The sequence below is a fragment of the Pristiophorus japonicus genome, chromosome 22 (assembly GCF_044704955.1).
Source record: "Pristiophorus japonicus isolate sPriJap1 chromosome 22, sPriJap1.hap1, whole genome shotgun sequence".
Taxonomy (NCBI): domain Eukaryota; kingdom Metazoa; phylum Chordata; class Chondrichthyes; family Pristiophoridae; genus Pristiophorus; species Pristiophorus japonicus.
The window spans coordinates 53,106,125-53,250,303 of record NC_091998.1 but is presented as its reverse complement, the minus strand read 5'-3'; the positions used below and the strand labels follow the sequence as shown (position 1 = coordinate 53,250,303).

General features: G+C 49.6%; 1 protein-coding gene across 2 annotated transcripts; it reads right to left on the bottom strand.

The window, feature by feature from the left end:
• Window positions 1-46,999: 46,999 nt before the first annotated feature.
• LOC139235036 (zinc metalloproteinase-disintegrin-like NaMP) lies at window positions 47,000-127,358 on the bottom strand. Of its 2 annotated transcripts, XM_070866141.1 has the most exons (23): window positions 127,244-127,355; window positions 117,520-117,608; window positions 115,788-115,864; window positions 114,121-114,199; window positions 106,590-106,666; window positions 105,167-105,350; window positions 98,005-98,067; window positions 95,080-95,148; window positions 89,936-90,105; window positions 88,712-88,793; window positions 87,772-87,902; window positions 85,882-86,059; window positions 83,487-83,576; window positions 80,892-81,087; window positions 74,749-74,848; window positions 69,925-70,087; window positions 64,269-64,337; window positions 62,574-62,649; window positions 56,113-56,209; window positions 54,786-54,879; window positions 52,261-52,332; window positions 50,305-50,370; window positions 47,000-47,421 (listed from the first exon to the last, which is right to left on the bottom strand). In XM_070866141.1, exons 1-23 carry the CDS (start codon window positions 127,302-127,304, stop codon window positions 47,389-47,391), a joined length of 2,316 nt encoding a protein of 771 aa, XP_070722242.1. In that variant the 5' UTR covers window positions 127,305-127,355; the 3' UTR covers window positions 47,000-47,388. The 2 variants fall into 2 exon arrangements, with proteins under 2 accessions (XP_070722242.1, XP_070722243.1); XM_070866142.1 differs by lacking the exon at window positions 52,261-52,332 and having other exon boundaries at window positions 127,244-127,358.
• Between the last annotated feature and the right edge of the window lie 16,821 nt (window positions 127,359-144,179).

Here is a 144,179-nt window from a genome sequence, read left to right as displayed (position 1 = left end):
TTTAAGGTCTCAGCCATTTCCACATTTCCCATTATTAAATCCCCCCCTTCTCATCTTCTAAGGGACCAACATTTACTTTAGTCACTCTTTTCCGTTTTATATATCGGTAAAAGCTTTTACTATCTGTTTTTATGTTTTGCGCAAGTTTACTTTCGTAATTTATCTTTCCTTTCTTTATTGCTTCCTTAGTCATTCTTTGCTGTTGTTTAAAATTTTCCCAATCTGCTAGTTATCCACTAACCTTGGCCACCTTATACGCATTGGTTTTTAATTTGATACTCTCCTTTATTTCCTTGGTTATTCACAGCTGGTTATCACTTCTCTTACCGCCCTTCTTTTTCACTGGAATGTATTTTTGTTGAGCACTATGAAAGAACTCCTTAAATGTCCTCCACTGTTCCTCAATTGTGCCACCATTTAGTCTGTGTTCCCAGTCTACTTTAGCCAACTCTGCCCTCATCCCACTGTAGTCCCCTTTGTTTAAGCTTAGTACGCTCGTTTGAGACACTACTTCCTCACCCTCAATCTGTATTACAAATTCAACCATACTGTGATCACTCATTCGAGAGGATCTTTTACTAGGAGATTGTTTATTATTCCTGACTCATTACACAGGACCAGATCTAAGATAGCTTGCTCCCTTGTAGGTTCTGTAACATACTGTTCCAAGAAACAATCCCGTATGCATTCTATGAATTCCTCCTCCAGGCTACCCCGTGCGATTTGATTTGGCCAATCGATATGTAGGTTAAAATCCCCCATGATTACTGCCGTTCCTTTTTCACATGCCTCCATTCTTCCCTTGATTATTTCCCGCCCCACCGTGAAGTTATTATTTGGGGGCCTATAAACTACGCCCACCAGTGACTTTTTCCCCTTACTATCTCTAATCTCCACCCACAATGATTCAACATTTTGTTCATTAGAGCCAATATTGTCTCTCATAACTGCCCTGATATCATCCTTTATTAACAGAGCTACCCCACCTCCTTTTCCTTCTTGTCTATCTTTCCGCATTGTCAGATACCCCTGTATGTTTAATTCCCAGTCTTGGCCACCCTGCAACCACGTTTCTGTAATGGCCACCAAATCATACCCATTTGTAATGATTTGTGCAGTCAACTCATTTACTTTATTTCGAATGCTGCGTGCGTTTAGGTAGAGTGTTTTAATGCTAGTTTTTAAACCATGATTTTTAGTTTTGACCCCTCCTGCAGCCCCTTTATATTCATACATATTGTCCCTTCCTATCACCTTGTGGTTTACACTTACCCCAGTGCTGCTCTGCTCTGTTGCCTCCTGCCTTTTGCATTGTTTCTTGGGGTCCTGTTGATCTGAGCTCTCACCCACTCTAACTAGCTCAGAGCCCTCTCCTGGGTTCCGAATACTCCTTGCATTGAGGCACCGAGCTTTCATGCTTGCCTTTTTATTACACTTTGACCCTTTAGAATTTTGCTGGACCGTGGTCCTTTTTGTTTTTTGCCTTGGGTTTCTCGGTCCTCCACTTTTACTCATCTCCTTTCTGTCTTTTGCTTTTGTCTCCATTTTGTTTCCCTCTGTCTCCCTGCATTGGTTCCCATCCCCCTGCCATATTAGTTTAACTCCTCCCCAACAGCACTAGCAAACACTCCCCCTAGGACATTGGTTCCGGTCCTGCCCACGTGCAGACCGTCCGGTTTGTACTGGTCTCACCTCCTCCAGAACCGGTTCCAATGCCCCAGGAATTTGAATCCCTCCCTGCTGCACCACTGCTCAAGCCACGTATTCATCCGAGCTATCCTGCGATTCCTACTCTGACTAGCACGTGGCACTGGTAGCAATCCCGAGATTACTACTTTTGAGGTCCTACGCATTAATTTAGCTCCTAGCTCCTTAAATTTGCTCATAGGACCTCATCCCTTTTTTTACCTGTATCGTTGGTACCAATGTACACTACGACAGTTGGTGAGAGGGGAGCGACCTATCAAAAGCCCAGCGGGAGATCGAGAGCCAGCGGCAGTTGGTGAGAGGGGAGCGGCCTATAAAAGCCCAGCGGGAGATCGAGAGCCAGCGGCAGTTGGTGAGAGGGGAGCGACCTATAAAAGGCCCAGCGGGAGATCGAGAGCCAGCGGCAGTTGGTGAGAGGGGAGCGACCTATAAAAGGCCCAGCGGGAGATCGAGAGCCAGCGGCAGTTGGTGAGAGGGGAGCAGCCTATAAAGGCCCAGCGGGAGATCGAGAGCCAGCGGCAGTTGGTGAGAGGGGAGCGACCTATAAAAGCCCAGCGGGAGATCGAGAGCCAGCGGCAGTTGGTGAGACGCGGGAGCAGCCTATAAAAGGCCCAGCGGGAGATCGAGAGCCAGCGGCAGTTGGTGAGACGCGGGAGCAGCCTATAAAAGGCCCAGTGGGAGATCGAGAGCCAGTGGCAGTTGGTGAGACGCGGGAGCAGCCTATAAAAGGCCCAGCGGGAGATCGAGAGCCAGCGGCAGTTGGTGAGACGCGGGAGCAGCCTATAAAAGGCCCAGCGGGAGATCGAGAGCCAGCGGCAGTTGGTGAGAGGGGAGCGACCTATAAAAGGCCCAGCGGGAGATCGAGAGCCAGCGGCAGTTGGTGAGAGGGGAGCGACCTATAAAAGGCCCAGCGGGAGATCGAGAGCCAGCGGCAGTTGGTGAGACGCGGGAGCAGCCTATCAAAAGGCAGCTACAGCGGGAGAGAAAGCAAAATAGAAGTAGAAAGTAATCAAAAAGTGACGTCACAGCCAATGGGGTAAGTGATTGGCTGGTGATTGGTGAGTAGCTTTTCTTTTCTTTTTTATATCAGTAAGTGAACTGTAACATTGTTATTACCAATTTAAGGGTATCTAAGGTTAAGACATGGCAGGAGAGCTCGGCCATGTGATATGCTCCTCCTGTACCATGTGGGAACTCGGGGACACTTCCGGTGTCCCTGGGCGCTACGTGTGTGGGAAGTGTATCCGCCTCGAGCTCTTGACGGTCCGCGTTGCGGAATTGGAGCTGAGGGTGGATTCACTCTGGAGCATCCACGATGCTGAGAATGACGTGAGTATCACGTGTAGTGAGTTGGTCTTACCGCAGGAGAAGGGTCCACAGCCAGATAGGGAATGGAAGACCAGCAGGAAGAGCAGTGCAAGAAAGATAGTGCAGGGGTCCCCTGTGGTCATCCCCCTGCAAAACAGATACACTGCTTTGAGTACTGTTGGGGAGGATGACTCATCAGGGGAGGGCAGCAGCAGCCAAGTTCATGGCACCATAGGTGGCTCTGCTGCAAAGGAGGGCAGGAAAAAGATTGGGAGCGCGATAGTGATAGGGGATTCGATGGTGAGGGGAATAGATAGGCGTTTCTGCGGACGCAACCGAGACTCCAGGATGGTATGCTGCCTCCCTGGTGCAAGGGTCAAGGATGTCTCGGAGCGGGTGCAGGACATTCTGAAATGGGAGGGAGAACAGCCAGTTGTCGTGGTGCACATTGGTACCAACGACATCGGTAAAAAAAGGGATGAGGTCCTATGAAAAGAATTTAAGGAGCTAGGAGCGAAATTAAAAAGTAGGACCTCAAAAGTAGTAATCTCGGGATTGCTACCAGTGCCACGTGCTAGTCAGAGTAAGAATCACAGGATAGCGCAGATGAATACATGGCTTGAGCAGTGGTGCAGCAGGGAGGGATTCAAATTCTTGGGGCATTGGAACCGGTTCTGGGGGAGGTGGGACCAGTACAAACCGGACGGTCTGCACCTGGGCAGGACCGGAACCAATGCCCTAGGGGGAGTGTTTGCTAGTGCTGTTGGGGAGGAGTTAAACTAATATTGCAGGGGGATGGAAACCTATGCAGGGAGATAGAGGGAGGCAAAAATGAGGCAAAAGCAAAAGACAGAAAGGAGATGAGGAAAAGTGGAGGGCAGAGAAACCCAAGGCAAAGAACAAAAAGGGCCACTATACAGAAAAATTCTAAAAGGACAAAGGGTGTTAAAAAAGCAAGCCTGAAGGCTTTGTGTCTTAATGCAAGGAGTATCCGCAATAAGGTGGATGAATTAACTGTGCAAATAGATGTTAACAAATATGATGTGATTGGGATTACGGAGACGTGGCTCCAGGATGATCAGGGCTGGGAACTCAACATCCAGGGGTATTCAACATTCAGGAAGGATAGAATAAAAGGAAAAGGAGGTGGGGTAGCATTGCTGGTTAAAGAGGAGATTAATGCAATAGTTAGGAAAGACATTAGCTTGGATGATGTGGAATCGATATGGGTAGAGCTGCAGAACACTAAAGGGCAAAAATCGTTAGTGGGAGTTGTGTACAGACCTCCAAACAGTAGTAGTGATGTTGGGGAGGGCATCAAACAGGAAATTAGGAGTGCATGCAATAAAGGTGCAGCAGTTATAATGGGTGACTTTAATATGCACATAGATTGGGCCAGCCAAACTGGAAGCAATACGGTGGAGGAGGATTTCCTGGAGTGCATAAGGGATGGTTTTCTAGACCAATATGTCGAGGAACCAACTAGGGGGGAGGCCATCTTAGACTGGGTGTTGTGTAATGAGAGAGGATTAATTAGCAATCTCATTGTGCGAGGCCCCTTGGGGAAGAGTGACCATAATATGGTGGAATTCTGCATTAGGATGGAGAATGAAACAGTTAATTCAGAGACCATGGTCCAGAACTTAAAGAAGGGTAACTTTGAAGGTATGAGGCATGAATTGGCTAAGATAGATTGGCTAATGATACTTAAGGGGTTGACTGTGGATGGGCAATGGCAGACATTTAGAGACCGCATGGATGAATTACAACAATTGTACATTCCTGTCTGGCGTAAAAATAAAAAAGGGAAGGTGGCTCAACCGTGGCTATCTAGGGAAATCAGGGATAGTATTAAAGCCAAGGAAATGGCATACAAATTGGCCAGAAATAGCAGCGAACCTGGGGACTGGGAGAAATTTAGAACTCAGCAGAGGAGGACAAAGGGTTTGATTAGGGCAGGGAAAATGGAGTACAAGAAGAAGCTTGCAGGGAACATTAAGGCGGATTGCAAAAGTTTCTATAGGTATGTAAAGAGAAAAAGGTTAGTAAAGACAAACGTAGGTCCCCTGCAGTCAGAATCAGGGGAAGTCATAACGGGGAACAAAGAAATGGCAGACCAATTGAACAAGTACTTTGGTTCAGTATTCACTAAGGCGGACACAAACAACATTCCGGATATAAAAGTGGTCAGAGGGTCTAGTAAGGAGGAGGAACTGAGGGAAATCTTTATTAGTCGGGAAATTGTGTTGGGGAAATTGATGGGATTGAAGGCCGATAAATCCCCAGGGCCTGATGGACTGCATCCCAGAGTACTTAAGGAGGTGGCCTTGGAAATAGCGGATGCATTGACAGTCATTTTCCAACATTCCATTGACTCTGGATCAGTTCCTATCGAGTGGAGGGTAGCCAATGTAACCCCACTTTTTAAAAAAGGAGGGAGAGAGAAAGCAGGGAATTATAGACCGGTCAGCCTGACCTCAGTAGTGGATAAAATGATGGAATCAATTATTAAGGATGTCATAGCAGCGCATTTGGAAAATGGTGACATGATAGGTCCAAGTCAGCATGGATTTGTAAAAGGGAGATCATGCTTGACAAATCTTCTGGAATTTTTTGAGGATGTTTCCAATAAAGTGGACAAAGGAGTACCAGTTGATGTGGTATATTTGGACTTTCAGAAGGCTTTCGACAAGGTACCACACAGGAGATTAATGTGCAAAGTTAAAGCACATGGGATTGGGGGTAGTGTGCTGACGTGGATTGAGAACTGGTTGTCAGACAGGAAGCAAAGAGTAGGAGTAAATGGGTACTTTTCGGAATGGCAGGCAGTGACTAGTGGGGTACTGCAGGGTTCTGTGCTGGGGCCCCAGTTGTTTACATTGTACATTAATGATTTAGACGAGGGGATTAAATGTAGTATCTCCAAATTTGCGGATGACACTAAGTTGGGTGGCAGTGTGAGCTGCGAGGAGGATGCTATGAGGCTGCAGAGTGACTTGGATTGGTTAGGTGAGTGGGCAAATGCGTGGCAGATGAAGTATAATGTGGATAAATGTGAGGTTATCCACTTTGGTGGTAAAAACAGAGAGACAGACTATTATCTGAATGGTGACAGATTAGGAAAAGGGAAGGTGCGCCGAGACCTGGGTGTCATGGTACATCAGTCATTGAAGGTTGGCATGCAGGTACAGCAGGCGGTTAAGAAAGCAAATGGCATGTTGGCCTTCATAGCGAGGGGATTTCAGTACAGGGGCAGGGAGGTGTTGCTACAGTTGTACAGGGCCTTGGTGAGGCCACACCTGGAGTATTGTGTACAGTTTTGGTCTCCTAACTTGAGGAAGGACATTCTTGCTATTGAGGGAGTGCAGCGAAGATTCACCAGACTGATTCCCGGGATGGTGGGACTGACCTTTCAAGAAAGACTGGATCAACTGGGCTTGTATTCACTGGAGTTCAGAAGAGTGAGAGGGGACCTCATAGAAACGTTTAAAATTCTGACGGGTTTGGACAGGTTGGATGCAGGAAGAATGTTCCCAATGTTGGGGAAGTCCAGAACCAGGGGTCACAGTCTAAGGATAAGGGGTAAGCCATTTAGGACCGAGATAAGGAGAAACTTCTTCACCCAGAGAGTGGTGAACCTGTGGAATTCTATACCACAGAAAGTAGTTGAGGCCAATTCACTAAATATATTCAAAAGGGAGTTAGATGAAGTCCTTACTACTCGGGGGATCAAGGGGTATGGCGTGAAAGCAGGAAGGGGGTACTGAAGTTTCATGTTCAGCCATGAACTCATTGAATGGCGGTGCAGGCTAGAAGGGCTGAATGGCCTGCTCCTGCACCTATTTTCTATGTTTCTACGACAACTGGCTGTTCACCCTCCCTTTTCAGAATGTCCTGCACCCGCTCTGAGACATCCTTGACCCTTGCACCAGGGAGGCAACATACCATCCTGGAGTCTCGTTTGCGGCCGCAGAAATGCCTATCTATTCCCCTTACAATTGAATCCCCTATCACTATCGCTCTCCCACTGTTTTTCCTGCCCTCCTGTGCAGCAGAGCCAGCCACGGTGCCATGAACTTGGCTGCTGCTGCCCTTCCCTGATGAGTCATCCCCCTCAACAGTACTCAAAGCGGTGTATCTGTTTTGCAGAGGGGTGACCGCAGGGGACCCCTGCACTACCTTCCTTGCACTGCTCTTCCTGCTGGTCTTCCATTGCCTAACTGGCTGTGGACCCTTCACTTGCGGTAAGACCAACTCGCTACATGTGCTACTCAGCATCGTGGATGCTCCAGAATAAATCCATCCTCAGCTCCAATTCCGCAACGCGGACCGTCAGGAGCTGGAGGCGGATACACTTCCCGCACACGTAGTCGTCAGGGGCACCAGAGGCGTCCCTGATTTCCCACATAGTACAGGAGGAGCATAACACTTGTCCGAGCTCACCTGCCATGACTTAACCCTTAGATTAACTTAAATTGGCAACAACAGTGCTAAAAGTTGCTCACTGATATAGAAGAGAAAAAAGAAAAACTACTTACCAATCACCAGCTAATCACTTACCCCCTTGGCTGTGATGTCACCTTTCTATTTCTTTCTACTTCTTTTTTGCCTTCTCCCTGTAGCTGCACAAGGTGGGCCTTTTGTCGGCCTCTCTGACTCACGGACTCCCGACTCAGCGACGCACCTCCCGACCTCGCGGCCTTTTGTAGGCCTCTCTGACTGACGGACTCCCGACTCAGCCATAAACGCCTGTGCTATCGCAATGGCCTTACTGAGGGTCAGTGTCTCTCCTGTCAAAAATTTTCGTAGGATGGTCTTGTGGCCAATGCCCAGTACAAAAAAGTCTCTGAGCATTTGCTCCAGGTAGCCATCAAACGCACATTGTCCTGCAAGTCGCCTTAGCTCGGCGACGTAGCTCGCCACTTCCTGACCTTCAGATCGCTGGCACATGTAGAACCGATACCTCGCCATCAGCACGCTCTCCCTCGGGTTAAGATGCCCCCGAACCAGTGTACACAGCTCCTCATACGACTTATCTGTGGGTTTCACCGGAGCCAGAAGATTCCTCATGATGTTGTAGGTCGGTGCCACGCAGACCGTGAGGAGGACCGCTCTCCTTTTTGCAGCGCTTCCTTCTCCGTCCAGCTCGTTGGCTACAAAGTACTGGTCTAGCCGTTCGACATAGGCTTCCCAGTCCTCACCCTCCGAGAACTTCTCCAGGATGCCCACAGTTTGCTGCATCTTTGCGTTGGATTCGTATACTCATCGCCAGTTGTTGAGTTCCTAACACAGATGAGACTGCACACAGGGAGGTTAAAGTAACAGTGACCTCAGTCTTTATTAAGGCACTCCAGAGTAAGGCCGGGCCGGCTTCTATACAGTGCCCCCAAGGGATGCTGGGATCCCTTGGGACTTCAGGGGATGTGCTCACTGGTGGCGGAACATGGGAGTGCATGCTTTACAGATACACAACAAAGTGCACATCCAAGTACTTTTTAAATGCAATGAGGTTTCTGCCTCTACCACCCTTTCAGGCAGTGAGTTCCAGACCCCCACCACCCTCTGGGCGAAAACATTTCTGCTCAAATCCCCTCCAAGCCTCCTACGAGCATATACTAGCTTTGGAGAGGGTACAGAGACGATTCACGAGGCTGATTCCGGAGATGAGGGGGTTACCTTATGATGATAGATTGAGTAGACTGGGTCTTTACACGTTGGAGTTCAGAAGGATGAGGGGTGATCTTATAGAAACATTTAAAATAATGAAAGGGATTGACAAGATAGAGGCAGAGAGGTTGTTTCCACTGGTCAGGGAGACTAGAACTAGGGGGCACAACCTCAAAATACAGGGGAGCCAATTTAAAACCGAGTTGAGAAGGAATTTCTTCTCCCAGAGGGTTGTGAATCTGTGGAATTCTCTGCCCAAGGAATCAGTTGAGGCTAGCTCATTGAATGTATTCAAGTCACAAAAAGATAGATTTTTAACCAATAAGGAAATTAAGGGTTACGGGGAGCGGGCGGATAAGTGGAGCTGAGTCCACGGCCAGATCAGCCATGATCTTGTTGAATGGCGGAGCAGGCTCGAGGGGCTAGATGGCCTACTCCTGTTCCTAATTCTTATGTTCTTATGTTCTTATGTACCAGTTACTTTAAATCTATGCCCCTGGTTATTGACCCCTCTGCTAAGGGAAACAGGTCCTTCCTATCCACTCTATCTCGGCCCCTCATAATTTTATACACCTCAATAAGGTCTCTCCCTCAGCCTCCCCTGTTCCAAAGAAAACAACCCAGCCTATCTTAAAGGAGGAGAGAGAGGTGGAGAGATAGAGAGGTTTAGGGAGGGAATTCCAGAGCTTGGGACCCGGGCAACAGAAGGCACGGCCGCCAATGGTGGAGCGATTATAATCAGGGATGCTCCAGAATTGGAGGAACGCAGGCATCTCGGAGGGTTGTGGGGCTGGGGCAGATTACAGAGATCAGAAGGGGCAAGGCCATGGATTGATGTCAGGGTGAATCAAGGTGATGGGGCATGTCCTTGGAACTCACTGCTGTTATTTCATGGCTCAGGAGCTAATATATTACTTTGGGAGCTCTGAGCAGTTTGTGGCTGCCGACACTTTCAGATCAATGAGTCCGTGATTATTCTCAATGCCTGAAATCTCACTCCAGTGGGAATAGCACAAGGAAGGTTTAACCTCTGCACAGCCGGAGAGCAGAGCTGTGGTGTTACACAGCGTGGCAAAAGGTTCTCGTTATCATCATCATAGGCAGTCCCTCGAACGAGGATGACTTGCTTCCACACCAAAAGGAATGAGTTCACAGATGTTTCAATGAAGGACCCGATGTTCCAGTCCTGAACTCCAATTGAAGGGATGGGAGATGTCTGTGCGTAGATTTTTTTAACGTGTGGTGGCCGTTGCACACCAGTCACCACACGGGCTTGACAGAGCTAGGCCTTTATCCAGTGGCAAGGGTTAACCTTATAGAACTTATAGTTCCCATTACAGTACACTCTTTGTACCAGTGCCCTCTCCATCTCTCACCCATTCCTCATCAGGGCTTGCAAACAGTGCAACCTCTCAAACATCCTTTGACCTTCCCAAATCCGAGGACCTCCCCTCTTGCTCAATGAATCATAATATCACAGAATGGTTACAACACAGGAGGAGACCCTTCGGCCCATCGAGCCCGTGCCGGCTCTCTGCAAGTCCCACTCCCCCGCCCTTTCCCCATAGCCCTTTAGATTTTTATAGAGGATTTATAAATAAGGATGAGGATTTTTAAATCGAGGAGTTGCTTAACCGGGAGTCAATGTAGGTCAGCGAGCACAGGGGTGTTGGGTAAGCGTTGGCCAAAGACCGCCTTCAGTGGAGGAAGTGCATCCGGGAGGGCGCTGAGCACCTCGAGTCTCAACGGCGAGAGCATGCAGAAATCAAGCACAGACAGCGGTAAGAGCGTGCGGCAAACCAGTCCCACCCACCCCTTCGCTCAACGACTATCTGTCCCACCTGTGACAGAGTCTGTGGCTCTCGTACTGGACTGTTCAGCCATCAAAGAACTCACTTCAGGAGTGGAAGCAAGTCTTCCTCGATTCCGAGGGACTGCCTATGATGAGGATGATGATGGTTGGGTGAGTGGGACTTGGTGCGAGTTAGAACACAGGGCAGATGAGTTTTGGATGACCTCAAGTTTACGTAGGGTAGAATGTGGGAGGACGGCCAGGAGTGCGTTGGAATAGTCGAGTCTAGAGGCAACAAGGGCATGGATGAGGGCTTCAGCAGCGGATGAGCTGAGGTAAGGGCGGAGACGGGCGATGTTACAGAGGTGGAAATAGCCGGTCTTAGTTATGCCGTGGATAGTTCGGCCAGAAACTCATTTCGGGGTCAAATATGACACCAAGGTTGTGACCAATCTGGTTCAGCCTCAGACAGATGCGAGGGAGAGGGATGGAGTCGGTGGCCAGGGAATGCAGTTTGTGGCAGCAGGAACGTGGATGGACTGTGTGTCCAAGGGTTTACTTGGCGAAAAGGTGCTGTGAGGTGCAAGCATTGCAGGTCAGGCAGAGATTTCCAATTCCTGCATTAAAAGGATCTCGAGAAAGTTCTGAGGAACACATTTGTCGTTCATCTGAAAAAGTTCACCAAATAGGACAAAGGGAGTCAGTCGGGGCCTGAACACCCCTTCACAACAGCCCACCCAAAGGTAACAGAAAACCCAACGAGGTCCCTATGAGTGGGTTCATTGGGAAACGTCCCATGGTTTTTGCACAATCTTTGAGTCCCTGCTGTAATATTCCCCATTAGAAACATCTCCAGTATTGAAGTACTGACCACACTCGATCAGTTCCGCTGGGCAGGCCGCATTGTCCGCCTGCCAGACACAAGACTCCCAAAGCAAGCGCTCTACTCGGAACTCCTTCACGGCAAAGGGGCCAAAGGTGGGCAGAGGAAACGTTACAAGGACACCCTCAAAGTCTCCCTGATAAAGTGCAACATCCCCACCGACACCTGGGAGTCCCTGGCCAAAGACCGGCCAAAGTGGAGGAAGTGCATCCGGGAGGGCACTGAACACCTCGAGTCTCGTCGACGAGATCATGCAGAACTCAAGCGCAGGCAGCGGAAAGTGCGTGTGGCAAACCTGTCCCACCCTCCCTTACCCTCAACGTCGATCTGCCCCACCTGTGACAGCGACTGCAGTTCTCTTATTGGACTGTTCAACCACCTAAGGACTCATGTTAAGAGTGGAAGCAAGTCTTCCTCGATTCTGAGGGACTGCCTATGATGATGATGATGATGATGATGATTCCCCATTAGAAATTACTGCCCCAAGAATGCGACAATTTCTCAAGCGAAGGAGGTAGTTAAATGGACTACTTGGGGACAGAGGGTATTGGAGGCAGAGGAACCTGCCGTCACGATAAAATGCCCGCTCCCCATCCAGCTGGTAAAGCAGCATGTTGAAGGCGTGAATGGGAGTGACAGAATATGGTAATTGGGAGACAGATGGCAAGTGCACTTAAAAGAATTTGGCTGATTGCGGGGCAGTTCAGCAGTCACAGTTGAGGCATCGATTAGGAGGCATCACAGAGTTAGCCGGGAGGAGAAACAATCAGCAGGTTTCAGGCACGGATTCACATCAAGCTCCCGAGAGAGAGAGGGAGCCAGGTCAGTAACCACGGCTGGAAAACTCCACTCACCAGCTGCCCAGGACAACCACCTCTCCAGTGTTAGTGAGGCCGATGACTAAAACTAGGCCCCAACTTGCAAGGCTTGCATTGCAGCTGCCCGGGCTCTCAGTATTCATTCTATCTCATCCTCCTCGGCCCTTTAAGTTTTCTCGGCACCAATGACGCCCTCCCAGTTGTCACGGGGAGGGGCAAATTGTCCTTTCCTGACTCCATTACCCCTGATTGACGTCGCGACCAAGGCAGTTCTCTGAACAAAGAAGAGGCGCCTTGCGGAGAGTCCAGATCTCCAATGACACGATTTAAACAATGAAGGTACCAATGAGAGCCCCCGCCCAGTTGGGACGAGGGAGCACGAAAGTTTCTTTTATTTCAGCTTCGAAAGTTGGGACGGCAATTAAAAAAAATATATATTCATGTCCCTACAGTGCCAGAGGTTTATTTATATATCACGGTCAGAGTTTATGAAGCAACGGAAAGTGGGCTGTTTAACTTTCCCTTCACATCCAAGCAGAACAGGGCTAAAGTTAGGCTTCGGGCCTACTGTACAGAAGGAGCATCAGGCATTTGCTTCAAGGGTTCTTTGCTTAAGAATTCATAGCAACACATTGCTCTTAAGAACGAGTTGGTTTATTAGCAAAGGTTTAACAATCACACGACACATTACCAGTTCATCCACCAGGCTCACAACCACCTGCCTCATCGTGGATCCCCCGAACCCAAGTGGCTGGGGTTTTATTGAGACTTGTGAACATCACGTGACCACCTAAGCCACTCCCAGCTCAACATACATTACAGGCCCCAATTGAAAAATGACCGACCAAACACTGGCAGTTGCAGAGTAAGAGGGGTGACCTAACAGAGGTCTTTAAAATTATGAAAGGTTTTGATCGAGTGGATACAGAGAGAATGTTTCCACTTGTGGGGAAGAGCATAACTAGAGGCCATCAATATAAGATAGTCACCAATTAATCTAATGGGGAATTCAGAAGAAACTTCTTTACCCAGAGAGTGGTGAGAATGTGGAACTCGCTACCACAGGGATGGTTGAGGTGAATAGTATCGATGCATTTAAGGGGAGTCTAGACAAGCATATGAGGGAGAAGGGAATCGAGGGTTATGCTGATAGATTTAGACGAGGAAAGATGGGAGGAGGCTCGAGTGGAGCATAAACGCCAGCATGGACTGGTTGGGCCGAATGGCCTGTTACTGTGCCGCATATTCCATGAAATTCCATGTAGATTATCACTGAAAAGAACCCAGATTGTTATTTGCAGGAGAAACATCTTTGAATATTGATTTGAGGAGGGTGATAGTTTAAGAGTGTGGCTGCTGTGCTGTGTTGCAACAGGAGGAGGATGCAGTCTACTCTCCTCCTGGACAGGTCAGGGGGGAGTGGGGGGATGAGGGGATGGATGGTCCAGGGGGGTGGGTGGGAGCGGTCGGGGGGGTGGGGCAGGGATGGTCAGGGGGTGGGGGGGATGGTCGGGGCGCGGTGGGAGGAGTTGGGGGGGGGGTCGGGTGGCGGTGAGGGGAGGGGATGGTGGAGGGGAGGGGGTGGGGGGTCTGGTCGGGGGGCGGTGGGGGTTGTGGAGGTTGGGGGGCGGGGGCGCGGTGGTGGGATGGTCTGGGAGCAGTGGGGGGATGGTTGGGGGTGGTGGGGGCAGTGGGGGAGGGGGGATGGTTGGAGGGAATTGGGGGGGGGGGTCAGGGGAGAGTGTGGTGCGGGGGTCGGGGGTGATGGTCGGGTGGGTGTTGGGGGGGATGGTCGGGGTTGGGGGGGTGTGGGGGGCGAGGGCAGTGGGGGAGGGGGAGGATGGTCGGGGGGAGTGTGGTGGGGGGGTCAGGGGGTGTTGGGGGGATGGTCGGGGGGGTGGGAGGCGGTGGGGTGGAGGGGGGGATGATGGTCGGGAGGGGGTTAGGGGGGTCGGGCACTTACCCCAGGGAGCGAGTGGGGACAGACAGGAGTCCTGAGGCCAAGTCACACTGCAGCACTCCCTACCCGGGTACCAGACTAGCAGAGGGCTGCGCACTGTACTGCGCCCAAGTGCCAGTGCTCAGGCATGGGGCGGGCGGGGGGGGGGGGGTGGGGCTCCAACCTCCGACCTTCGGTCTCGGAAGGCGCGAGTGCCACCAACCGAGCCAAACTGACGGAGAGGTTGGGGTGCGCGAGAGGCGGGGATGGTGGAAAGGGAAGAGAAATGAACAGCCGACGTCCCCTGCTCCCAACTGAGGTCCCGTGTCCCTCCGTCGTTCCCCCCCTCCGCTGCGAGAGTCACGCGCCGAGCAAGAACAGAATTGGGGCTGTGATGCCTGCGGCAGTGGAATAGCTGGCCGGGTCCTGTTGCCCAAACTCTCGCTTGGTTGGGAGGCACCAGCTGGAGGCCCGTGGCTCATCAAGGAGCTGGGATGGGAGGGTGGGAATCGGGGAGGGAAGATCAATGTGAAAGAGAGGTGTCTGGGGGCTGGGGGGGGGGAGGGGGGGGCGAGCGGAAGGCAAGGCTGCTGCGAATGTTCCAACTCTCAGCCGTCACGTTGCTCAAAGCAATCAGCCCGGGACTGCTGTCTGGGTGCCGGGCTATTTTTAGCCTGCTTGGCAAGGGGAAGGTGCAAGGCTTTGAATCTTTCTGACTGAACACGGAATAAATCTCTGTACAACAGATCACAGCAGCGGGGCCACTGGGGGCAGACGGCATCTCATTCACAGACGCTACGCTGCAGAGAGCACTCGCAGTCAAGGGGAGGAGAAGGACAGTCGCCTCCCCTGGGAGACAGGCGCAGCTCTCTGATACCTTTCACAATTGCCAGGTCAAGAAGCTGACACTAGACTTCGTTTCCATCGAGCAGGTCTGCTCAACAGCAGTAGTTCATTTTAAAATAAAAAATCGGGGGATATTTTTTCAAATTTCGGGGTCTGAATGCTGGGGTAAAATACACTGAACTGTTTGAGCACAAGTTTAGCAGCCCAGGCTACCACAAGGCTCAGTACTTGGCTCTCAGCTATTTACAATCTATATCAATGACTTAGATCAGAACATAAGAATTCGGAGCAGGAGTCGGCCATTCGGCCCCTCGAGCCTGCTCCGCCATTCAATGAGATCATGGCTGATCTTCTGCCTCAACTCCACTTTCCTGCACTATCCCCATATCCCTCGATTCCCTTCATATCTCTAATATAGGCTCACAGGTTTGTAGAGCTGTTGCAGTGTTCCACAAAAATGTTAATGTGTGAGGTTGCAGCCCCTGTTCCAATATTTGAAGGGGCTGCTCTTCAAATTCTGGCTGCACTTCAGTCCCACACTCCTGTCCCACAGTCCTGATCTTTGGGCACCTTGTGGAGGGGAACGGGCAGGTCGGAGGGCCTCCTCGTAGGACTGCTCCTGGGCCTGGCCAAGGGGGCCATCAGCCGGTCCTGGCAGCGGGCGGTCGAGGGGGTCGTTCAGCCCGACTGCCTGCCTCTCTTCCGCGGTTACATCCGAGCCAGGGTGTCCCTGGAGATGGAGCAAGCAATGTCCACCGGTACGCTCCAGTTGGGCGCCGGAGGGACTGGATTTCATCATCACCCCTGGCAACCAAATTTCAATTTGATTTGGGAAAGTTCCGAGTTCATTTGGAAACAGTTGGTTCGCGTGCCCTCACTAGAGGGCACTTGATTTAAAGTTATGCTCAAAATAGTCGTAGAGCTGTTGAGTTGGGAGTGGCTTAGCCAGTCACATGATGTTCACGAGACTCAATAAAACCCCGGCCAGTTGGATCTAGGTCATCCACAATGAGATAGGTGGTTGTGAGCCTGGTGGATGAACTAGTAATGTGCGGTGTGATTGTTAAACCTTTGTTAATAAACCAACTCGTTCTTCTTAATAGCAATGTGTTGCTTTGAATTCTTAAGCAAAGAACCCATGAAGCGAATACATTACAATATCCAAAAATCCAACCATCTCTGTTTTGAATATGATCAACGGCTCAAGTCTCCACAGCCCTCTGGGGTAGAGAATTCCAAAGATTCACCACCCTCTGAGTGAAGAAATTTCTCCTCATCTCAGTCCTAAATGGCCGACCCCTTATCCTGAGACTGTGGCCCCTGGTTCTAGACTCCCCAGCCCGGGGGGAAACATCCTCCCTGCATCTACCCTGTCGAGCCCTGTAAAAATGAGGGTCCTGTGTGTAACACATGACACAAAGCTGGCTGGGAAAGTAAGCTGTGAAGAGGACGCAAAGGAGACTACAAAGGGATTTAGACAGGTGGGCAGAAAGGTGGCAGATGGAGTGTATGTGGCAATGTGAAATTATCCACTTTAGAAGCAGAACAGAAAAGCAGAATTTTTTTAACAGGTGAAGACTAGTAAATATCAGTATGCAAAGAGATTTGGATGTTCTTGTACCCGAATCACAGAAAGTTAATATAGAAACATAGAAAATAGGAGCAGTAGTAGGCCATTCGGCCCTTCGAGCCTGCACCACCATTCAATATCATGGCTGATCCTCTCTCTCAACATCATATTCCCACTTTTTCCCCATACCCCTTGACATCTTTTGTTTCTAAAAATCTATCTATCTCCCTCTTAAATATATTCAGTGACTTGGCCTCCACAGCCTTCTGTGGTAGAGAATTCCACAGGTTCACCACCCTCTGAGTGAAAACATTTCTCTTCATCTCGGTCCTAAATCTCCTATCCCATATCCTGAGACTGTGACTCCTTGTTCTAGACTTCCCAGCCAGGGGGAAACATCCTCCCCGCATCCAGTCTATCCAACCCCGTCAGAATTTTATACATTTCAATGAGATCCCCTCTCATTTTTCTAAACTCTAGTGAATACAGGCCTAGTTGACCCAATCTCTCCTCATACGATAGTCCTGCCATCCCAGGAATCAGTCTGGTGAACTCCCTCTATGGCAAGTATATCCTTTCTTTGCTAAGGAGACCAAAACTGCACACAATACTCCAGGTGCGGTCTCACCAAGGCCCGGGATAACTGTAGTAAGACAGCCTTGCTCCTTTTGCAATGAAAGCCAACATACCATTTTCCTCCCTCACTGCTTGCTGTACCTGCATGTTTGCTTTCAATAACATGCAGTTACAGCAAGCAATTGGGAAGGCAAATGGCATGTTGTCCTTTATTGCTCGCGGGTTGGAGTATAAGGGTCAGGAAGTGTTGCTACAATTGTACAGGGCTTTGGTGAGAGCACACCTGGAGTACTGTGCATGTTTTTGCTCTCCTTGCCTAACGAAGGATATACTTGCCATCGAGGGAGTGCCAGGGATTTGAACACGAGGGTGAAAATGTTAAAATCGAGGTGTTGCTGGACCGGGAGCCAATGCAGGTCAGCGAGCACAGGGGGTGATAGGTGAGCGGGACTCGGTGCGAGTTAGGACATGGGTCAGCGAGCATAGGGGTGATGGGTGAGCAGGACTCAGTGCGAGTTAGGACACGGGTCAGCGAGCACAGGGGTGATGGGTGAGCGGGACTTGGTGCGAGTTAAGATATGGGGCAGCAATGGCTTCCCTTGCCTGTGAAACTCACTTCTTAAATCCCAGTCTCGGGGTGGCCATATTGCTAGCACATGATTTATCTCCACTCCCCTCCGATTCTTTTCAACACCACTGGTGTCCCGTGCGATGGGGCTGGTCTCTTGCGGTTTCTCAGCGTAAACCCAACTGCCTGCCTCGCCAGTAGAAATCAGACTGAAGGCCAAGAGGACGGTGAGTGACTCGAGTTACCAACCCTTAAGGAGTGTCAGGTGTCAGCCGTGGCTCAGTGGGTAGCACTCTCGCCTCTGAGTCAGAAGGTTGTGGGTTCAAGTCCCACTCCAGGAACTTTGAGAACAAAAATTTGACACTCCAGTGCAGTGCTGAAGGAGCGCTGCACTGTCAGAGGTGCTGTCTTTGGGATGAGACGTTAAACTGAGGCCCTGTCTGCTCTCAGGTGGATGTAAAAGATCCCATGGCACTATTTCGAAGAAGAGCAGGGGAGTTCTCCCCAGTGTCCTGGGACCAATATTTATCCCCCAATCAACATCACAAAAACAGATTATCTGGTCATTATCACATTGCTGTTTGTGGGAGCTTGCTGTGTGAAAGTTGGCTGCTGCGTTTCCCACATTACAACAGCAACTACACTTCAATAGTACTTCATTGGCTGTAAAGTGTTTTGAGAGATCCGGTGGTCGTGAAAGGCGCTATATAAATGCAAGTCTTTTGCTTTTTCTCCTGGGGTGTCACATAATTAACGATTGAATTTCCGGTCACAGTATGTAACCTTCCTTTGTTTTTTTTTAAAAACAGTTCAGTCCGTTTGTTAAACTTGTCCCTTCTAACTTTTGTTTGATTACACTGCAGCAAACCGGTGTCTTCTCATTGGCTCAATTCGAAAAGTCACACAGGAAAAACAAAGGTGCCAGACACAGTTTGAGTTTGATGGCAATTGCCCCAATTTGAATCACACTCTATCTCCTCCATCACTCTGCACTCTGCTTATCGCCCAATCTCCCCACAACAGCGGCACAGGAGGGCTGTGAAGTCTGCTGTTCAAGGTCATAGAGACTCCTTCGGCCAGCATCGCTAATCTGATCATCCTGCATCATCCACTTATACACCGTATCCAGCCTGATCTCATTTAAAGCATGATTGGATTAACCCCGCTCAGATAAACAGGCTGTAGCCTCCAAAGAATAGTGGCACAGTGCTCCTGCATCGAGGGGTGGGGGATGGGTGGGGGGGGGGGGAGGGGTTATCAATCAAGCAAGCACACGAATATCATCATCATCAGCAGTCCCTCGGAATCGAGGAAGACTTGCTTCCACTCGTAACATGCATTCTTAGGTGGCTGAACAGTCCAATACAAGAACCACAGTCCCAGTCACAGGTGGGACAGATAGTCGTTGAGGGTAAGGCCACACTGCGCTTGATTTCTGCATGCTCTCGGCAACGAGACTCGAGGTGCTCAGCGCCTTCCCTGATGCACTTCCTCCTCTTAGGGCGGACTGGTCTTTGGCCAGGGACTCCCAGGTGTCGGTGGGGATGCTGCACTTTATCAGGGAGGCTTTGAGGGTGTCCTTGTAACGTTTCCCCTGCCCACCTTTGGCTCGCTTGCCGCGAAGGAGTTCCGAGTAGAGCGTTTGCTTTGGGAGTCTCGTGTCAGGCATGCGAACAATGTGGCCTGCCCAGCGGAGCTGGTCGAGTGTGGTCAGTGCTTCGATGCTAGGGATGTTGGCCTGGTCGACATCCCTAGCTAACGTTGGTGCGTCTGTCCTCCCAGGGGATTTGTAGGATCTTCTGGAGACATCACCCCACATCCTCCCCCCACACACTGCCTCATGTCACAGTACCTGCGGTAAATGAAACAACCTCTCATTGAGGCTCCACCAGCAGTCCCACCACTTCACGTTGCAAGTCCGTTGACCCTCGTCCCTCCAGCCCTCACCTCCAGATGGTGAGCTCCTGGGTGGAACTGGTTACAACAACAACTTGTATTTATATAGCTCCTTTAACGTGGGCCCTCTGTTCTGGAAGTCCCTCTCTGAACCTCTCCGCTTCTCTCCCTCTCTCAGCCTTGAAAACGCTCTTTAGGTCACTGGTTCCATTTCCTTCTTTGGTCAATTTTTTTTGTGCTATTGTAAACCTGTGAAGCATGGTTTACCACCTGAAAGGCGCTATATAAATGCAAGTTGTTCTTCTTGTAAAGCGAATCTGTTTATCAAGTTCATGTTCCAGAACCAGGGATCACAGTCTAAGGATAAGGGGTAAGCCATTTAGGACCAAAATGAGGAGAAACTTCTTCACTCAGTGAGTTGTAAACCTGTGGAATTCTCTACCACAGAAAGTTGTTGAGGCCAGTTCGTTAGATATATTCAAAAGGAAGTTAGATATGGCCCTTACGTCTAAAGGGATCAAGGGGTGGAGAGAAGGCAGGAGTGGGGTATTGAAGTTGCATGATCAGCCATGATCATATTGAATGGCGGTGTAGGCTCGAAGGGCCGAATGGCCTACTCCTGCACCTATTTTCTATGTTTCTATGTTTCCCCCCCCGCCTGCCCAGTTTGTGAGATTTACGCAGCGAGTGGTTAGGACCTGGAATGCGCTGCCTGAGAGGGTGGTGGAGGCAGACTCAATCATGGCTTTCAAAAAGGAGTTGGATGAGTAGCTGAAGGAAATAAATTGCAAGGCTACGGGGAAAGGGCAGGGGGAGTGGGACTGGTTGAGGTGCTCTTACAGAGAGCCGGCACGGGCTCGACGGGCCGAATGGCCTCCTTCCGTGCTGTAACTGTTCTATGATTCTATGAAATGTCCCAAGGCGCTTCACATGTGTATTATGAGAAAAAAATCTTGACACAGAGCCGCATAATTAGAAATTAGGTCAGGTGACCAAAAGCTTGGTCAAAGAGGTAGGTTTTAAAGAGCGTCTTGACAAAGGAAAGCGAGGTGGAGAGGGGGAGAGGTTTAGGGAGGGAGTTCCAGAGCTTGGGGCCCAGGTAACAGAAGGCATGGCCACCGATGGTTGAGCGATTATAATCAGGGATGCTCAAGAGGGCAGAATTAGAGGAGTGCCGACAACTCGGGGAAGTTGTGGGGCTGGAGGAGATTACAGAGATAGGGAGGGGGTGAGGGCATGGAGGGATTTGTAAACAAGGATGAGAATTTTGAAATCGAGGCGTTGCTTAACCGGGAGGCAATGTAGGTCAGCGAGCACAGGGGTGATGGGCGAGTGGGACTTGGCGCGAGTTAGGACACGGGCTGCTGAGGTTTGGATCACCTCTCATTTACGTTGGGTAGAGTATGGGAGGCCGGTCAGGAGTGCGTTGGAGTGGTCAAGTCGAGGTACATCGGGTCCTCAATGGAATCTCCCCTCCCCACCCCCCCGTCCAAAACCCTTGATGCTCATGGCCTACGCTCACTGTCATTAACATTGAGGTTCCACCCCCTCCCCTTCACCTGCACGCGCGGACTATCGATTTGTCGCAGGCGGGTAAGCCACTTCAAATGCCCAGTTGCCCAATCCTCTCTGCTGGCACTGGCCAGCTTGGGCATCTCTTGGCTCCTGCCCCACAGTGCACCTCAGCCCCAGGCTGTGCGGCCTGCACCCAGCAGCGAGCAGAGATGTCCTCACTCAGGAGGAATGGAGTCTCTCCCGGTGGGCGAACTCCAGTCGGACATGACTTCCTCTTTCTAGAGTCTGTTGACCAGGACCACTCGGTATCTCCCAGAAAAAGCTAATCCAAGGAGTTAAGAAGAACAATTGTGAAATAGTAACTCCACCCCCCAACCCTTCCACTCCCCGATTGGGCGGGGTTACACCCAAGGTCCTGTTTCGATCCTCAGCCAAAGGAACTCACAATCAGCCAATGGGATAAGCTCATGGCTGCTCTCCCATTGGAGAAGAACAATACATTATACACTGTAGTGGAGTATTTAAAATAAACACTCACACCAGGTCTGTGTTCGAAGATTCAAGTAGTCTTTATTCACACCGGTGGGGAGGTGACCCACTATGGGTCTATCACTGTCTAATGATACGTAGCTTCAAACAACCTTTTATACACTTAAGCGTACATGCTCAACTTGTGCACAATGATTTGACACAATCTGATTAGTTTAAAGCCCGTGTGCACAGTGGCCGGTTGGTCAATTTCCTTCCGCCGTCACATAACGTCACTTGCCTCTGTTTTCTGCCGAGCTCGCGTAATGTTAAGGTACCGCCTTCATAACCTGAAGAAGATACGACTGATGTGGCCACAATCTGTTGTTGCTACCATGAGCCCTTGCTCAGGCCAGGTGGTCTCCTGTTAACAATTCACTTCTGCCCAATTGTTCCGCTTTCCTAACTCCCTCATCACCATAGGCGCTCCCTCGAATCGTTACAGGTGTTACAAAGAAGCACCTGATATTCCAGGTCCAGAACTGCATATTGAAGGGTGGAAGATGCCTGTGTGTGGATTTGTTAACGTGGGGTGGCCGTTGCACACCAGCCACCACACGGGCTTGACAGAGCTCGGCTTTTATCCAGTGGCAAGGATTACCCAAGACGACTGGAGACCTGCTCTGCTGCACGGACCTAGTGCGTGCACATATCGAGGTGTGGGCTGGCCCGTGCTGCCTCTGAGCCCTCGACTCTTCTGGGGCCTGAATGCAGGCCTCTCCTGGGCCCCGATCATGTCGCTCTGCGATCACTCACCGCTCCTGCTGTACCTGCCCACGCTCCAATCAGTGACCTGGGTTAGGGTGACGTCCAATCCAGTCGTACTGAGCACAGTTCTGGTCTCCATATACCTGGGTTAGACCACACAAGGAGCTCCGTGCATAATTCCGGTCTCCATATACCTGGGTTAGACCACACATGGAGCTCCGTGCATAGTTCCGGTCTCCATATACCTGGGTTAGACCACACATGGAGCTCCGTGCATAGTTCCGGTCTCCATATACCTGGGTTAGACCACACATGGAGCTCCGTGCATAGTTCTGGTCTCCATATACCTGGGTTAGACCACACATGAAGCTCCGTGCATAGTTCTGGTCTCCATCCTAGGCCCCCTGTGGTTCCATTTCTCAGTCATGCAGCTTACCTTGGGTAGTTATTGCAAAGTCAACATGTTATTCTCAGCATTATCTCAACTGCCTATTAAGTGATCTAAGAGCTGACCACTGTAAACAGCCCGTTGGTTCATTTGAGCCCTGAGACCCCTTCGTAACCCTATAATTATAGCAGCGCTCGAAATCTCCACCACACACACAAGGCAGCAAAATTTCAGGGCATTTGTGCCTTTCACTCAGGCCCCTAGGGGGCGCTAACGGAGAGCAAACGAATTTTCGGCCGAGCGCAGCGCCACTATCGACTGCCGCGAAATCCCGCGCGGGTCGAGCGGCGGCGGGAACCGGTAGCGGCCCCGCTCCGCCGCACCGGCGATGACGGTGGCGTCACCGTGCCCGGCAACCCGTTTCCGTCCCGGGGCGAAGATTTGGTCGCACCCCCCTGAAGCTGCTGCGGGTGATGCCAGTGAGAGTTTCCCCGGGGCGCGCACCGCGCTGTGGGCCGCTGGTGGGGCGGAGACAAAAGGGGAGGTCCCACGGCAAACAAAATGGCTGACTTACCGGCCGCGGCCTCCTCGTTGTTCGACTGTGGGGGCCGTGATGCCATCTTGCTGCCCCGGCGCCCCGCTTCCTGCCTGCACAGGCTGCCCGACCTCCTGAGTCGCTCCGGACTTTTCCGTGTTTACAAATTTTCAAGTGTTCACTCCAATGTATTCGATCTGCAAATGGAGTTCAACGTCAAACATTGGGCACATCAAAATAAAAGAAAGACTCGCATTTGTATAGCGTCCTTCCCCCACCTCAGGACATCCCAAAGCGCATGCATAGAAAGATCCCACAAACAGCAATCTGATAATGACGAGGTCATCTCTTTTTAGAGGTTGATTGAGGGATAAATGGCCAGAACACTCGGGACAACTATCAAGCTCTTCTTCGAAGTAGTGCCATGGGATCTTTTACATCCAACGGAGATGACAGATGGAACGTCGGTTCAATATCGCATCCGAAAGACGGCACCTCCAACAGTGCAGCGCTACCTCAGTACTGTCCCTCCGACAGTGCGGCGCTATCTCAGTACTGCCCCTCCGACAGTGCGGCGCTACCTCAGTACTGCCCCTCCGACAGTGCGGCGCTACCTCAGTACTGCCCCTCCGACAGTGTGGCGCTCTCTCAGTACTGTCCCTCCGACAGTGCGGCGCTCCCTCAGTACTGTCCCTCCGACAGTGCGGCGCTCCCTCAGTACTGCCCCTCCGACAGTGCAGCACTCCCTCAGTACTGCCCCTCCGACAGTGCAGCATTCCCTCAATACTGCCCCTCCGACAGTGCAGCTTTCCCTCAATACTGCCCCTCCGACAGTGCGGCGCTCCCCAGTACTGCCCCTCCGACAGTGCAGCATTCTCTCAGTACTGCCCCTCCGACAGTGCGGCGCCCCCTCAGTACTGCCCCTCCGACAGTGCGGCGCCCCCTCAGTACTGCCCCCTCCGACAGTACGGCGCTCCCTCAGTACTGACCCTCCGACAGTGCGGCGCTCCCTCAGTACTGACCCTCTGACAGTGCGGCGCTCCCCAGTACTGCCCCTCCGACAGTGCAGCATTCTCTCAGTACTGCCCCTCCGACAGTGCGGCGCCCCCTCAGTACTGCCCCTCCAATAGTGCAGCACTCCCTCAGTACTGCCCCTCCAACAGTGCAGCGCTCCCTCAGTACTGCCCCTCCAACAGTGCAGTGCTCCCTCAGTACTGCACCGGAATGTCAGCCTACAGCTTTGGCTTAAGAGTCAACAAAGAGAAATCTCTCATCACGGGACTGAAATTCAGATTTCGGGGAACACTCAGTTTATCACTGAAGGGAATTTCCTGCCTCCTTTGTGAAACTGCCTGAGGAAGTTATTGATAATAATAAGAATAATTTTTACAGATTTTCTTGTCGGCTGCTGCTGGTATCGTGGGTCTGTTATTTCTTTCTTTTGCCATTGAGGCTGCAATTCTCCACACTGGCTGTGTTCTGGCAAGTATTCAGGTCACGTCCATAGTGCCCCATGCAGTGACACAACAACTTGTATTTATATAGCGCCTTTAATGTAGTGCAACGTCCCAAGGCACTACACAGGAGTATTATGCGATAAAAATTTGACACCGAGCCGCCTAAGTGGAAATTAACACAGGTGACTTGGTCAAAGAGGTCGGTTTTAAGGCACGTCTTGAAGGCGGGAAGAGAGGTAGAGGGGGCGAGGTTTAGGCAGGGAGTTCCAGTGCTTGGAGCCCAGGCAACAGAAGCCACGGCCACCGATGCGAGTTAGGACACGGGCAGCCGAGTTTTGGATCGCCTTTAGTTTACGTCGGGTAGAATGTGGGAGGCCAGCCAGGAGTGCATTGGAATAGTCAAGTCTAGAGGTAACAAAGGCATGGATTAGGGCTCCAGCAGCGGATGAGCTAAGGCAAGGGCGGAGACGGGCGATGTTACAGAGGTGGAAACAGGCGGTCTTTGTTATGCTGCAGATTTGTGGTCGAAAGCTCATTTCAGGGTCAAATATGACACCAAGGTTGAGAACAGTCTGGTTCAGCCTCGGACAGGAGTTGGGGAGAGGGATGGAGTCAGTGGCTGGAGAATGGAGTTTGTGGCGGGGGCCGAGAACAATGGCGTCGGTCTTCCCAATATTCAATTGGAGAAGGTTACCATGGCCCCATTCAGCCCCTGCCTCTCACTGGGCCCTCTCGGCTTCAGCCCAGCAACACCAGGCCAGGGGTCAGGGAGCCCAACGGGACTGGGCGGCTGACAGCACTGCACCACAGCTTCACCAGAACAGAAATAATTCAATCACCATCACCCCGAGAATCGACTTCATTGAATCCGCTCTGAAGTCAAATGAGGACACCTTCCATATTCAGGCCAATGCATTTGAGATAGGCTTCCTCCTTTTCAGTTCAAGTCCCACTCTGAAGACTTGAACCCCATATTCCAGGCCGACTCTCCCAGTGCAGTGCTGAGGGAGCGCCGTGGGATCCGTTACATCCACCCGAGATGGGGCAGCACAAACACTGGCCTTGACCTGTCAGGCTGCACGGCCTGTTTCTGTGCTATTCGCCCGTCGAGGTCTGGGGGCAAGAGACTGTTCTCCGATTCCAAGCCTGGCCGAGAGGTGTCGGTGCGTGGCCAAGGAAAGACAGTCGGGCTGAGCCTTGGCAACAAGCGCGTGCACACACACGCTAACACTCATTGTGACACTGACCCTGTCACATCGACCCTGTCACACTGGCTTCCTATAACACTTACCCTGTCATAATGACGTCCTGTAACAATGACTTCCTCTCACATGACTTCCTGCAACACTGACCCTGTCACATTGACTTCTTGTCACATGACATCTTGCAACACTGAACCTGTCACATTGACTTCCTGTTACACTGACTTTCTGTAACACTGACTTCCTGTCACACTGACTTCCTGAAACACTGACCCTGCCACTTTGACTTCCTGTTACGCTAACTTCCTGCAACTCTGACCCTGTCATGCTGACTTCCTGTAACATTGACTTCCTGTCACATGACCTCTTGCAACACTGAACCTGTCACATTGACTTCCTGTCACGCTGACTTCCTGTAACATTGACTTCCTGTCACACGGGTTTCCTGTCACACTGACTTCCTGTCTCATCGACCCTGTCACAGTGACTTCCTGTCACACTGACTTCCTGTCTCATCAACCCTGTCACACTGAACCTGTCACATTGACTTCCTGTTACACTGACTTCCTGTAACACTGACCCTGTCACGCTGACTTCCTGTAACACTGACCCTGTCACATTGACTTCCTGTCACACTGACCTGATTTGATTTATTCAGGCACCGCTCACACATGGCTCTGACATTGAACCATTTCCTCAATTGTTCTCACCGTGTGGCCTCCAACTCCCCCTGGGGGAGGCCACGAGAGCTTCACTGGCCGAGAAATAATATTCCCCCGGCATTCCCAGGTGGGGCATTGGCCTGTCACCCCGCTCTCACCCCCGAGGCGGGGCTACAGTCTGTGTTTGCTCAGTTGCCGTGCCTGGAAGCTGGCTGCGTATCCACACGCTCGCTCTCGTCAACTTGTGCAAAGATCAAGCGACTAAAACAATTCAGATCATCGAATGCGAAAGGCACTCGGCTCTCTGATACCAATCTTTCGTCGAGTGAGACTGGAGGATAAATGATTCTCAGCTGGGCTCCAGGTCATGTGCAATCAACGTCTGGTGCCGTTTCATAGTGTCAGACAACAATGTGCTTTTCCATTTATCTGCTCATCGGCTCCAGGGATTTGTGAGGAATCAGTTGCCAACTCTCCAGGAATTGGCGATTAATCTCCAGGACAAACCCAGGAGATCAGCGGGCAGTAAATACATGGGGTTCTCCTCATTATCTTTAAACACTCCTGTTTGTTCGGTATAAAAATATTGGGGGGGAGAGACAGAGAGAAGGACAGGGGTGAGGGAAGGAGAGGGGGAAGATGGAAGGAGAGGGGAGAGAGGAGGAGAGAGGGGGAGTGAGAGAAGGAGAGGGGCGATGTCGAGCTTAGCTTCACAGGAGGAGAAGCAGCGCTGACATGGACTGCGGCCTTGCACCATCAGTGGATGTGGAGATGACGTGTTATTTTTCCCGGTGTCAGAAACGCCACTGGTAATGGAAAAGATCCATCAAATCTGCTCGGTAACAGTGAGCCAATCAGATTGCAGCTCATTAACCCTTCGGTGTGAGCAGTGAGATACTATCTGCACAGACCTGTGGGGAGTGGCCCTGGGGAGCGGGTGATCGTGGTGGGTCACTGAGTATCGCCATGGTGTGGCTGTACGCAGTGTGTGTGGGTCAGGGAGGTGGACACACGAATGCAGTAAAGTGTGTCCACAAGGTGTAATGGGGGAAGATATATTTCAGCGAGCAGAAATGTTCTCCAATTGAATATTGGGAAGAGCGAAGCCATTGTTTTCGGTCCCTGCCACAAAGTCCGTTCCCTAGCCCCCGACTCCATCCCTCTCCCCAACTCTTGTCTGAAGCTGAACCAGACTGTTTGCAACCTTGGTGTCATATTTGACCCTGAAATGAGCTTCTGACCACACATCCGCAGCATAACTAAGATCGCCTATTTCCACCTCCGTAACATCGCCCGTCTCTGCCCCCGCCTCAGCTCATCCGCGGCTGAAACCCTCATCCGTGCCTTTGTTACCTCTAGACTTGACTATTCCAACGCACTCCTGGCTGGCCTCCCACATTCTACCCTACGTAAACTAGAGGTGATCCAAAACTCGGCTGCCCTGTGTCCTAACTCGCACCAAGTCCCACTCACCCATCGCCCCCTGTGCTTGCTTACCTGCATTGGTTCCCGGTTAAGCAACGCCTCGATTGCAAAATTCTCATCCTTGTTATCAAATCCCTCCATGGCCTCGCCCCTCCCTATCTCTGTAATCTCCTCCAGCCACACAACCCCCCCCCCCCCACTGCCCCCGCACGAGATATATCTGCGCTCCTCTAATTCTGCCCTCCTGAGCATCCCTGATTATAATCGCCCAACCGTCGGTGGCCGTGCCTTCTGTTGCCTGGGCCCCAAGCTCTGGAAATCCCTCCCTAAACCTCTCCCCCTCTCTCCCTCTCTTTCCTCCTTCAAGACACTTTTTAAAACCTACCTCTGTGACCCTTTGGTCACCTGCCCTAATTTCTACTTATGCGGCTCGGTGTCAAAATGTTTTAAATCTCATAATACTGCTGTTGAAGGCGCTATATAAATCAATAGAAATTAGGGCAGGTGAGGGAGGTAGGTTTTAAGGAGCATCTTGAAGGAGGAAAGAGAGGTGGAGAGGGGGAGAGGTTTAGGGAGGGAGTTCCAGAGCTTGGGGCACAGGCAACAGAAGGCAAGGCACAGCCACCAATGGTTAACGTTATTGTAATGTATGGACCTGTGAGGATGCTCACGGATTGGTTGAGCTGTCAAGTTGGGAGTGACGTAGCCAGTCACGTGATGTTCACAAGACTCAATAAAACCACAGCCAGTTGGGTTCGGGGGATCCACGATGAGGCAGGTGGTTGTGAGCCTGGTGGATGAACTGGTAATGTGTAGTGTGATTGTTAATCCTTTTGCTAATAAACCAACTAGTTCTTAATAGCAATGTGTTGCTGTGAATTCTTAAACAAAGAACCCATGAAGCAAATACATTAAGTTATACCCCCTTGTTTTGGATTCCCACACCAGAGGAAATAATTTCTCGGTTTCTATCCTATCAATTCCTTTCATCATCTTAAACACCTCAATTAGATCTCCCCTGAATCTTCGATACTTTCCCCACACAGGGGCAGTGTAGACCTGTTTGTACAGAGAACGGTCAGTGTAAGAAATGCACTGCCGGTGGCTTTGCGATTGCTGGGTCTGCAGAGTCGGCCTCCTGCTCCTGCAGGTTGTTCCAGGTTTTTTATAATTTATAAAACAACAGAACGGCTCATTTTCGGTCGTTCTGCCGATCAGCCAGGAACTGTCCCGTGTCAGTGGAAAGTCAGAGTGTCGATCGAAGGAGCAACACCGCCACCCTGTGGGCACACGGGTCACCTGCAAGTCGATGCTGCCCCCTCCTCTCCACCACGCATTTACCAGTGGAGGACACTGAAGATCAAAACTGCTTTCGCTCTGCGATCGTGAGAAACAGAGGCTTTGTTCTGCAAGGGTGATACCTTACAGTCAGCTGTGGCTCAGTGGGTAGCACTCTCTCGGCTCTGAGTCAGCAAGTCGTGGGTCACAGGGGCTTGAGCACAAAAATCTAGGCTGACACTCTGGTGCAGTGCTGAGGGAGCGCCGCACTATCAGAGGTGCCGTCTTTTGGATGAGACGTTAAACTGAGGCCCCGTCTGCCCATTCTCGAGAACGTAAAAAAAATCCCACGGCATTATTGGAAGAAGAGCAGGGGAGTTCTCCCCAGTGTCCTGGGGCCAATATTTATATTTCAACCAACATCACCAAAACTGATTATCCGGTCATTATCACATTGCTGTTTGTGGGAGCTTGCTGTGCGCAAATTGGATGCCGCGTTGCCCACATTACAACATAGATCGCACTTCAAAAGTACTTCATTGGCTGTAAAGCGTGATATAAGTGCAAGTCTTTCTTGTGCGGGCATTGCATTGATCATCAGAGGCCCTGGTAGTTTCACATTGACGTCCTCACTTAGCCAATGTTGGGGCCGAGGGTTGGGTTTGGGAGGATGTGATTGGTTGAGTTGGGGGAGGATACGATTGGTTGAGTTGGGGGTCTCTTGTTGATGAGTCTCTGAAGGTTTTGCTTGAATTGTGCTGGGCCGACGATCCCAGGGCTCTGGACACCAGTCTTGTTGGGTCCTTCGATGGTTTGAGCCAGACCCGAAGACCAAATCTCCCAATTCACCCACTGGACCGACTTTCTCTGCACCGCCGCCCTCACTCATCAGCCTCCGGCAGGCCGTCACTGAGCTGGGGGGAACGAGGAGGGGATGGTGTTCCCATGCCCTTGTCCTTCTAGGTGGCTTCACTCCAACCCCGCGACCTCCCCCACCTCGACGGGCAAGGGCAGCAGGCGCATGGGAACACCACCACCTCCACATTGCCCTCCATGTCACACACCATCCCGCCTTGGAAATATATTGTCCATTCAGTTCAATAATCTTGACCCCATCCAGGACAAAGCAGCCCGCTTGATCGGCACGTGACCCACCACCTTCAACATTCACTCCCTCCACCACCGGCGCCCCCTGGCTGCAGTGTGTACCATCTACAAGATGCACTGCAGCAACTCGCCAAGGCTTCTTCAGCAGCACCTCCCAAACCTGCCACTTCTACCGCCTCGAAGGACAAGGGCAGCAGGCGCATGGGAACACCATCACCTCCACGTTCCCCTCCCAGTCACACACCATCCTGACTTGGAAATATATCGGCCGTTCCTTCATCGTCGCTGGGTCAAAATCCTGGAACTCCCTCCCTAACAGCACTGTGGGAGCACCACACGGGACTGCAGCGATTCAAGAAGGCGGCTCACCACCACCTTCTCGAGGGGCAATTAGGGATGGGCAATAAATGCCGGCCTTGCCCACATCCCCAACATTAATTTGAACAAACTGTACCTAAGGACACAGGTCTCGGAACAATGTCCTGGTGGGTGGGATGGTTCTCCCACTGTACAGCCTGAATCTCTCTCATCACCTGAGACTTCTCCAAAACCCCAAACAACTAATTGGGATCCACGCAGCCCGAGGGAAGCGGCCTGTAATGGAGAGGAAATGGCTTTAATAGCAGGGCGAAGCATTTCCAATAACAGCAGGAAGCTGGTGCTCCTGAGGGGAGTCCCATCACTGCTGCCGGGGTCTTGGTTTGCATCAGTTATCCCTCAGGGGGGTTCACTCACCATCTGCGCTCCTGAGAACATCCGCCTGCTATTGATAATCCCACTCACAGTGCTCAATACATCCACTCTGAAAACACCGCAATTAAAACACATCTTAACACCCTGAGACTGAAATGTTTTCAATCGTTCAAGGGGAGAGGAACAAAATGTTCTTGTTAATCGACACACACACACTCTCTCTCTCTCTCTCTCTTTCACTCACACACAAGCACACTCTCTCTCTCACAAACACATGCACACACACACATCATCATCATCATCATAGGCAGTCCCTTGGAATCGAGGAAGACTTGCTTCCACTCCTGAAGTGAGTTCATTAGCAGCTGAACAGTCCAATACGAGAGCCACAGACTCTGTCACAGGTGGGACAGACAGTCGTTGAGGGTAAGGGAGGGTGGGACAGGTTTGCCGCACGCTCCTTCCGCTGCCTGCGCTTGGTTTCTGCGTGCTCTCGGCGACGAGACTCGAGGTGCTCAGCGCCCTCCCGGATGCACTTCCCCCACTTAGGGCGGTCTTGGGCCAGGGACTCCCAGGTGTCAGTGGGGATGTTGCACTTTGTCAGGGAGGCTTTGAGGGTGTCCTTGTAGTGTTTTCGCTGCCCACCTTTGGCTCGTTTGCTGTGAAGGAGCTCCGAGTAGAGAACTTTCTTTGGGAGTCTCGTGTCTGGCATGCGGACTATGTGGCCTGCCCAGCAGAGCTGATCGAATGTAGTCAGTGCTTCAATGCTGGGGATGTTGGTCTGAGTGAGGACGCTGATGTTGGTGCGTCTGTCCTCCCAGGGGATTTGTAGGATCTGGCGGAGACATCGTTGGTGGTATTTATCCAGCGACTTGAGGTGTCTACTGTACATGGTCCATGTCTCTGAGCCATACAGGAGGGCAGGTATTACTACAGCCTTGTAGACCATGAGCTTGGTGACAGTTTTGAGGGTCTGGTCTTCAAACATTCTTTTCCTCAGGCGGCTGAAGGCTGCACTGGCGCACTGTAGGCAGTGTTGAATTTCGTCGTCGATTCCTGCTCTTGTTGATAGGAGGCTCCTAAGATATGGGAAGTGGTCCACGGTGTCCATGGCCGCGTTGTGGATCTTGATGACTGGGGGGCAGTGCTGTGTGGTGAGGACAGGCTGGTGGAGGACCTTCGTCTTACGGATATTTAGCGTAAGGCCCATATTTTCGTACGCCTCAGTAAATATGTCGACTATGTCCTGGAGTTCAGCCTCTGTGTGTGCGCAGACGCAGGCGTCGTCCGCGTACTGTAGCTCGACGACAGAGGTTGGGGTGGTCTTGGATCTGGCCTGGAGATGACAAAGTTTGAACAGGTTCCCACTGGTTCTGTAGTTTGGTTCCACTCCAGCGGGGAGCTTGCTGACTGTGAGGTGGAGCATGGCGGCGAGATAGATTGAGAAGAGGGTTGGGGCGATGACGCAGCCCTGTCTGACCCCGGTCCGGACGTGGATTGGGTCTGTGGTGGATCCGTTGGTAAGGATCACGGATTGCATGTCATCGTGGAGCAGGCGGAGGATGGTGACGAACTTTTGGGGGCATCCGAAACGGAGGAGGATGCTCCATAGACCCTCGCGGTTGACGGTGACAAAGGCCTTTGTAAGGTCGAAGAAGGCCATGTATAAGCGCTGGTGCTGTTCCTTGCATTTTTCCTGTAGCTGTCGCGCTGCAAAAATCATGTCCGTTGTACCCCGAAGAGGACGAAATCCGCACTGTGACTCCGGGAGGAGCTCCTCGGCCACGGGAAGAAGACGGTTGAGGAGGACTCTAGCGACGACTTTCCCAGTGGCTGATAGCAGGGAGATTCCTCTGTAGTTGCCGCAGTCAGACTTGTCCCCTTTTTTAAAGATGGTCACAATTACTGCATCTCTGAGATTCCCCAACATCCTCTCCTCCCTCCAGATGAGAGAGATGAGGCTGTGTATTCACGCCAGCAGTGCCTCTCCGCCATACCTCAACGCCTCTGCAGTATTCTGTCCGCACCCGTAGCCTTGTTGTTTTTAAGCTGTCTTATGGCTTTTTCTACCTCGTGCAGTGTTGGGGTCTCACGGGTAGCATGCTGTGGGATGGAGTCGAGTTTTTTTTTTCACACACACACATTCTCACACACACACATTCTCACACACACACACACTGTCACACACACGCACACGCACATTCTCATGCACACTCTTACGCAGACACACACACACACACACACTCTCTCTCTCTCACACACACTCTCACACACACATACACACACTCATACACACACACACACTCTCTCTCACACACACTCGCACACACACACACACATTCTCTCTCTCACACACACATACACACATACTCACACACACACTCTCTCACACACACACACTCACACACACACTCACACTCTCTCTCTCACACACACACGCGCTCTCACACACACACAAACTCTCACACTCACTCACACACACGACACACAGACTCACACACACACATACTCTCTCACACACAACAACACTCTCTCTCTCACACACACACACACACTCACACACACACTCACTCTCTCACACACTCACACGCACTCACACACTCAAATTCAGTCACACACACTCACTCTCTCACACACACACACACTCACTCTCTCACACACACACACACTCACATTCACTCACACACTCTCTCACACACACACTCACATTCACTCACACACTCTCTCACACAGACACATACACACTCACACACACACACACTCTCTCACACACACACATACACACCCTCACACACTCACACACATGCAAAAACACACAATCACAGACACACACGCACACACACCAGAGAGCTGTGGAGGCTCATTCGTTGACTATATTCAAGACAGAGATCGATAGATGTTTGGATATTAAGGGAATCAGGGATATGGGGACAGTGCAGGGAAGTGGAGTTGAGGTAGAAGATCAGCCATGATCTCATTGAATGGCGGAGCAGGCTCGAGGGGCCGAATGGCTGACTCCTGCTCCTAATGTGCTTTACATGTACCTGTTCTCAATGTCGATATTTCAATGGAGCCATTTTATTCCAGCATTCAGCCTCTGTCTCCACCTGGTGGTGGACTCTCATTATTGCAGCATGAAGGCAGGTTTCGCTTGTTCAGGAACACTCCCTCAGTGCAGATAGATTTGAAATAAATTGGTTCATTAACACTTGGCAAAGAGTGAGCCTGAGGTGAAATACAAGTAATGATGCAGTTCCCAGGCAAGGAACGACTGATCAGAAATCCTGAGGTTCCGAGTCATAGAAACATAGAAACATAGAAAATAGGTGCAGGAGTAGGCCATTCGGCTCTTTGAGCCTGCACCACCATTCAATACGATCATGGTTGATCATTCACCTCAGTACCCCTTTCCTGCTTTCTCTCCATACCCCTTGATCCCTTTAGCCATAAGGGCCATATCTAACTCCCTCTTGAATATATACAATGAACTGGCCTCAACAACTCTCTGCAGTAGGGAATTCCACAGGTTAACAACTCCCTGGGTGAAGAAATTTCTCCTCATCTCAGTCCTAAATGGTCTACCCCTTATCCTAAGACTGTGTCCATGGTTCTGGACTTCCCCAACATCGGGAACATTCTTCCCGCATCTAACCTGTCCAGTCCTGTCAGAATCTTATATGTTTCTATGAGATCCCCTCTCATCCTTCTAAACTCCAATGTATAAAGGCCCAGTTGATCCAATCTCTCCTTATAGGTCAGTCTGCCATCCCGGAAATCAGTCTGGTGAACCTTTGCTGCACTTCCTCAATAGCAAGAATGTCCTTCCTCAGATTAGGAGACCAAAACTGAACACAATATTCCAGGTGAGGCCTCACTTAGGCCCTGTACAACTGCAGCAAGACCTCCCTGATCCTATACTCAAATCCCCTAGCTATGAAGGCCAACATGCCATTTGCCTTCTTCATTGCCTGCTGTACCTGCATGCACAGCACAAGATCGTCTGTTGATCATAACGCTGATCCTTAAACTTCAATCAATTGTCCCTCACAGACTCACATTTACAGACGGTCTCTCTCACACTCCATTGATCACCTCAGTCTCTCTCTGACTGAGATGTTGGTTGTATATCATGGAGCAGGCCAACTCCCCTCCTCCCCCCCTCTCCCCCATATCCCAAACCCCAAACCCCTCCCCAATACCCCAACACCCATACCCCACATACCCCAACCCCCATACCCCCAAACCCCAAGCTCCTTCCCCCAACCTCCCAAACCCCAACCCCCTCCCTATACCCCAACCCCACCATACCTCCAACCTCCCCATATGCCCATACTCCCACCTCCCCATACCCCACCCCCCATACTCCAATCCCCCCATACCCCAACCCCCCCATACCCCAAGCCCCCATACTCCCATACTCCCATACTCCCACCCCCCTACCCCAACCCCTCCATACCCCAACCCCCCCATACCCGATACCCCAACCCCCATACCCCAAACCCCCCAAACACCAAACCCCCATACCACAATCCCTCCCATACCCCATACCCCAACTCCCCCATACCCAACCCCCCATGCCCCAAACCCCCCCATACCTCACATCGCCCCATACCCAAACCCTCATGTTTTCAGTGCATGCCCGAGTGATTAAATCTTTCAGTAGCCCCTCTTGCGACTGCGATTTGTGACATTGAACAAATTTAACCTTTGCTCAGTGAGTAGCATGCTCGCCTCTGAGTCGGAAGGTTGTGAGTTCAAGTCCCACTCCTGGGACTTAAGCACAAAAATCTAGGCTGACACTCCCAGTGCAGTGCTGAGGGAGCGCTGCACTCCCGAGAAGTTCGGATGAGACGTTAAACCGAGGACCCGTCTGCTCTCAGGTGGACGTAAAAGATCCCATGGTACTATTTCAAAGAAGAGCAGGGGAGTTATCCCTGGTGTCCTGGGCTAATGTTTATCCCTGAACCGACATCACAAAAACAGATTATCCGGATCTTTCATCCGTCTCTGTTTATGGGATCATGCTATGCACAATTCGGTTGACATGCATACCTCCAAATAACAGCCGCGATGACACGTCAAACAGCACTGAGCGGAGCGGCTGATGCTCAGTGATGGAGGATGGAGGACGTCATCACAGCTGTCTAGAGCTCCTGCATACCGGCTTTTCAATGCATTTATATAGCGCCTTTCACGACCACCGGATGGCTCAAAGCACTTTACAGCCAATGAAGTATTTGAGTGCAGTCACTATTGTAATGTGGGAAATACGACAGCTCATTTGCACACAGCAAGCTCCCACAAACAGCATCATCATCATAGGCAGTCCCTCAAAGCGAGTATGACATGTTTCCACACCAAAAAGGGATGAGTTCACAGGTGTTTCAATGAAGGACCCGAACTACATGTTGAAGGGTGGAAGATGCCTGTGCGTGGATTTTTTTAACGTGGGGTGACCGTTGCACACCAGCCACCACACGGGGCTTGACAGAGCTAGGTCTTGGTCCAGTGGCAAGGGTTAACCAGGATGACTGGAGACCTGCTCTACTGCACGGGCCCAGTGTGCACACATATCGCACAGTGTTGGCTGGGCCCGTGCTGCCCCTGGGCCCGTGCTGCCCCTGGGCCCCGAACTCTCGCCTCTCCTGGGCCCCGATCACATCGCTCTGCAATCTCTCGCCACTCCTTCGCCCCGACCTCGCCGCTCCTGCCCACGCTCCAATCACCGACCTGGACCGTGATGACGTCCCTCTTCGCTGCCGTCGCCCTCCTGCACCAGCTCGCGCCACTCCCTGGATTCATCTCCCGGGGCCTCCATGCCGCTCCCAGGCTGCTGCTCGCCGCTCCTTTTATGGCCCCGACCTGCCGCTGGTGTTCTCATGCAGATCGGGGCCTCCTCGATGTGATAGTGACCAGATAATCTACTTTTTGTTATGGTGATTGAGAGAGAAATATTGCCCCAGGACACCGGGGAGAACTCCCCTGCTCTTCTTCGAAATAATGTCATGGGATCTTTTACATCCACCAGAGAGGACAGACAGGGCCTCAGTCTAATGTTTCATCTGAAAGACAGCACTTCCGACAGTGCAGCACTCCCTCAGCACTGCCCCTCCGACAGTGCGGGGCTCCTTCAGTACTGTCCCTCCGACAGTGCAGCACTCCCTCAGTACTGCCCCTCCGACAGTGCGGGGCTCCTTCAGTACTGCCCCTCCGACAGTGCGGCACTCCCTCAGTGCTCTGCTCCCTCAGTACTGCCCCTCCGACAGTGTGGTGCTCCCTCAGTACCGCCCCTCCGACAGTGCGGCACTCCCTCAGTACCGCCCCTCCGACAGTGCGGCACTCCCTCAGTACTGCCCCTCCGACAGTGCGGCGCTCCCTCAGTACTGCCCCTCCGACAGTGCGGCACTCCCTCAGTACTGCCCCTCCGACAGTGTGAGGCTCCCTCAGTACTGCCCCCCCGACAGTGCACCGCTCCCTCAGTACTGGTGTGTCAGCCTAGATTTATGTGCTCAAGCCCCTGGAGTGGGACTTGAACCCACAACCTTCTGACTCAGAAGCGAGGGTGCTGCCCATTGAGCCATGGCTGATAGGTGCGAAATGTTGAATGGGTTGCGTGGCCTGTTAAAGGGACCGTGCACCAAACTAACTTCGAGGAAACATTAATGTCGGGTCAACAGGACATTGAAAGGGGGAGCATGTGAGGCGACCTTGCAGACGTGCTGGGAATTGCTGCTACGCGGAGTATTTGAAGCAGATATTATCGGCACAGTTAAAGGAACGGCTTGATGCGTGCATGAGGGAGCAGGGAATGGTGGGATAGGGAGCAGGGTGGGAGGGAATTTGAGTGGGAGGAGTCGGGAGCCGACTATAAACAGCGGCAATCACGTCGGAGGGGCAGTACTGAGGGAGCGCGCACTGTCGGAGGGGCAGTACTGAGGGAGCGCCGCACTGTTGGAGGGGCAGTACTGAGGGAGTGCCGCACTGTCGGAGGGGCAGTGCTGAGGGAGCGCCGCACTGTCGGAGGGGCAGTGCTGAGCGAACGCCGCACTGTCGGAGGGGCAGTGCTGAGGGAGCGCCGCACTGTCGGAGGGGCAGTGCTGAGCGAACGCCATGCTGTCGGAGGGGCAGTACTGAGGGAGCGCCACACTGTCGGAGGGGCAGTACTGAGGGAGCGCCACACTGTCGGAGGGGCAGTACTGAGGGAGCGCCGCACTGTCGGAGTGGCTGTTTCTTTGCTGTAGATTCACTTCAAGGAAAAACGCATTATTCGAAAGTGACAAGAATCACAGGGATCGCTCTCCTGGCCTCCCGTCCTCCATAAACTTCAGCTCATCCAAAACTCTTACTAAATCGCACCGAGTCCTGCTCACCTATCGCCCCCTATGCTCGCTGACCTACATTGGCTCCCGGTCTGGCAATGCCTCAATTCTAAAATTCTCATCTCTTTTTTTCCAAAGCCCTCCATGGCCTCGCCCCTCCCTATTTCAGTAACCTCTGCCTGAAAGGGTGGTAGAGGCAGAAAACCTCACCTCATTTTAACAGTACTTGGATATGCACTTGAAGTGCCATAACCTGCAGGGCTACGGACCCAGAGCTGGAAAGTGGGATTAGGTCGGATATCTCTTTGTCAGTCGGTGTGTGCTGTAAATTTCTATGATTCTATCTCCTCCAGCCACACAACCCTCCGTGATCTCCGCGGTCCTCCAATTCTGGCCTCTTGCACATCCCTGATCTTAATCGCTCCAACATTGGTGGCCGTGACTTCAGCTGCCTGGGCCCTAAGCTCTGGAACTCCCTGCCTAAACCTCTCTGCCTCTCTTTCCTCCTTTAGGACGCCCCTTAAAACCTCTTTGACCAAGCTATTAGTCACCTTTGACGTAATCTGTCCTTATGTGGCTGGATGTCAAATTTCATTTGATAACGCTCCTGTGAAGCACCTTGGGATGTTTTACTAAGTTAAAGGTGCTATATAAATGCAAGTAGATGTTTTTGGAATAAAGTGGCTCTTGGCACGCAGTTCACATTGTGTCCACCAGGTGTCAGCCTGAACCACAATGTGGAGCACCTCCAACTCCTGGGCAGTTCCCCAGGCCAAACACCTCCTGCCCCTGGGCCATTCCCCAGGCCGGAAACCTCCTGCTCCTGGGCGAGTTCCCCAGCCCGAACACCTCCTGGTCCAGGGCAGATCCCCAGGCCGAACACCTCCTGCCCCTGGGCCATTCCCCAGGCCGGAAACCTCCTGCCCCTGGGCGAGTTCCTCAGGCCAAACACCTCCTGCCCCTGGGCAGTTCCCCAGCCCGAATACCTCCTGCCCCTGGGCGAGTTCCCCAGCCCGAACACCTCCTGCCCCTGGGCCATTCCCCAGGCCAGAAACCTCCTGCCCCTGGGCGAGTTCCCCAGGCCAAACACCTCCTGCCCCTGGGCAGTTCCCCAGCCCGAACACCTCCTGCCCCTGGGCAGTTCCTCAGGCCGGACACTTCCAGCCCCTGGGCAGTTCCCCAGGCCAAACACCTCCAGCTCCTGGGCAGTTCCCCAGCCCGAACACCTCCTGCCCCTGGGCAGTTCCCCAGGCCGGACACCTCCTGGTCCTGGGCAGTTCCATAGGCTGAGTCCGCCTCAAGGAAACTGATGAACAATTAGCAGAGATGGAACAAAACTGGAAATTGCAAACCAATGCTGAACAAAAATCACATTTCTGAGTGACTGTTGAAGCAAGTAGGGCTTGTATTTCTATCGTTCCTTTCACGACCACCGGACGCCCCAAAGTGCTTTACAACCAATGAAGCACTTTTTGGAGTGTAGTCACTGCGTGGGGAACGCAGCAGCCAATTTGCGCACAACAAGCTCCCACAAAACCAAAGTGATGATAACCAGATCATCTGTTTTAGTGATGTTGAATGAAGGATAAATATTGGCACCAGGGAGAACTCCCCTGCTCTTCTCCGAATAGTACAATGGGACTGAAGAGAGCAGACGGGACCTCGGTTTAATGTCTCATCCGAAAGGCAGCACCTCCGGCAGTGCGGCACTCTCTCAGTACTGCAATGGAGTGTCAGCCTAGATTTTTGTGCTCAATTCCCTTGAGTGGGACTTGAACCCCACAAACCTATAAATGCAAGTTCGTTCTCCCGATGATTAATGGGACGATTCACACAGAGAAGCCCGAATCATCGAGTTACAGAAAATGAGGCCTCTTCTGATCTGTGCAGATGGACTGAAATGGTTGCCTTAAAGAGAGATATTGGTGGCAGTGTGAAGGTATGAGTCATCGTCAAACAGCCCACATGGTCACGCTGCAATGTCGAAACCAAAGCAGTTTCATCGCACAATGTTACTCATCAAAATGAGCAAGAGTTCAATTTTAATCACCACAGTGCTTGAGTTGCAGCTTTCTCAGCTCTGACATCCTCGAAACTCCACCATCGCGAAGGACAAGGGCAGCAGGCGCATGGGAACACCACCACCTCCAAGTTCCCCTCCGAGTCACACACCATCCCATTGAAATGTATCGGCCGTTCCTTCATCGTCTCTGGGTCAAAATCCTGGAACTCCCTCCCGAGCAGCACTGTGGGAGCACATTCACCACATGGACTGCAGCGGTTCAAGAAGGCGGCTCACCACCACCTTCTCAAGGGGCGATTAGGGGATGGGCAATAAATACCGGCCTTGCCAGCGACGCCCACATCCCGTGAATAAATTTTAAGCCAAGTTCTTTCTTTATTCCTTCAAAGCACATTAAGGGGCGAGGCAGATTACTGCAGGTTGTCGACAGGTTGGCAAAGAGGTGGCAGACACAGTTTAATACATGAAGGGATCATAGGCCGTCCCTCGAACGAGGATGACTTGCTTCCACGAGAGTTCACAGATGTTTCAATGAAGGACCCAATGTTCCAGTCCTGAACTCCAGTTGAGGGGGTGGAAGATGCCCGTGCGTGGATTTTTTTAACGTGTGGTGACCGTTGCACACCAGCCACCACACGGGCTTGACAGAGCTAGGCCTTTATCCAGCGGCAAGGGTAAACCAGGACGACTGGAGACCCGCTCTGCTGTAGGGACCTAGTGCGCACACATATCGCACAGTGTGGGCTGGGTCCGTGCTGCCCCTGGGCCCTCGGCTCTTCCGGGCCCCGTAGCCTCATTCGCCGCACCTCCGCCCACGGTGTCCCAGGGCCCGGCGCTCCAGCTCTATTCACAGCCCCGACCTGAGGTGGTGTTCTCACACAGGTCGGGGCGGCCCACAATGTGAAGATAAACATCTTGGGGAAGAACAGTGAAGAGAAGTGTACTCTACATGTTACGATGCTACAGTGAAGGGTCAATGGCTGCGGATAGAAAGGTTGGGTTGAGAGTAGAAGGAGCTGTCGGAAGAGGAGGTTCACCAGGATGTTGCCGGGACTGGAACATTTTAGCCATGAGGAAAGATTGGAAAGGCTGGGGTTGTTTTCTTTGGGACAGAGGAGGCTGAGGGGATATTGAGGTGTATAAAATTATGAGGGGCCGGGATAGAGTGGACAGGAAGGACCTATTTCCTTTAGCAGAGGGGTCAACATCCAGGGGGCATAGATTTAAAGCAATTGATCGGAGGTTTAGAGGGGATTTGAGAACATCTTTCACCCAGAGGACGGTGGGGGTCTGGAACTCACTGCCTGAAAGGGTGGTAGAGGCAGAAACCCTCACCACATTTAAAAAGTACTTGGATGTGCACCTGAAGTGCCGTAACCTACAGGGCTATGAACCGAGAGCTGGAAAGTGGGATTAGGCCGGATAACTCTTTGTCGGCCGGCGCGGACACGATGGGCCAAAATGGCCTCCTTCAGTGCTGTAAATTTCTATGAATTCTATGATTCTATGAACGGTATAGAGGTTTTATACACAGGGAATGGAACACCAAGAAAATCATGTTGAATTTAGACAAGGCATTGGTTGGGCCTCACTTGGAGAAGCTTGTGGCTCCGGAGTACGGCCGTGTGGGAAGGATATTGGAGAAATGAAGAGCTACCACACGATACCAGGAATGAAGAGCTCGGGCTATGAAGAAAATCAGAAAAATTGGGTCTTGATTCAGCGGAGGAGGTGAACTGTAATCCGAGAGAGGCTTTCAAAACAGTGAAAGCCTGTTACCATTGGTTAGTGAGCTGGTAAAACATGGAATTAACACCAGTAGAATGAAGGGAAAATTCGAAGAATACAATGGGGGTGGGGGGGGACGGTGGATTTACCAGAATACCGAGTGTCTCGCCACACGTGACCAATGAGGCAGAGAGTCATATTGAAAAGGAAAGTGGATAAATGGTTCGAATACAAAAGGATACAGGCAGATAAGATTGGTGGAGACGTCTTCAGTTTAACCGATAGTGTCAGCACAAGGCATGATGGGCCGAATGGCCTGGTTCTGGGCTCTGATTTGTCGGTCTGAGGACTCGCCGTGACGTACAGACCGAGTCTCAGCGACCCACCGATTGGCTCTCCCGGAAACTCCCCTCCTTTACGGTGCACCTCATCCCGAGATGTGAGCGATCTCTCCACTGCAGTGCAACAGGCCCCGAGCCCAACCGAAATAAAAGTAGCAAGTTCGATTGCGTCTGTTTCCTGTGCCTTGTTGCAATTACCCAATGTCAGCCTCGTCAAGGAAACAGTCGTGTGTCCTGTCTGTTGCGACATAATGGGGTTGAAATTCGGTCTCGGTTCAGTTGGGGTAGAGCGGCAAACTTTGTGACGCGCAAATGGTTTGCGTCTGCCTCCGAGTTTGGAGTGGAGCGCCAAGAGAGGCCTCTTTTATGGTGCTAGGCCAGCTGAGCAAGGGAAAATCGCAAGCTAAAAATTCTCATCTTTATTTTCATATCCCTCCATGACCTCATCTCTCCCTATCTCTGTAATCTCCTCCAGCCCCACAACCCCTCGAGATGTCTGCTCCTCAAATTCTGCCCTCCTGAGCATTCCTGATTATAATGGCTCAGCAATCGGTGGCCGTGCCTTCTGTTGCCTGGGCCCCAAGCTCTGGAACTCCCTACCTAAACCTCTCCGTCTCTCTACCTCTCTTTCCTCCTTCAAGACGCTCCTTAAACCGACCTCTTTGACCAAGCTTTTGGTCACCTGCGCTAATTTCTACTTAAGCGGATCGGTGTCAAATATTTTGTCTCTTAGTACTGCTGTGAAGCCCCTTGGGACGTTTCACTATGTTAAAGGCGCTATATAAATACAAGCTGTTGTTGTGTCGGAAGCCAAAAGTAAGGACCATAAATATAAGCTAGTCACTAATGAAGCTGGAAATTATGCCTCTGTGAGTATGCTCATAGGTTTGTGGAGCTGTTGAGTTGGGAGTGGCTTAACCAGTCACGTGATGGTCACACGCGGTCCCGGCCTGCAAGACCAGCAGCAGGTCGGGGCCATTGGAGGGAATAGCGTGCGGCGGCATACCACCGCAGGGAGCAGCGCGTGCTGCTGCAGGAGGGCGATGGTTGTGAAGCCAGGTCAGTGATTGCAGTGCTGGCAGGCACAGCAGGAGGGGCGAAGGAGCGACAAGAATTTATAGAAGGAAGTGACAGGAGCCCACGGGAGAGGCGTAAGTTTGGGGCCCAGAAGAGGCAAGGGCCCAGGGGCAGCACGGGCCCAGCCCACACTGCGATATGTGTACTCCTTACTATACAGTACAAATGCACACGAGGCCCATACTTGAGAGAAGGTCACTCTGTGACCAGTTACCTTTATTCCAGCTCTGAAGTGGAGAAGATGGGTGGAGCTTCCCCTTTTATACCTGAAAGTCCAGGTTAGGAATGTCTCCCACAAGTTCACCACCTAGTGGTCAGTGTTCTCATGGTGTACAACTTAGGTCAGTTTATACATGGATTACAATGACAGTAGAATACATGACATCTAGGTCTGTGCAGCAGAGCTGGTCTCCAGTTGTCTTGGTTAGCCCTTGTCACTGGACCAAGACCTAGTTCTGTCAAGCCCGTGTGGTGGCTGGTGTGCAACGGCCACCACACGTTAAAAAAATCCACACACAGGCATCTTCCACCATTCAGGATGTAGTTCGGGACCTGGAATATTAGGTCCTTCATTGAAACACCTGCGAACCCATCTCTTTTTGGCGTGGAAGCAAGTTATCCTCGCTTCGAGGGACCGCCTATGACTGACTGACGAGACTCAATAAAACCCCGGCCAGTTGGGTCCGGGGGATCCACGATGGGGCAGGTGGTTGTGAGCCTGGTGGATAAAATGGTAATGTGTCGTGAGATTGTTAAACCTTTGCTAATAAACCAACTAGTTCTTAATAGCAATGTGTTGCTATGGATTCTTAAGCAACAAACACATGAGGCAAATACATTACAGTGACCAACCTCAATGACAGAGGCAAGATACACGGCAGGACATCTCATAGCAGGTTGCGGATTCAAAACCACTTCAGATTTTCCCGTATTGAGCAACAATTTCCCTGCACTAAGCACAACAGTGATAACATCATTGGCCGGGACGCACAGACACAGGGTGAGCTCATCCACCGAGATGTCGTTTCTGCAGAAACATTTTGGAGCAGCATTTTTTTTTTAACCGAGTAAATGAAGAGAAACTGTTTGCACTGGTGGGTGGGGCAGTAACCAGAGGACATTAAGAAATATATTTATTCTTGACATGTTCGCTGTCAAGGTTGATATTTATTGAGTAGTTGCCCTGAGAAAGTGGGAAAGGCCTTCTTCCTGAATCAACAACAACTTGTATTTATATAGCGCCTTTAACGTAGTGAAACGTCCCAAGGTGCTTCACAGGAGTGTTATGAGATTTAAAAATTTGACACCGAGCCGCATAAGGAGAAATTAGCGCAGGTGACCGAAAGCTTGGTCAAAGAGGTAGGTTTTAAGGAGCATCTTGAAGGAAGAAAGAGAGGTAGAGAAGCGGAGAGGTTTAGGGAGGGAGTTCCAGAGCTTGGGGCAGAGGCAACAGAAGGCATGTCCACCGATGGTTGAGTGATTATAATCAGGGATGCTCAAGAGGCCAGAATTAGATGAGCGCAGAGATCTCGGGGGGTTGTGGGGTAGATTACAAAGATAGGGAGTGGCGAGGGCCATGGAGGGATTTGTAAGCCAGGATGAGAATCTTGAAATCGAGGCGTTGCTTAACCGGGAGCCAATGTAGGTCAGCGAGCACAGGCGGTGATGGGTGAGCGGGACTTGGTGCGAGTTAGGACACAGGGCAGCGAGCACAGGGGGAGATGGGTGAGTGGGACTTGGTGCGAGTTAGGACACGGGGCAGCGAGCACAGGGGGTGATGGGTGAGCGGGACTCGGTGCGAGTTAGGACTCGGGGCAGCGAGCACAGGGGGTGATGGGTGAGCGGGACTCGGTGCGAGTTAGGACTCGGGGCAGCGAGCACAGGGGGTGATGGGTGAGCGGGACTCGGTGCGAGTTAGGACACAGGGCAGCCGAGTTTTGGATCACCTCTAGTTTACGTAGGGTAGAATGTAGGAGGCCAGCCAGGAGTGCGTTGGGATCGTCAAGCCTGGAGGTAACAACGGCACGGATGAGGGTTTCAGCAGAAAATCGTTCGGCCACTACAGCAGGCGGTCTGGGATTGGAGTCACACAGAGGCCGAGTCCGGGTAAGGACGCAGACAACGTTCCAGAGCTGAGGGCCCAGGCAGCTGTACCAGAGTTTCATTTCCAGATTTTTAAAAACTGAATTCAAATTCTCAAAACTGCCACGGTGGGATTGAACTCCTGTTGCCTGGGCCTCAAGGTCTGGAACTCCCTCCCTAAACCTCTCCGCCTCTCCACCTCGCTTTCCTCCTTTAAGACGCTCCTTAAAACTGAGCTCTTTGACCAAGCCCCTGCTGTGGCTCGGTGTCAAATTTTGTTTGATAATCGCTCCCGTTCTCTGGATTACTACACAACCAGATCCCGCGTATGTACCTCTCAATATGAGGAAAATGCACATGCTTTTTAAAACATTAGCTGCAGGTATCTACGCTGTGGTAAACCTCACCGGGATCGAACTTTGACCCTCGCTGGTCAGGTCCGAGGGGAGCAGGCACGGGGGCTTAGAATTGGGTAAGAAAGAAAGACTTGCATTTATATAGAACCTTTCATGACCACTGGACGGCTCAAAGCGCTTTACAGCCGATGAAGTACTTTTTGAAGTGTAGTCACTGTTGTAATGTGGGAAACGCAACAGCCAATTTGCACACAGCAAGCTCCCACAAACACCAATGTGATAATGAGCAGATAATCTGTTTTCGTGATGTTGATTGAGGGATAAATATTGGCCCCAGGACACCAGGGAGAACTCCCCAGCTCTTCAAAATAGTGCCATGGGATCTTTTACAGCCACTTGAGAGGGCAGACGGGGCCTCGGTTTAACGGCTCATCCAAAAGACAGCACCTCCGACAGTGCGGCACTCCCTCAGTACCGCCCCTCCGACAGTGCGGCACGCCCTCAGTACTGCCCCTCCGACAGTGCGGCAATCCCTCAGTACTGCCCTTCCGACAGTGCAGCCCTCCCTCAGTACTGCCCCTCCGACAGTGCGGCGCTCCCTCAGTACTGCCCCTCCAACAGTGCAGCGGACTCCCTTAGTACTGCTCCTCCGACAGTGCGGCACTCCCTCAGTACTGCCCCCGCGACAGTGCGACACTTTCTCAGTACTGCCCCTGCGCCAGTGTGGCGCTCCCTCAGTACTGCCCCTCCGACAGTGCGACACTCCCTCAGTACTGCCCCCGCGACAGTGTAGTGCTCCCTCAGCACCGCACTGGAGTGTCGGCCTAGATTGTTCGTGCTCAAGTCGCTGCAGTGGTATTCAAACCCACAACCTTCTGACTCAGAGGCGAATGTGCTGCCATCGAGACACAGCTGACACTCAGGTATATCAACGCTTCTCTCCGAGAAGGGAAAGAACCAAGCAGGGCGGCATCTTCAGCGATTGAATGAAACAAATGGACAACATTGGAAATGGGAAGGCCCAGTGTTATCGTGGGGTTATTTTTATTTGAGAATAAATGGACTGTGCCTTTAAACACAGGTTCCCAAAGTTCCAGGCAGGTGGGAAAGTAATTTGCCTGTAGAAAATCCCACTGCTTTGATTAATAGCACAGCACCTTGTATCTCAAACACTCTCCCGCCGGTTCTCTTCCAGAGACCAACAGACCTTTCCAGGCACTTTCTGCCTATATTTACAACACGATGGAATAAATAGAGAAAAACAACCCTGCGGAAACTCAGAGTTGGTTCTGCAGTTGCACTATATATAAATCCACTGAGCATGTGCGTGAGGTTATAGGTAACTCAGAGACCAATCGAACAGCTGCAATGTTAGTCTTCCTCCCTGGTATTGTTCAGTATCTCCGTTTGTTTGGAGGCATCAACACCTAGGAACCAAAAATTAAGAACATCAGAACATAAGAAATAGGAGCAGGAGTCGGCCATTCGGCCCCTCGAGCCTGCTCCGCCATTCAATAAGATCATGGCTGGTCAGCGACCTCAACTTCACTTCCCCGCCTGCTCCCCATAACCCTCAGCTCCCCTGTAAAATTTGTCTATCTCCGCCTTGAATATATTCAATGACCCAGTCTCCACAGCTCTCTGGGGCAGAGAATTCCAAAGATTCATGACCCTCTGAGAGAAGAAATTCCTCCTCATCTCCGTCTTAAATAGGCGACCCTCTTATTCTGAAACTATGCCCCCTAGTTCTAGATTGCCCCACGAGGGGAAACATCCTCTCAGCATCTACCCTGTTAAGCCCCCTCCGAATCTTATACCTTTCAATAAGATCACCTCCCATTCTTCTAAACTCCAATGAGTCTTAACAAAGAAGCAGTTGTATAATGTTTCAAAATATAAATGCGTTAATTTTTGGGCAGTTCTGACTTTGTGTTATCCAACTGACATTGTGTTATTCTTGCATTCACAGGCCAATAAAACACAGTGAGATTCTATAAGACCATGGCAGATCTTCTACCTTAACTCCACTTACTTGATTCCCAATATCCAAAAATCTATTGATCTCTGTCTTGAATATGACTCATCCACAGCCCTCTGGGGTAGAGAATTCCAAAGATTCACCACCCTCTGAGTGAAGAAATTTCTCCTCATCTGAGTCCTAAATGGCCGACCCCTTATTCTGAGACTGTGACCCCTGGTTCTAGTCTCCCCAGCCAGAGGGAAACATCCTCCCTGCATCTACCCTGTCAAGCCCTGTAAGAAGCCCTGTTATATGTTCGATATATGCAAAAAGTGTCATTTTCTGTATCCACCTCCTTTGTCCCATCAGCTCTTCAAATGCCACACCCCGCCCCATTCTTCCGCTCTGGCCAATAGCGTTCCCTTACTGTCGTTGTGAGGGAGCGGCTTGAGAGAGACTCCCCGAGCTCTGGGTTGGATTATCCATCGCCTGTGAAGGTGCTGACTGCCCTGAAGCACTTTGGTGCAGGGTCGCACATTATCGAGGCATCTCAGCGCCATCATCGTCAAACCCCATCGAAATGCCATTCCCTTAAGTGTCTTGCCTCTGTCCTAACTCGCACCGAGTCCCGCTCACCCAGCACTGTGCTCGCTGACCTACATTGGCTCCTGGTTAAGCAACGCCTCGATTTCAAAATTCTTATCCGTGTTTACTAATCCCTCCATGGCCTCGCCCCTCCCTATCTCTGTAATCTCCTCCAGCCCCACAACCCCCCGAGATATCTGCGCTCCTCCAATTCTACCCTCTTGAGCATCCCTGATTATAATCGCTCAACCATCGGTGGCCGTATCTTCTGTTGCCTGGCCCCAAGCTCTGGAAATCCCCCCCTAAACCTCTCCGCCTCTCCACCTCTCTTTCCTTCTATAAGACGCTCCTTAAAACCTACCTCTTTGACCAAACTGCCGTAATTCGTTCTTGTGTGGCTCAGTGTCAAATTTATCTGTTTTGTCTTATAACACTACTGTGAAGCATCTTGGGACGTTTTACTCTGTTAAAGGCGCCATATCAATAAATGGTATTGTAGTTGTTGTTAACTTTTAACTCTGTTTCCTCGACTTTCCCGTGCACATACTGTATATCGAAGCATGAAATTACTCATCATCTTTATTCTGTGGTTGCCTGTGAGTTATGGGGTTTGCATAACAGACATCGGATCGCACCGGATATACGGCACAGAAACAGGCCATTCGGCCCAACCAGTCCATGCCGGCGTTTATGCTCCACTCGAGCCTCCTCCCGTCTTTCCTCATCTCGATCTATCAGCATAACCCTCAATTCCCTTCTCCCTCATATGCTTGTCTAGCCTCCCCTTAACTGCATCGATACTATTCGCTTCAACCACTCCCTGTGGCAGCGAGTTCCACATTCTCACCAGTCTCTGGGTAAAGAAGTTTCTTCTGAATTCCCGATTGGATTTCTTGGTGAATATCTTATATTGATGGTCTCTAGTTATGCTCTTCCCCACAAGTGGAAACATTCTCTCTGTATCCACTCTATCAAAACCTTTCATAATTTTAAAGACCTCTATTAGGTCACCCCTCAGCCTTCTTTTTTCAAGAGAAAAGAGACCCAGCCTGCTCATCCTTTCCTGATATGTATACCCTCGCATTTCTGGTATCATCCCTGTAAATCTTCTCTGCACCCTCTCCAGTGCCTCTTTTTGTACTGCCACAGTACTGTTAGGGAGGGAGTTCCAGGATTTTGAGCCTGCAACAATGAAGGAACGGCCAATATATTTCCAAGTCAGGATGGTGTGTAACTTGGAGGAAAACTTGCAGGTGGTGGTGCTCCCATGCACCTGCTGCCCTTGTCCTTCTAGGTGGTAGAGGTCGCAGGTTTGGGAGGTGCTGCCGAAGAAGCCAATTTTTGCACAGCAAGCTCCCACAAACAACAATGAGATAATGACCAGATAATCTGTTTTAGTGATATTGGTTTAGGTGTCAATATTGTCCAAGGGACTGCAGAAAACTACCCAACTTTTCTTCGAAATAGTGACGCAGGATCTTTTATGTCCACCTGAGAGGGCAGACGGGGCCTCGATTTAACGTCTCATCCGAAAGACGGCACCTCCGACAGTGCAGCGCTCCCTCAGCACTGCACTAGAGTGACAGCCTGGATTTTGTGCTCAACTCCCTGGAGTGGGACTTGAACCCACGACCTTCTGACTCAGAGGTGAGGGTGCCGCCCACTGAGCCCCGGCTAACACTCGGAGGACGCGATGACACGGCAAGGTAGAAATCGCATCCGCGACGTTTTCTCGGAGATCTGTGCCAAATATAAGTGTCTTTACCTTGGGCGCCGGTGGGTTAGCGGGTCTGGGTGCCGGCATCTGTGGGGGGGGCCTCAGAGCCGAAGGCTGCAAAAAAGCAAAAGAATTAATGGGAGAGACTAGTCGCGGAAGAGGGAAAAGAGAGTGACACTGCCTCAGAGCAAATCTGCAGGTTCATCGATTTCGCCTAGTCGCTGTCGTAATCACGGAAATCGCGGCTTATTTGGGTGCAGGTTGGCAATGCTGTAAAATTAGAATCTTACCCACTTTTAAACTGGGGGGGGGGGGGGGGGATTTGTTACCTAACCCCCCGCCAGTGGGAAACTGGAGGGATGGGGATGGTCGCTTGTTTTTTAAACCACACGTTTGTACCCTGTACACTCTGCCTCCTTACACCCCACCTCCCCCACACACACCCACTCCCTCACTCACCCACACCCCCACATATACCCCCACCCTCACCCCCATTCCCCCACACCCCCACACTCCCCATACACACCACTCCCCCACACACCTCACTTACCCATACACCTCACTCACCCACACACATCCCACTTCCCACACCCCAAACTCCCCCCCCACACATACCCCCACCCTCCAACATTCCACACTCCTCTACACCCCTCCATGCCCCCATAGTCCCACACCCCCACCCTCTTGCTCTCCATTGACTGCCAATGAACAGCCTATTTTCCCAGTTTCCCATGGGCCGTATCCAGTTAAAACTCACCCCTTAGGCTCAGTGTGTGGGTCACATGCAGCAGGAGCCATGCAGAGAGAGTTCCCACATGTGCCCGAACCCCAAGCTCCGCAGGCTGCACCCAATCAATAGTCCCTATCCTTGCGCTGGCCAACTGAGAGCCACTGCCTGCGGAGGGCAGGACCATGTCTAGCTTAACCTGTCCGCTCACCCCCAGCAAAGCCGGGTCAGTACATTCTAAGCTGCGCTAATTCCATTCATTCTGAACTGTTGTCAGAACCGGTCCAGGTTTTGCTGCCGAGTTTAATGGCCGCGCCATTATTAAAGTACAAATAGTTCAGCGAGGAAGAGACACTCCATGAGTCACGAATCATCACAGTTTGTGCCATTAACCTCGCAAAAATGGCAGCTCATCCTCAACCTCGCCGTGAGTTTCAATAAATTGCGGCATTTGCACATTATCTGCCCATTAAACTCATCGCAGAAAGTTAGGGCTGGTACTTAACAGCGTAAGGATATTGTCGAAGAACATTTTAATGGTGAGATTGATGCTCCTGCAATACCACTCAACCTCTCCGGCCCAGAAAGGGAACAATTAAACCTGTGGAGTCTCACTCCTGCAGGTAGTAAATTGTTCCTAGAGAACATTAACATTTAAATTTTTTTTCTCACATTTCCTTTCTGTCTCTTTTTCTCTTTCTCTCTTGAGCAAATCTTTCCTCTCTCTCTAGTTCTCTTTCTGCACCTGCAATTCAACCTATTTTCTTCTGTCTCCATCATTAAATCTCTTGGTTAAGGAGATAGATTGTCGGTCCTGGCATGTTCTCACATCCCAGATGCCCCGTTGCCCATGCCATCCCGGTATCGGCTCGCACTTCCAGAAACTTGCAGGGCAAAGATTTTTAAAGCTGAAGGGCAAGGGGAAAAATTCTAACGCCATGGGATGCCCCACTTCATAAAATTCTGGCCCATTATTTCATCCATTGTGCAACACTCGGTGTTAACCTGTATCTGCCGCCTGTCTGCCCACCTGCTCAGAGGATCTAAGTCCTCAGCTGCATCCTGGGTGTCTCCTCTTTGGACTATTTTAGTGTAAATTTATAACTGGGTTAACATACCTTGCCTGATGGTGCAGGAAGGACTGGCTTGTGTGACGGAGCGTGAGGAGGAAATGCCGGAAAGGTCAAAAGCAACATATAAATCAGTGAGCTGTCAGTGTTTTAGAACAGGATTGTCTGGCCCAAGGTATGAGAATGGAACAAGTGTCTGCGACTTACTGCAGCAGGAGGGTACGGTGCAGACGGTGCCTTGGCGTACGGAGGAGCGGGTGGAGCAATTGTCATTGGACCCTGAAACGTGACATAAGAATTAGCGATATCAAAATTCCCAGCCTTGTTTACAAATCCCTCCCTGGCCCTCGCCCCTCCCTATCTCTGTAATCTCATCCAGCCTCACAACTCCGCCCTCGCCCCCCCCCCCCCCCCCCCCGAGATATCAGCACTCCTCTAATTCTGCCCTCCTGAGCATCCCTGATTATAATCGTCCAACCATTGGTGGCTGTGCCTTCTGTAGCCTGGGCCCCAAGCTCTGGAACTCCCTGCCTAAACCTCTCCACGTCTCTACCTCTCTTTCCTCCTTCAAGACGCTCCTTAAATCTGACCTCTTGTCACCTGCCGTAATTTCTTCTTGTGTGGCTCAGTGTCAAATTTATTTGTTTTGTCTTGTAACACTCCCGTGAAGCACCTTGGGACGTTTTACTACGTTAAAGGCGCTATATAAATACAAGAAAACTGATCAGCAAAGCCACCGAGAGCGTCGGGGCTGTTGAGAGGCGACGGAAATTGGAAGAACATAAGAACATAAGAAATAGGAGCAGGAGTAGGCCATACGGCCCCTCGAGCCTGCTCCGCCATTTAATACGATCATGGCTGGTCCGATCATGGACTCAGGTCCACTTTACTGCCCGCTCCCCATAACCCTTTAATTGAGGACTGATACCGTAACAGCCAACCACATTGCTGTGGGACTGGAGTCACGTGTGGGTCATGTTGGGTCGGGGCGGCAGATTTCCTCCCCTGAAAAGCAGCTGGGTTTTTTAATATAATACGACACCTTCATGGTCACTTAAAAAAAAAATACTTATGCAAGCTTTTTATTTCCATATTTATTTATACTAAATTCAAACTCTCAAAGTGCCATGATGGGATTTGAACTGACATTCACTGAATTTTTACGAACGAGTATTTATGGATTACTGATCCAGTAATATAACCGCTACAGCACCAGGCTCATGCTGCGAGGAATGGGAACATAGACATAGACATAGAAAATAGGTGCAGGAGCAGGCCATTCAGCCCTTCTAGCCTGCACCGCCATTCAATGAGTTCATGGCTGAACATGAAACTTCAGTACCCCCTTCCTGCTTTCTCGCCATAACCCTTGATCCCCCGAGTAGTAAGGACTTCATCTAACTCCCTTTTGAATATATTTAGTGAATTGGCCTCAACTACTTTCTGTGGTAGAGAATTCCACAGGTTCACCACTCTCTGGGTGAAGAAGTTTCTCCTCATCTCGGTCCTAAATGGCTTACCCCTTATCCTCAGACTGTGACCCCTGGTTCTGGACTTCCCCAACATTGGGAACATTCTTTCTGCATCTAACCTGTCTAAACCCGTCAGAATTTTAAACGTTTCTATGAGGTCCCCTCTCATTCTTCTGAACTCCAGTGAATACAAGCCCAATTGATCCAATCTTTCTTGATAGGTCAGTCCCGCCATCCCGGGAATCAGTCTGGTATAATGTTTCCGCCCGGTTTCGAACGCAGTGGTTATGTTACTGGACTAATAATGCAGAGGCCTGGACTAATTATCTGTGAGACGTGAGTTCAAATCCCACCATGGCAGCTCTGGAATGTAAATTCAGTAAACTAAATCTGGAATAAAATGCTATCGTCAGTCATGGTAATCATGACATGACCGGATTGTCGGGAAAAACCCATCTGGTTCGCTAATGTCCTTTAGGAAAGGAAATAAGAACATAAGAAATAGGAGCAGGAGTAGGCCATGCAGCCCCTCGAACCTGCTCCGCCATTTAATACGATCATGGCTGATCCAATCATGGACTCAGGTCCACTTCCCCGCCCGCTCCCCATAACCCCTTATTCCCTTATCGGTTAAGAAACTGTCTATCTCTATCTTAGATTTATTCAATTTACACCGCTCTCTGAGGCAGCGAATTCCACAGATTTACAACCCTCTGAGAGAAGACATTCCTCCTCATCTCAGTTTTAAATGGGCGGCCCCTTATTCTAAGATTATGCCACCTAGTTCTAGGCTCCACTATCAGTGGAAACATCCTCTCTGCATCCACTTTGTCAAGCTCCCTTATAATCTTGTACGTTTCGATAAGATCACCTCTCATTCTTCTGAATTCCAATGAGTAGAGGCCCAATCTTCTCAACCTTTCCTCATAAGTCAACCCCCTCATCTCCGGAATCAACTGAGTGAACGTTCTCTGAACTGCTTCCAAAGCAAGTATATCCTTTCTTGATCTGCCGTCCTTACCTGGTCTGGCCGATGCGTGACTTCAGCAATGTGGTTGATTCTTAACTGCCTTCTGACATGGCCTGACCATGTCACAAAACCACTATAACAAAGTCACTGTGGGAGTATCTTCACCACACCAACTGCAGTGGCTCACCAATTAGGGGCGGGCAATAAATGCCAGGGACGTCCACATCCCAGGAACGAATAAATAAAATGTTTCAATGAATACTACAGAGCGACGTAAGTGAAGAACTTGCCTTGGGATGGTGGACTTTCGGGACTTGTGGAGTTCCAGGTGTGCTGTCAGTAAAGGCTGGGTTAGTGAGTCCGGACGTTGGAATCGGCTGGCTCCTAAAGGTAGAATCAGGTGGTTACATGCATAAGTCAGCGACAAAATCAAAGCACAACACTTCACAATTCAGATATTGCCATTGAGAATCTCCAGCTGGGCAGCCAAAAATTCTGGACACAACACAACTTGCCGTTTCCCGTCAAGTTGAAGACCATCTTTCCGATCGGACTTTCCGAAGAAGTCCTTGAAAGAGAAGCACAGAGTCCGGCGAGCAAACTAACTACAAATACAGGGATCCTGGCGTTTCACAGGGAACTGCACAGGTACCCTGGGAAAGGTTAAGAAACAAGAGAAGGCAGTATCCGGTTCCCGTTGCCCAGGAACAATGGGAGGTTTCAGGGGTGGTGTTTAACAGCAGGATGTATGCGTCCTCTCTGGGACCAGGAACAACCCAACCAGCAACTTTCAGTGCTTGTGGCCTGTTGTGGAATGATGGACACATGTATTGAGTAGGTGAGGATATTTACTCCTTGCATGTTCTTCAGTGTCACATCAATTTCACTGTTCTTGAATTTTCGTTTGAAAGTGGGTGTAATGAATGCCCCTGTGAGCATGCTCACAGGTTGGTAGAGCTGTTGAGTTGTGAGTGGCTTAGCCAGTCACGTGATGTTCACAAGGCTCAATAAAACCCCAGCCAGTTGGGTTCGGGGGATCCACGATGAGGCAGGTGGGTGTAAGCATGCAGAAATCAAGCGCAGGAAATGGAAAGAGCGTATGGCAAACCAGTCCCATCCACCCTTTCCCTCAACGACTACCTGTCCCACCTGTGACAGGGAGTGTGGTTCTCATATTGGACTGTACAGTCACCTAAGAACTCATTTTAAGAGTAGAAGCAAGTCTTTCTCGATTCCGCGGGACTGCCTATGATGATGAAATATTGGCCAGGAAACTGGGGAGAAATCCCCCGCTCTTCTTTGGAATAGTTCCACGGGATCTTTTACGTCCACCTGAGGGGGCAGATGGGCCCTCGGTTTAACGTCTCATCCGAAAGACGGCACTTCTGGCGCTCCCTCAGCACTGCACTGGGAGTGTCAGCCTGGATTTTTGTGCTCAAGTCTCTGGGATGGGACTTGAACCCACAACCTTCTTACTCAGAGGCGAGAGTGCTGCCCACTGAGCCACGGCTGACAACTAATAGTCCACGTTGACTGCAGACATTGCTGTGATTTAAGGTTTGCTAAGGTCACGGACTTTCACTTGTGCACCTTTGAAAGTCAATAACTTCTATTTACCTTGACTGGATTATGTTCTTATTTGTGTGTTTCTTATAGATGATTACTCCAGCAATGATGACGAACAATAACACAATCAGAACAATAATAATTATTGCTGTAAGGAATGAAATAAAAATATATTAACATGATGACACATAAACAGGTGAAAGTTTTTTTTTAAATTAAGAAAAATATCAGGACTGGTTGGCACAGTGAGCTAGACACTGGGCTTTTAAAAAAAGCCATTCATGGGATGTGGCCGTCACTGGCAAGGCCAGCATTTGTTGCCCATCCCGAATCGAACTTCTTGAACCGCTGCAGTCCATGTGGTGAAGGCACTCCCACAGTGACTTTTTTTTTGTGGTTTTATTACATGGCCAGGCCATTTCAGAGGGCAGTTAAGAGTCAACCACGTTGCTGTGGGTCTGGAGTCACATAAAGGGTAAGGGCGGCAGATTTCCTTCCCTGAAACAGGTTTTTACGACAATCCGATAGTTTCATGGTCACCATTACTGAGACGAGGTTTTTATTCCAAACTTATATAATTAACAGAATTTGAATTCCGTGGTGGGATTTGAACTCATATCTCGGGATCATTAGTCCAGGCCTCTGGATTACTAGTTCAGTCACATAACCACGATGTTACTGTTCCCGTTTTACCCCGAGATCAGGGCTCACATCCAGTCAAGGCGAATGGAACAAAGTCTCCGCCATCAGTTGGCTGGAAGGCTCCAAGTAAAATGAATTTCGGCATTCTCAATCCAATTGCTCCTGAGCATGGGGCTGCTGAGTAAAGCTGCCACTGTCGCTGGCAATGCTCAGAGAGTTCATTGCATCCCGGGGGTGGATGCAGAAACCCTCACCACTTTTAAGAGATGGTTGGAAGGGCACTTAAAGTGCCGTAACCTGCAGGGTTACGGACCTAGAGCTGATAATTGGGATTAGACTGGATGACCTTTTGTTGGCCGGCGCAGATATAATGGTAAGTACTGCAGGGAATCAGGGTGATTTCCTGGACTAGTTTCGCTCGCCTGGATGGGTCGGAGAGGAATTTTCCCAAATTTTTTCTTCCTAAATTGGCCTGGCTTTTTATCTAGTTTTTTGCCTCTCCCAGGAGATCACATGGCTCCGGTTGGGGTGGAGTGTAGAATGTTTCAGTGTAAGGGGTGTCGCAGTTGTGTGGGACGGACAGGTTGGGCCAGATGCTCTTTGCTTTCCGCCATTGTTCATTGTTCATAGTGTAACCTTCATGTAAAAAAATGATCAAGAAAGGGAAGATAGACTATGAAAGTAAACTAGCGCAAAATATAAAAACAGATATATAAAAGGAAAAAGGTGGCTAAAGTAAATGTTGGTCCCTTAGAGGACAAGACCGGGGAATTAGTAATGGGGAACATGGAGATGGCAGAAACTCTGAACAAATATTTTGTACCAATTTTTACGGTAGAGGACACTAACAATATTCCGACAGTAGATAGTCAAGTGGCTATAGCGGGGGAGGAACGAAACACAATCACAATCACTAAGGACGTAGTACTCAGTAAGATAATGGGACTAAAGGCAGATAAATCCCCTGGACCTGATGGCTTGCATCCTAGTGTCTTAAGAGATGTAGCGGCAGGGATAGTGGCTGCATTGGTTGTAATTTACCAAAATTCCCTGGATTCTGGAGAGGTCCCAGCAGATTGGAAAACTGCAAATGTCAGGCCCCTATTTAAAAAAGGAGGCAGACAAAAAGCAGGAAACTATAGACCAGTTAGCCTAACATCTGTGGTTGGGAAAATATTGGAGTCCATTATTAAAGAAGCAGTAGCAGGACATTTGGAAAAGCAAAATTCAGTCAGGCAGAGTCAGCATGAATTTATGAAGGGGAAGTCATGTTTGACAAATTTGCTGGAATTCTTTGAGGATGTTACGAACAGGGTGGATAAAGGGGAACCAGTGGATGTGGTGTATTTGGACTTCCAGAAGGCATTTGACAAGGTGCCACATAAAAGGTTACTGCACAAGATAAAAGCACACGGGGTTGAGGGTAATATATTAGCATTGGATAGAGGATTGGCTAACTAACAAAGAACAGAGAGTCGGGATAAATGGTTCATTCTCTGGTTGGCAACCAGTAACTAGTGGGGTGCTGCAGGGATCAGTGCTGGGACCCCAACTATTTACAATCTATATTAACGACTTGGAAGAAGGGACTGAGTGTAACGTAGCCAAGTTTGCTGATGATACAAAGATGGGAGGCAAGGCAATGTGCGAGGAGGACACAAAAAATCTGCAAAAGGACATAGACAGGCTAAGTGAGTGGGCAAGAATTTGGCAGATGGAGTATAATGTTGGAAAGTGTGAGGTCATGCACTTTGGCAGAAAAAAATCAAAGAGCAAGTTATTATTTAAATGGAGAAAGATTGCAAAGTGCACAGTACATCGGGACCTGGGGGTACTTGTGCATGAAACACAAAAGGATAGTATGCAGGTACAGCAAGTGATCAGGAAGGCCAATGGTAGTTTGGCCTTTATTGCAAAGGGGATGGAGTATAAAAGCAGGGAAGTCTTGCTACCGCTATACAAGGTATTGGTGAGGCCACACCTGGAATATTGCGTGCAGTTTTGGTTTCCATATTTAAGATAGGATACACTTGCTTTGGAGGCAGTGCAGAGAAGGTTCACTCGGTTGATTCCGGGGATGAGGGGGTTGACTTATGAGGAAAGGTTGAATAGGTTGGGCCTCTGCTCATTGGAATTCAGAAGAATGAGAGGTGATCTGATCGAAACGTATAAGATTATGAGGGGGCTTGACAAGGTGGATGCAGAGAGGGTGTTTCCACTGATGGGGGAGAGTAGAACTAGGGGGCATAATCTTAGAATAAGGGGCCGCCCATTTAAAACAGAGATGAGGAGAAATTTCTTCTCTCAGACGGTTGTAAAATCTGTGGAATTCGCTGTCTCAGATTGAATAAATTTAAGACAGAAATAGACAGTTACTTAAACGATAAGGGGATCAGGGGTTATGGGGAGCGGGTGGGGAAGTGGAGCTGAGTCCATGATCAGATCAGCCATGATCGTATTAAATGGCGGAGCAGGCCCTATTTCTTATGTTCTTAAGTTCAGGGCTGCTGACCGAGGGCCGTGTGGCTCTTTGTCGGCCAGTGTGGACACGATGGGCCGAAATGGCCTCCTTCTGCGCTGTAAATGTCTATGTTTCTAAGTAAGGAGTGAAAGATTTTGCACTGCGGCAAATCATGGCTCTCCTGGGAATGCTGGGGGCCAAACCTGGAGGCTAAAAGCCAAGGGAGATAAAGCTCATCGCCGACACTAGCACAGAATCTCACGTTTTAAAACCTGCTCTAATAACGAGCATTGAATGTCGCAGATCGAGGTTCGCTGTGAGGAGGTGGTTCTTTTCCCAGGGAACAGTAGACCTCTGGAACGAGCTGCTGTTTCATGTGGTGGATACAGACTTGCTGAATCCCTTCAAGCGAGAGCTGGATGTGTTTCTGGCTGCGGCGGACATTACCTCTTACAGAAGGATAGGTACTGCAGGTAATTCAGGGCCAGAGCGATCTCCTGGAATCGTTTCGATCGCCCAGATGGGTCGGAGAGGAATTTCCCAGATTTTTTTCCTCCCATATTGGCCTGGGATTTTTAATCTGTTTTTTTGCCTCTCCCAGGAGATCACGTGGTTTCGGGTGGGGTGGAGTGTGTATGTTGGGATACACAAGGTATCGCAATTGTGTGGGACAGGCTCAATGGACCAGAGGGTCTTTACCTGTCTGACATTGTTCGCCGGTTTGTAACGGATAACTTCTGTCGCGTGGTTACATTTGACGATGTGATAACTGAGACTGCGCTTGGAAAGTAACTCATTGGTTGCAGAGCCTGCTGGAGACACGGTGAGGTGCTGCAGGGTAGCACATTCTTGTGACTTGTCCGGGGACAGGCCAGGGTTTGGAATGGGGGTGTGGGGGGGAAAGGGGGGGGCGGGGGGAGAAACAAATGAAGCCGGGATTCCCACTCCCGCTCGCGATCACGTGACTTTGGGAGTGGGTCAATGCGCGTAGCCATTGGGCGAGGACAGGATTGGGCACGGCCGCGCGGCCTCACACAATCAAATGGCCCACCGATGCTTACTACATGTTTAGAGAGGCCCCTCGCGTTCTCTGCCCCTCCCCATGGAACCAAACCCAAGTGCTCGCAGGAGGGAGAAATTTGGTTTCCAAAATCCAACAAGGAAACAAAGCTAAAGGGCTAGAATCTCCACTTTTGTGCTTCTCGCCCAAAAATGGGCGTCATTTCCGGCGTGGGCGGTTAAAAAAGGGTTTTCTGATCGCTGGCGTATCGCCCATTTTCAAAACATCTAGTTTCCATTTTTGAAAATGGGCGTTACCGTGAGCGATATCAAATGGGCGGTAGCGTTAAATTTTTTTGACCTTCTGCCGTAAAGTGTGGCCATCCTTAGCAACGGCATGGCAACGCTCGATTCCCGTGATTCAGGAGGTCAAGGGTCATCATGACATGCGCAGAAGAGGAGACAGAGAGAGAGGGCGCTCAGAGGCACTGAAAGCGTGTGTGGCTGTGGTGTGTGCTTGTCTGGCTGTTGTGGGAGGCACGACGGAGATTGACCTGCAGCAAAAAGCCTACTAAGACCCAAGAACATAGTTGGCACCGAGTTTTTGGCCAACAAATAAGATATAACATGGAAGGGATGGAGGAGGCCCTGGAGCTGGTAGCCAGGAACACTGGTGGCAGAGGTCTTCCAGTGGTCCCGGAGCGCTGCACTACACCCCAAGGTGACGCACCCCCATTGCCAACCACACATGAGAGCCAGCAGCAACATCTTGCTTCTGGCTCGGAGCACATTCCCACCTCGGGACCATCCTCTCCCGTATCCGTCCAAGCAGCACTTCGGCCCCCCCCCCCGCCCAATGAAGCATCGCCTGAGGACCTCCTCAGTCAGATGGCTTGGAGTCAGGAGGGTAAGGGGAATGGGTAGAGGTGGGGAGGAGAAGCGGGGGGTGGGGGGGGGTGGCAGGGGTGGGGAAGGGTTGGTTTGTACAGAAATACTGATGATTTCAGACTAATGTTCGATTTAAATGTTTTTTATTTAACAAAACCTTGTAGCACATTGGCTCAGATAGCTGCACCATTACACGCTGGTGATTCCTTAACATCAAAGGGTATAATCACACTTAACTTCAATCAACTTAAACTTTAACTGGCACCAAGGTGATGGGCACATAGCAACATAGAAAATAGGTGCAGGGGTAGGCCATTCGGCCCTTCGAGCCTGCACCACCATTCAATATGATCATGGCTGATCATTCACTTCAGTACCCCATTCCTGCTTTCTCTCCATACCCCCTGATCCCTTTCGCCATAAGGGCCACATCTAACTCCCTTTTGAATATATCCAATGAACTGGCCTCAACAACTTTCTGTGGTCGAGAATTCCACATGCTCACAACTCTCTGAGTGAAGAAGTTTCTCCTCATCTCGGTCCTAAATGGCTTACCCTTTATCCTTAAACTGTGCCCCCTGGTTCTGGACTTCCCCAACATCAGGAACATTCTTCCTGCATCTAACCTGTCCAATCCCATCAGAATTTTATATATTTCTATGAGATCCCCTCTCATTCTTCTAAATTCCATTGAATATAAGCCTAATCGATCCAGTCTCTCCTCATATGACAGTCCCGCCATACCGGGAATCAGTCTGGTGAACCTTCGCTGCACTCCCTCAATAGCAAGAATATCCTTCCTCAGATTAGGAGACCAAAACTGTACACAATATTCAAGGTGAGGCCTCACCAAGGCCCTGTACAACTGTAGTAAGACCTCCCTGCTCCTATAATCAAATTCTCTCGCTATGAAGGCACCATTGATGTCTGAGCTGCACACACACAGCAGTGTGTCAGCGTTGTCACTCACATCAATGCTCTTTCAGGCAAATCATTCAGATATCAGCTCCTCATGTAAGAGTGGGTTTTAAGAAATACCAGCCACACCACTGGCATTCGTTCCGATTAGTTCCACTTTTTGTGGGCGGTTAATTTGAGCGAGTGATATTGTGGGCGATATGTGTGCGAGGTGGTGAAATTGACAACGGCCGCTAGTTTGGGTAAATACGCTCTTTACGACAAAAAACAGTGGGCGGGCGTTAATATTGAATCTCGGCGTTAATTCCATGCGGAAAGTAACGCTGGGCAAAATTATCGGCGTTGATTTCGCCCATTCTGCTGATTCCGCAGAAAAAAGTGGGCGGGCGGGGAATTTTTTCCCGACATTAAGGTTCATGTGGAAAGTGACCTTCGGCGATCTGTGTCCTAAAAAGCCTGTCAGTTTCCATTTTGTGCCAAAATGGGCAAAATATGGGCATTATACGTCATTTCAGCGGTAAAATGGGTGTTAAGCATGCAAAAAAGTGGAGGTTCTTGCCCAAAGACGCTTTGAGGGAGTGAATTGGTATTGCTGAGGTCTTACCAAATGAGGGAAATGCACTGGTATTTCTCAATGTACTGCCGTCCTCATACTGGCACTGCCGCAAGTGATTACAGATCTGAAATAATAAATAATAATAACTTTTATTTATATAGCGCCTTTAACGTAGTAAAATGTCCCAAGGTGCTTCACAGCAGTGTTGTCAGAGAAAACAGATAATTTGATAGCGAGCCGCAAAAAGAAGAAACTAAGGCAGATGCCTAAAAGCTTGTTTAAAGAGGTCGGTTTTTAAGGAGCGTCTTAAAAGGAGGAGAGACTGGTAGAGAGGCGGAGAGGTTTAGTGAGGGAGTGCCAGAGCTTGGGGCCCAGGCAGCTGGAGGCACGGCCACCGATGCTTGAGCGATTATAATCAGAGACGCTCAAGAGGGCAGAATTAGAAGAGCGCAGACATCTTGTGGGGTTGTGAGGCTGAAAAAGATGACAGAGATAGGGAAGGGGCGAGTCCAAGGAGGGAGATGAAAACAATAAACATGAATGATGTATTTCGGGACCGAATGCTGTGGGAATGCTGGGACTACATCACAGACGGTTACGACTGCGATTCGATCTGTTCATCACATGACCTTCCGCCTCCAAACACCCCTCCCACATTACAACAGTGACCACAAGTACTTCATTGGCTGTAAAGCGCTTTGGGATGACCTGAGGTCGTGAAAGCCGCTATATAAATGCAAGCCTTTCTTTTTTCTCCACCCTCCCCAGTCAAACAATTTTTTTTTACAACTGTAATGTTTAAATGACTAGTAAACGAAAGTGTTCGACGAAAATGGAAAAATAACACAGCCCTCTGCCCCCACTCCCCCCACCCGCAATGATTTCCCTCCCGGGGTTTTGCTCGCGGAAGTGTCTGGAAGATTCCAGGGATCGTCGAGGTGGGAGCAAGTTCTGGCGTCCGGGGGGAGGGGTATTTCAAGGCAAGCCCTCTCGCAATGACGCTGCCGTTACACCCCGCGAACACGGCCTGAAACGCGAAAATGCAGCGCGAGCGCAAGCAGGAGGAAGAAGAAGAGAGAAATAATTGCATTTATATAGCGCCTTTCATGACCTCCGGACGTCTCAAAGCGCTTTACAGCCAATGAAGTACTTTTGGAGTGTGGTCACTGTTATAATCTGGGGAAAGTCGACAGCCAATTTGCACACAGCAAAATCCCACAAACAGCAACGTGATAATGGTCAGATCTGTTTTATATTATGTTGATTGAGGGATAAATATTGGCTCCAGGACACCTGGGAGAACTCCCCTGGTCTTTTTCAAAATAGTGGCCATGGGATCATTTACATCCACCTGAGAGAGCAGACGGTGCCTCGGTTTAACACCTCATCTGAAAGACGGCACCTCCGACAGTGCAGCGCTCCCTCAGCACTGCGCTGGGAGTGTCAGGCTAGATTTATGTGCTCAAGTCCCTGGAGTGGGACTTGAACCCACAACCTTCTGATTCAGAGGCGAGAGTGCTGCCCACTGAGCCACGGCTGACAACCTTTTCGCTTCAAATGGTGCGGTGACTGCACAATAGGGCAGAGGGTGTTACGGGGGTGGGGAGGGGCAGGGGGCAGTAATGGAATGAGAGGCTGCTGGGACTGAGAGTCCAGTTTCAGCACGAACCGATCTCAGGTTTGACAGCAACACAGAAACACAGAAAGCGTGACTAAAAGAAGTCAGTGAGCGGACAATCTTACCATGTCTTCAGAGCATTTGCTGGAGCAGTCGTTGATTCTAACTTCAGTGCATTCTGCATTGAGACACATCTGTGGAGAGGGCAGATTTGTAGAGAACATCTCCGTTATAAACTCAGTTCAGATCAACCTGATTTAAATAGGAGTGACGTTTGTGTTGGCATCAAAGCAGCGAATGAACCAATTCAACACAGAACAATGTTCACTCCAGTACAACAACTTGTATTTATATAGCGCCTTTAACATAATGAAACATTCCAAGGCGCTTCACAGGCGTGTTATGAGGTACAATGCTTCAATGCTGGGGATGTTAGCCTGGGCGAGGACACTGATGGTGTTGCACCTGTCCTCCCAGGGGATTTGCAGGATCTTGCGGAGACATTGGTGGTGCTATATTTCCAGCGACTTGAGGTGTTTACTGTAAATGGTCCATGCCTCTGATCCATACAGGAGGGCGGGTATTACTACAGCCCTGTAGACCATGAGCTTGGTGGTAGATTTGAGGGCCTGGTCTTTGAACACTCTTTTCCTCAGGCAGCCAAAGGCTGCACTGGCGCACTGGATCTCCGCATCAATCTCTGCCTTTGTTGATAAGAGGCTCCTGAGGTATGGGAAGTCAACTTCGCTGGGCAGGCCAGATAGTTTGCATGCCAGACACGAGACTCCCTAAGCAATTGCTCGATGCGGAGCTCCTTCACGGCAAACGAGCCAAAGGTGGGCAGCGGAAACGTCACAAGGACACCCTCAAAGCCTCCCTGGTAAAGTGCGACATCACCACTGATGCCTGGGAGTCCCTGGCCGAACACCGTCCTAGCTGGAGAGGGTGCATCCGGGAGGGCGTTGAGCTCTTCGAATCTCAATGCTGCGAGCATGAAGAGGTCAGGCGCAGGCAGCAGAAGGAGCATGCGGCAAATCAGTCCCATCCACCCCTTCCCCCGACGAATGTCTGTCCTACCTGTGACAGGGTCTGTGGCTCTCGTATTGGACTGTTCAGCCACCAAAGGACTCACTTTAGGAGTGGAATCAAGTCTTCCTCGATTCCGAGGGACTGCCTATGGTGATGATGATGATGAAGATATGAGGTACATTGGCTCCCGGTTAAGCAACACCTCGAACTCAGAATTCTCATCCTTATTTTCAAAACCCTCCATGGCCCTCGTCCCTTCCTATCTCTGTAATCTCCTCCAGCCCCACAACCCCCCACGAGATGCCTGCGCTCCTCTAATTCTGCCCTCCTGAGCATCCCTGATTATAATCGCTCAACCATCGGTGGCCGTGCCTTCTGTTGCCTGGGCCTCAAGCTCTGGAATTCCCTCCCTAAACCTCTCCGCCTCTCTATCCTCCTTCAAGACGCTCCTCTTTGACCAAGCTTTTGGTCAACTGCGCTAATATTTCCTTATGTGACTCGGTGTTGAATTTTTTATCAACAAAAACTTATATTTATATAGTATTATGCAATAAAAAAACATGGACATCAAGCCGCCTAAATACAAATTAGGTGACCAAAAGCTTAGTCAAAGAGGTAGGTTTTAAGGAGCATCTTGAGGGAGGAAAGAGAGATAGAGAGGCGAAGAGGTTTAGGCAGGGATTAAACTGTTCGCTTTGCAAACAGTTTCAGCGGAGTCACCTCTTATATCTCGGGTACGCAGAGCAGAAGCAATCAACTTTCCAAACTGGAGTCCGTGAGGGATCCCGGGGCACTCCCGAGGTGAGCGGACTACGGAGATTAACTGCTAACCGCTATTGATATTAAAAAAATTGTTTCTGGCCTGAGAGCGCTGCCTTACTTTGACCATTTGATGCTATCTTAGAGCAGGTAACCCGGGGGTGTCAATATTCGCAGGAGGCCAACTCGAGAGTGTATTAGTATTTGCCGGAAGGCTGATGATGTTTGCAGACGGTCCCTGGGAGTGTGTTAATATTGTCAGACGGTCCCTGGGAATGTGTTAATCGTGTCAGAAGGTCCCTGGGAGTGTGTGAATATTGTCAGACGGTCCCTGGGAGTGTGTGAATATTGTCAGATGGTCCCTGGGAGTGTGTGAATATTGTCAGACGGTCCCATGGGAATGTGTGAATATTGTCAGATGGTCCCTTGGAGTGTGTGAATATTGTCAAACAGTCCCTGGGAGTGTGTTAATATTGTCAGGCGGTCTTTGGCAGTGTGTTAATATTGTCAGATGGTCCCTGGGAGTGTATGAATATTGTCAGACAGTCCCTGGGAGTGTGTGAATATTGTCAGACGGTCCCTGGGAGTGTGTTAGTATTGTCAGACGGTCCCTGGGAGTGAGTGAATATTGTCAGACGGTCCCTGGGAGTGTGTGAATATGGTCAGACAGTCCCTGGGAGTGTGTGAATATTGTCAGACGGTCCCATGGGAGTGTGTGAATATGGGCAGACGGTCCCTGGGAGTGTGTGAATATTGTCAGACGGTCCCTGAGAGTGTGTTAATATATAAAAAGGGTTACATACAGTGACACTCTTCTATAGCCAATAACTTATATAGGTCACATAGCATTAGTATTTTTTTAAAACAAGAGAGAGAAGATGTCATTTCATGTGGATTTCACAGAGGCAGGAATTTACAAGCACCCGCCAACCTACTACCTTCCCACACCAATAGCAGTTCGACTTTGTGGCTACTTGAGCACAGCCCCACCTCAGCAAGTGCAAGGCTTCCATCGTTTCAACCCATTCATAAGGAAAACCGTTGGAACTTTTGTAAAGATTCATTCACGGGATGTGGGCATCACTGGCAAGTCCAGCATTTATTGCTCATCCCTCGGTCTTTTCAGAGGGGCAATTAAGAGTCAAGCACATTGCTGTGGGTCTGGAGTCACATATCAACCAAACCGGGTAAGGACGGCAGATTTCCTTCCCTAAAGGGGCATTCGTGAACCAGATAGGTTTTTATGACAATCCGGCAGTTTCATGGTCACCATTACTGACACCAGATTTCTGTTCCCAATTTATTTAATTAATTGAATTTAAATTCCCCAGCTGCTTGTGGTGGGATTCGAACTCACATCCCCGGATCAGTAGTCTGGGCTCCTGAAATAGTCCAGGAACATAATCACTCCGCCACCGTTCCCACTAACTATTCTCCTTGGAGCAGAGAGGGTTCAGAGGTGACCTAAAGAGGTTTTCAACATGATGAGAGGTTTCGGTCGAGTAAAACTATTCCCTCTGGTGAGTGGACCACAGATTTAAAATCATTGGCAAAGGATTGAGGGTGGGGTGGGTGGATGAGGAGAATTTTTTTCACTCTGGAACACTCCAGCTGAAAAGGTGGTTGCAATGTATTTGCTTCATGGGTTCTTTGCTTCAGAATTCATAGCAACACATTGCTGTTAAGAACTAGTTGTTTTTTTAGCAAAGGTTTAACAATCACATGACACATTACCAGTTCATCCACCAGGATCACAACCACCTGCCTCATCATGGACACCCTGAACCCAACTGGCTGGGGTTTTATTGAGTCTTGTGAACATCACGTGACTGGCTAAGCCACTCACAATGCAACAGCTCTACAACTATTTTGAGTAGAAAGTTTAAATCAAGCACCTGGAACAGCCCCACAATTATTTTTGTGAACCTATAAATCAAGTGCCCCCTTGTTAACGGGGGGCACTAAAACCGGCAAATGAAACAAAGTAACTTTTAAAGTTTAACGATCAAATCAAAATTTGGTTGCCGGGGGTGATGATGCACTCCAGTCCCTCCGATGCCCAACTCTTGCGGAAGGCCGCGAGCGTACCAGTGGACACCGCGTGCTCCATCCCCAGGGATACCCTGGCTCGGATGTAACTGCGGAAGAGAGGTAGGCAGTCGGGCTGAATGACCCCCTCGACCGCCTGCTGCCTGGACTGGCTGATGGCGCCCTTGCCCATGCCCAGGAGCAGACCTACGAGGAGGCTCTCCGACCTGCCCGCTCCTCTCCGTGCAGGGTGCACAAAGATCAGGAGTGTGGGACTGAAGTGCAACCAGAAATCGAGGAGCAGCCCCTTCAAGTATTGGAAGAGGGGCTGCAACCTCGCACACGCAACATAAACATGGAACACAGACTCCTCTCGGCAGCCTGGGAGTCCACGGGCCACGATGGCATGGGACTGCTCCGTGCAACACCCTCCAGGCCAAGTCCCCCATAAGTAAAGGGAGGACTCCCGCGTAGATAGCCCTCCAGCGGGGACCCCCCCCCCCCCCCGCCTCCTCCGGACGGCAAGATGGTGCGCCATGGCTTGTCCGGACGGCAGACGAGGATGGCAAGGTGGAGAGAGTGGAAGAGCAGCCCGTACAGGAAACCCCTCGGCGCAGAACTGAAAGGCAGGGAAGGGATTTCCCCGAGGAGTCTCAAGTTGTGAGGCGCTGGCTCCCGAAGGAGGTTTCGGTGCTTGGCGTCGATGAGGAATTCCGTCCGGATGGGGGTCAGTTCGGACGGATTGCCCCACGTGCTTGAGCCAACCTGCTCACAGCTGCATACATTACCATGGGGGAAGATGATTCTGTCAATAATTTGAAAAAAGGGATGCTGGATAAGTATTTGAAGGAATGAACATTCCTTCAGGGCCCTGGACAAAATGCAGGAGGGTGGTGGGTCAAAGCACGACACCAGTCTTTCAAAGAGCTGGCACAGGAACGATGGGCCGAATGGCCTTCTCCTGTGCTGCAAGACTTGATGATTCTATGAAGAAGCCAAAGGCAGCGACCATGTGCGGTGAATGTGCGCAGAGGAAACACCGCCAACACACCGTGTTCCTGTCGCAACCTCCTGGGCCGTGACCGAGGGGCCGAAATCGCCACCTGCCCGAAACGGGATGCACCTCCTGTTTTATAGGTGCTCCATCCACCTCAATGCGCGGGGCGGATATTCCGGCGATTTTGGTTGCTGTTTCCGGCCGGAGCGGTGTTTGGTGTGGGGAGAGGGGCGGAGTGGTCGACGCAGCAAGTCATCAGCGCCGCACCAATGATGTCATCGCGCTGACGCGTCACAGCGTCCCTCCCCCTTCAGTTAAAGGGGATAGGCTGCTGCGAACTCTGCTGCCACTTTAGTGGAAAACAGCGGGCCGCCAGGGAGGGTTTTGGCTTGAGCCAGCGCGCCCAAGAAGGGAGGGGGTGCCGGGCTGCTTGATGGCGGCCCGGCTGAACCCACGGGCATAACCGTCGGCCCGAGCTGGCAGTCGGCCGGCAGTAAAAAAACAACATGGCGCCACCGGCAGTGCCAACTCCCCTTTAAGGGCGTCCGCGCCGCCCAGCCATGGACAGGGCACCGGCAGAAAAAGCTGTCGGGGGCACCGACTGGCACTCCCGCGTGGCAATTGCCGAAAGGGTGGGTGTCGCCACGGGTGGGTAAGGGGTTGGCACGTGCACGACGCGATGGGCAAACGGGCGGAGCGGTCCTGTACACCGCTGCAAAACCACAAGAGGGCAACATACAAAATGGCGGCTCCTCCGCGGTGACTGAGCGGTCGGTGATTCTTCACCAACCCGTAGCCGCCACTTTGAGAGGGGCGCGGCCTTATCGCAAGGGACAATCTCGGCCCCCCCTTGTTGTCAGAAAGAGACACAGGGCGCAGAACCGAAGTGCCAGCCTATCTTTCACCGCCTCGGTTGCGAATGTAAAGGCTGAGCACTGGCTGCTCTTATTTCGCAGTTGTTCCATTACCTTGTTGTCTCCACACTTCACTCCATTTTGTACCAATCCTCGCTGAATTCCGTCGCGGTCCAGTATTACTCGACATGCGATTCGACCAATGGTAATCGTGCCAGTGGAGAAAGTTGGCCTTGCAGTCCCACCGACACAGTTTAACTGTCCACACATTATATTCCTGCAGAGGCAGGAGAGAGGGAAATAGGTTACGTGGGAGAGAGGATCAATCAATACCTCAGAAAATTCTCCTCGGTTATCTACAATATTGACTCAGTTGGAAAGGGCAAGAATGGAAGAACTGCATTTATAGAGCGCCTTTCGCGCCCACCGGACATCTCACTGTGCTTTGCAGCCAATGAAGTACTTTTTGGAGTAGTCACTGTTGTAATAGAAACATAGAAACATAGAAACATAGAAAATAGGTGCAGGAGTAGGCCATTCGGCCCTTCTAGCCTACACCGCCATTCAATGAGTTCATGGCTGAACATGCAACTTCAGTACCCCATTCCTGCTTTCTCACCATACCCCTTGATTCCCCTAGTAGTAAGGACTTCATCTAACTCCTTTTTGAATATATTTAGTGAATTGGCCTCAACAACTTTCTGTGGTAGAGAATTCCACAGGTTCACCACTCTCTGGGTGAAGAAATTCCTCCTCATCTCGGTCCTAAATGGCTTCCCCCTTATCCTTAGACTGTGTCCCCTGGTTCTGGACTTCCCCAACATTGGGAACATTCTTCCTGCATCTAACCTGTCTAACCCCGTCAGAATTTTAAACGTAATGTGGGAAACGCAGCAGCCAATTTGCGCACAGCAAGCTCCCACAAACAGCAATATGATAATGACCAGATAATCTGTCTTTGTTATGTTGATTGAGGGATAAATATTGGCCTGGGCACCGGAGATAACTCCCCTGCTCTTCTTCGAAATAGTGCCATGGGATCTTTTACATCCAACTGAGATAGCATGCGGGGCCTCGGTTTAACGTCTCATCTGCAAGGCGGCACCTCCGACATTGCGGCACTCCCTCAGCACTGCACTGCAGTGTCAGCCTCGATGTACATGCTCAAGTCCCTGGAGTGGGACTCGAACCCACAACCTTTGACTCTGGACAGAAGGAGTTAAGATACAGATCGGCCGTGATGTCAGTAAATGGCGGAACGGGCTCGAGGGGTTGAATGGCCTCCTCCAGTTCCTAAAACCACAGTTGCTTCGTCGGAGTACTTTCAGGCACTAACCACCATGTCCAATGACAGGCCTGATTGAACTTGGTAGCATAATCTCGACCACACTGCAGCGCTGTGCTAGGCGAATGCTTCAATGTCAGAGCTGCTGCCTTTTGGACCGAGGCCCCGTCTGTAGCTCAGGAGGATGACTTGGATGTGGGTGTACAGGGCACAATTTAAAAATTTGCAGATGACACAAAACTTGGAAGTATAGTGAACAGTGAAGACGATAGTGATAGACTTCAAGAAGATATAGACAGGCTGGTGGAATGGGCAGACACGTGGCAGATGCAATTAAACGCAGAAAAGTGCAAAGTGATACATTTTGGGAGAAAGAATGAGGAGAGGAAATATAAACTAAAGGGTACAATCCTAAAGTTGGTGCATGAACAGAGAGACCTGCGGGGTATATGTGCACAAATCGTTGAAGGTGGCAGGGCAGGTTGAGAAAGCGGCTAGAAAAGCTAACGGGATCCTGGGCTTCATGAATAGAGGTATAGAGAACAAAAGTGTGGAAATTATGATGAACCTGTATAAAACACTGGTTTGGCCTCGACTGAAGCATTGTGTCCAATTCTGGGCCCTGCACTTTAGGAAGGATGTGAAGGCCTTAGAGAGGGTGCAGAAAAGATTTACGAAAATGATTCCAGGGATGAGAGACTTCAGTTACGTGGATAGACTGGAGAAGCTGGGGTTGTTCTCCTTGGAGCAGAGAAGGTTGAGAGGAGATTTGATCGAGGTGTTCAAAATCATGAGGGGTATGGACAGAGTAGATAGAGAGAAACTGTTCCCATTGGCAGAAGGGTCAAGAACCAGAGGGCACAGACTTAAGGTAATTGGCAAAAGAACCAAAAGCAACATGAGGAAAAACGCTTTCACGCACCGAGTGGTTGGGATCTGGAATGCGCTGCCTGAGAGGGTGGTGGGGACAGACTCAATCGTGGCTTTCAAAAGGAAGTTGGATAAGTACCTGAAAGATGGTCTAAAGAGAAGTCAATTTAAGCACCTTATAAATCTTTACGATAAATGGAAGATCTGAATCCAATATTTCATCATGTTTGTGTTTGGAAAGTGGTTGCGGGGAGGGGAGATTTGTCTGGTTCTGTTTCACTACTGAAGAATATCGACTGGAATTTTAGATAGAATATTTTGTACTTAAGGTTTGACGATTAAAAGCTGTCAGGCTGAAAGATCCTTGTCACTAACAGAGCGCGGGGCATATTTGTCTCATCCTTCTGGGCTGGATGAGAACAACATAATTTATACATCGCCTTGAGTGCAGTAAAACGTACCAACATTTAATAACCTCTTGTGTGGCACCTTATCGAATGCTTTTTGAAAATCCAAATACACTACATCCACTGGTTCCTCCTTATCCATCTTATCAGTTACATCTTAAAAAAACTCTCACAGATTTGTCAACCTGTGATTTCCCTTTCATAAAACTATGTTGACTCTGCCCAATCAATCATATTACAATTTTCTAAATGTCCTGTTACCACATCCCTAATAATAGATTCTAGCATTTTGCCGACTGCTGATGTCAGGCTAATTGGCCCATAGTACCCCGCTATTTTTCTCTTCCTCCTTTGCAACAACAACACCTTGTATTTATATAGCGACTTTAACGTAGTGAAACATCCCAAGGCATTTCACAGGAGTATTATGCGATGAAAAATTTGACACCAAGCCGCATAAGTAGAAATTAGCGCAGGTGACCAAAAGCTTGGTCAAAGAGGTAGGTTTTAAGGAGCATCTTGAAGGAGGAAAGAGAGGTAGAGAGGCGGAGAGGTTTAGGCAGGGAGTTCCAAAGCTTGGGGCCTTGGCAACAGAAGGCACGGCCACTGATGATTGGGCGATTATAATCAGGGTTGCTCAAGAGGGCAGAATTAGAGGAGCGCAGACATCTTGGGGGTGGTTGTGGGGCTGGAGGAGATTACAGCGATAGGGAGGGGCAAGGATGAAAATTTTGAAATCGAGGCGTTGCTTAACCAGAAGCCAATGTAGGTCAGCGAGTACAGGGGGTGATGGGTGAGCCAATCTTGGTGCGAGTTAGGACACAGGCAGCCAAGTTTTGGATCGCCTCCAGTTTACGTATGGTAGAATGTAGGAGGCCAGCCAGGTGTGCGCTGGAGTCGTCAGGTCTACAGGTAACAAAGGCATGGATGAGGGCTTCAGATAGTACACAAGAGATGGGTGCTGAGGACATGGGCTGGGGATGGAGGGGGGGATAGAAAGTTATAGATGGGGAAAAAGGAGGTAGAGAGACAGATTCGGAGGGAGGGACAAGGAATGTGAAGAGATATTTCAAAATTGGTACATTGAGACCGAGATTATAATGGATGCTTTGCATCATCCGTTGCATGATTCCATATTGGGTAATGATTGATGATTTCGACATAATTATACCTTCCAATCTGATCTGATCAGAGAAACTTGACCCTAACTTCAAACTGAAACTGAGGACACTGAGCACCGAGGACCAGGGCCGGCTTCAGGGACTGATGGGCCCGGGGCAAACTGATCCCAATGGGCCGATAGTTCTGTTTGTTCATGTTCAGTACATCACGTATATGATTCTGATTCTGAGTATGGAAGTATAGGCCGGTATATTCAACAATGAAAGAATGTATTCTGTGTCAAGTCTGTATATATTCTGGTTCTGGTAACATTGCAGTACTAGATTCGTATATATATATATATATATGCAAATTTCTCTCAATAACATGTGAACTAAAGCAGGCTAGTACATATTCAGTTCTGTATATCGGTACATTAGTGTATATAGGTACTTCTGTATATCGGTACATTAGTGTATATAGGTACTTCTGAATATCAGTACATTAGTGTATATAGGTACTTCTGTATATCGGTACATTAGTGTATATAGGTACTTCTGTATATCGGTACATTAGTGTAGATAGTTACTTCTCTATATCGGTACATTAGTGTATATAGGTACTTCTGTATATAGGTACATTAATGTATATAGGTACTTCTGTATATGGGTACATTAGTGTATATAGGTACTTCTGTATATCGGTACATTAGTGTATATAGGTACTTCTGTATATCGGTACATTAGTGTATATAGGTACTTCTGTATATAGGTACATTAGTGTATATAGGGACTTCTGTATATAGGTACATAAGTGTATATAGGGACTTCTGTATATAGGTAGATTAATGTATATAGATACATCTGTATATAGGTATAAACAAGTGAATCTATTTTCCTCAGTCTTGTTTTTCCTCTCTTGTTGTCTATTCTATGTAGCCAATTTGGGAGGCCTTATATTTTTTTTCCTATATTTATTCGGTGGGCCTGGGGCTGCAGCCCCATCAGCCCCTGGTTAATCAACCCCATGGTTAATTCCCCCGCACGAATAATCTGCCCCTGGATAATCCCCCCCCCCCCCACGGTTAATCTGCCCCACGGTTAATCTGCCCCATGGTTAATCCGCTCCTGGTTAATCTCCCCCCGGTTAATCCGCCCTATAGTCAACCCCGCCCCTGCTGAGGAGGCTGAAGAACCAGCCGTGGGGAGCACTGGAAGTTCAGCGTATTAGAAAGGGGGTGAGAAGGAAATGCCTGATGTTGCTGCTGGGACTCACTGAGGACTGCAGGGTTGATAGCGAGTTGTCTTCGTACAATAATTGTACTCATCGCCCATCGTATTTCTTTGGAAACATCGTTCAGGCCCAGGCTGTGCCCCTGTTGGGGAAAGAAACATGGAATTCAATCAGAATTATTTGGAATGTTATCCAGCAATATGGGATTGAAAAGGCAATTGGTTTTTGATCATATTCACCTCCAGCAGTGCAGCACTCCCTCAGCACTGCACTAGAGTGTCAGCCGAGACTTTTGTGCTCAAATTCCTGGAGTGGGACTTGAACCCACAACATTCTGACTCAGTGGCAAGAGTGATACGCACAGCCGACCCGTGTTCAACTGAACCAGTAAAGAACCACTCCACCACTTACTATTTTAATTTTAATTTTCATATTCTCCAGGCCAGTTTTGATTTAGAAGTTACTAATTATGTAACCATAACTTGGTGGTAACACAAGGTAAGTTAACTAATGCATTGCTGCGTCCGACTTCATGTTTGATGACTCTGGTAAATGGGTTAATTATATTTGATTCAGTCTTTCCCCTACATTCCTGTTGTGGTTAAATTTAATAGAGGTGTTCAAAATGATGAGGAGTTTTGATAGAATAGATAGGGAGAAACTGTTTCCACTGCCAGGAGGGTCGGTAAGCAGAGGGACACATACATAAAATAATTGGCAAAAATACCAGGAGGGAGATGAGGACATGTTTTTAATGCAGTTGTTGTGAGCTGGAATCATAGAATCAGCACAGAAGGAGGCCATTCGGCCCATCGTGTCCGCGTTGGCCGACAAAGAGCTATCCAGCCTAATCTCACTTTCCGGCTCTTGGTCCGTAGCCCTGTAGGTTACGGCACTTCAAGTGCACATCCAAGTACGACTAGGCACATTGACTAGGCTTGTATTCAATGGAATTTAGAAGAATGAGAGGGAAACTCATAGAAACATATAAAATTCTGACGGGACTGGTCAGGTTAGATGCAGGAAGAATGTTCCCGGTGTTGGGGAAGTCCAGAACCAGGGGTCACAGTCTAAGGATAAGGGGTAAGCCATTTAGGAGATGAGATGAGGAGAAACTTCTTCACTCAGAGAGTTGTGGGCATGTGGAATTCTCTACCACAGAAAGTTGTTGGGGCCAGTTCGTTAGATATATTCAAAAGGGAGTTAGATGTGGCCCTCACGGCTAACAGGATCAAGGTGTATGGAGAGAAATCAGGAATGGGGTACTGAAATGCATGATCAGCTACGATCATATTGAATGGTGGTGCAGGCTCGAAGGGCCGAATGGCCTACTGCTGCACCCATTTTCTATGTTTCTACTTTTTAAATGTGGTGAGGATTTCTGCCTCTACCACCCTTTCAGGCAGTGAGTTCCAGACCCCCATCACCCTCTGGGTGAAGAAATTTTCCCTCAAATACCCTCTAAACCTCCGACCAATTACTTTAAATCTATGCCCCCTGGTTGTTGGCCCCTCTGCTAAGGGAAATAGGTCCTTCATAAACACTCTATCTCAGCCCCTCATAATTTTACACACCTCACCAACACCATAGCCTCCGCTGTTCCAAAGACAACAACCCCAGCCTATCCAATCTTTCCTCATTGCTAAAATCCGCACTGCCTGAATAGAAACATAGAAACATAGAAAATAGGTGCAGGAATAAGCCATTTGGCCCTTCGAGCCTGCACCACCATTCAATAAGATCATGGCTGATTATTCCCTCAGTACCCTTTTCCCACTTTCTCTCCATACCCTTGATCCCTTTAGCCGTAAGGACCATATCTAACTCTCTCTTGAATATATCCAATGAACTGGCATCAACAACTTTCTGCAGCAGGGAATTCCACAGGTTAACAACTCTCTGAGTGAAGAAGTTTCTCCTCATCTCAGTCCTAAATGGCTTACCCCTTATCCTAAGACTGTGTCCCTTGGTTCTGGACTTCCCCAACATCTAACTTGTAAAGTCCCGTCAGAATCTTGTACGTTTCTATGAGATCCCCTCTCATCCTTCTAAACTCCAGTGTATAAAGGCCCATGATCCAGAATGGGTGGGAGAAGCAGATTGAAGAGCAACCTTCGAAAGGATCTCCATTTCAAAAGGAAAAATTTGCAGGGCTGATCCTGGCCAATATTTATCCCTCAAACCCACATCACTAAAACAGATTATCTGGTCAGTATCACATTGCTGTTCCTGGGAGCTTGCTGAGCGCAAATTGTCTGCTGCTATATTACAACAGTGACCACACTTCAAAAAGTGCTTCATTGGCTGTAAAGCGCTTCAGGATGCCCTGAGGTTGTGAAAGGCGCTATAGAAATGCAAGTCTTTCTTTCTTTGTTTCATGTTTTTCAGGTCCAGCTGGAACCTTCTACAGCACTCTGATACGTAGTGCTCAACGAAACCAGTAAAGGACCACCCAGCCAGTTACTGCTGAACCTTTTATAGTACTGGTATCTCCACAAAACTCTCCGTTCCCTTGATCCCTGCTTCATAGTTTCTCTCTTCTCCTTCGGCCAATGCCCTCATGTAACATTTCGTGCTCTGAGGTGCAAGAATTATCTGATATAACCGGAATAATTCAAGTGCGATGAGAAGTGTAACTTTATTACTGTGATATAAAGATGTTCATGAAATGTATGTGAAATTTTTAAAAAATTGTTCCTGGGATGTGGGCATCGCTGACAAGGCCGGCATTTATTGCCCCTCCCTAATTGCTCCTTGAGAAGGTGGTGGTGAGCCGCCTTCTTGAACCGCTGCAGTCCGGGTGGTAAAGGTGCTCCCACAGTGCTGTGAGGGAGGGAGTTCCAGGATTTTGACCCAGCGACGATGCAGGAACGGCCGATATATTTCCAAGCCAGGATGGTGTGTAACTTGGAGGGGAACTTGCAGCTGATGGTGTTCCCATGCCCTTGTCCTTCTCCTTCTCGGGAGTAGTCGCTGGTTTGGGAAATGCTGCCGAAGAAGCCTTGGCGAGTTGCTGCAGTGCAGCTTGTCGATGGTGCACACTGCAGCCACGGTGCGCCGGTGGTGGAGGGAGTGAATGTTTATGGTGGTGGATGGGATTCCGATCAAGCGGGCTGCTTTGTCCTGGATGGTGTCGAGCTTCTTGAATGTTGCTGGAGCTGCACTCATCCAGGCACTCATTCAGACAAAGGTCTTCCACCAGCCTGTCCTCACCGCACAGCACTGCCCCCCAGTCATCAAGATCCACGGCGCAGCCCTGGACAACATGGACCACTTCCCATACCCCGGGAGCCTCTTATCAACAAGGGCAGACAATGACAACACCGCCTCCAGTGCGCCAGTGCAGTCTTCAGCCGCCTGAGGAAAAGAGTGTTTGAAGACCAGGCCCTCAAATCTGCCATGGTCTACAGGACTGTAGTAATACCCGCCCCTCCTGTACGGCTCAGAGACATGGACCATGTACAGTAGACACCTCAAGTCGCTGGAGAAATACCACCAACGATGTCTCCGCAAGATCCTGCAAATCCCCTGGGAGGACAGACGCACCAACGTTAGCGTCCTCGACCAGGCCAAGATCCCCAGCATTGAATCACTGACCACACTCGATCGCCTCCGCTGGACAGGCCACATTGTCCGCATGCCAGACACGAGACTCCCAAAGGAAACGCTCTACTCGGAACTCCTTCACGGCAAGTGAGCCAAAGGTGGGCAGAGGAAACATTACAGGGACATCCTCAAAGCCTCCCTGAAAAAATGCTACATCCCCACTGACACCTGGGAGTCCCTGGCCAAAGACTGCCCTAAGTGGAGGAAGTGCATCCGGGAGGACACTGAGCACCTCGAGTCTCATCGCCGAGAGCATGCAGAAATCAAGCGCAGGCAGTGGAAAGAACGTGCGGCAAACCTGTCCCAGCACCCTTACTCCCGACGACTATCTGTCCCACCTGTGACAGGGTCTGTGGCTCTCGTATTGGACTATTCAGCCATCTAAGGACTCATTTTTAAGAGTGGAAGCAAGTTTTCCTCGATTCGGAGGGGATTACCTGACAAGTTCTTGTGTAATGGATCCATCTAACAAGTGTATGTTTGTGATGTTGTAAAGAATATATCACACAGAGCTACGGGGCAACCGTCCGGCTTGTTTGGTTTGGTTTTTCCAAGAGCTGGCACAGACACGGAGGGGCCAAGTGGCCTCCTGCGCTGTATAATTCCAGGCACACATCAGCTGGGGCCGCTGGCAGACTTGTTAATCACGATCGAAAATGCTCAGGAATAGCCTCAACTAACTGCCCATCCTAACTGCGCGAGTTGCCCCCAGAATCAGCCTGGACTCAAACCGTATTCAGATTCTTTGACAGAATTACAGGGCTTTAAACCTTTTTTTTGGGTGGGTGTGTGTTGGGGGTGTGTTGTTATAGTGTGGTGTTGTGGGAGGGCTTGTGGGGATATGTGTTGGGGGTGGTGTGTTGTGGGGGGGAGTGTTGGCGGGGGGAATGTTGGCGGGGGGAGTTGGGGTGTGTGTGTTAGAGCTGTTGGAGAGGGGGTGTTAGGGAGTGTGTGTTGGGGGGGTGTTGGGGGGATATTGGGTGGGGTGTTGGGGGGGGTGTTAGGGATGTTGAGGGGGGTGTTCGAGAGGTTGGGGAGGTGTTGAAAAAGGGGTGTTGGAGGGTGTATTTTGGGGGGTGAATGTTGGGGGGTGAATATTGGAGGGTGTGTGTTGGGGGTGAATGTTGGGGGGGTGAATATTGGGGGGTGTTGGGGGGTGTGTGTTGGGGTGAGTGTAGGGGGTGAATGTTGGGGGATATTGGAGTGTGTGTTGGGGGGGTTGTTGGGGGGCTGTTGGGGGTATGTGTTGGTGGGGTGATGTGGGGGGGTGTTTGGGGGTGTGTGTTGGGGGGTGAATGTTGGGTAGTGAAAGTTGAGGGGGTGTATGTTGTGGGTGTGTGTTGGGGTGTGTGTTGGGGTGTGTGTTGGGGGTGTGTGTTGGGCTGTGTGTTGGGGGGGTGTGTGTTGGGGGGTGTGTGTTGGGAGTGAATGTTGGGGGTGAATGTTGGGGGGGTGTTGGGGGAGTGTGTAGGGGGGTGTGTGTTGGGGTGTATTGGGGAGGGGTGCTGGGGTGTGTGTGTTGGGGGTGAATGTTGGGGGTTTGTGGGGGGGGTGTTGGAGGGGGTGTTGGGGGATGTTGGGGGGGGTGTGTTGGGGAGAGTGTATTGGGGAGTGTGTGTTGGGGAGTGTGTGTTGGGGAGTGTGTGTTGGGGAGTGTGTGTTGGGGGGGGTGAAGGGGGTGTTTTGTGGGAGGTGTTTGGGGGTGTGTGTTGGGGGAAGGTGTTGGGGGGATGTTGGGGGGTGTTGGGGGGTTGTTGGGGGGGTGGTTACGGGGTGAGTGTTAGGTGGGGTGTTGGGGGCTGCTGGGGGGTGAATGTTGGAGTGTTGAGGGATCGTTGGGGGAAGGTGTTGGGGGGGTGTTGGAGGAGGTGTTGGGGGGTGTATGGGGGTGTATGTTGGGGGAAGGTGTTGGAGGTGTGTTGGGGGGGTGTTGTGGGATGTTGGGGGAGGTGTTGGGGGGGTGTATGTTGGGGGAGATGTTGGGGGGTGTATGTTGGGGGAAGGTGTTGGGGGGGTGTTGGGGAGGGTGTTGGGGAGTTGTTGGGGGGTGTATGTTGGGGGAAGGTGTTGGGGGAGGTGTTGGGGGTCTTAGTGGGTTGTTGGGGGGTGTATGTTGGGGGAGATATTGGGGGTGTTGGGGGAGGTGTTGGGGGGTCTTAGGGGCTTTGGAGGTTGTTGGGGGGTGTATGTTGGGGGAGGTATTGGGGGGTGTTGGGGGAGGTGTTGGGGGGGTGTTGGGGATGGTGTAGGGGAGGGTGTTGGGGGAAGGTGTTGGGGGGATGTTGGGGAGGTGTTGGGGATGGTGTAGGGGAGGGTGTTGGGGGGATGTTGGGGAGGTGTTGGGGAGGGTTGTTGGGGGGGTGTGGGGGTTTGTTGGGGAGGATGTTGGGGGGAGGTGTTGGGGTGGGTGTTGGGGAGGGTGTTGGGGAGGGTGTTGGGGAGGGTGTTGGGGAAGGTGTTGGGGGGGTGTTGGGGGGGTGTTGGGGAGGGTGTTGGGGGAAGGTGTTGGGGGGGTGTTGGGGCTGTGTGTGTTGGGTGGTGTTGGGAGGTGTGTTGCGAGGTGGGTGTCGTCCACCTACCTGATCCCCACAGAGAAACACACTGCTCCTGATGGGTCGGGCATTTCCCATTGTAGCAGAAGCCTGTATCTTTCTTACAAGGCGTTCCGTTGATGCGGAATGTATCTTTTGGGCAAACGTTGGAGTGGCCGTCACACATCTCCGGAAGATCACAGTCATCTTTCATACTCCTGCACAACTCTCCTGCTGATGTGAACTGACAACAAAAGAATAAAATCAGATATATTAGCTCTTCCTATACGTCTGTTACTTCTTACATAAGAACACAAGAAATAGGAGCAGGAGTCGGCTATTTGGCCTCTCGAGCCTGCTCCGCCATTCAATAAGATCATGGCTGATCTGATCATGGCCTCAACTCCACTTCCCCGCCCGCTCCCCATAACCCTTGACTCCGTTATCGCTCAAAAATCTGTCTATCTCAGCCTGGAATGTATTCAATGACCCAGCCTCCACAGCTCTTTGCGGCAGAGAATTCCAAAGATTCACGACCCGCTGAGAGAAGAAATTCTTCCTCATCTCCCTCTTAAATGGCCAACTTCTTCTTCTAAAACTATGCCCCCTAGTTCTAGATTCTCCCACGAGGGGGAACATCCTCTCAGTATCTACCCTGTCAAGCCCCCTCAGAATCTTATATGTTTCAATAAGATCCCCTCTCATTCTTCTAAACTCCAATGAGTACAGGCCCAACCTGTTCAACCTTTCCTCATAAGACAACCCCTTCATCCCAGGAATCAACCTAGTGAACCTTCTCTGAACAGCCTCTAATGCAAGTATATCCCTCCTTAAATAAAGAGACCAAAACTGTATGCAGTACTCCAGGTGTGGTCTCACCAATGCCCTATACTCTATCCCCCTTGCAATAAAGGCCAACATTCCATTGCCGTCCTGATTACTTGCTGTACTTGCATGCTAACTTTTTGTGTTTCATGCACAAGGTCCCCCAGGTCCCGCTGTACCGCAAAATTCTGTATTCTCTCTCCATGTAAATAATATTTTGCTTATGGGGTGTATAAGTCTTGATGGGAAATCTAAGTCATATAGTTTATATAGCGCCTTTCATGACCACCGGATGTCCCAAAGCACTTTACAGCCAATGAAGTACTTTTGGAATGTAGTCACTGTTGTGATGTGGGAAACGCGGCAGCCAATTTGTACACAAGCTCCCACAAACAGCAATATGTTAATGGACTGATAATCTGTTTTAGTGATATTGATTGAAGGATAAATATTGGTCACGACACCAGGGATAACTCCCCTGCTCCTCTTTGAAATAGTGCTATGGGATCTATTACATGCACCTGTGAGAGCAGACGAGGCCTCGGTTTAACAATTATCTGAAAGACGGCATCTCCGACAGTGCATCACTCCCTCAGTGCTACACTGGAGTGTCAGCCTAGATTTATGTGCTCAAGTCTCTGCAGTGGGACTTAAACCCACAACCTTTTGACTCAGAGGCAAGTGTGCTACCCACTGAGCCAGAGTTGACACATCAGAGATGTAGAGCGAGGGATGGAAAGAGGTGGGGAGACAGCGGGATGGAGAGAGGGATGGTGAGAGAGGGGAGAGAGAGGGGAGGAGAGAGAGAGGAGGAGAGAGAGAGATGGAAAGAGAGGGATGGAGAGAGAGGGATGGAGAGAGAGGGATGGAAAGAGGGGAATGGAGAGGGGAATGGAGAGAAGGGGATGGAGAGAGGGGGATGGAGAGAGGGGGATGGAGAGAGGGGGATGGAGAGAGGGGGATGGAGAGAGGGAGGAGGAGAGAGGGAGGAGGAGAGAGGGAGGAGGAGAGAGGGAGGAGGAGAGAGAGGGGTGGGAGATAGGGGAAAGAGAGAGGGGAGGAGAGAGAGTGGAGGAGAGAGAGGGGAGGAGAGAGAGGGGAGGAGAGAGAGGGGAGGAGAGAGAGGGATAGAGAGAGAGGGATGGAGAGAGGGGGATGGAGAGGGGGAAGAGAGAGAAGGGTGGAGTGAGAAGGGTGGAGAGAAGGGAGGAGAGAGAGGGGGATGGAGAGACGGGTGGAGAGAGAGGGATGGAGAGAGTGGGGAGGAGAGAGTGATAGGGAAAGGAATGGGAATACCCCTACATTGATTGGTTGGGCCGGCCCACGTGATCCCAGGGATGGGTACGAAATGCCTGGGATAAGTGGGTGCGACGCAGGCCTTCGAGTAGCGGCCCAGGACCGCAGGTCCCCGAACCTCCCGGACCACCAGGGAAGCTTGTAGCTATTTTTCAGATGGGTGGCATTCGCCCGCGGGAAGCCTCTTCCAGTAAACTCTGGGCCCACGATGATGTCGCGATTCCCCCAAGTCGGCCGACAGTTGTATAGCTCCCGGACGCCCCATTCCAGCTCAGAGTGCGGGCCGACGGATCCACCGGGTGGAACGACGGCAATTCCACAGCTGCCAAGTTGGGCCAACCCTCCTTCGAATAAGACCACCAGCCCACACTGCGCTTCCAACTCCCATTGGTGTTTGGCGCTCCCAGTGCTGACGGGGGCGTCTTGTGAATGAATGGTGCGACTCTGGACTGCTGGATGGATGACCAAACCCGAGAGGAGGTGTTCAGCGTAAGGAAACCATAGCTAAGCCAATGTAAGTACCTTGCAGTCCTGACAGCACGCACCATCTGCACACTGCACTCCTTCTCGTAGCTTGCACGTCTGAGCATCACAGCAGGGATTTCGGCACTCCTATAGACAACAAACTACCATTAAGGCCAACCTGCATCGCCACTGGTGTACCTACATGTTGGCTACCATCACGTCCCAAAGCGCTTACATCCAATGAAGTACATTTTGCAGTGTAGTCATTGTTGTAATGTGGGAAACGCGGCAGCCAATTTGCGCACAGCAAGCTCCCACAAACCACAATGTGATAATGACCCAGATAATCTGTTTTAGTGATGTCTCAGGATAATATTAATCCCACGATTCCGCATCAACCCCTGATTGCCCAATAGAAAAGAAAGACTTGCATTTATATAGCGCCTTTCACGACCACCAGATGTCTCAAAGCGCTTTACAGCCAATGAAGTACTTTTTGGCGTGTAGTCGCTGTTGTAATGTGGGAAATACGGCAGCCAGTTTACACTCAGCAAGCTCCCACAAACAACAATGTGATAATGGGCAGTTAATCTGTTTCAGCGATGTTGGTTGAGTGATAAAGATTGGCTCAAGACACCAGGGAGAACTCTCCCTGCTCTTCTTCGAAGTAGTGCCATGGGATCTTTTACGTCCACCTGAGAGAACAGACGGGGCCTCGGTTTAACGTCTCATTCAAAAGACGACATCTCCGACAGTGCGGCACTCCCGCAGCACTGCACTGGGAGGGTCAGTCTAGATTTATGTGCTCAAAAACCTGGAGTGGGACTTGAACCCACAACCTTCTGACTCAGAGACAAGAGTGCTGCCCACTGAACGACAGCTGACACTGAAGAAGAGAAAGGGTGTAGGGGAGGGAAAAGGGGCAGTCTAAAACGTTGGAAGTTCCTGAAAGCGTTAAAAAAAATTGCACAGGGTGAGCGAGGCATTGCAGAAGATTAAATGGCAAAAGAAATGTTGGTTAAATGTTTATAAACCCTCTCTCCCATACCATTCATCAATTGAATGAAAAGGTTTGTCAATTGCAAAAATGGTATATAATTATATTCAGGTATAATGGCCCAGAAATCCCGGCCTCCCCAGGTCCATACGGAGTGTGTATGGACCCGGGAAGGCATCGGAAAAGCCAGTTTTCGGCGCACAATGCGCTGAAAACTGGCTTTTCCGATCTGCCAAGTTTCTGGCTTGACAGATCGCACACATCTCGGGGAAAAGGACATTCCCACGGCAGAGATTGAGCTATTAGCTCATCTCTTGCCCAGCGAATGTCCTTAAAACTCTTGCGCCTGGTGAAAGCAGGCGCATAATCTACTTTTATCAGAGTAAGAGTTTAAAAACATATCGAAAACATATTAAAATAAAATTTAAAAATACATATTTATGTTAAAAACCCTGCCCACTCAGGTAATTTTATTTTAAACTTTTTTTTTAAAATCGGCAATTTTTTTTTTTTAAAACCTTTCTAGCAACTTTAATTTCTATAGTGTATTTATGTGAGATATTTTTTTAATGTTTTATGTAGTGTTTGGGTATTTGGGTGTGTTTCTCATTCATAGTGATAGGAGTTTCGGACTTACGAAACTCCTATTACTATGAGAAGAGACTCATCATCATAGGCAGTTCCTTGGAATCGAGGAAGACTTGCTTCCACTCTTAGCATAAGTCCTGAGGTGACTGAACAGTCCAATACGAGAACCACAGTCCCTGTCACAGGTGGGACAGACAGTCGTTGAGGGAAGGGGTGGGTGGGACAGGTTTGCCGCACGCTCTTTCCGCTGCCTGCGCTTGTTTTCTGCATGCTCTCGGCGATGAGACTCGAGGTGCTCAGCGCCCTCCCGGATGCACTTCCTCCACTTAGGGTGGTCATTGGCCAGGGACTCCCAGGTGTCAGTGGGGATGTTGCACTTTATCAAGTGGGGATGTTGCACTTTATCAGGGAGGCTTTGAGGGTGTCCTTGTAACATTTCTTCTGCCCACCTTTGGCTCGTTTGCCGTGAAGGAGTTCCGAGTAGAGCGCTTGCTTTCGGAATCTCGTGTCTGGCCTGCGGACAACGTGGCCTGCCCAGCGAAGCTGATCAAATGTGGTCAGTGCGTCAATGCTGGGGATGTTGGCCTGGATGAGGACACTAATCTACTATACCTGATTGGCTGCCCTGAGCCATGTGACTCGAGCTCCAGGCCTGAGCACGTCCCCACATGCACGCGCTGCGACACGCAGTCAGGAGAGGCCTCCGGACCGGGATCTCGCGTGGGCGCAGGTAGGTGCGCTTCTATTTTCTGGAATTCAGTCGAATGTTCGCGGGAAGGAGAAACCGGGATTTCTGGGCCATTGCTTTGTTGAAAGATAATTATTTTTTTTACAGCAAGAAAATGGAAGCGATGGTCTAACTCTTACCGCGGGGCTGCCACAGTCGCAGTCTTCCCCGTTCTCCACAAACCGATTGCCACATATTGGCTTTGCCACAATATCGTCCTGGCTGGGAACGTCACGCAGGCACGAGGCTGTATGGGTCATGGCGAAGCTTTGGAAATGCTGGTGACTGCAGGAACTGAACTCCGTCGGGAGAGTAGAGCTATGAGAAGGAAAGGATGAACTTGCATTTATATAGCGCCTTTCATGCCCTCGGTTCTTCGTCTGCCCACCACCCCCCCCCCACCCCAGTCCGTTCACACTCAAAGCCAAATGGGCAAACAACAACAACTTGTATTTATATAGCACCTTTAACATAGTGAAACGTTCCAAGGCGCTTCACAGGAGTGTTATGAGATAAAAAATTTGTGACCGAGTCGCGTATGGAGAAATTAGCGCAGCTGACCAAAGGCTTGGTCACAGAGGTCAGTTTTAAGGAGTGTCTTGAAGGAGGAAAGAGAGGTAGAGAGGTTTAGGCAGGGAATTCCAGAGCTTGGGGCCCAGGCAACAGAAGGCACGGCCACCAATGGTTGAGCGATTACATTCAGGGATGCTCAAGAGGGCAGAATTAGAGGAGCGCAGACATCTCAGGGGATTGTGGGGCTGGAGGAGATTATAGAGCTTGGGAGGGGCAAGGGCCATGGAGGGATTTGTCAATAACCCACTGCTGCAGTTAAAGTAGGGTTTAAACCCTCACAATTTCACAACTTTCGCCTTGTCATTATTGGGTATGGTAGCGCGGTGCTTATGTTACTGGATTAGCGATCCAGAGGCCTGGACTAATGATCCAGAGACATGAGTTCAAATCCCACCACTGTAGCTGGGGGAATTTAAAGGTAGTTAATTAAATAAATCTGGAATAAAAATACTAATATGAAATACCGGATTGTTTCACCACTTCCTTTAGGGAAGAAAATCTGCCGTCCTACATGTGACTCCAGGCCCACAGAAAAGTGGTTGACTCTTATCTGCCTTCTGAAGTGGCCCAGCGAGCCACTTATTCAAGAAGGCCGCTCACCTTCTCGAGGGCAATTAGGGATGGGCAATAAATGCTGGGTTTGCCAGCAACACCCACTGTAATGTATTTGCTTCAAGCCTTCTTTGCTTAAGAATTCATAGCAACACACTGCTGTTAAGAACTATTTGGTTTATTAGCAAAGGTTTAACAATCACACGACACATTACCAGTTCATCCACCAGGCTCACAATTACCTGCCTCAACGAGGATCCCCCGATCCCAACGGGCTGGGGTTTTATTGAGTCTTGTGGACGTCACGTGACTGGCTAAGCCACTCACAACTCAACAGCTCCACCAACCTGTGAGCATGCTCACAGGGGCATATATCACACCCACATCCCGTGAATGAATAAACTAATGTCCTATTCCTGTCCGTCACCGAGACCGCCTGCTTCCACCTCCGTAATATCGCCCGCCTCCGCTCCCTGCCTATGCCCATCTCCCGCGGCAACCCTCAATCATGCCATAGCCACCTCCAGTCGTCATTACACCATTGCTCTCCTGGCCGGCATCCCATCTGCCAATTGGACTCCAGGGTCCCTCGAGAGGAACCTTGGAGTGAATGTCCACAGATCCCTTAAGGTAGTAGGACAGGCGGATAAGGTGGTTAAGAAGGCACTCGGGATACTTGGTCTTTATTAGCTGAGGCATAGAATACAAGAGCAGGGGGGGTTATGCTTGAATTGTATAAAACACGAGTTAGGCCACAGCTAGAGTACTGCGTGCAGTTGCGTTAGACTAACCGAAAATCCAGCCCTTTATTTTTTTTCCCACCCCAAGATGTTTGCCGTGCTGCCACAGTTCAATCTTTTACCTCGAGGTGACTTCAGTAACGGAGGGAAATGAATCATACTCGCCTCAGGACTGGAGACATGATGCAGGATTTGGAACGGCACACACAGGCATCTTGATCGTGATCCATGCCGAGATTGTGGCCCATCTCGTGTGCTATCGTCGATGCAACCCCGTGGACATTCGATGCGTGATCCTGCAAGGAAGTTGAATTTTAAGCACAGATACAGATAGAGAGATCCGTGTCTAACTGCTGACAGGAATGTCACACCTTGGCTGCTACTCGACACTGACTCAACACCCTGCTCATCGCAAAACCGCTTGACCGCCCATCTATTTGTTCTTTGCATGATGACATTTGATGCCACTTAAGATGATATTGTCCATCCCTTGGCAGAGGGGTCAACAACCAGGGGGCACAGATTTAAAGTAATTGGTGGGAGGTTGAGAGGGGATTTGAGGGAAATTTCTTCACCCAGAGGGTGGTGGGGGTCTGGAACTCACTGCCTGAAAGGGTGGTAGAGGCAGAAACCCTCACCACATTTAAAAAGTACTTGAATGTGCACTTGAAGTGCCGTAACCTACAGAGCTACGGATCAAGAGCTGGAAAGTGGGATTAGGCTGGATAGCTGTTAGTCGGCCGGCGCAGACACGATGGGCTGAAATGGCCTCCTTCCATGCTGTAAATTTCTATGATTCTATCTCCGCTCCTGCCTCAGTCCATCTACTGCTGAAACCCCCCTGCGTGACACTGTCAACTCCAGACTCGATCACTCCAATGCTCTCCGAGCCGACCTCCGACCTTCCACCCTCCCCATGAACTTCAGCTCATCCAAAGCTCGACTGCCCCGTGTCCTAACTCGCACCAAGTCCCGTTCACCCATCACCACCACCCCGCCCTGTTCACTTTGAATGATGTTGGGACCAATCATTGGCCATTCGGCCCCTCGAGCCTGTTCTGCAATGCTGTTCGTTGCACCGTGTTGAGTTGCAAGTGAAACATACCTGATTGATTGCTCCAGAATTCCCTGTGCACATAGCACTAACTTGAGCCAAGCCGATCGTATCTCCAGTGAAATCCACATAACTGGAAAAACAGGAAACACGGACGATTTGATTTTTTCCCCTCTGTGGCAATGACCTTAACTTGCTCAGAATAAAACCCAAAGTCATTCATCTTTTCAAATCAAAGTTTGTTTCCCAAATGTTTGGTCTCCTCAAGAGGAGGGATGCCTGGCCCTAGGGAATGGAGCGATTTTCCATTTTTGTTTTGACATACTAACCTCACGCCATAATTTCAGGCCAAATCCTCTGGAGTGAAGCCCTTTGGACTCTTTCCACTTGTCCACAGCAGACACAATATTGGTAACAGTGGTGGCTTTATTTGATATTCGTAAGACTTAATACAGTGACAGCTGTGGCTCAGTGGGCAACACTCTCGTCTCGGAGTCAGAAGGTTGTGGGTTCAAGTCCCACTCCAGAGACTTGAGCACAAAAATCTAGGCTGAAACTCCCAGTGCGGTGCTGAGGGAGCGCTGCACTGTCGGAGGGGCCGTCTTTCCGATGAGACGTTAAACCGAGACCCCATCTGCTCTCTCAGGTGGATGTAAAAGATCCTGTGGCACTACTTGCAAGAAGAGCAGGGGAGTTATCCCTGGTGACCTGGCCAATATTTATCCCTCAATCAACATAACCAAAAACAACAGATTATCTGGTCATTATCACATTGCTGTTTATGGGAGCAGGAGTCGGCCATTTGGCCCTTAGAGCCTGCACTGCCATTCAATGTGATCATGTGTGCAAGTTGGCTGCTGTGTTTCCCACATTACAACAGTGACCACACTCCAAAAGTACTTCATTGGCTGAAAAGTGTTTTGAGATGTCCGGTGGTCATGAAAGGCGCTAGAGAAATGCAAGCCTTTCTCTCTTTTCAAGTTCGACTGGAAGCTGTCGACTCCGATCCAAATTGACAACGACTGTGACCCTGGGGTTCTCTGGGCGAACACAACCTCCTTTGGTGCTGGGAAGGAGTCACCTATTGTAATTTGCCAAGTATCTGTGCACGGGCCAGCGAAGGAATGGCCGGCCAAGTGTTTGGATGTAACAGCAGTCGGATGCCAACTATTTCTCTGCACGCATCAAGGCTGCCCTTTACAACACGGACTCACAGCAATGAGTGGGAGAGAAGCCCCTCAACAGACCCCACCCACCCCCGTCACCAGCACTTACGTAATGAATTGGATGTTGTCGTGTTTCTTTCTTGGGAGTAGATGCGATCTGCGCCATTTCAACATGCTACTCAGAGTTTTACCCGAGTCTTTATCTACGAATATTTTGTCTCCAGAGGACCAGATCTCCACGCCAACCAAAGCTATGTGTGCTTTTAATGGAACATACAGCTGTGGAAAGAGAGAGCAAGATGAGAACTTAGATTTCCAACAGTGTAATTAAAATGCTGTGAGTCAATATTGCTGAAGCAGTGACCACACTCGATCAGCTCCGCTGGGCGGGCCACATTGTCCGCATACCAGACACGAGGCTCCCAAAGCAAGCGCTCTACTCGGAACTCCTTCACGGCAAGCGAGCCAAAGGTGGGCAGAGAAAACGTTACAAGGGCAACCTCAAAGCCTCCCTGATAAAGTGCAACATCCCCACTGACACCTGGGAGTCCCTGGCCAAAGACCATCCAAAGTGGAGGAAGTGCATCCGGGAGGGCGCTGAGCACCTCGAGTCTCAACGCCGAGAGTATGCAAAAAACAAGCGCAGGCAGCGGAAAGAGCATGCGGCAAACCTGTCCCACCCTCCCTTACCCTCAACGACTCTTTGCCCCATCTGTGACAGGGACTGTGGCTCTCGTATTGGACTGTTCAGCCACCTAAGGACTCATTCTAGGAGTGGAAGAAAGTCTTCCTCGATTCCAAGAGACTGCCTATGATGATGATAGAAAACATAGAAAGATAGAAAATAGAAGCAGTAGTAGACCATTCGGCCCTTCGAGTCTGCACCGCCATTCCATATGATCATGGCTGATCCTCTATCTCAACACCATTTCCCCGCTTTTTCCTCATACCCCTTGATGTCTTTTGTTTCTAGAAATCTATCTATCTCCCTCTTAAATATATTCAGTGACTTGGCCTCCACAGCTCTCTGTGGTAGAAAATTCCACAGGTGCACCACCCTCCGAGTGAAGAAATTTCTCCTCATCTCGTTCCTAAATTTCCCACCCCGTATCCTGAGACTGTGACCCCTGCTTCCAGACTTCCCAGCCAGAGGAAACATCCTCCCCGCATCTGTCCAGCCCCGTCGGAATTTTATACGTTTCAATGAGATCCCCTCTCATTCTTCTAAACTCTAGTGAATACAAGCCTAGTCGACCCAATCTCTCCTCATTCGACAGTTGTGCCATCCCAGAAATCAGTCTGCTGAACCTTCGCTGCACTCCCTCTATGGCAAGTATATCCTTTCTTCGGTAAGGAGACCAAAACTGCACACAATACTCCAAGCAAAAGAAATCTCGAAAAAACTCAACCGACAAATAAAATGCGGTGCTTGGTGCACATGAGGGAAAAAGTATGGCCCAGCCCATTGGAAGTCTATAGTCTCTGAAGTTTAGAAGACTGAACAGTGATCTCATTGAAACATATAGGGGCCAAAATTGATGGCCTTACCACCAACTGTCGCCGACATCCCTCCTCGGGTTCCGCCCTGTGCCAGTTTGCAATTGATGTCGAGCGGGCGGGAGTGGGGAGCCGCCGGGAACCGCCCGCTGACGTCTGCGGACGGCCGAGTGGCGAACTGAGCTCCCGCCCGCCGAGATGCCAGAATTGGTGCGGGCGGGAGTCGGGCGAGAGGGGGGGTATCATCTTCGAGTTCGCTTCTCGTTGGAACCCCTCTGTAGCAAGCGGCCCTGCAAAGCTTCAACAAAAGCCCAAGAAAGCACGAGGAATGCATCAACCTAGAACTGAACATCATCAGAGAAACGACAAAGTACTAAACAGACTTTGACACTTCGGGCCTTAAATGGATCTGGTGTGCAGTGACGCGGCAAGGGTAAAAGATTGCATTTGAAGGCTAAAGAACGACGTTTAACCGACTAAATAGGCAGAAGCCACACGTGATTCGTACAATTGTAGTAAGTTTATCGGAACACTATTGCTTCATGGGTTCTTTGCTTCAGAATTCACAGCTACACATTTGCTGTAAGAAACTAGCTGGTTTATTAGCAAAGGTTTATCAATCTGAAGCCGACCAGTTCATCCACCAGGCTCACAACCACACGTCTCATCGTGGAGAACCTGAACTCAACTGGCTGGGGTTTTACTGAGTCTTGTGAACATCACATGACTGGCTAAGCCACTCACAGTGCAATAGTTCCCCAAGCCTGTGAGCATGCTCACACGTGCATATATTGCAACCATCACCTGCAAGTTCCCCTCCAAGTCACACGCCATCCTGACTTGGAAATATATCGGCCGTTCCTTCATCATCGCTGGGCCAAAATCCTGAAACTCCCTCCCTAACAGCACTGTGGGAGCACCTTCACCACACGGACTGCAACGGTTCAAGGAGAAGGCCTACCACCACCTTCTCAGGGCAACTAGGGTCAGACAACAAGTGTGGTCCTATCAATGTTACCCATATCTTGAGAAATACAACATTTCAACAAGGGTTGAATGGGTATGATCTTCAGCTAGAAAATGATTAGCACCATAGGATGCTAATTGCATTGAAACTTATTTTGTCAATTTGTAAGCACTCTTGTGCAAATCTGATTCTTTAATTAGAAATCTCCGGAGAAACATACAATGCATCTCGTTGCTCCTCCAGCATTATCAGAGAGGTGGAGCACAGTGATATATGCAGATTGGAAGCTGTGATTCCCAACTTAGCAAGCACCCAGCCCTGGCTCGAAGCATGAAAGGGAGGTCCCAAGGAGTGTCATGTATTTGCTTCATGGGTTCTTTGCTTAAGAATTCATAGCAGCACATTGCTATTAAGAACTAGTTGGTTTACTAACAAGGGTTAACAATCAATCGCACATTACCAGTTCATCCACCAGGCTCACACCCACCTGCCCCATCGTGGATCCCCCAAACCCAACTAGCTGGGGTTTTATTGAGTCTTGTGAACATCACGTGACTGGCTAAGCCACTCACAATGCAACAGCTTTACAACTATTTTAAGTTGCACCTGTAAATCAAGTAACTCAAATAAATCAAGTGCCCCCTGGTTAAAGTGGGGGGGGGTGCACTAAAACCGACACAATTAAACAAAATCAACTTTGAACATTACATGGTTCCAATTAAAGTTTGGTTGCCAGGGGTGCTGATACACCCCAGTCCCTCCGGCGCCCACCTCTCACGGAAGGCCATGAGTGTATCAGTGGACACTGCGTGCTCCATCGCCAGGGACACCCTGACTCGGATGTAACTGCGGAAGAGAGGCAGGCAGTCGGGCTAAACGGCCTCCTCGACTGCCCGCTGACTGGACCGGCTGATGCCTTGGCCATGCCTAAGAGCAGTCCTACGAGGAGGCCCTCGGACCTACCCGCTCCCCTCCGCACAGGGTGCCCAAAGTTACAAGGAGCAGCCCCTTTAAATAATGGGAATGAAGGAAGGGAATGGAAAATTAGCTATTGCCAACACTGGCTGCTTGGGGATAGGTTCAGAGAGGTGTGAATGAGGGTGAAGCAGCACATTAGGGGAAAGGTTATCAGGCCGAATCCTTGGCCAGGAATGGTAGATAGCGGGAGGGGAAGGTGACGTGCGATAAAATGGATGGCAAACTATTTTTGCAAACGGAGGCCGAAAATACACTCTAATGGGAGTGTTGTAAGATTTTTCCTACGGGTTTCAAACACCAAAGGCACCAAATTAATCGACATACCAGCCACTTACCGCCCGCTTGTCACCCAAAAATGCAATTTTGTGGAAAAATCACCTACATAGCGCCCAGCGGAAAATTCATCAGTGACATACCGCCGGGCGCTATGCATACCACCCACATACTGCCCAAAAGTGCAAAATTCATGACATACCCTCACATACCGCCAGAGTTACATACCGTCCTGGAGAAGGTGCTTTTAAGTGGATCTTAAGTGGGCGGTATGTACACAGAGCTTGTTTGATATTACACAGATCTTTATAGTTTTCCACAGTTTGATGTATTTTTAAATGGATTGTAATATTTTCTACTATGTTAGGCAAAACTATAAATGGTCTAATAAAGCCTTATTTACTCCTTTATTAATTAATTATAATAAAAGTGTTATTCGTCACTCTCTCACCCCCCAGCCTCTCTCTCCCCCCCCCCCCTGTCTCTCTCTCTATCTCTCTCTCTCAACCCCCAGTCTCTCTCATCCCCCCCCCACCCCCCCGGTCTCTCTCTCTCAACCCCCAGTCTCTCTCTCTCTCACACCCCCCAGTCTCTCTTACCCCCCCAGTCTCTCAATCTCTCTCTCTCAACCCCCAGCCTCTCTCTCTCTCACCCCCCAGTCTCTCTCACCCCCCCAGTCTCTCAATCTCTCTCTCTCAACCCCCAGCCTCTCTCTCTCTCACCCCCCAGTCTCTCTCACCCCCCCAGTCTCTCAATCTCTCTCTCTCAACCCCCAGCCTCTCTCTCTCTCACCCCCCCGTCTCTCTCACCACACCCCCCCCCCCAGTCTCTCAATCTCTCTCTCTCTCAACCCCCAGCCTCTCTCTCTCTCACCCCCCAGTCTCTCTCACCACACCCCCCCCCCCAGTCTCTCAATCTCTCTCTCTCTCAACCCCCAGCCTCTCTCTCTCTCACCCCCCAGTCTCTCTCATCCCTAGTCTCTCCCACACCCCAATCTCTCCCCGGCCCCCCCAACAGTGATCTCTTCCTCCCCCGCCTCCCGCACAGCGATCTCTGGCCTCTCGTCGATGTCTCTCGGCAGGGCGGAGCTCGAGAGACGCGAGCACGTGCACACAACTCGGAAGCTGAAGATTCTCGAGTCAAAAGGCCTCCTCCGCTCCGCTCACCACCGAGAAACATGGGATGAAATTACTGCCCACTTGGCCCCAGGGGAACCGGGCGGTAAAAAATGACGCATTGTCCGGGGACCGCCGAAAAACGGGTGGAACTTATGTTTCACCAATTTCGGCCCCCAAGACTTGTGAGAACACTGAGATTTTCCAATACAATGGACTTTATTAAAAAGATTTAAAATTGACTATAAGTTTCTAGTTCAACACTACTGAGTACAGGTGTAAAGTTATCAAACCAAACTACAAATGATCCGGTTCGCGATCTCAGATTCAATACGGACATACAAGCAACTTCTATGCTCGAAGTTAGACAGTTCCTGCAGCAGTGACAGATTCACAGTTACTGAAAGTGTTCGAGTTACCTACCATGTTGATGTGATTTACTGCCTCAAACACCCGGCTTTTCACTGCTGCGATAGAGCCAAACTTTCGGTACTGAAAAGCAAAGCAAGGAAGAGAAAGAGAGAGAGAGATAGCCATTAGACACATAATACATGGCCACAGCTTTCAACCTATCATCTTCACTGTACTTAATGCAGGCAACTAAATACAGAGTGTTCCATTTCACTTCTGCCGTGTGGCCATCATCCCACTGCAGTGCTGAGGGAGTGCTGTATACTGTCAGAGGTGCCGTCTTTCAGAGACCCCGTCTGCTCTCTCAGGTGGACGTAAAAGGTCCCAGGGCACTATTTCGAAGAAGAGCAGGGGAGTTATCCCCGGTGTCCTGGCCAATGTTTGTCCCTCAGCCAACATCACTGTAAACAGATCATCTGGTCATTATCGCATTGTTGTTTGTGGGAGCTTGCTGTGCGTTGGCTTTTATTATTGGTTCATTCACGGGATGCGGGCTTCATGGACAAGGCCAGCATTTATTGCCCATTCCTGCCACGTTTCCCGCACTACAACAGTGGCGACATTGCAAGAGCACTTCATTGACTGCAAAGCACTTTGGGACGTCCTGAGGTCGTGCAAGTCGCTATATAAATGCAAGTCTTTCTTTTACAGAAGGAAGAACCATAGAATCATTCAGCCCATTGTGCACAATCCAATTAATCCAACTCCCCCGCTCTTTCCCCATTGCCCTGTAAAAAAATTTCCTTCAAGTATTTATCCAATTCTCTTTTGAATGTTACGACTGAATCTGCTTCCACCGCCCTTTCAGGCAGCGCGTTCCAGATTACAACTCGCTGCGTAAAATATATTTCCTCATCTCCCCTCTGCTCCTTTTGTCAATCACCTGATATCTGTGTCCTCTGGTTACCGACCCACCTGCCACTGGAAATGGTTTGTCCCTATTTACTCTATCAAAACCCTTCCTGACTTTGAACAGCTCGATCAAGTCCCTTAACCTTCTCGGCTTGGAGGAGAACAACCCCAGCTTCTCCAGCCTCTCCAAGGAGAAGCAAGTTTGGTTTGGAGTCAGAGTCAGCGTGGCGAGCCTTGATTTCAACAGAGAGGAAATACAATTAAGAGACGTCAGCACGAATTTCAAAAGGGAAGGTCATGCTTGACAAACCTTTTTGAAGAAGTGACAGAACGGATCGGGAAGAGAAATGCAGTGGATGAATTTTGAATTTTCAAAAGGCCTTCGACAAGGAGATTCATGACTAAGGGCAGAGCGTATGCAGTCAGGTGACAGATAGCAGGCCAAATGGCCTCTTTCTGTGCAGTAAATTCAACAGCCCTGAAATTGCGGCCTCTCCCTGTGCATACAATTTGCACATGCGCCCAAATCTGGCACTTCCGATCTGTCAAAATGTCAAAACGCCTCCCCGGAGAAACACATTCGTGGGTGGAGATTTGAGCGATTTGCCCAGCGAATGTCCTTCAAACTCTCATGCCTGATAAAAGCTGGCGTAAGGCCTGCTTTTACCAGCGTAAGAGTTTTAATAGATAGAAGCAAATAAATGTTATTCCTTATTTTTATATTAAAAAGCCCTGTCTGTGAATAAGTTTCTTTTTTACACTATTAAAACATTTCGAAAAATATTTCAAAACAATAAATTTTTCTCGAAAACATTTTCTGCAATTTCTATTAACTTTTGAAAAAGTGAAATTTTTTTTCATTTATGTGTGTGTTGATTTGATTTTAGGGGCATTCCCATTGATGGTAATGGGAGCTCGGAACTCCCATTACTATGGATGAGAATACTGCATTGTGATTGGTGGTCCAGGCCCAAGCGATCTCAGGATGCCCGTACCTTCCCGGGATATGTGGGCCCCGACACTGGACTGCACAGCTCAGTGTCAGACCGCAAGTGTTCGTTCCTCCGGGACCACCAGGTACTTGCGTAAAAGAAATTTCAGTCGGAGGCATCCTCCCGCAGGAATGCTCCGACCGTAACATTTGGCCCAATGTAAATATGTGATCAGGCATTTGACCTTCTTTTCCTCAAATTTTACCAAAGAATTTCCACCGGGACAATAATAAATATGGCACAAACGTTCCCATACACGTCTGCCTGCCGCCTGACTGACGCTGGGTTAGTAGATCCAACACCACCTCCAGTGCACCAACGCAGCCTTTGGCCATCTGAGGAAAAGTGTGTTCAAAGACCAGGCCCTCAAATCTGCCACCAAGCTCATGGTCTACAGGGCTGTCGTGATATGCGCCCTCCTGTATGGCTCAGAGACGTGGACCATGTACAGTAGTCACGTCTAGTCATTGGAGAAATACCACCATCGATGTCTCCGCAAGATCCTACAAATCCCCTGGGAGGACAGACGCACCAACGTTAGTGTCCTCGACCAGGCCAACATCCCCAGCATTGAAGCACTGACCACACTCGATCAGCTCCGCTGGGCAGGCCACATTATTCGCATGCCAGACATGAGACTCCCAAAGCAAGCACTCTGCTCGGAAATCCTTCACGGCAAAAGAGCCAAAGGTGGGCTGCGGAAACGTTACAATAAAGTGCAACGTCCCCACCGACACCTGGGAGTCCCTGGTCAAAGACCGCCCAAAGTGGAGGAAGTGCATCCGGGAGGGCGCTGAGCACCTTGAGTCTCGTCGCCGAGAGCATGCAGAAATCAAGCGCAGGCAGCGGAAGGAACGTGCGGCAAGCCAGACTGCCCGCCCACCCTTTCCCTCAACGACTATCTGTCCCACCTGTGACAGAGACTGTGGCTCTCGGATTGGACTGCTCAGCCACCTAAGGACTCATTTTAAGAGTGGAAGCAAGTCTTCCTCGATTCCGAGGGACTGCCTATGATGATGAGACCACCCACACCCAGCACTCGCCGGGGAAATGCCAACAACAGAGACCCCGATGTCGCGGAAGCCCTACTCACCTCAGAGTTATCTGCCACCACGTACATTTCAATGTACTTCTTCGCCTTCAGGAACGCGCTTTTCTGAAAGGGAAAAGAAAGAGTAGATGCAACACAACCGAGTCTGGTGACTGCCATCACTTTCACTGTAATTAGTTACCGAAACTTCAGGGAAGCAATTAAACAGTGACCGTGGATCACAGCTGGATCTGAAGAAGTTGCTTTCAGAACCATGGATACCTGACAGTGAGTTACATGCTGGAATCTAATCGAGGTGTTCCGATCGTTTATACACAAGATAATGGATACACGGGAGTGAGTTACAGACTGGATGCTAATCGAAGTGTTCCGATGGTTTATATACAAGATAATGGATACACGGGAGTGAGTTACAGACTGGAATCTAATCGAGGTGTTCCGATGGTTTATATGCAAGATAATGGATACACGGGAGTGAGCTACATGCTGGAATCTAATCGAGGGGTTCCGATGGTTTATATACAAGATAATGGATACACGGGAGTGAGTTACAGACTGGATGCTAATCGAAGTGTTCCGATGGTTTATATACAAGATAATGGATACACGGGAGTGAGTTACAGACTGGAATCTAATCAAGGTGTTCCGATGTTTTATATGCAAGATAATGGATACACGGGAGTGAGTTACAGACTGGAATCTAATCGAGGTGTTCCGATGGTTTATATACAAGATAATGGATACACGGGAGTGAGTTACAGACTGGATGCTAATCGAGGTGTTCCGATGGTTTATATACAAGATAATGTATACACGGGAGTGAGTTACAGGCTGGAATCTAATCGAGGGGTTCAGATAGTTTATAAATAGAATAATGGATACCTGGGAGTGAGTAAAAGACTGGAATCTAACCAAGCGCTTCAGCTGGTTTAAATATAACAACTTATATTAATATAGCGCCTTTAACATAGTATTATGAGATAAAACAATTTGGCACCGAGCTGCACAAGTAGAAGTGCAGGTGACGGTCAAAAAGCTCAGTTTTAAGGAGCATCTTGAGGGAGGAAAGAGAGGTAGCGAGGCGGAGATGTTTATGCAGGGAGTTCCAGAGCGTGGGGCCCAGGCAACTGAAGGCACGGCCACCGATGGTTGAGTGATTATAATCAGGGACGCTCAAGAGGGCAGATTTGTGAGGAGTGCAGATATCCCAGGGGGTTGTGGGGCTGGAGGAGGTTACAGAGATAGGGAGGGGCGAGTGCCATGGAGGGATTTGAAAATAAGAATGAGAATTTTGAAATCGAGTCGTTGCTTAACCGGGGGCCAATGTAAGTCAGCGAGCACAGGGGGTGATGGGTGAGCGGGACTTGGTGCGAGTTAGGACACAGGCAGCTGAGTTCTGGATCACCTCTAGTTTACATAGGATAGAGTGTGGGAGGCCAACCAGGATTGCGTTGGAATAGTCAAGTCTAGAGGTAACAAAGGCACAAGTGAGGGCTTCAGCAGTGGATGAGCTGAAGCAAGGGCGGAGAAATATAGAATATAATGACATGACACTGTGCTTTAAAGCTATTTAGCCTCACCATCTGAGGGTACATTGCAGCACATGGCTGAACACCACACATTCAAACTCAACTGCGCAAAGTCCAACTCAGCAGAAGTTCTCCTTCTGCGATGGTCGACATGTGTTGGGCTGCTGAGCAAATACGTCTTCATGGGTCATCAGCTGAGCTAAAAGTATCAGCACTCTCCTGGAGTCACTCCACGTTTATGTTCAGTCGAAGGCTGTGCACAATCCCACTCCAGAAACCTGAGCACAAAATCTGGGCTGACACTCCAGCGCAGTGCTGAGGGAGCGCCACACCGTCGGAGGGGCAGTACTGAGGGTGCGCCGCACCGTCGGAGGGGCAGTACTGAGGGTGCGCCGCACTGTTGGAGGGGCAGTACTGAGGGAGCACTGCACTGTCGGAGGGGCAGTACTGAGGGAGTGCCGCACCGTCGGAGGGGCAGTACTGAGGGAGCGCCGCACTGTCGGAGGGGCAGTACTGAGGGAGCACTGCACTGTCGGAGGGGCAGTACTGAGGGAGTGCCACACTGTCGGAGGGGCAGTACTGAGGGAGTGCGCACTGTCGGAGGGGAAGTACTGAGGGAGCGCTGCACCGTCGGAGGGGCAGTACTGAGGGAGCGCCGCACTGTTGGAGGGGTCTCAGATTCAATATGGACATACAGGCCGACATCAAGTCCAGCTTTGGGAACAACTTCCCTCTGGCTAGCATCGCAAACAAGTCATCAGCCTTCGGTAACGGGTACTGATCTTGTTTCGAAACCCTGTTGATCGTAGCCTTGTAGTCTCACAGATTCTGACTGTGCAATCACTTTTCAGCAGAGGAACAATGGGGCTGGCCTATTCATTAAATTTGACTCTATCCAGTTCAATTTTGCCACATTACAGCAAAATTCTAAAGGGGCAAAGTGTGTTAGAAAGACAAGCCTGAAGGCTCTGTGCCTCAATGCGAGGAGTATTCAGAATAAGGTGGATTAATTAACTGTGCAGATAGCAGTTAACGGGTATGATGTAATTGGCATCACAGAGACACGGCTCCAGGATGACCAAGGCTGGGAACTCAACATGCAGGGGTATTCAACATTTAGGAAGGATAGACAGAAAGGAAAAGGAGGCGGGGTGGTATTGCTGGTTAAAGAGGAAATTAATGCAATAATAAGAAAGGACATTAGCTTGGATGATGTGGAATCGGTATGGGTGGAGCTGCGGAATACCAAGGGGCAGAAAACGCTAGTGGGAGTTGTGTACAGACCACCAAACAGTAGTAGTAAGGTTAGGGACAGCATCCAACAAGAAATAAGGGATGCATGCAATAAAGGTACAGCAGTTATCATGGGTGACTTTAATCTACATATTGAGTTGGCTAACCAAACTGGTAGCAATGCGGTGGAGGAGAATTTCCCGGAGTGTATTAGGGATGGTTTTCTTGACCAATATGTTGAGGAACCAACCAGTGAGCTGGCCATCCTAGACTGGGTGATGTGTAATGAGAAAGGACTAATTAGCAATCTTGTTGTGCGAGACCCCTTGGGGAAGAGTGACCATAACATGGTAGAATTCTTTATTAGGATGGAGAGTGACACAGTTAATTCAGAAACTAGAGTTCTGAACTTAAGGAAAGGTAACTTCAATGGTTTGAGGCATGAATTGGCTAGAGTAGACTGGCAAATTATACTTAAAGGGTTGACGGTGGATAGGCAATGGCAAACATTTGAAGATCACATGGATGACTCCAGCAATTGCACATCCCTGTCTGGAGTAAAAATAAATGGGGAAGGTGGCTCAACTGTGGCTAACAAGGGAAATTAAGGATAGTGTTAAATCCAAGGAAGAGGCATATAAATTGGCCAGAAAAAGCAGCAAACCGGAGGACTGGGAAAAATTTAGAATTGAGCAGAGGAGGACAAAGGGTTTAATTAAGAGGGGGAAAATAGAGTACGAGAAGAAGTTTGCTGGGAACATAAAAACTGACTGCAAAAGCTTCTATAGATATGTGAAGAGAAAAAGATTAGTGAAGACAAACGTAGGTCCCTTGCAGTCGGATTCAGGTGAATTTATAATGGGGAACAAAGGAATGGCAGAACAATTGAACAAATACTTTGGTTCTGTCTTCACGAAGGAAGACATAAATAACCTTCCGAAAGTACTAGGGGACCGAGGGTCTAGTGAGAAGGAGGAACTGAAGGATATCCTTATTAGGCGAGAAATTGTGTTTGAGAAATTGATGGGATTGAAGGCCGATAAATCCCCGGGGCCTGATAGTCTGCATCCCAGAGTACTTAAGGAAGTGGCACTAGAAATAGTGGATGCATTGGTGATCGTTTTCCAACTGTCCATTGACTCTGGATCAGTTCCTATGGACTGGAGGGTAGCTAATGTAACACCACTTTTTAAAAAGGGAGGGAGAGAGAAAGTGGGTAATACTATACCGGTTAGCCTGACATCAGTGGTGGGGAAAATGTTGGAATCAATTATTAAGGATGAAATAGCAGCGCATTTGGAAAGCAGCGATAAGATCGGTCCAAGTCAGCATGGATTTATGAAGGGGAAATCATGCTTGACAAATCTTCTGGAATTATTTGAAGATGTAACTAGTAGAGTGGACAAGGGAGAACCAATGGATGGGGTGTATTTGGACTTTCAAAAAGCTTTTGACAAGGTCCCACACAAGAGATTGGTGTGCAAAATCAAAGCACATGGTATTGGGGGTAATATACTGACGTGGATAGAGAACTGGTTGGCAGACAGGAAGCAGAGAGTTGGGATAAACGGGTCCTTTTCAGAATGGCAGGCAGTGACTAGTGGAGTGCCACAGGGCTCAGTGCTGGGACCCCAGCTCTTTACAATATACATCAATGATTTGGATGAGGAAATTGAGTGTAATATCTCCAAGTTTGCAGATGACACTAAACTGGGTGGCGGTGTGAGCTGTGAGGGGGACGCTAAGAGGCTGCAGGGTGACTTAGACAGGTTAGGTGAGTGGGCAAATATATGGCAGATGCAGTATAATGTGGAAAAATGTGAGGTTATCCACTTTGGGGGCAAAAACGCGAAGACAGAATATTATCTGATTGGTGGCAGATTAGGAAAAGGGGAGGTGCAAAGAGATCTGGTTCATCAGTCATTGAAAGTAGGCATACAGGTGCAGCAGGCGGTGAAGAAGGCAGATGGTATGTTGGCCTTCATAGCGAGGGGATTTGAGTATAGGAGCAGGTAGGTCTTACTGCAGTTGTACAGGGCCTTGTTGAGGCCTCAGCTGGAATATTGTGTTCAATTTTGGTCTCCTAATCTGAGGAAGGACGTTCTTGCTATTGAGGGAGTGCAGCGAAGGTTCACCAGACTGATTCCCGGCATGGCCGGACTGACATATGAGGAGAGACTGGATCAACTGGGCCTTTATACATTGGCGTTTAGAAGGATGAGAGGGGATCTCATAGAAACATACAAGATTCTGACGGGACGGGACAGGTTAGATGCGGGTAGATTGTTCCCGATGTTGGGTAAGTCCAGAACCAGGGGACACAGTCTTAGGATAAGGGGTAGGCCATTTAGGACTGAGATGAGGAGAAACTTCTTCACTCAGAGAGTTGTTAACCTGTGGAATTCCCTGGAGAGAAAGCAGGAAAGGTGTACTGAGGGAATGATCAGCCATGATCTTATTGAATGGTGGTGCAGGCTTGAAGGGCCAAATGGCCTACTCCTGCACCTATTTTCTATGTTTCTATGTTTCTCCCTCATCATATCACTGCCCGAGCTTAATGATGGACGGGTCTTGCATCTGAGTCCACGTGGATCTGTACCTTGGTTCCTGTGAAGTTGCCGATAGCTGGTTCGCACAACGAGGGGAACTTGCTCAATACTTGGGCACATGTATCTTCCTCCAACGACAATGCCTTTATATCATCCCAGTCGCATTTGATTTTCTCCAACAGCTCCTGCCGAGCAGCGTTGGGCCATTGCCTGGAACAATCCACAGCGGTAACTCGTGAACCGCACCGTTATACGACACATTAATTTGTGCACTGCCAATCACCTTTATCAGTTTTTTGGTGTACGTGCGCAGCTTGGCATTTACAGGGCTCAGCCTGGGCCTCACAGGCTCAGTATCCCACAGCTTATTAAATGCCCTCTCATTCATGACCAATTGACTCACCCCTGTGCCCAGTTCCATCGATACCGGTATCCCGTTAAACTTCACATTAATCAAAATTGGTTTACTCTTGGCTATGAAAGAGTACAGTCCATACACTTCCTCCTCTGGCATCTCGGATTGCGTATCTGGATCCGCGCTAGTCTGACTCTCATCCTTCACATGGTGTGTCTCAGCTCGCTTGCTCATCTGCGAACACTTGCGCTGGAGATGCCCCACTCTCAGACAGCCTTTGCAGCTATATTGCTTAAATCGGCACTGTTGGTGCCGATGATTTCCCCCACAACGCCAACACGGGGAAGTCAGATACATTCCCGCTGGCGGACTTTGGGCAGCCACAGGTTTCGCGAATGCAGCCGGATAGGCCTGCCATGTGCCGCTCTGCCGAACGCCGAATCAATTGCATTTACAGTACTTGCCGAGGTTCGGTTCTTCACCGCTATTTGCTTTAGACTCCTGTCCGTCGTCATACATGATTGAGTGATCTGGATGGCCCTTTTTAAATCTAACTCCTCCATTGCCAGAAGTTTGCGCAGGGTCACCTCGTGGTTGATACCGATAAAAAAGACGTCCCGCAGCATGTCTACCAACACCGTCCCGAACTTGCACGGTCCCGCTAGACGTCTTAGGTTGGCAACGAATTCCACCGCGCTCTGGCCCTCTGATCGAACGTGTGTATAAAACCTGTATCTCGAGATGATGATGCCGTCACCTGGCTTAAGGTGCTCCCGTACCAATGTACACAACTCCTCGTACGTTTTCTCTGTTGGATCAGTAGGCATGAGTAGATTCTTTATCAGACCGTAGATCTTTGAACCGCACTCAGTGAGGAACACGGCCCAGCGCCGATCTGCATCATCGACCCCCTTCATTTTGTTGGCCACGAAGTACTGGTTCAAACAGCTCACAAAGTCTGCCCAATCTTCTCCCTTCACGAATCGCTCTAAAAATCCAATCGTGCTCATTTTGCAAACAAAGGTTCTTGTATTCTCGTCGCCAAATGTTATGAATGCAATAAAGGTTCAAACTGAGTACTGTTTAACTGAACAAGGTACAACCTTGTTTCTGCTTTATTTTGGCCCAACGTGCCTGACTCACAAAATGGCTGGCCTTTTATACCAGAGCAGCACCGTGTGCGTGCTGCTCAGTGGCCTCCAACAATGACACCATCTGGTGGCTACAAACAGCATGTATATACATGACAGATGTAAAACATCCCACAGGCTCTATTTTGAAGAAGAGCAGGGGAGTTATTCCCGGTGTCCTGGCCGATATTTGTCTCTCCACCAACTTCACTATCCAGTCATTATTACTTGGTTGTTTGTGGGATCTTGCTGTGTGCGAATTGGCTGCCGCGTTACAACGGTGACTACACTTCAAAACTACTTCATTGGCTGCAAAGCGCTTTGGGTTGTCTTGATGAGGTTGTGAAAGGCGCTATAGAAATGCACTGATAAAGCTCACTGATAAAGAGTTCACTTGGTTGGAAGTACCTGACTTGCAGAACTAAAGGATTCTTCCACCCTTGGCTCCGCGTTGTCCCACGTCGTGTTCACCACACCACAGGTGGCCAGCGGCAGTCTGAGCTCCTCGTACCTGTAGAGTGCGTGATCGTCGCGGTCAGATTCTTTCAGAGGCTCCATCAGATATCTTTGGCCATTTGTGCGGAAATAGCCACTGGAAAGGAGAGAAAAGGGAAAGCCAATGAGGATATTTGTGTGGTAAGAACCTTAAGGACGAAAGAAATTCCCAAACCCCGAAACATCCATTCAGCCCAACAAATTCAATCCTTCTATAAACCACGTGTATTTTATGGACCCGTGAGTATACTTACAGGTTTGTGGAGCTGTTGCATTGTGAGTGGCTTAGCCAGTCACGTGATATTCAAAAGACTCAATAAAATCCCAGCCAGTTAGATCTAGGTCATCCACGATGAGGTATGCAGTTGTGAGCCTTGTGGATGAACTGGCGATGTGTAGTGTGATTGTTAAACCTTTGTTAATAAACCAACTAGTTCTCCATAGCAATGTGTCGCTATGAATTCTTACGCAAAGAACCCATGAAGCAAATACATTCATCATAGGCAGTCCCTCGGAAACGAGGAAGACTTGCTTCCACTCTTAACATGAGTTCTTAGGTGACTGAACAGTCCAATATGAGAACCACAGACTCTGTCACAGGTGGGACAGATAGTAGTTGAGTGAAAGGGTGGGTGGGACTGGTTTGCTACACGCTCTTTCCGCTGCCTACGCTTGATTTCTGCATGCTCTCGGCGACGAGACTCGAGGTGCTCAGCGCCCTCCTGGATACACTTCCTCCACTTAGGGCGGTCTTTGGCCAGGGACACCCAAGTGTCAGTGGGGATGTCGCACTTTATCAGGGAGGCTTTGAGGGTGTCCTTGTAATGTTTCCACTGCCCACCTTTGGCTCCTCCCTTTAGTGCTTCGAGCCAGGGCTGGAAGCTTGCTTCGTGGGGAATCACAGTTTCCAATCTGCAATCTATCACTGTATCCACCTCTCCGGCAATAGCTAATTTTCCATTCCCTTCCTTCATTTGTCAGGAAACTCCTTCTATTGTATGATCCTGTGAGTGTGCTCACAGGTTTGTAGAGCTGGTACATTGTCTTAGTGAATTAGCCAGTCATGTGATGTTCACAAGACTCAATAAAACCCCAGCCAGTTGGGTCTCGGTCATCCACAATGAGGTATGCAGTTGTGAGCCTGGTGGATGACCTAGTAATGTGTACTGTGATTGTTAAACCTTTGCTAATAAACCAACTGGTTCTCCATAGCCATGTGTTGTATGAATTCTTAAGCAAAGAACCCATGAAGAAGTACATTACACCATGCGAAGGTGATTCCAGGTTGTTAGTTAACAGCAGAGCAGCAAATGCAGTGCCAATGTGCTGACCTTACCTGAGTCCATCACAAGTGCTGAAGCTGGCTGAGGAACCTCCTTCTCCCTTTATGTAACCATGGTAATAGCAATGATCCTGCCAATTTGGGGGAAAAAAGGATATGGTCAGTAATAAATATCACCTGGAAATTCTTTCATTTTAAAAAAGGTCATAAGAATATAAGAAACATAATAAAAAGGAGCAGGAGTAGGCCTTACGGCCCCTCAAGCCTGCTCCGCCATTCAATAAGATCATGGCTAATCCGTTCATGGACTCAGCTCCACTTCCCCTGCCTGCTCCCCATAACCCCTTATCGGTTAAGAAATTGTCTATCTCTGTCTTCAATTTATTCAATGACCCAGCTTCCACAGCTCTCTGAGGCAGCGAATTCCACAGATTTACAACCCTCTGAGAGAAGAAATTTCTCCTCATCTCAGTTTTAAATGGGCGGCCCCTTATTCTAAGATTATGCCCCCTAGTTCTAGTCTCCCCCATCAGTGGAAACATCCTCTCTGCATCCACCTTGTCAAGCCCCCTCATAATCTTATACGTTTCGATAAGATCACCCTTCATTCTTCTGAATTTCAATGAGTAGAGGTCACTGAGGTGGTCAGCGGTGAGATGCACGTGGTCTACGCAACGTGTCAGAAAACGTTGGGTTTCAGCCTCAATCACAATACTGTGGGCAAAGGCTACCCAAGTGTTAAAGAGCTTGCGCTAAAAATACATTACCGCCCCGTTTGAGGCGGTGACACCGCCTGGTCGCTGACTTTAGTGGTGGGCGATATTTACCGCCTCCAACTGGGATATTCAGGTTTTAGCGCCCCAAGGGCGGTAGTACTGCTGAAGTTCCAGCGCGAGGAAACCGGCCTCCCAGCGCCTAAAGGAGAGGTTGGCCGGAACACCCGAAGTGTTAAGGGAAAGGCCAAGGATGCTGAACACCAGTTACCAGCATCTCGGAGAGTTGCCTTAACGGGAACAAACATCATTGTAACCGCCCCCCTGCTCCCCCTTGGACATATCGCCCTGGCAGCTTCTCCTGCGGTCCCTGTCGGGAGTGGTGCCGGGTGCGATGGCAGGCGACAGCAGTCACGTTCGCGACCGCGACATTACGGGGGCGTTGCACATCTGGTGACTTCACCGAAGTTGGCGGCAGGCGCTGACGGCGCGTCCCTCGGGCGGGAGGTGCCCGTTGGCGCTAACCGGTGGCGGTAAGCAACCAAATTTCCCCCCCGGCACACCTCCTTGAGCCCAATGTTAGTGACCCAACTCCTCAATTTCGATTTCTGTAGAATAATCCTCAGCGGTTTAGTTAACATTGAGTCAGAAGGTTGTGGGTTCAAGTCCCACTCCAGGGACTTGAGCACAAAAATCTAGGCTGACACTCCCAGTGCAGTGCTGAGGGAGAGCTGCACTGTCGGAGGTGCCGTCTTTCAGATGAGGCGTTAAACCGAGCCCCCGTCTGCTCTCTCAGGTGGGTATAAAAGATCCCATGGCACTATTTCCAAGAAGAGCAGGGGAAAGCGGTGTCCTGGTCAATATTTATCCCTCAATCAACCTCATAAAAACAGATTATCTGGTTATTATCACATTGCTGTTTGTGGGAGCTTGCTGTGCGCAAATTGGCTGCTGCATTTCCTACATTACAACAGTGACTGTATTCCAAAAGAACCTGATTGGCTGTAAAGTGCTTTGAGACGTCTGGTGGTCATGAAAGGCTATATATTAATGCAAGTCATTATTTTCCTTTCCTTTTTACTGCTTGAAGCCTGGCGAACTTTGTCCCTTAACCAACATAAAACATGATCTGGTGATTTATTTTGTTGCTGTTTGCGGGAGCTTGCTATGCACAAATGGCCTGTCACATCTCTGACAATAGAACAGTGTGTAGACGTCATTGGTTGTAACAAGCTTTCGGACATTCGTGAGGTTATGAAAGGCACTGCATAAATGCAAATTCTCCCCTTGTTTTTCTGTGTTTAAGTGAAGCAAAGGTAACACATCTCACTGTGACTGGAGCTTGGCATCGGTGTGATGCTGCGTGACTCCTTGCGTGTTACCTCCTCCCTTCCCCCAACCCCCGCCCCCGGCGATGATGGCATAGACCAAAAGGTCAGTCTTTCCAGGTTCATACTTGTGGTTAATTTTGTATTCGCATTGATGGAAAAACATGCCCAACAGGTTGGCGTGACAGTGACAGGCGGGGTCGAGGGATAAAACCAAGAACTGACGGTTTGCATCTGATCTGCATGTTTGTGGAAAGACAGTAGTGTCGAGGGATCCATGTTCCTGGTAGACATGTTGATTGTGAGAGGGGGGAGGAGGGGTGTTATGTATCAATGCTTGGGGGTCATCAGACACCAGAGGGCGCCGCGTTCGGAGGTCATCGGGCTGTACGTATGTGGCTGTGTGCTTGGTCACCTGTATATAAGCTAGGTGTCTTTGTCGTGCAGGCACTCTCGGGCTGGAATAAAAATGGATCAGGTTGTACCTGAGTGAGTTTACAGTAACCAGGACAATTGGCAACGAGATAATTTAAGAACCTTCGCATGCACAATGGGCATGGTTGGAATCCTGGAGAGATTCATGGAGGATGAGGATTGGGCGGATTTTGTCGACCGCCTGGATCAGTATTTTGTGGCCAACGGCATGGAGGCAGAGGCATATACAGTTAAGCGCAGGGCAGTTCTCTTCACGTTTGTGGTCCGAAAATTTACGGCCTCTTGAAGAATCTTCTCTCGCCTGTACGTCCGGCGGAAAAAGTGTACGAGGAATTGTGTACGTTGTTGGGTAAACATCTAAAGCCAAAAGAGGGAATCATCGTATCACACTACCGTTTCTACACGCATGTTCGTGCTGAGGGCCAGGACGTGTCGGGATTTGTCGCCGACCTGCGACGTCTTGCTGAGCCGTGTAAGTTCGGGAACATGCTGGAAGACATGCTGCGTGCAGTCTTCGTGATAGGCATCAGCCACGATACGATCCTCAGGAAGCTGTTGACTGCAGAGACGCTGGATTTGAAAAAGGCCATCGCAATTGCCCAGGCATGCATGACGACGGATGATAATTTGAGGCAGATATCATCGACGAGTTGGAGTTCCATGGCAAGTACTGTAAACAAGATGGTGTCGTTTTTGGGCAGAGCTGCTTACGTGAAACCTGCCACTGCTCAGAGTCCGCCAACTGGTTCGAACCAGATTTCACCATGTTGGCATTGTGGGGGCAATCATCGGCCTCATCAGTGTCGGTTTAGACAATACTCATGCAATGGATGTTCGAAAGTGGGGCAGCTTCACAGGATGTGTCCACAACGGAGCAAGCGTGGTGCAGCTCACCACGTGGTTGATGAGGACCAGTTCAATGATGGCCCGGATACGCAACCCGAGGAGGACGTGAATGGACTGTATTCGTTCCTGAGCAAGAGCCAGCTGATAGTCGTTAATGTGAAGCTGAATCAATGGAGCTGGACACGGGTGTGAGCCAGTCGATAATGAGCCAAAGGACATTCGACAAGCTGTGGGACACTAAGGCTGCGAAACCGAAGCTGAGTCCAGTCAATGCCAGGTTGCGTACTTACACTAAGTGCTCGGCAGTGCAGCAATCGAGGTGTCATATGACGGTGTGGTTCATGAGCTACCATTATGGATTGTCCCAGGTAATGGTCCAGCGCTGTTCGGCAGGAATTGGCTCAAGAAAATCAAGCTGAACTGGAATGATGTCAAGCTGTTGTCCTCGGTGGATGATACTTCATGTGCTCAAGTATTGAAAAAGTTTCCTTCTTTGTTGAACCAAGTATTGGCAATTTTACAGGAGCCAAGGTGCAGATTCACCTGGACTCCAAAGCAAGGCCTGTCTATTATAAAGCTCGGTCTGTTCAGTACATGATGAGGGAGAAGGTCGAAATTGAGTTGACAGACTCCAGCGTGAAGGGATCATATCACCAGTCGAGTTTAACGAGTGGGCTAGTCTCATTGTTCCTGTGTTGAAGAATGATGACACTGTCAGGATTTGTGGAGACTACAAGGTTACGATTAACCGATTTTCGAAACAGGATCAGTATCCGTTACTGAGGGCTGATGACCTGTTCGCCATGCTAGCTGGTGGAAAGTCGTTCATGAAACTGGATCTGACGTCAGCCTATATGACCCAGGGGCTTGTCGACACTTTGAAGAAACTCACCTGCATCAACATCCATAAAGAACTGTTCGTCTCAACAGGTGTCCTTTTGGGATTCGTTCAGCTGCAGCCATATTTCAGAGGAATATGGAGAGTTTACTGAAGTCCGTTCCTCGAACTGTCGTGTTTCAAGATGGCATTCTGGTCACAGGTCGCGACACTGCTGAACATCTGAACAATCTTGAAGAAGTCCTCCAGCGTCTGGGCAAAGTGGGACTCAGGCTGAAACGGTCGAAGTGTGTATTCATGGCACCTGAAGTCAAATTCCTCGGGAGGAAGATTGCTGCTGATGGCATCAGGACCACTGATTCGAAAACCGAGGCCATCAAAAATGCACCCAGGTCTCAGAATGTGATGGAGCTGCATTCGTTCCTTGACCATGCCCATCAGATCGGCTACTCAGCCCTCAGTCTCAACGGACTCAGAACGCTCGCCCAGAGCCAAAGTTGAACTGAGACGACCAACTCGTGAGAGGAGAGCCCCAAACCATCTTAATTTGTAAAAAGATTGTTGTTAAGATTTTAAAAGGGAGATGTTATGTATTAATGCTTGGGGGTCACCAGACACCAGAGGGCGCCGCAGTCGGAGGGCATCGGGCTGTACGCATGTGGCATGTGTCTTGGTCACCTGTATATAAACGGTGTGTCTTTATCACGCAGGCACTCTTGGGCTGGAATAAAGATGGATCAGGTTGCACCTGAGTGAGCTTTCAGTAACCAGACTCTTGAATCATTACAAGGGGGAAAGTGGTATATCCTACCGCTGGTAATATTGATGCAGTTAAATGTGTGAAATGGTGTTGATTCAAAGTACGTATCTCCCAGCTGGCTAATAGACTTCATTTGGAGGAGATCTCGATGACTTTGATCCTCCAGGATTAATAATAAATGGGTGTTGATCGCCTTGAGGCAAAGAATGTTGTTGAGTTACTGAGTTAGAAACAGATTTCTCGATAGTGTTGCAACATGTCCTGGAATGTACCTGCCTTCACTGCCAACAACAGAGACTGTCTCACCCACACTCCACACTCCAGCTGTAAACAAGATGTTTGGATAATTTGATTTTTGGCTGAGATTTGAAATCTTTTGTTCAAGTGCCTCATACTCATTTAACCCTTTACAACTATCAACATGTCTCCTGTACATAGTAGCCAAGGAGGTTGAGCAATTTATGCCATCGACACAGCTGAGCAAACTAGGTGACATTCATAAACAGTCCCTCGAAATCGAAGAAGACTCCAAAAGTGAGTTCTCAGGTGACTGAACACTCTAATACGAGAATTACAATCTCTGTCACGGGTGGGACAGATAGTCGTTGAGGGTAAGGGAGGGTGGGACAGATTTGCCGTACGCAACTTCCGCTTCCTGTGCTTGATTTCTGCATGCTCTCGGTGATGAGCCTCGAGGAGCTCAGCGCCCTCCCGCATGCACTTCCTCTACTTTGGGCGATCTTTGGCCAGGGACTCCCAGGTGTCGCTAGGGATGTTGCACTTTATCAGGGAGGCTTTGAGGGTGTCTTGAAACGTTTCCTCTGCCCACCTGGGGCTCACTTGCCGTGTAGGAGTTCCGGGTAGAGCGCTTGCTTTGGGAGTCTTGTGTTGGGCATGCAAACAATGTGGCCTGCCCAGTGGAGCTGCTCGAGTGTGGTCAGTGCTTCAATGTTGGCCTGTTCGAGAACATTAACGTTGGTGCGCCTGTCCTCCCAGGGGATTTGCAGGATCCTGTAGAGGCATCACTGGTGGTATTTCTCCAGCGATTTGAGGTGTCTACTGTATATGGTCCACGTCTCTGAGCCATACAGGAGGGTGGGTCTCGCTGCAGCCCTATAGACCAAAAGCTTGGTGGCAGATTTGAGATCCTGGTCTTCGAACACTCTCTTCCTCAGGCGACCGAAGGCTGTGCTGGCGCACTGGAGGCAGTGTTGAACTTCGCCGTCGATGTCAGCCCTTGCTGATAATAAGCTCCTGAGGTGTGGAAAGCGGTCCACGTTGTCCAGGGCTGGTCAATCAATAAACCCTCTGGCAACGTTCGGGCCTTCCCTCCTCCAACGACGCTCTGGCCTCCCCCCAAGCTATTGGCCGCACTCAATGGCAGAGTCTCTGTTGAGCACATGGCGAGCACAATGTCTGTGGTTAACCCGAACTATTTGACCTCTCCTCCTTCCACTAAGTGGACCGCTGACCATCTCAATGCCTGCCCTCAGCCAGGCCCCGGTTAGGTGATATTATCCGTGCTCCGATAGCTCAGTCAAGGAGAGGGTCTGTCACAGAGAGCAAGCGAGTGCTCCTGCAGTCATCGGCCATTCACAGAGCGCCCGATGGATAGCGTATGTTAGGGGGAGTGCACACGCAAGCGTGGATTGTGGCATCGCCCAATAGAAGCCACCCAGATCATACCCCAGCAAGTTGTCACCGGGCGTGGCTCAGTGGGCCGCACCCTCGCCTCTGAGTCAAAAGGCCATAGGTTCAAGTCCCACTCTACAAACCACAGCACAGAATCCAGGCAGACCCACCAGTGTAGTGCTGCGAGGGGGTGCTGCACTGTCGGAGGTGCCGTCTTTCGGATGTGACACTAAACCGAGGCCCCGTCTGCCTGCTCAAGGATCTTCGAAGAAGTGCAGAGGAATTCTCCCCGGTGTCCTGGGGCCAATATTTACCCCTTCAACTAAAACAGATTATCTGCTCATTATCAGATTGCTGTTTGTGGGAGCTTGCTGTGCGCAAATTGGCTGCTGCGTTTCCCACATTAGACTCCACTCCAAAGTTACTTCCTTGGCTGTAAAGCACTTTGGGACATCCTGATGTCGTGAAATGCACGTCTTTCTTCAGGAGAGGAGCAGGGAATGGAGAAATACGAAAAAACAGGAAGCAAAATATTCACACAACACCTCTACTTATAACTCTTCCAGTAAGGTAAACTTTTTTGGTGGGGGGGGTGGGGGGGGGAGTTGGTTTTGTATTTATATAGCGCCTTTCATGACCTCAGGATGTCCCAAAGCGCTTTACAGGCAATGAAGTACTCATTTTTCAAGTTTTCGACCCGACCGACCCCCCTTCTGACCTGACCCCTCCCCCCATTCCGACCCGACCCACACCCCCCTTCTGAATTTCTCCCCCTTAGTATCTGTTGTTAAAATCGTTGAGAAAGACACGTTGCAACAGTGACTACGCTTCAAAAGTACTTCAATGGCTCAAAACCATTTTGGGAAGTCCTGAGGTCGTGAAAGGTGCTATATAAATGCAAGTTCTTTCTCAGAAAAGGAATTTGACAAACATAAGCATCCGGAAGACATCACTGCATGGCCCAGAAACACCTTGCACTCTGCATCTCGTCACCCCTTCCCTTAATTCTAGCACAGGAGCGTGCTGCGCTCACCAGGTAGAGTGGGGAGCTCGTCACCTCAGTCCCGTTCTCCAGATAGTACGTCTCAGAGTAGTTCTTTGCAATTAGGTGCCTGTAAAAGAAAGAGCAAGAAATACAAAGGGGCACTGCTTTCAGACGAGAGGAATAATGCGTAAAAGATCGCTTGGTTTCCGTTACCGTGAAGTTAACCGAAGTGTGGCCTCAGCATTGTCCAAATCACCAACTCTCTCTTTAAGTGGGAACTGGAGTCACAACAAGATACGATGAGGGTTTGTCCGCCATTTAGTGTCAGACGACGCAAAATGATTCATGGCTGATGAGCAGAAGGAACGATCTGTACTTAACTGCGACGTCTGGCCCAGTGATAATAACATAAGAAATAGGAGCAGGAGTCGGCCATTTGGCCCCTCGAGCCTGCCCTGCCATTTAATGAGATCATGGCTGATCTGATCCTGGCCTCAACTCCACTTCCCTGTCCGCTCCCCATAACCATTTACTCCGCTATCGTTCAAAAATCTGTCTATCTCCACCTTAAATACATTCAATGACCCAGCAATGATCCTGCGTTGTCCCAGACCACAAATTGTCAGTGGGAGTGTGCGGGGGAGCAAGAGAAGTGCAAATGATGCCTTGTATGTATTCACAGTACTGCGAGATGCATCAGGACCTACTTTTCCTTGGCTCTTCACCCTGTGATCTGCGTCCTTCTCTTTAAGGTATTGTCCCCTCCCACGCATCCTGATTTGCAGCTGCCATCCTCCGCTGCCCCTGGTTTATAACAATTTGTATTTATATAGCGCCTTTAACGTAGTAAAATGTCCCAAGGCGCTTCACAGCAGTGTTACAAGACAAAACAGATAAATGTGAATCAAGCCACGAAAGGTGAAATTAAGGCAGATAAGCAAAAGCTTGTTTAAAGAGATAGGTTTTAAGGAGCGTCTTTAAGGAGGAAAGAGAGGCAGAGAGGTTTAGGGAGGGAGCTCCAGAGCTTGGGGCCCAGGCAGCTGAAGGCACGGCCGCCAATGGTTGAGCAGTTGTAATGAGGGATGATCAAGAGGCTAGAATTTGAGGAGCGCAGATATCTTGTGGGGTTGTGAGGCTGAAAAAGATTACAGAGATAGGGAGGGGCGAGGCCATGGAGTGATTTGTAAACAAGGATGAGAATTTTGAAATCGAAGCGTTGCTTAACCGGGAACCATTGTAGGTCAGCGAGCACAGGGGGTGATGGGTGAGTGGGACTTGGTGCGAGTTAGGACATGGGGCAGTGAGCTCAGGGATGATGGGTGAGCGGGACTTGGTGCGAGTTAGGACATGGGGCAGTGAGCACAGGGGTGATGGGTGAGCGGGACTTGGTGCGAGTTAGGACACGGGGCAGTGAGCACAGGGGTGATGGGTGAGCGGGACACGGTGCGAGTTAGGACATGGGACAGTGAGCACAGGGTTGATGGGTGAGCGGGATGCCGTGTGAGTTAGTTTATCTCCCTGGAGCTTCCGACTGCCCTTTTTGAGGTTCATGGCCAGGCACACATTGCCCTCCATTCCACGGCGCAGTGCGTCAGTCACCACACACCACCAGGAAACGAGTGGGCAAAACCTGCCCAAATCTCTGCCCTTCACCCCCAACACTGAGGGTTCTCACTTAAATATACTGCAATCCCCCTCGGACTGAGGGCACTTACTCGTTCTTCTCGAGATGGACGACCAGCTCCTTGCCTTCTACCGTTACACCGTACTGGACAATCGCCGGATACAGACCCTGGGGCACAACAGAGAGGAAAAGGAAACAAATTTGAGAGTGCATTTTGAATTAATCGGGCTGGATTTCCAGTTGTCTAACGCCTCAGTTAGCGGCCAGAGGGAGCGTTAATGGGAGCGTTCGAGCTTAGCCACCGAGCGCGCAGCTTTTAGCGCCCGACCGAAAATTAATTAGAGGCTCAGCGGGGACGCAAATCGCTCGCGCCCGGTTGCTGACGATCGCTCCAATGCCGCCTCATTGAGCGCCTGCCAATAGCAACATCTGGGAAACCAGTCGGTCCAGGATTGCAGAGTCGTTAACTGGTGGCTACTTAAAGAGATGAGGGAGCGCTTCCCTCAGAGGTCACAGTCAGTGCAACATTTACACACAGCACGGTGCGGGAGCCTCCCAGTTTGCAGTGGCAGACAGACATGAAGAGGCTTGAAAGCAAGTGATTTTGAAAACTTTAATGGGTGCGTTACTATGTCGCGCCTTTAAGACTCAGCCTTTCCCAGGAGCTGATTCGGAGTTCCGCGCAGGCGCAATGGGTTCGCAAAATGCACCGACCAAACTTTCGTGAGCGCCCGCCCCCTCCGTCAGCTCTGCTGTGCAATGGACGATTTAGCGCCCCTGTCAGCTCTTCAGCCGATTCTGACGAATTTCTGGGCAGGAGGCGCAAACCTTTTCAAGGCGCTAAAAGTACCGCCCCGCCTGGATTAACGCCGCAACAGAGGCGCGGCCGAATTTCTCCCCCATTATGTCTATCCGAATGTTTCTTTGGCACCATTTCTCCTGTTCAAGTTTGACTTTCATCACCACTCAGCTTCGATGCTTGTTAACTTCATGTTGCATCATCCCCTTATCTCCATTTCCCACCTCCTGTCTATCACAATAGCCTTTTGGCCTAACACTGTCTCGCTGTCCATAAACGATAATTGCAGTGTTCCCATCTCATTAGAAACATCTCTCACTATTATACAGGATTATATTGGATATACGGCACAGAAACAGGCCATTCGGCCCAACCAGTCCATGCCGGCGTTTATGCTCCACTCGAGCCTCCTCCTGTCTTTCCTCATCTAAATCTATCAGCATAACCCTCTATTCCCTTCTCCTTCATGTGCTTGTCTAACCTCCCCTTTAATGCATCGATACTATTCGCCTCAACCACTCCCTGTGGCAGCGAGTTCCACATTCGCACTACTCTCTGGGTAAAGAAGTTTCTTCTGAATTCCCGATTGGATTTCTTGGTGATTATCTTATATTGATGGCCTCTAGTTATGCTCTTCCCCATAAGTGGAAACATTCGCTCTGTGTCCACTCTATCAAAACCTTGCAGAATTTTACGATCTCTATTAGATAAATCAACAATCCGCTGAGAGCTGGTTCCTTTGACAGTATTAACAGCAATACAACTTCACATTTCATCAAGTTCCCTTAAAAAAAATCTATCTTTCATTTATATTATTAACAATTGAGAACTTCCAACAGTGCATACTTTTAAAGACCTCAGTCTGGTCACCCCTCAGCCTTCTCTTTTCAAGACACCTCTCGGTCTGTCCTTCTGTCACTATAGCACTCCTGTCTCCCGTTACTGCCAACGAAGTGTGGCTTGTTGGAACCACCCATGTGCTGAGCTGCTGTGTGAAATGCTGACACTGGGTCTTGTACAGTACCTCACTCTCCCGTTTCTGCTTGGCGTGAAGTCTGCGGGGTTTCACCACTCGGTACTTTTGCACGTCGGGCAGTCTGGAAGTCGAGCTCGCTGCAAACAGACAAGAGACATAAGACCATAACATAAGAGCATAAGAAATAAGAGCAGGAGTAGGACTTACGGCCCCTCGAGCCTGCTCCGCCATTTAATACGATCGTGGCTGATCTGATCATGGACTCAGGTCCATTTCCCTGCCTGCTCCCCATAACCCCTTATCCCATTATTGGTTAAGAAACTGTCTATTTCTGTCTTAAATGTATTCAATGTTCCAGCTTCCACAGGTCTCTGAGGCAGTGAATTCTACAGATCTACAACCCTCTGAGAGAAGAAATTTCTCCTCATCTCAGTTTTAAATGGATGGCCCCTTATTTTAAGATTATGCCCCCTAGTTCTAGTCTCCCCTATCAGTGGAAACATCCTCTCTGCATCCACCTTGTCAAGCCTCCTCATAATCTTAAACGTTTTGATAAGATCATCTTTCATTCTTCTGAATTCGAATGAGTAGAGGCCCAACCTACTCAACCTTTCCTCATAAGTCAACCCCCTCATCTCCGGAATCAACCTCGTGAACCTTCTCTGAACTGTCTCCAAAGCAAGTATATCCTTTGGTAAATATGAAAACCAAAATTGCACGCTGATCAGACTCCCATTCTAGAACCTCAACGTTGGATTGAAGGGATTAAGACGACGCATAGACATGTACATGAAAAGCCTTGGAGAGGGTACAGAAAAGATTTACGAGAATGGTTCCAGGGATGAGGGACTTCATTGACTGGAGAAGCTGGGGTTGTTCTCCCCGGAGCAGAGAAGGTTGAGAGAAGATTTGATAGTGTTCAAAACCATGAGGGGTTTGGACAGAGTAGATAGAGAGAAACTGTTCCCATTGGCGGAAGGGTCGAGAACCAGTGGACACAGATTTAAGGTGATTGGCAGAAGAACCAAAGGCGATGTAAGGAAAACCTTTTTACGTAGCGAGTGGTTAGGATCTGCAATGTGCTGCCTGAGAGGGTGGTGGAGGCAAACTCAATTGTGGCTTTCAAAGGGGAGTTGGTTGCGTACCTGAATGAAAAAAATGTGCAGGGCTACGGGGAAAGGGTGGGGGGAATGGGACTAGCTTAAGTGCTTTTGCAGAGAGCCGGCACGGGCTCGACATGCCGAATGGCCTCTTTCCGTGCTGTAATCGTTCTCCGGGACCATCAGATACTTTCGTAGAGAAATTTCGGGTCAGAGGCTTTCGTCCGCAGGAAGCCTCTGACGGACATTTCAGGGCCAATATATTAATATCATATATTATATATTAACATATATTTTATATCGTAAATATATTATATAATAACAGTTAACTAATAGTTGTTGAGGTCAATTCTCTAAATATATTCAAAAAGGAGTTAGATGAAGTCCTTACTACTCGGGGGATCAAGGGGTATGGCGAGAAAGCAGGAATGGGGTACTGAAGTTGCATGTTCAGCCATGAACTCATTGAATGGCGGTGTAGGTTCAAAGGGCCGAATGGCCTGCTTCTGCACCTATTTTCTATGTTTCTATAACACAGATAAATAGTAAAGATCTTGGGGCCAAAGCTGGCCCCTGATGATTTTTCTCAGTACTTTCCGCACAGATCCTTGCTGCGGATGGAAGAGCCATTTTCAAGACTTTTTTTCCAAAGTCCCAGAAGTAATTTGTTATAATGGGGGCAGGCCATAGACTCAAAGCCCAGCTAAGGGGCTGATTATGGGTAGGACCGAGACTCTGCCGCTATCAATCAGCAGAGTCGCGATGACATCACAGCTCTCTCCCCTCCATTAATAAGAACATAAGAAATAGGGGCAGGAGTAGGCCATACGGACCCTCGAGCCTGCTCCGCCATTTAATTCAATCATGGCTGATCCGATCATGGACTCAGCTCCACTTCCCTCCCCGCTCCCCATTACCCCTTTTTCCCTTATCATTGAAGAAACTGTCTATTTCTGTCTTACATTTGTTCAATGTCCCGGCTTCCACTACTGTCTGAGGCAGCGAATTCCACAGATTTACAACCCTCTGAGAGCAGAAATTTCTCCTCATCTCAGTTTTAAATGGACGGCCCCTTAATCTAAGATTATGTCCCCTCGTTCTAGTCTCCCCCATCAGTGGAAACACCCTCTCTGCATCCACCTTGTCAAGCCCCCTCATAATCTTATATGTTTTGATAAGATCACCTCTCATTCTTCTGAATTCCAATGAGTAGAGGCCCAACCTACTTTACCTTTCCTCATAAGTCAACCCCCTCATCTCCGGAATCAACCTAGTGAACCTCCTTCTCTGAACTGCCTCCAAAGCAAGTATATCCTTTCGTAAATATGGAAACCAAAACTGCACGCAGTATTCCAGGTGTGGCCTCACCAATACACTGTATAACTGTAGCAAGACTTTCCTGCTTTTATACTCCATCCCCTTTGCAATAAAGGCCAAGATACCATTGGCCTTCCTGATCACTTGCTGTACCTGCATACTATCCTTTTGTGTTTTATGCCGCTGTACTGCAGCACTTTGCAATTTTTCTCTATTTAAATAATAACTTCCACCAAAGTGGAAGACCTGACACTTTCCAACATTATACTCCATCTGCCAAATTTTTGCCCACTCACTTTGTCTGTCTGTGTCCTTTTTCAGATTTCTTGTATCCTCTTCACACATTGCTTTTCCTCCCAAATGTGTATCATCAGCAAACTTGGCTACGTTACACTCAGTCCTTTCTTCCAAGTTGTTAATATAGATTGCAAATAGTTGGGGTCCCAGCACTGATCCATGCGGCACCCCACTAGTCACTGGTTGTCAACCCGAGAATGAACCATTTATCCCGACTCTCTGTTTTCTGTTAGTTAGCCAATCCTCTATCCATGCTAATATATTACCCCCAATCCCGTGAACTTTTATCTTGTGCGGTAACCTTTTATGTGGCATCTTGTCAAATGCCTTCTGGAAGTCGAAATACACCACATCCCTTTATCCACCCTGTTCATTACATCATTCCAGCAAATTTGTCAAACATGACTTCCCCTTCATAAATCCGTGCAGACTCTGCCTGACCAAATTATGCTTTTCCAAATGTCCTGCTACTGCTTCTTTAATAATGGACTCCAACATTTTCCCAACCACAGTCTATAGTTTCCTGCTTTTTGTCTGCCGCCTTTTTTTAAATAGGGGCGTCACATTTGCAGTTTTCCAATCCCCAGAATCCAGGGAATTTTGCTAAATTGCAACCAATGCATCCACTATCCCTGCCGTTACTTCTCACAACACGCTAGGATGCAAGCCATCAGGTCCAGGGGATTTATCCGCCTCTAGGGGGAGAGATTCTGCAATTTTTTAATCTTTGGGCACAGGGAGGGTTTCGGCCAGGCTAGCGGCCTGGCATCCAAGAGGAGGGTGCCAGGCTGCCCATTGGCGGCCAGGCCGAACCCAGGGGCATTGTCGTGCCGGCCGATCGGGAAGTGGGCCGGCAAAAATTAATAGATGGCATCCGCGGCAGTGCGCCCTCCCCTTTAAGGGCCGCCGTGCTGCCGGGCCGCACTCGGTGCGGAGAAGGTGCGCCGACAAAGAAACCTGTCGGGGGCACCATGCAGCAGTGGATTGGCGGGTCAAGCTGAATTTAGATGGATAAGTTTTTATGTGAATTAAAAGCGGCGGTGCGTGTTTTGATGACGCGCTTGCAGCGGTCAGCATCGGGCGGTTTGGAGTCTAGGCCAAAAAATCCCCCACCTCAATTTGGGTCGGGCCGGCCAGTTGACCACAACGATTTTGACGAATGGCCGCTGCAAATGGGCATTAATGGTCCTTCCCGGGAATGCGAATTTCAGGGACACTGTCTCTGTAAAAAAAGGTAGGCCAATAAATAATATATTCCTCGGTCTTGTATTTCCTCTCTTGTGGTCGATGCTGTTCAGCCGATTTGGGAGGCCTTACATTTTTTTTCCTACATTTATTCGGTGGGCATATTTTCTTTGGTGGGCCTGGGTCTGCAGCCCCCTTCACCCCATGGTTAATCCATCCCTGCCTGATGCTCAAATGCATCGTGATCGTCCGAGACAGGCTCAATGGGCCAGCTGGCCACTTCCTGCCCGTTGTTGCTATGTCCTTAACCTCAAACAGGCCCGCCCTCAATTTGCTTCCTTACACTTCCAACAACAACAACTTGGGTTTATATAGCGCCTTTAACTTAGTGAAAGGTTGAGCAGGTTGGGCCTGTACTCATTGGAGTTTAGAAGAATGAGAGGTGATCTTATTGAAACATATAAGATTTTGAGGGGGCTGGACAGGGTAGATGCAGAGAAGATGTTTCCCCTCATGAGGGAATCTAGAACTAGGGGGCATAATTTCAGAATTAGGGGTCGCCCATTTAAAATGGAGATGAGGAGGAATTTCTTCTCTCTGAGGGTCGTGAATCTTTGGAATTCTCTTCCCCAGAGAGCTGTGGAGGGTGGGTCATTGAACATATTTAAAGTGGAGACAGACAGATTTTTGAATGATAAGGGAGACAAGGGTGCTGGGGAGCGGGTAGAAAAGTGGAGCTGAGGCCAGCCAAGATCAGATCAGCCATGATTTTATTGAATGGCGGAGCAGGCTCGAGGGGCCGAATGGCCGGCTCCTGCTCCTATTTCTTGTTATGTCCCAAGGCACTTCACAGGAGTATTATGAGACAAACAATTTGACAATAGGGCAGGGCTTGGTCAAAGATGTCGGTCTTAAGAAGCGAGGAAAGAGAGGTAGAAAGAGGAGAGATAAAAGGAGGCATGACAACAGGAGAGAACGGTTAGGGAGGGAAATCGAGGAAAGGAAAGAGGGGTAAAAAGTGGAAGAATATGGAGTGGCTCAGGTCCGGAGCGGCAGCCATAGTGCCCACGCGAATGGACAGGGGGAAAGCTCAGCTTACATAGCCCTGCTGATTGCAGCAGCTAGTGGGATACTATAGTAGGGAGACCAGGGTCAAAGTCAGAGGTCCCATGGAAGGACAAAACCGACATGAGCAGGATGCAGTCTATTATCTCTTGAATAAAGAATCTGACCAGATACTGTAAGCTCAAAGTAATGTGTGACCGTAGTCCTTTATTGCAGGTCTCCAGAGTCCCTCTCCAGCCTCCGAGGCCTCCTTATGTACAGGTGCTCCCAAGGGATTGTGGGATGAGCCCTCTGGTGGTTAAACAGGGTATTTACAGGTTTACATATAAAACAGGGTCGGCACGGAGCATCGATGAACCGCTGTCCAAAGCAGGCGGGTGACGTCCAGAAGCTATTTGAAGTGTAGAGAATTCGAGGACGTGCTGGAGGGAAGAGAGTTGAGAGATTTTTGGATGAGGCGTTAAACCAAGGCCCCGTCTGCTCTCTCAGGTGGACGTAAAAGATCCCACGGCACTATTTCGAAGAAGAGCAGGGGAGTTCTCCCCGGTGTCCTGGGGCCAATATTTAGCCGTCAATCAACATAACAAAATAAAACAGGTTATCTGGTCATTATCACATTGCTGTTTGTGGGAGCTTGCTGTGCGCAAATTGGCTGCTGCCTTTCCCACATTACAACAGTGACGACACTCCAAAAGTACTTAATTGGCTGTAAAGTGCTTGGAGACGTCCAGTGGTCGTGAAAGGCGCTATATAAATGCGAGTCTTTCTTTCTTTATAAGCATTTGCTCAGCCCCCTTGTTTGGTTTAAATCAGACATTTTGCTGGATTGTTACGCACAGCATCAGCTTGGAGTGCGATCGAAAACAAGCACTTCTTCAAAAAAATCAAGGAATTTAAAACTACAGTAGGCAGAGAGGGGAAAGGTTCCTCGTTAATTCAGGCAATGGCTTCGAATTAAACATAGGTCCAAGTGCACCAGTTACGACCAGGCCTGTGTGGTATTATTTAACCTCAGCCAGAGCTGCAGTTGGAGCTTTTAGTCAGTAACCTCAGTGCCTCTGATATGGGACGGTGGGGGAAGGGATCAGAAGTTCGATTGCCCCGCTATAACCCCTGCGTGAAAGTGCGAGACTTTGGTGCGTCCCTCCGTCTCAAACAGGCAGTCAGTGCTCGCTGCTTTGACTCCAATGCTAAGCATGGTGAAGGTACTGGAGAGGGAATGTACCCCCCAAACCAAGATCCCTCTGACCCCTTGCCCCGCCCACCGCTCCAGAATAAATCAGCCCAGGTGGGGAGAAAACTGCATTGACACAGTGGAGGCCAGGATAGGATAAGTACCTCCTGAAATTCAGACACTGCCCCACCTTCCCACACACACCCCCCACCCCCACCCCACCTGGTCCATCAGAAAAGTTGACGCGAGACTCCCAAATCCTGTTAAGAAAAACTTAGTAGAAGCGGGAAGTTGCCGAAACCCCTAACTCGGCCTTCTCAGCATGGAGGGTAAGTAGGCCCAAGCCCTGTCGCCACTCCTAAATCTACGGCCCGCTATCTCCATGGTAACCGGCAAGTCCCACGCATCGCTCCGGCCACTGAGATGATCTGCGGAAAGGAACCGGTGCCCCTCACTGACCGGAAGTGAGGGGGTCATTTGGAATGACTGAAGGACCTTTCAATTTGATCATGGCTATTTGAATGGATTCGCTCCCTCAGTAGTCTTGCAATGCTTCTTTGCCACGTTGTAACCGTGCCAAAATGGCACAGACGAGTACAACACACAAGACTTCAACTAAAAAATTCAGTCAATATTGACCTGGAAGTCGCCTCATGGCCCTGGGCTGTAGTAATCGGGTTTAACAACAACAACTTGTATTTATATAGCACCTTGAACATAGTAAAACATCCCAAGGCACTTCACAGCAGTATTATAAGACAAAACACATAAATTTGACACCGAGCCACATAAGAAGACATTAGCGCAGGTGACCAAAAGCTTGGTCAAAGAGGTAGGTTTTAAGGAGCGTCTTAAAGGAGGAAAGAGAGGTGGAGAGGGGGTGAGGTTTAGGGAGTGAGTTCCAGAGCTTGGGGCCCAGGCAACAGAAGGCACGGCCACCGATGGTGGAGCGATTATAATCAGGGAGGCTCAAGAGGGTAGAATTTGAGGAACATCGAGATCTCCGGGGGTGGGGGGGCGGTTGTGGGGCTGGCGGAGATTACAGAGATAGCGAGGGGGTGAGGCCATGGGAGTGATTTGTAAACAAGGCTGAGAATTTTGAGATTGCGGCGTTGCTTAACTGAAAGCTAGTGTAGGTCAGCGAGCGCAGTGGTGATGGGTGATCGGGACTAAAATCAGATGCCCATGAACTGGATTCAGACAGTGAACAAAACCAGAGGTTGTTTTTTTTATGTTGCGTCAAGATGAACAATACACGAAATTACGCTGTGACTCACTGCATAAAATGGCTTGGCAATTTTCCAGGTGCCATGGTCACCAAGCCAATAAGACATCAGCTGCTACGTCAACGATTCAACATAAGAACATTAGAACATAAGAAATAGGAGCAGGAGTAGGCCATATGGCCTCTCGAGCCTGCTCCGCCTTTTAATATGATCAAGGTTGATCCGATCATGGACTCAGCTCCACTTCCCTGCCCGCTCCCCATAACCCCTTATTCCCTTAACGGTTAAGAAGCTGTCTATCTCTGTTTTAAATCCATTCAATGTCCCAACTTCCACAGCTCTCTGAGGCAGCGAATTCCACAAATTTACAACCCTGAGAGAAGAAATTTCTCCTCATCTCAATTTTAAATTCTAAGATTATGTCCCCTAGTTCTAGTCTCCCCTATCAGTGGAAACATCCTATCTGCATCCACCTTGTCAAGCCCCCTCATAATCTTATACATTTCACTAAGATCATCTATCATTCTTCTGAATTCCAATAAGTAGAGGCCCAACCTCCTCAACCTTTCCTCATAAGTTAACCCCCTCATCTCTGGAATCAACCTAGTGAACCTTCTCTGAACTGCCTCCAAAGCAAGTATATCCTTTTGTAAAATATGGAAACCAAAACTGTATGCAGTATTCCAGGTGTGGCCTCACCAGTACCCTGTATAACGGTAGCAAGACTTCCCTGCTTTTATGCTCCATCCCCTTTGCAATAAAGGCCAAGATTCCATTGGCCTTCCTGATCACTTGCTGTATCTGCATACTAAACTTTTGTGTTTCATGCACAAGTACCCCCAGGTCCCGCTATACTGCAGCACTTTGCAATTTTTCTCTATTTAAATAATAACTTGCTCTTTTATTTTTTTTCTACCAAAGTGCATGACCTCACACTTTCCAACATTATAGTCCATCTGCCAAATTTTTGCCCACTCACTTAGTTAGTCTATGTCCTTTTCCAGATTTTTTGTGTCCTCCTCACACATTGCTTTTCCTCCCAAATGTGTATCGTCAGCAAACTTGGCTACGTTACACTCGGTCCCTTCTTCCAAAGCGTTAATATAGATTGTAAATAGTTGGGATCCCAGCACTGATCCCTACGGCACCCCACTAGTTACTGATTGCCAACCCAAGAATGAACCATTTATCCTGACTCTCTGTTTTCTGTTAGTTAGCCAATCCTTTATCCGTACTAATATATTACCCCCAACCCCATGAACTTTTATCTTGTGCAGTAACCTTTTATGTGGCACCTTGTCAAATGCCTTGCGGAAGTCCAAATATACCACATCCACTGGTTCCCCTTTATCCACCCTGTTACATCCTCAAAGAATTCTAGCAAATTTGTCAAACATGACTTTCTCTTCATAAATCCATGCTGACTCTGCCTGACCGAATTATGCTTTTCCAAATGTCCTGCTACTGCATCTTTAATAATGGGCTCCAACATTTTCCCAACCACAGATGTTAGGCTAACTGGTCTTTGGTTTCCTGCTTTTTGACTGCCTCCAATTTTAAATAGGGGCCTGACATTTGCAGTTTTCCAATCTGCTGGGACCTCCCCAAAATCCAGGGAATTTTGGTAACTTACAACCAATGCAGCCACCATCCCTGCCACTACATCCCTTAAGACCCTAGGATGCAAGCCATCAGGTCCAGGGGATTTATCTGCCTTTAGTCCCATTATCTTACTGAGTACCACCTCCCTTAGTGATTGTGATTGTGTTAAGTTCCTCCCCCTCATAGCCCCTTGACTATCCATTGTTGGGATATTGTTAGTGTCCTCTACCGTAAAGACTGATACAAAATATTTGTTCAGAGTTTCTGCCATCTCCATGTTCCCCATTACTAATTCCCTGATCTCGTCCTCGAAGGGATCAACAATTACTTTAGCCACTCTTTTCCTTTAAACTCTTGCGATCTGTTTTTATATGTCGTGCTCGTTTACTTTCAAAGTCTATCTTCCCTTTCTTAATCATTTGTTTAGACATTCTTTGCTGGCTTTTAAAAGCTTCCCAATCAACGGCAGTAGGGGCCCTACAGAGGGCCTCCAGACCCCTGGGTGAGGGCAAGGGAGAAAGAGTCAGAGAGTTCACACACCAAGTCGACAGCCAGAAATGCCAGCTGGGAGCACACGAGTGCGGATGTCAGGTAAAGACCAGATCAGGCTTGGCCGCGACTCGCGCCACGAGGAATGGCTACTTGCCCAACAGTACTGGAGGGTGATCGGTGCTCGTGGAACTGAACCTCGGCTGGGAGTCAAAGCCTTGGGAGAGGGAGTGATAGCATTCTGGGTTCAAGATTAAAGCACTTGTTCTTTTTTGTTAAACTGCAAATAATTCAGACAAGCGAGGACAAAAGCTTACCGAGCTCTGGAGCCACGGAACAGAAGAGGAGAGAGCACAATAAATATCGGGCGTGAACCATCGTTCTCGGTGCTTTCACCTGTGTCGGAGGCAGCAGACAAATGACTCGAAACACGCCTCCCAAAGATTTTATACTGGCCCGCCTACAGAAAGGCCAGCTCTCTTTCAACTTCCTCATGCAGCTGATGTGTTGTTACAACTTGTGGGAGGAAGAAATTTGCCAAATGATTACAGATCGGTGCTTAACCACACTGCCTCCTTAAAGTGAATTTCAAGGCGCAAGAAACCTCACAAAGCACACGGAAATATCACTTTGCGAGGCGTGTTGGAAATCAGAAAGCAACATTGGATGCATGCAAGAGCCAAAAGTTTTTTTGTTAAACAAATGACATTCTGGTGTTTTGTAAGTTTGGTATCATTTTTTGAAATGTACCTTTCTACTTCCTCTTTCTGCACCCGGCAACGACATCGATGGCTGTTTGTCAAAACTGTGCAAATAATCAGCCTGCTCTCATGACTCAATTAAAATGTCAGTTGGATCCAAGAGTTTGCAGTTTCACTTAACCACTGCTTTGGTTACATCTGTGTGTAATGTATTTGCTTCATGGGTTCTTTGCTTAAGAATTTACTTAATAACACATTACCATTAAGAACTAGTTGGTTTATTAGCAAAAGTTTAATAATCACGCCACACATTACCAGTTCATCCACCAGGCTCACAACCACCTGCCCCATCGTGGATCCCCCGAACCCAACTGGCTGGGGTTTTATTGAGCCTTGTGAACATCACGTGACTGGCTAAGCCACTCCCAGCTCAACAACTCTACAACTATTTCAGTTTCAACAGCTCTACAAACCTGTGGGCATAATCACTGGTGCACACATTACACCATGTCTTACCAGAAACAATTAGTGTTCGGTCACAGCCTCCGCTGGTAATCCAGCTAATTGCGGAGTAATACCGGTCCCGACACTCTCCGATGGACCTATGTTCATGGCCTCGACAAATACCCCGCACCATTCCCCTTGTGGATGGATTCCTCTCCTTACACCAGCCTTTGAATAAAAAGCAAAAGTTGGCTGATTCCTCATCATCCTGACCAAGCGGCGGCTATGTGCATTGCTGCTGTAGAAGTTCGTCTTCCCTTTGGGAAGAGCAGAGGAGCTATTAAACCTTTGGGGTTGGAACTTAATGAGAGAGAGAGAAAGAAAGACTTGCATTTATATAGCGCCTTTCACAACCACCGGACGTCTCAAAGCACTTTACAGGCAATGAAGTACCTTTGGAGTGCAGTCACCGTTCTAATGTGGGAAACACGGCAGCCAATTTGCGCACAGCAAGCTCCCACAAACAACAATGTGATAATGACCAGATCATCGGTTTTAGTGATGTTGATTGAGGGATAAATATTGGCCCCAGGACACCGGGGAGAACTCCCCTGCTCTTCTTCAAAATAGTGCCGTGGGATCTTTTACGCCCACCTGAGAGAGCAGACGGGGCCTCGGTTTAACGTCTCATGTGAAAGACGGCACCTCCGACAGTGCAGCACTCTCTCAGTATTGCACTGGGATGGGAGCGAGAGGCAGAGACATATGGGGGAAGAGTAGAAATTGTTGGGGGGGGGGGTGAAGACATGAATGGGGAAACAGACAGATAGACAGACACAACTGAATATCCCACTTTGAGGCGGTAGACATCACCTGGCGCTAACCGAATTTCTAGCCCTAATATTGTCAGGAGCAAGATATCTTTTTCTGGGAGAACTACTTTTGATCGCAGCCTTACCAGTGTCAGCTGTGCCTCAGGGGGCAGCAGCCTCGCCTCTGAGTCAGAAGGCTGTAGGTTCGAGTCTCACTCCAGGGACTTGAGTACTAAAAAATCCAGGCTGACACGCCCAGTGCAGTGCTATGGGAGTGACGCACTGTTGGAGGTGCCGTCTTTCGGATGAGACGTTAAATCGAGGTCCTGTCTGCTCTCTCAGGTGGACGTAAAAGATCTCATGGCACTATTTGGAAGAGCTGGGGAGTTATCCCTGGTGTCCTGGCCAATATTTAACACAAAAAAATCAGATTATCTGGTCATTATCACATTGCTGTTTGTGGGAGAATTAATTGCTGCGTTTCCCACATTACAACAGTGGCTACCCTCCAAAAGTACTTCATTGGCTGTAGAGTGCTTTGTGGTGTGTGATGGTCGTGAAAGGCGCTATATAAATCCAAGTCTTTCTTTCTTTCTTTCTTTCCTTCTGTCATCTGTATTTGCAGCCATGTCCTCTGGGTACTGCAGATCACATTACCTCTGTTCAATAGGCATTTTCTACAACCTTTTCCTGGGGAGGGAGCCCGAGAGAGCTGTATAAGCCAATCTCGTATTGCTTTACATCAACACGGCATAACCTCAGGGACTTGTTCAATAACTTTGGGAAGAGTGTCCATTGACACCACTGTGTCAGCCAATGAGTTAGAATTGGGTCGGGACTTAAAGCAGGTCTCACAGCAAAGAGTCTACAGGATCTATTTTACAGCACAGCAGTCTACAGGATCTATTTTACAGCACAGCAAACAGTCTACAGGGTCTATTTAAAAAGAATCTCGACGAACTGCAGCAAACAGAACTCATGACCAAAACTACAGCAACGTCTCCCGATAAAAGCTAGATTATTTCTTCTGCACCATGCAGTGAGTGGAGTAGAGTTACTCAATACAAATGATGTCCGCAAACCCAATAACTTGCGGTCTCCGTGTGATTGACAGGGGAAATTACCCAATCATCTCCATTCTGGCCTGGACCCGTGGTGTCACCGAATGCAGCCAAATCTGGCAGCGTGTCGTCACCACAACTGTTCACCTGCTCTCGGACGAGCAGATCCTGCAGGCCTTAAGAGAGAGATCTGCAGCAGCGCTTGAAGACTCCTTGGTTGGCGTGTGCGCGTTCAGACAGGCAAGGGCACAACCTCCATGGTTTCTGCTGGCAACGGCTGCGGGCACCAGTCAGCAGCATTTCCTGCAACGCAGTGCACGGATTTTCAACTGGACGGCTGAGAAAGGGAGGCAGAAACAGATACAACAGAAAGATACAACAACAACTTGTATTTAATAGTGCCTTTAACGCAGTGAACCGTTCCAAGGCACATCACAAGAGTATTATGAGACAATACATTTGACACCGAGTCACATAAGAAGAAATTAGGGCAGGTGACCTTGGTTAAAGAGGTAGGTTTTAAGGAGCGTCTTGAAGGAGGAAAGAGAGGTGGAGAGGTTTAGGGAGGGAATTCCAGAGCTTGGGGCCCAGGCAACAGAAGGCACGGCCACCAATGGTTGAGCGATTATAATCAGGGATGCTCAAAAGGGCAGAATTAGAGGAGCATGGATATCTCGGGGGGTTGTGGGGCTGGAGGAGATTACAGCGATAGGGTGGGGTGAGGGCCATGGAGGGGTTTGGAAACAAGGATGAGAATTTTGAAATCGAGGTGTTGCTTAATCAGAAGCCAATGTAGGCCAGAGAGCACAGGGTGTGATGGGTGAGTGGGACTTGGTGCGAGTTAGGACACGGGGCAGCCGAGTTTTGGATCACCTCTAGTTTACGTAGGGTAGAATGTGGGAGGCAATGCGAGGAGTGCGTTGAAGTAGCCAAGTGTAGAGGTAACAAAGACACGACTGAGGGCTTCAGATAGTACACGAGAGATGGGTGCCGAGGGGGTGGGCTGGGGGGATAGACAGTTATAGATGGGGGGAAGAGAGGTAGGGAGACAGATTGGGAGCGAGGGACAAGGAATTGGAAGAGAGATTTCAAAATGGATACTTTGAGTCGGAGATTATAATGGACGCTTTGCACCATCTGTTGAATGATTCCATATTGGGTAATGAATGATCATTTCAAAATAATTCTATGAAATCTCACTATCATGAAAAGCGCAAAACCAGCTCTCTGGCGTGATCATGATTCACCATAATTTAATATTACGTTAGTGATCTCTGATGACAAAAGGATACTTCTCTATTTGCTCAAATCCTGCTACAGTGCAATTTATTCGACAGCCATTACTGGTGAATTAAAATGCCTCGCTTTTTATCAAATTCACATCTGACAAAGGGATTTTGTATACATTTAAATTAATAATGAAAGGGCCTTCTCCCTCTTTCTCCTTCCCATCTCTGCGTTTGTCTCTCTCCATAGGAACCACAATAAAAAGAAAGACTTGCATTTATAAAGCGCCTTTCATGACCAACGGATGTCTCAAAGGGCTTCACAGCCAATGAAGTACTTTTTGAAGTGTGGTCACTGTTGTAATGTGGGAAACCAACAGCCAAATTGCACAGCAAGCTCCCACAAACAGCAATGTGATAATGACCAGATAATCTGTTTTTGTTGTGTTGGTTAAGGGATAAATATTGGCCCCAGGACATGGGGGAGAACTCCCCTGCTCTTCGAAATAGTGCCGTGGGATCTTTTACATCCACCGAAGAGGGAAAATGAGGCCTCGGTTTAACGTCTCATCTGCAAAGACACTGGGCATCTGGTAACGGGAACTGGCGATTGTCTGTTCCCAGTAGGCTGAGCGGCCCCCGGCCTGTGAGCACCATCGGAGCAGGCCGGGAGCGGAAGGAGCAGTGTGGCGGTGTACCACTCCAGCGAGCAGCACGTGCTGGAGCAGGAGAGCAATGGCAGTGAAGAGGGACGATACCAAGATCCAGGTCGGTGATTGGAGCATGGGCAGGTACAGCAGGAGCGGTGAGGTCGGGGCGAAGGAGCGGCGAGAGATTGTAGAGGGATGTGATCGGGGCCCAGGAGAGGCGTGAGTTCGGGGCCCAGAAGAGGCGAGAGCCCAGGGGCAGCACGGGTCAGCCCACACTGCGATACGTCTGCGCACTAAGTCCGTGCAGTAGAGCAGGTCTCCAGTCGTCCTGGTTAATCCTTGCCACTGGACCAAGACCTAGCTCTGTCGAGCCCGTGTGGTGGCTGGTGTGCAACGGTCACCCCACGTTAAAAATGTTCCACACACAGGCATCTTCCACCCTTCAACATGTAGTTCGGGACCTGGAATTTTAGTTCCTTCATTGAAACACCTGTGAACTTTTTGACGTGGAAACATCTTGGGGGGTTAGTGAGGTTGGAGGAGATTACAAAGATAGGGAGGGGCGAGGGCCATGGAGGGGTTTGAAAACAAGGATGAGAATTTTAAAATCGAGGCATTGCCGGATTGGAAGCCAATGTTGGTCAGCGAGCACCGGGGGTGATGGGTGATCGGGACTTGGTGCGAGATAGGACACAGGGCAGCGAGCACAGAGGGTGATGGGTGAGCCGGACTCGGTGCGAGTTAGGACATTGGGCAGCGAGCACAGGAGGTGATGGGTGAGCGGGACTGGGTGCGAGTTAGGACACTGGGCAGCGAGCACAGGGGGTGATGGGTGAGCGGGACTGGGTGCGAGTTAGGACACTGGGCAGCAAGCTCAGGGGGTGATGGGTGAGCCGGACTGGGTGCGAGTTAGGACACTGGGCAGCGAGCTCAGGGGATGATGGGTGAGCCGGACTCGGTGCGAGTTAGGACACGAGGCAGCGAGCACAGAGGGTGATGGGTGAGCAGAACTTGGTGCGAGTTAGGACACTGGGCAGCGAGCACAGAGGGTGATGGGTGAGCCGGACTCGGTGCGAGTTAGGACACGGGTCAGCGAGCACAGAGGGTGATGGGTGAGCCGGACTCGGTGCGAGTTAGGACACAAGCAGCCAAGTTTCGGATGAGCTCAAGCTGACGGAGGGTGGAATCGCTCAGCTGCAGATTGGAAGTGCATTTACCCACAGAGCCACTATCTCCCGTTTACAGGAGGGCTGATGTTTTACCGTTGACTATCGTGGCCACGTTTAATTCTCACCCTTCCTGATGAAGACAAGTGTCCACTGAGGTTTCCTCCAGTTTGACTCCTTTGGGGCCGGATTTTCCGGTGGTCTGCGCTCCGTTTATTCGCCCCGGAGCGGCGGCAATGGCGGCGGTGAGGTGTTCTGGGCGGGCAGGCAGCCTCCAGCGCCCCGCGGCAATCCTCGGGTACGGTTTAGCGGCGGCGCGGAGCAGCACCGCCCGGAAGAGCTGCGTCCGGTGTGCAACGCCCCTGATCGCGACGCTGGCGTGAGTTCGAGCTCCTGCCCGCCCTGCAGCACGCCCCTGCACTGACCGCCTGGGAAATCAGGGCGATAACCAACCGTACCGACAGCGGAGAGGTGAGTAATGGACTCCGAAGGTAAGTGTGATTGCTTTTTGTTTTAATTATTTTTTGCGATTCATGTTGTGGTGGTGCGGGCAATGTTTTGGGAATGTTTTTTGTGGGTTCCCTCCGCCCCCGGCGTCTCTTGGAGCGCTCCCGGCCCGGCTCTTTGGCTCGGGAGTTTCCCATCCAACACCCCGAGAGAGGTGTACAACGCTTCCCTTAGTGCCCCTCCCCCCTGACTCAGGGCCCAGCTGCCCAAACTTACCCACTGAGGCGCAAACTGTTCCCGGTCGCTAACTTTCCCGCCCCGCCGCCATTATCGCCCCCAAAAAAGATCAACGCCGCAAATCCAGCCTTAGCTCGAGTTTAAAAGCAAACTCCCTCGGACTGTGCACCAGGTTTCAGAATCCTGCGCCGAACAACGCTTCAGGCAGCTTTTCAGTCGGTGCATTCCAACTGACAAGGCGTTCTATCCTGCCACCCACCGATTGGCTCTCCTGCTATTCTCCAATCACAAGATCCATCATTTGGTGGAAGGCCTGCCAGAACTCATCTCCATCCCTTGTCTGAGGCAGCAGGTATTTGAGGGCAGGTTTCCAGAGGATACAGGCTCACACAAGCCCAACAAAGCATAACCGGGGCCCCGCTCACAAAGCTTTCGCTAATCTGCTTTTCTCCACCACATTTGTACCTTTCCACCTTTGCTGAGGTTGCTGCTGCGTACAGTCACTGGAGGCTACGCTGCCGAAGGAGGGCATTCACCCCGTGCCAGCGCTCCAAAAGGGCAGCGCAAATAGTCTTATTGCCCACGCTCCGGCCAGCTCCGTTGGGCGGGCCACATTGTCCGCACGCCCGACGCTAGACTCCCGAAACAAGCGTTCCACCCCGAACTACGACACGGCAAGCGAGCCCCAGGAGGGCAGAGGAAACGCTTCAAGGACACTCGCAAAGCCACCTTGAAAAAATGCAACAGCCCCACCGACACCTGGGAATTCCCGGCCCAAGATCACTCAAAGTGGAGAGGCATCCGGGAAGGCGCCGAGCACCTTGAGTCTCTTCGCCGAGAGCAAGCTGAGGCCAAGCGCAAACAGCGGAAGGAGCGCACAACAACCCAGGCACCCCAGCCACTGCTCCTCCAACCACTGTCTGCCCCACCTGTGACAGAGTCTGTAGGTCCCACATTGGAAACATAGAAACATAGAAAATAGGTGCAGGAGTAGGCCATTCGGCCCTTCGAGTCTGCACCACCATTCAATATGATCATGGCTGATCATGCATTTCAGTACCCCATTCCTGCTTTCTCTCCATACCCCTTGATCCCTTTCGCCGTAAGGGCCACATCCAACTCCCTTTTGAATATATCTAACGAATTGGCCTCAACAACTTTCTGTGGTAGAGAATTCCACAGGTTCACAATTCTCTGAGTGAAGAAGTTTCTCCTCATTTCGGTCCTAAATGGCTTACCCCTTATCCTTAGACTGTGACCCCTGGTTCTGGACTTCCCCAACATTGGGAACATTCTTCCTGCATCTAATCTGTCCAATCCCATCAGAATTTTATATGTTTCTATGAGATCCCCTCTCATTCTTCTAAATTCCATTGAATATAAGCCTAGTCGATCCAGTCTTTCTTCATATGTCAGTCCTGTCATCACGGGAATCAGTCTGGTGAACGTTCGCTGCACCCCCCTGAATAGCAAGAATGTCCTTCCTCAGATTAGGAGATCAAAACTGTGCACAATATTCAAGGTGTGGCCTCACCAAGGCCCTGTATAACTATAGTAAGACCTCCCTGCTCCAATACTCAAATCCTCTCACTATGAAGGCCAACATGCCATTTGCCTTCTTCACCGCCTGCTGTACCTGCATGCCAACTTTCAATGACTGATGTACCATGACACCCAGGTCTTGTTGCACCTCCCCTTTTACTAATCTGTCACCATTCAGATAATATTCTGCCTTCCTGTTTTTACCAACAAAGTGGATAACGTCACATTTATCTACATTATACTGCATCTGCCATGTATTTGCCCACTCACCTAACATGTCCAAGTCATCCTGCAGCCTCTTAGCATCCTCCTCACAGCTCACACTGCCAACCAGCTTAGTGTCATCTGCAAACTTGGAGATATTACATTCAATTCCTTTGTCTAAATCATTAATGTATATTGTAAATAGCTGGGATTCCAGCACTGAACCTTGCGGCACCCCACTAGTCACTGCCTGCCATTCTGAAAAGGACCCGTTATTCCTCCTCATTGCTTCCTGTCTGCCAACCAGTTCTCTATCCACGTCAATATATTACCCCCAATACCGTGTGCTTTAATTTTGCACACTAATCCCTTGTGTGGGACCTTGTTAAAAGCCTTCAGAAAGTCCAAATACACCACATCCACTGGTTCTCCCTTGTCCACTCTACTAGTTACACCCTCAAAAAATTCTAGGTTTGTCAAGCATGATTTTCCTTTCATAAGTCCATGCTGACTTGGACCGATCCTGTCACTGCTTTCCAAGTGCGCTGCTATTACATCTTTAATAATTGATTCCAACTCTTCAGTCACCTGAGGACTCATCTTAGTGTGGAAGCAAGTCATCCTCGACTCCGAGGGACTGCCTGAGAAGAAGAAGAGAAGATTGCCCTGCCTGTTTACTTTATTCAAGTTTTTATGCACATCGTCGTTAAGAACTGTGAAAGATTCTTCTTCCAGCACATGCTGTGTCCTGACAACCTTTTGCGTAAGGTTAGATTTTTTATCTAACCTTTCACTTGTGCAGGGTGGGAGGGGTCAGCAGGTTAGGGAACCTGGGGCTCGAAAATCAGGTCTGCCGGCAGTGGTATGGACACCCCCTCCAACAACAATTTGCATTAAAATAGCGCATTTAACTGAGTAAAACATCCCAAGGTGCTTCACAGGAGCGAGTGACGCCGAGCTGAAGAAGGAGCCATCAGGACAGATGAGCCAGCGCTCGGTCAAAGAGGCAGGTCGGAAGCTAAGTCCTAAAGGGGGCGAGCGAGGCGGTGAGGTTTAGGGAGGGAATTCCAAAGCTAAGGGCCCAGGCAGTTGAAGGCACGGCCGCCAATGGTGGAGCGAAGGATGTGGGAGCATGGACCATGCACCAGAGTTGGAGGGACATAACATTCTCGTGGGGCTCGAGGACGCCACAGAGAGAGGGAGAGGCGAGGCTGTGGAGAATGAGAATTATAAAATCAAAGTGTTGCCGGGCCGAGAGCTGAACAGTGCAGAGTCCGCAAGACTAAGAATAGAAAGGGTTTGAAGTGCACCGCTGGATGGTCAGCACTTGAACGGGAAGGGCTGGGTATTCGGCAGCAAGTGTCTCCCCTCCTGACTCCCCAGAGACTTTCCTCCATCTACAAGACCCAAGTCAGGAGTGTGATGGAACACTCTCCACTTGCCTGGATGAGATGCAGCTCCAACAACACTCAAGAAGCTCGACACCATCCAGGACAAAGCAGCCCGCTTGATGGGCACGCTACCCACCACCTTCAACATTCACTCCCTCCACCACCGGCGCACCATGGCTGCGGTGTGTACCATCTACAAGATGCACTGCAGCAACTCGCCAAGGCTTCTTCGGCAGCGCCTCCCAAACCCGCCACCTCTCCCACCTAGAAGGACAAGGGCAGCAGGCGCATGGGAACACCACCACCTCCACGTTCCCCTCCCAGTCACACACCATCCTCACTTGGAAAGATATCGGCCGTTCCTTCATCGTCGCTGGGTCAAAATCCTGGAACTCCCTCCGCAACTGCACTGTGGGAGCACCTTCTCCACACGGACTGCAGCGGTTCAAGAAGGCGGCTCACCTTCTCGAGGACGATTAGGGATGGGCAATAAAGGGAGGGATAGAGGAGGAGGAGGGGAGGAATTCGAGGTGGGGGAGGGGAGCAGTGGGGGAGAGGTGGGGGTAGCCGAGGAGGTGGGAAAGGGGTAGTGAAGGGAGTGGGGGAGGGGTGGGGCCAGGTCTTCCATCAGAACTTGGAATGAAGCTGCATAAAGCCCGAGTGAGGAGGGAAGAGGAGCGAGGTGAAGGGGGCAGGGAGGCCCAGTGAAACGGTGAACCAAGTGAACGGAACCTCAGAGCTAGACCCAGCCCGTTAGAGCTGCTCGGCTGGGGTTATTCTTTTTAAAAAGCCACTCAGCTGACAGTGAGATTGTGTGCGCAGTGAGCAAAGACCAGGGAAGTCCCTGGAAACATTGCTAAGTTCGCTGATCTCGGCTGGACTGGGAGTCAGAGGGTCAACGTGCCTCAGGCTGGGGAGTTTTCAAAAATATCTGAGAGTTACCACTCCTGGTCACTTCCTGATGACTCCAGCTACAAAGAGAGTATGTATGGATGTGTGTGCATGTGTGTGTGTGTGTGTGTGCACACGTGTATGTGTTGCATAAGTGTATGTGCACACATGTGTGTGTGGTGTGCGTGTGTTGTGTGTGTATGTGGGGTGTATGTGCATGTGGGGTGTGTGTATATGTGTGAATGGTGTGGGGTGTGTGTGTGGGGTGTGTGTGCATGTGGGGTGCGTGTATATGTGAGTGTGGTGTGGGGTGTGTGTGTGGGGTGTGTGTGCATGTGGGGTGTGTGTATGTGTGAGTGGTGTGGGGTGTGTTTGTGGGGTGTGTGTGCATGTGGGGTATGTGTGTGGGGTGTGTGTGTATGGGGTGTGAATGTATGTGTGTGGTGTGTGCTGTGTGTGTGCATGTGGGGTGCGTGTATATGCGTGAGTGGTGTGGGGTGTGTGTGTGGGGTGTGTGTGCATGTGAGGTGCGTGTATATGTGTGAGTAGTGTGGGGTGTGTTTGTGGGGTGTGTGTGCATGTGGGGTGTGTGTGTGGAGTGTGTGTGCATATGGGGTGTGTATGTATGTGTGTGGTGTATGGGGTGTGTGTGCATGTGGGGTGCGTGTATATGTGTGAGTGGTGTGGAGTGTGTGTGGGGGGTGTGTGTGCATATGGGGTGTGTGTGGGTGTGTGGGGTGTGTGTGTGGGTGTGTGTGCGTGTGGGGTGTGTGTATATGTGTGTGTGCGTGTGGGGTGTGTGTGTGGGTGTGTGTGCGTGTGGGGTGTGTGTGTGGGTGTGTGTGCGTGTGGGGTGTGTGTATATGTGTGTGTGTGTGTGTGCGTGTGGGGTGTGTGTATATGTGTGAGTGGTGGTGGGTGTGTGTGAGGGGGGGGGCGGGGGTGGGGGTGTGGTGTGCTGGGTGTTTGTGTGGTGTATGTGAATGTGTGGGATATATGGGGGGTGTGAGAGCACATGCAGATGTGTGCAGACAGGAGCGAACACGAGTTGAGCCAAAGAGGTTGAAGTTTCACAGCAGAGGTTTGAGACGAACGAGCCGCCTGTGGTTTGACCACAAGTTTCTCCTCAGCAGCCGGGACATGCAACAACAAGCGACCCAAGTGCCCTGTCCCGTGGTGGGCTATTGCTGTCCGGCCCTAAGTTGCTGTGTTGCGGCGCGTGGAATGAATCATACGGTGACTGACGGAGGAAGTTCAGAAGCTGAGAGGCGATCTAGAATTCTTTACATGAACAAAAGAAGCTTTTTATATCTTTAAAAAAAGCCCAGTAGTCTAATCCCTGCACACTGGCGATGCGTAAATACATACAATTATAATGTTTGAGGAAGCACGGCTCAATAATTAATACTCCACAGAACTGTTTAACACAAGTAGCTTGTATTGACTGAGGAGTGCGTAATTAAAAGGCCATCAAAATAATTACTGTAAGGATTGGTATTATGGCGTGACGGCCATACTGAATAGTTTAAACTGGTCACGATGTGGCCAGATTTATCTGGGTCAAGCAATGATGAACCGATCAGAACAATGGCCCCGAATAAGGGTACAGCTGGCAATTGAAAATATTCTCCAACGAGTGTCTCACCTCCTGACTCCCCAAAGCCTTTCCACCATCTACAAGGTACAAGTCAGGAGTGTGATGGAATACTCTCCACTTGCCTGGATGAGTGCAGCTCCAACAACACTCAAGAAGCTCGACACCATCCAGGACAAAGCACCCCTTTCTGAGTAGCACCTGGAGAGGCTCCAGCAGCGTGCTTAAGTTCTGCATAAAGTTCCCAAAGTAATTGAGTAGCCTGAGAAAGGCGCGCAGTTCCAAGACATTCCGGGCCCTGGATGCCAGATGAATTGCTTCGGTTTTGGATTCTGTTGGGCGGATTCCATCAGCGGCAATCCTTCTGCCCAAAAATTCAACCTCGGGCGTGAGAAGCAGACACTTGGATTTCTTAACTCTGAGCCCTACCCGATCCAACCGCTTTAGTACTTCCTCCAAATTGCGGAGATAGAAGTCGGTGTCCCTGCTCGTGATAAGTATGTCGTCTTGAAACACAACCGTCTCCGGGATGGACTTGAGCAGACTCTCCATGTTGCGCTGGAATATAGCAGCTGCCGACCTGATGCCGAATGGGCATCGATTGTACATGAAAAAGCCTCGCTGTGTGTTGATGGTGGTGAGTAGCTTAGACTCTTCGGTCAGTTCTTGCGTCATATACGCAGATGTGAGGTCAAGTTTCGAGAAAAGTTTTCCTCCAGCCAACGTGGCAAATAGGTCCTCCGCTCTGGGCTGCGGGTATTGGTCCTGTAGGGAGACTCTGTTTATGGTAGATTTGTAGTCCCCACAGATTCGTACGGATCCATCAGGCTTTATGACTGGGATGATGGGACTTGCCCAGTCGCTAAATTCCACGGGTGAGATAATGCCTTCCCGCAGAAGCCTGTCTAGTTTGTGTTCAATCTTTTCCCTCATCACATAGGGTACAGCTCTAGCCTTGTGATGGACCGGTCTAGCGTCCTGTGTGATGTAGATTTTAACTTTAGCCCCTTTGAAGGTGCCCACACCTAGCTGAAAGAGATGTTCAAATCAACTTAGAACTGTTGAGCAGGAGGTCCGTTCCTCTGATGACATGGCGTGAACATCATCCCATTTCCAATTTAATTTTGCCAGCCAGCTTCTCCCCAGCATTGCTGGGAGATCTCATGGGACAATCCACAGGGGAAGTCGGTTCACTGTCCCTTTGTGTGTGACTGAGAACATGGCGCTGCCAAGGACTGGGATGATTTCTTTGGTATAGGTCCTTAGTTTGGTGTCGACCCTTGTGAGTTTTGGTCTGTTGCTTTTGTGCGGCCACAGCTGTTCAAATTATTGAGCGCTCATGTGTGATTGACTCGCTCCCATATACAGTTTCATGTTGATGGGTGTCCCGTTGAGTAGGACCTTCATCATTATTGGAGGCGTCTTGTAAGAACAGTGTCCATTGATTGTGTTGACCCGTTGTACCCCGATGTCCCGAGCACTGTCCCCACCATCTTCTGGTCCACTTTCCGACCCTTCCGATTCGTATACCAGCTGAGCTGCTGTTTTTCTTCACATGCGGGCCAGATGCCCTGTATAGTTGCAGTCTCTGCAAACGGCATGCTGAAATCGACACCCCCTTGATGAGTGCCTACCCCCACATCTCCAGCACAGACCGCTTCCATTGTTTCCAAAGGATGAGCTGCGTCTGGCTGATCTCTCTTGAGCTTCTCTCAGTTTGTAGTTGATTGTTCGCATTGTGGGTTGATGAGGTGTGAACGGCCGTTCATGTGGCCCTTGATGGCTTCTAGCGCCACTACCTGCTATTGAGGGCCTGCTGTCCTGCCTTTGTCTGTGTGTGGGGGTAGCGGCTTGTTTCACGCTGTGAACCCCTTGTTCCGATGTTTCGTTAGTTGTCGTACCCGCAGTGTAGATCAACCTCGTCTCTTCTTCTCCTGCCAAGTATGCCTGTGCAACCAGTGCTGCTGCCTCTAGGGTCAAGTTCTTGGTCTCTATGAGCTTTCGGAATATGCCTGCGTGGCCTATTCCTTCAATAAAAAAGTCTCTCAGTACTCCTCTCCTTAGTTCATCGGAGAACTCACATAAACTAGCCAGCCTCCAAAGTTCCGCCACAAAGTCGGGTATTGTCTGGTTCACATAGTGTCTGTAGTTGTAGAACCTGTGTCTGGCCATGTGTAGGCTGCTCGCTGGCTTCAGGTGGTCTCTTACCAGTGTGCTCAACTCTTCAAACGACTTGCTTGCTGGTTTCTCGGGTGCCAGCAGGTCCTTCATTAATGCGTATGTTTTCGAGCCACAGCTGGTCAAGAGATGGGCTCTTCTCTTGTCTGCCTTATCGTCGCCTAGCCAGTCTTTGGTTACAAAGCTTTGCTGGAGCCTTTCTATAAAGTCCTCCCAATTATCTCCAGCATTGTATTTTTCATCTGAGCCATTGGTCGCTATTCTGTGGATTCTGTGATCCCGTAACTCGTCGCCACTGTAAAGTCCTGTCCCTGCAGTACAGACTCACACGAGGCACATGCTGAAGTCAAGGTCACTCAGGACCTGCACCTTTATTTCACAGCTCTCGAATGCCACACTTGCCTGATACCTGTCTTTATATACCTGTCTGGGACAGTTATGCAGTGTCTCCTGCAAGTGCACCTCTGGTGGTAAGGTATGCTTGTGGTTACAAGTCATATTTAGTTACAGTCATGTATAGCATGGTAAGATACAGTTATGTACAGTAATGTGAGATACATGACAGCTGAACTCGCGATGGCCTTGGTGGGACCCTTGAGACATGTGAGTAATGAGAAATGTGCATTGTTCAATGTGTGGATCATTAGTAGATACTGAAAATATCGTGTGTACGCATGTAATGTTATGCAATTAAAATGTAATTTTATGTTATGCAATGTTATGCAACGACAATGTAACGTTATGCAATTATAATATAATCTGATATCTAATAGCGATGTACTTTAGATGTAATGCTTTCATTTACCCCATATGCACAGGTGGTCACAAGCTTTAACATGTTAAGTCATGTTTTGACTTCGATAAAAATTGTAATGCAATGATTTGAATAGTTAATCGTTGTTTATCAAATTAAAGGTCAAGTGGTCGTCGAGTCAGCAGAGTCCACTACCACTGAACCGTCTCCACCATCGAAGGAGGCTGAAGAAGAGGAGCCACTGCAGACTCCTGCTGTTGTGCTTCAGCAGGAGGAGGAGGAGGAGGAGGAGACGGATAGGGAAGAGGAAGAGATTCTTTTTGCAGGGGGGTGGGGAACAACCGGAGGCCATCTCGGTTGAGATGGAAGAAGCACCGGGACCAAGCGGTGGCAACGCCAAGGCGCGTCACATTGCAAACGCCGACCCCCGCAGAGGTCTGGTCAGCATGGTGAGCAATCGCCTGCCTTGGAGGGCCAGGCAGAGAGCTTGATTTCCCTGTGCAGCGAGACGGTCGCGATTGGTCGCGACCTTATCCACGGATTCGAGGGATTCTCTGCGAACTGGAGCCAGTTTCCAGCATCCTGGAGCGAGTTCTGCCAGAACTTCTCCAACTGGTCTTCTGAGCAGTCACAGACTGCAAGGGAGACCTTGGAGGCTATTCGGCAGCAGACAGCCGCAACGGCATGCGTTGCTGGCTGGACACGGCGCTGCACCCCAAGGTGTCGTGTCTGCTCGCAGCGAAACTCCGAGCATGCAAGCGAGTACGGAGGGCGCAGTTCCTCTGGACTCGGAAGTGGAGCCTCAGGCTTACGCTTCCGCTCCGTCACCTCCACCACGGCAGGAAGTCTTGAGATCCCACTCTGCACAACGTCTTGGTGTCGGTTTGGGCAGACCAAAACGGGCGGGTGGGGTGCGAACACGGGATGGGACAGGATCTGGAGGGAAACGTGGCCGCAGGTAGGGAGGGGGGAGTCCTTTTCAAGGTAGTTCACTTGTTTTAAAATGTTCACTTGCTGTTTTCAATTTATTTTACTCTTGTTATTGTTATTGTTACTGAATTGGCCAATTGTATTCAATAGTTAAATGTTCAATTTTTATCATAACTTAACTGTTCACTTTCCATTCTTTCTGAAATGGTCACTTTTCAGCATTACTGAAATGGTCACTTGTTATCATGACTGAAATGGTCACTTGTTCTGTAAAATGTTCAATTTTCTAACGTTTTGGGGGTTTTGAGGGAAGGGTGGGTTGGTGCGGGGGGTGGGGGGTTGGAAGGAGGGTGTTGTTCATTAGTTCTTAAAAAAAAATATTTTTGTTAATAAAAAAAAACTTTCCACAATTTTTGTACCTTCTCTCTTATTTACATACATTTTACAATATTCAGTTCTTCATGCAGATTTGTTTGTTTATTCTGTTTCACCACGGAATATCATTACATAACTTCAGTGTGTAAAAACTGTTTATTAAATAATTCCAATATATCATGAGATCTATTTCGCATAAATAAGTTGATATTACCTATTTATATTCCCTGTCCAAAATTTCTGAGTACAATTTTCTCCAATTTTACTCTCTAAATAACTCAGAACTAATTCTCCATCCTTCCTCCGAAGTTAAAAATGGCGTCCGTAGTGCCCATTTCCCTCTGTAAGGCCCTGAAAAAGCAATTAGTTTTGAGCACTCTTTTAGGCCTTGCATCGGCCCAGCGAAGTGCATGCTAAGTGCTGAAACTTGGGATGGGCCTTGTGTGGCCGATCATTTGGGCGATCATCTCGGCGATCAAACAGGGGCCTGTTTTTCCGGCAATATTTTGGGCCTAGTTTCCGCTTTTTGCTCAAAATGGGCGATAGAGGTCCATTTTGGGCCATAGATGGGCCTTACATGGGCGATGTGAAGTGGAAAATCTAGCCCTATAGACATTTACGGCACAAAAGGAGGCTATTCGGCCCATCGT

What these genes read in the sequence shown, in the direction of transcription:
- LOC139235036 (XM_070866141.1), bottom strand. Translation starts at nt 127,304, where the DNA reads ATGGTTCACGCCCGATATTTATTGTGCTCTCTCCTCTTCTGTTCCGTG. An exon ending in TGTTTCTCTGTGGGGATCAG is followed by an intron (nt 74,849 to 80,891) that starts GTAGGTGGACGA and finishes TTTCCCCAACAG; the next exon opens with GGGCACAGCCTGGGCCTGAA. An exon ending in CTAACCCACCGGCGCCCAAG is followed by an intron (nt 47,422 to 50,304) that starts GTAAAGACACTT and finishes TTTGGTTCCTAG; the next exon opens with GTGTTGATGCCTCCAAACAA.